Source organism: Culex pipiens, chromosome 3 (assembly GCF_016801865.2).
Source record: "Culex pipiens pallens isolate TS chromosome 3, TS_CPP_V2, whole genome shotgun sequence".
Lineage (NCBI taxonomy): Eukaryota > Metazoa > Arthropoda > Insecta > Diptera > Culicidae > Culex > Culex pipiens.
This window is the reverse complement of record NC_068939.1, coordinates 93,033,471-93,177,649: the sequence shown is the minus strand read 5'-3', so window position 1 is coordinate 93,177,649 and position 144,179 is coordinate 93,033,471. Positions and strand designations below refer to the sequence as shown.

Sequence of the window (144,179 nt, the reverse complement as noted above, 5' to 3'; positions counted from 1 at the left end):
CGTGTATCATTTTTTTTCAGTGTAGTCCATATCCATACCTACAACTTTGCCGAAAACACCAAATCGATCAAAAAATTCCTTCAAAAGATACAGATTTTTGAATTTACATTCATCATTTTTGTATGGACAGCTGCCAAATTTGTATGGAAAATTATATGAACGAACTAATGATGCAAAATGGCTTCTTTGGGCATACCGAAGGCACCAAAAAAGTTTCACCTGGATTAAAAAATACAAAAATTAAAATTAAAGAAAAAAGACCGATTCCGTAGAGAACTGCTCTAATTAGTTTTTCGATTTTTATTTAGTGATTTTTACTTTTTCCTTCATTTTCATTTCAGTTGCATCAAAAACCGTTTAAAAATTAATCTGGGACATAACTAGTAATTTCATATTCAGGCCGCTGCAAATATTTTTTCAAGGTTTGTACTAAGTTTTTCTAAAATATCGAAAGTTCTACTTTCTCATGCTTAATTTTGACGATTCAAAATAGCACCCATAAATGCAGTTCAGTTTTTGATTATAGAAAATAACAAGACTTTGAGAGTTTCTGAATGATTCTTCTCAGTAACATTTTTGTAAATGTAGTTGTCCAACCATTGAAATTATTAAATAATTCGTGCTTTCCATTTCATTAAGAAACAAAACTTTTGTAAACAAGAGTGTATCCCTCTCACACTTTATGCAAACTTTCATTTGAGTGAAAGGGATACACTACTGTTAACAAAAGTTTTGTGCCCTTTTGAAATGTTAGGCTCCAATTGTGGAAAATTACTTCTTAACTTGCTTTGATCCATTTTCTACCAAGATCAGTGTGACTCTACACCATTTCGTTCGTTTTTGTTTTAGATTTTTAATCTCGCACAAAAAAAAATCCGCAAACAATCAAAGTTACTCAGGCTGTCAATATCGACCGGGATTACTATAATTAAAATTGCTATTTTGGCCAATGCGAATATTTTTCAATTTTTTTTTTACCTCAGCTTTGCCCAAGGTCAAGGGAAGGGGAGGGGAATTATAAAAAAAAAAACATAAAAATTTTAATTGCAAGCCTCAATTTCAACATTTTAGTGAAAAAGTTGTTGGAAAATGCATCGTACAAGTCGCCACCATTGTGCGTAAACGTAAACAACTCTTTCATATGCGCGCTTTTAAAATCGCTTTTTTTCAAGTGTAAAACTAACCGTTTTTCTTCGCGGGTACTATTTTGGTGCAAACTAGTGAAGGATTTAACAGTACACTGTGATAGATAGGTGTAATTTACGCGATAAAGTGATTTCGTGTCGTTTAATTACACATCACAACTTGCGAGTGTCTCCCAACGATACACTCTTTCTCGCTCCCTCACGCACCCGGACCCGCTATAGTATTTTTCGCTTCCAAACAACAACAATCCAACGCATCGAAATGACAAAATCGAGCAATTGCGACGCAGATGTTTGCCTTGGCAAAGCGGCCAATCGCTCGCCTCGCGTTCGATGCGAATTCTGTTCAGCCAGCTTGCATATAAAATGTGCTAATCTGGACAATACCGTCGTTAAACCACTACGGGATTCCACCGGCGTTTGCTGGTTGTGTTCGAAATGCCGTGACCCTGTAAAACGGAAAGCAACATCTAACAGCAACACCATGGATCTTATCCTACAACGGACAACATCGACGATGAAATTAGTTGGCGCCCTCCTGGATACAGTTCAGATCTTGAGCCAACTAACCAGGACCTTGTGCTCTCGACCCAACTGCAGTACCATCCGCCCACCTGTTCCTGACCTTGACACCGTAGCCAGAGGCAACGATCCTCTGAACTTTACCGAAATTTTCGAATCCGCCATGAATGGCGAGAAACGACCACGTTCGAGCAGTTTATCCAGACAATCATTATCGCAGCCGGAGAAAATCACGAGAGTTGAAAGTTTTAAAAATTCTCCCATTTTCCGTTACTCGACTGTAAACAATTTTGGAACATGTCATTTTATGGGAAATTTAATGTTCTTTTCGAATCTACATTGACCCAGAAGGGTCATTTTTCATTTAGAACAAAATTTTTCATTTTAAAATTTCGTGTTTTTTCTAACTTTGCAGGGTTATTTTTTAGAGTGTAACAATGTTGTACAAAGTTGTAGAGCATTCAATTATTAAAATGTTGATATACAACCATAAGGGGTTTGCTTATAAACATCACGAGTTATCATGATTTTATTTGTTTTACTTTGCAAAAAAAAATTCAACCAGTCAATTGCAACACAGGTATAAGTTTCATCCGGACTAGGGGAATTATTTTCAATCATGTTGACATTTTTTAAGTTGACAATACTGTATAAAGACTCTTAAAAACGAACCATTATTGCCATTATTTCGAAATGACTTCACTGCTTGAAGAAAAGAGTTTTCTGGACCCTGAATTATGAAGTAAAGTTTTAGCCAAATCAACAAATCCGTAATATCTTTTCAATTGAGTGCAAAAAGCAATTGCGAATTTTTTCTAAACTTTATAAAAAATCGCATTTTATTCCTGCTTAAAAGACATAAAATGAAAGAAAAGAGTGAAATGCCCTAGAAAAATACCAAATTACAATCATTATTCTCATCATATTCTACATAAAACTAGAATTTTTTCGCCTCGCTTGAAAGTGAGGAAAACATCTTGTTCATATCCGGCGCCGACCAACAACCGACGCTTTATTTTCTCTCTCCGCGCGCGTTATCATCAGAACAAGCGCGACGATCTCTGGTCGCCGACTGCGATGTTGTGACGATGCTTTCGCGCGCACTCACGTGCTTAATTCATTAGGGTGATGTTTTTTTTTAATAATATTGTGAAATTATGATCATTCATAAGTTTCGATGAATTTGAAACCAAAATTATATTTAAAAGAAAATGTTAATTTGTTAAAATTTATTATGAACTTGCAAAAATTCAAAGTTCTAAAAATTATTATAATTAAAAAAAAAAATGAGCAAAAAACCATCAATGTGAGGTCACCCTGACGAATCTTCTTCTCCGCGAGACGATCGCGGATGACGACGAAGATGTCTTCGGCTAAGCTGCGCGCGATGAAGCTCCACTGGCTCACGGTATAAAAACAGTCTGACAACTTGAAGCACCTTTTAGTTCTGATTTGAATTTTCACCGGACAACGGGCGACGACAACAAGCTCCGGTGTCCGTCGTAAAGCGTGTGCGTGCGTGTGTGTGCTCATCACTGCCAAATTTTGTGGGAAAATTTCGTTTTGTGTGTTCGTCGTGGCATGCTTTGTGAAGTATATTTGGGGACCTCTTTGGAGTGAAGACATTGGAGGGTGTGGTGGACGATTGCCTTCCACGTGGTTTGGCCAGGTGGGTCGCTGAAGAGACCGTTTCAAAACCGGAACTAGTCGTGATTAGTGGGCCAAGGAGTGCAACAGCAAGTGCGATTCTGACTGAATATTACGCAAGGATATCGTTATCTCGGAAGTTGGTGGCAGGAAGATATTAAAATGGTGAGTGAGTGCCGGCTCATCGAAACGTCTCAACAGTAGTTACACTGGGACTAAATGGCAAAGTGTAAACTCGTGGGGACCTTGCAAGGACCTCTCTGAACCGGCTGACTCGCATGATTGATTGCAAGTATGGTAACTTTTCCCCTCCTTCATGCGGGTGAACCGGTAATAAAGAACCTGCTGCTGAGAAGCCTGAGATGATGCTTGGCGAGTTATTTGTATCGGCGAAACGAAAACCTTAAACCTGGGTACTTTGTTGCTGTGGAAACTACACCCAAAAGTGAATATGGCTACCATTGAACACCATCAAACGCTATTAGACCTTTCGTGTTAAGACGTTACTGTAAATCACTAGCGACGCGATTTTTTGCAATTAAATCAGCGAAACAACGTGAATATTTCAAGCAAGAATTAGCACATTGACGCATCGTCAATTGTGTGCTATCTTGTGACAACGACCATTTAGTACTTTTCGAGAAAATCGATTTTTAAAGTTTGTCGGTAAATAATTTCAAAACTATGAATGATAGAGCCATACTTTTTGAAGCAATCGGTTCGTATACTATCGCTTAACAAACGCTCCAAGTTTCAACTAATTTGGTTACACCAGTTAAAAGATACAGTAAATAATGTAAACAAAAATCTGAAAAGCACGTGTCACAAGTGTGTTTCGAAAGTAAATTTGTACTACGTGTCACAAGTGTGCACAGAATTCCCATACAAACTAAAATAGGCTTAAATCAATAGTTTAACCGACTTAATCAATATATTTTCAAGAACAAAAGGTTGCATTGCCTTTAGAATGTATGTGTGTACAGAAATTTGTGAAAAACAAGAAAAATTTTCCACATTTTCCAACAACATGTATGACGTGTCACAAGTGTGCACAATCATTTTGATGATAAATTGGTCTATGTCACAAGTGTGTATTGCGATATCCGGGAAACGGAAGCGAGTTTCCAAAATCGGGTTAAAGCATCTTGTAGTGTTTGTTAAGTATAGCAAAACGTCATCATTAACTCATTTTCGACCAAAATGGTCTATGTCACAAGATAGCACACAGCTGACGGCATGATGAATCCGTTAGATTTTAATATTAAAGCATTTGATGACAAAATCATTTAGAGACCTATGATATCATGTATTATGTTCATGAAAAACTGCCGTTTCATCCATTCTCTGTACTCAAGTCTAGAAAATTGTTGTACGTATATGTTCTTAATTTATTGTTTTTCAAGTTTAGATAGAAATAAAATACAATACTTACAATCTTGGATAAAACCTATGCCATAATATTTTTTTTCTAAAAACAATTAAGTTAATCATTTTATAGACCTAAATTATTGTTTGATTAAGTGTATTTTTTGATTTAATGTTAAACTAAAAAAATATGATGTTTTTTTCTCAAATTTCTAAAAAATAATCTTCATTAATATGCCATCAAAAGTCTTTATCATACGCCTAAAAAATAGCAATGCATTCACAAATGATTCGTTATGGTTTATAAACAAGTATTTTTTTATAGTAGTTTATGCAACAAGTTGCAAAAAGAGGATTTTTTCAGCACGAGTCGTACATGTATCCAACGAGGTTCACCGAGTTGGATAAATACGACGAGTGCTGAAAAAATCAAGTTTTGCAACGAGTTCCATACAACATTTTTTGCAATTTCGAAAAACACCCATTGAGTGAAATTTTCAGTCGAATTTTCATGTATTTTGTCAATAAATCGTTTAAATCAAAAAAATGTTGAAAAGTGTTACTTTTCAAAACAAGTGCTGAAAAGTTCAACTTTTCAGCACCCATTTCAGTGCTTAAAAGTAGAACTTTTCAGCATTTATTTTGAAAAGTGTTGCTATTCGATTCTGCTATTCGACGAAACAGCTTACTTTTCTCTACCAAAAATAACAGAATCGAATAGAAGCAATTTTCAAAACAAATAATGAAAAGTTGTACTTTTTAGCACTTATTTTGAAAAGTAATACTTTTTAACATTTTCGACCGTTTAGGTCAATTGACTAAATTTATGGACATTTAACTTAAAATTCCATTCAAAGAGTGTTTTTTAGGATTTTCAAACTAGTTGTATGGAACTCGCTGCAAAACTTGATTTTTTCAGCACTTGTCGTACACTGATATTTCGTTCAACCGTTAACAAAAAAGATTTGCTTTTTTGATCAAACGCATTTTGTAAAATTTCTGTCCTCTCTCTTTAATCTTTTTGAAAAAATAGGGTTAGTAAATATATTTTGTTGAAATTTGATTATTTCATCTAAAAATGATTTGTGATCAATAAATCAATAAGTAACATTTTTATTCATCACTTTTTCTCATTTCCAATCATATTTTGACACATTTTAACATTCTCAATAAACAATAAACTTTCACAAATTCAAGGTGGTATTCCAACCTGTTATGCAATTGCATTATCAACATTGATTATTTTTTATTGAGACGATGTAGGATTTTAAAATTTGTCTTTAATGTAAAATTCACGTTTTTGACCAGTTTTGAATAAGCTATTACTTAGATCTTAGTTTTTTATGGGAAATTTTTAGCCATTTTTCTCAATTCTCAATTCAGTTTTGCAATGAGCAGAAAAATGAAAATTACAGAAATCAAATAACAAAAAAAAAAAAGGTTTCCGATACAAAATTAAAATGCTTTACGGAAAGCCGGGTCGGCACCGATTGCTCCAAAATTTTGAGGTTTATTCTGGTAGATGGTCTGATTGAACTGCATAATTTTGGAAGATTTTCAATACAAATAAATATGATATGATAAGTACTTGTACACAGAAAAAAAAATGATGGTAATATTCATCAGGAAATGGTGACAGATATTGTGGCAAAAAAAATGATAAATTTTACCTTAGAAAATGATGAATTTTCATCAGAAAATGATGAAATTTACCTCAAATAATGATGAATATTACCTAAAAAAATGATGAAATTTACCGCAAAAATGTTGAATTTTACGAAAGAATGTGTATTATTGCATTAAAAAATGTGTAATTTGTGGCTGAGAAAGTGGAAGGATAGGTATCGAACTGTCATCCATTTCAGAGAACGTAAATAAAACATTTGATTCAAATGAATATTTTTGTTCATGACTTTCAGGGTACTTTGTGGGCGGCAATCAGTTAGCGGCCAACTGCTTGATCGCTCTAAGGACCCGGGTTGGTTTTTTAGCAAATATTACTTTAAGGTTAGACGGAACGCCAGTTCTTGGACAACTTTTGTTCAACTTAAATAAATGTCTGAACTCGACACGTTGCTCGCTATCGACCTATTTAGCGTCTGCGACAGACAGAACATGTTTAAGTTACGGTGTTTTCTTTAAAGGTGCTTCCAAAAATGTTAGTCGTGGTATCAATATGGCGCTGCTTTCCCGTTTTACCTTGAGTAATATCGTTGGAATTTAATAATTATTCAATTAATTATTTGTTTTTAAACATTGCACAAGTTTGAAAATAATTTCAGCAGAGCTGCTAAGTCAGAGCCTTCATAGGCGGAATCAAACCTTTCTTACGATTTGCAGTCGACAAATTTTGAGAAGCATAAATCGGAAAATTATTTCAGCCAGAGTAAATTAATTTTGCATAAATTGTACGACTTAGGATTGAGCAATTTCTTTTATAATATACAAAAAGTAAAAGCACTGATATAACTAGATATTAAATTATGTGTTTGCTTAAAGCCAACTTCGCTTTAAAATTGTATGCATTCCAACTGAGTTGTTTTAACAGTTTGATAGAAAATTCAGACAAATTTTGAACCGAATGCATAATACGTGCATTTTAGATTCGTCTGGACCGAAATATTAGCGTTTGAAATCTGAAGCACTGTTTTCTGCGAAATGGTACCCCAGCACCTTCGAGTAAGACGTTATTCATCGTCAGTACAATATTGAGTCCAAAAAGGAGGATAATTCAATGAAATAATGAAAACAAGATACCATGCAATTTACACAGCAAAAAAAGTATTAATCTGACTGCGTGTAAAAAAGCCTGGTTGTAAAATATATTTTGCATTATTTTTTGAAATTTTATGTAATATTACACCCTGACATATGTAGCCCATCAGTATGGGAAATCTACTTGACCGATATGTCAAGCTCATAGATTCGTTTATCCTTTTAATTCTTCATCTGTCTGATTGCGATTGGGCTAAGGCGCCAGTCCATACTGTTAATGTTGGGTTTGAATCCCATCGGTGGCACCTTTTTTGTGTTTCCAAAAATTGTACATGCAAAGTGTAATGTTAAATTACTTTTTTCATAATGGTGATGTGCATGCGATTTAACCATCGGATTTTTTGCTGTGTACTTACCCAAAAAAATAGCTGCAAGCAGTAGCTACCTTCCCAGACGAAGTTTCACCAGTTGAAATCCTTGAGATATTATCCCACATGAAATATTCACCTGCAAAAAAACGATTTTTTTACAAAGTGTCATATTCTTAAGAAAACAAAACTTATCTAAAAGTGGAAATAGACGTCGACTAATGGTGATTAGATCCGAAAAACAAATTTTGCACAGCTATGGCGGCTGCTTTTTCCACGTTGGCTTTGGCATTTTCCAAGAGTCGTTTGTTCTGAGAAGCTGTAAAGATGAGTTGATAATTATGTTTAATGATATTTAAAATTATCATTAGGACTTTAACTGTTGCGGTGTCAATCCAGAAACCGAAAAGTGATGCGTGTTACGCGAGAGTGACCATCAAAGAATGCTTCTCACCAAGCCAATTTGATAACACTCAGAGATATAATTAAAAACAATATTTTAGGAATTTATTAGTCCTGTTTTTACTTACAAAATGAACATGAGGTAATTTACTTCAAATTTAACGTTTGTTGAAAAATTCTATTTTTCATTATATTTTGGATGAATAAGTACGATAAACAAGTCATCCCGACTAACCAACTATCCTGAAATAAATGGATCGTACATCAGATTCTTCGTGAACTGTTCAAACCCCAAAACTCGACAGGCAACTTCCTCCAAACTTAACCAAAAAGCACAACTTTTTAAGGATTCTTGGATGCGCAAGTGGCCAAAACACCCGGACTCTTCTTTCAAACCAGTCCGGAAGAAGCAATAACACAAACTCACTAAAACAAACGACGACGGCGGCACGGAATCGGCGACGATTCCTGGACGTAAACACCTGGACACACTGGCAACTTCTCCCAAACCGATCCGGAAGAAGCACCAACACAAACTCACCAAAACAAACGACGACGGCGGCACGGAATCTGCGACGATTCCTGGACGTAAACACCCGGACACACTGGCACCTTCCTCCAAACCGATCCGGAAGAAGCACCAACACAAACTCACCAAAACAAACGACGACGGCGGCACGGAATCTGCGACGATTGTTTGACGCACGAGCGACCAAAACTCCCGGACACGCGACGATTGAATCACGATCCGACAGGCTTCTGCCAACCACTTTTCAAAACGTTGCGTTTGACAGTTGTCAAAGTCCCTGGGTCAAAAGATGATTGAATATTGTACCTAAATTTGATGAATATTACTCAAGTATATGAGTAGCAAAAGTAATGATGAATATTCATCAAAAATTAGGTTATATTAAACATATTTTGTGTAAAAACTGTTTGACAAAAAAAATCGTTATTCAACAATTATAGAGGTAAAATTCATCATTCTTTTTTTCAACATTCTGTTTTCAACCTTCCATTTTTACATTATTTTTTGCTGTGTAGGTTATTTAAAATGATTTCATTTTTCTATTTTTCAAACATAGTAACGCAGTGAATGAAAACAAACGAAATCTTTCTATATGAATAACTTTATGCCATTTGAAGTATAAAAAATAAAACTGCACTTTTTGCTCAAGGCCGCCTAAATCCTTAAATGTTTAAAGAGCTCTCAAATTCCCGATAGACTCGATAATCGTTTGAAAAATTTCCGCATTTGCCCACCCAAAACGCACTAAAGAGAAGAAGAAAAGCCGATGTTGACAATTTGAGTTTGCACTCAATATTGGCACTTCAATTTTCGAATAGAGTAGCCAAAAGCAGCGTGACCTCATGCGACGGTGCATATATTCGCACTTCAACCCATCCCCAGAGGTGACCAACAACCAACTTGCTGATGCTGATTGTGGTTATTTTGCGAAAAAGAAACCTGTCCGCTGATTGTGTGACCTCCCTTCGACAATTGCTTTTGGAGCGAAACGAGAGTCCGTACACGTATAGGAACGTTTATTGCCTCCCCGGTGGACAATCAGAAGATGAAAGATGATCTTCGCAGGTTTCGTCCGCCAAGCCCTTTCCCTCAGATAATGCCATTGGCCACACCTTACAGACAAAAGACATCCTTCCACGAACTGGTTTCGTGGAATGAAGTCATGTTTTGACTTGAAATTGTCTGTTTTTCGGTCCTTTTAAAATTGTTTAAATGGCTAGCGATCAACAAACTGCTCGTTACCCTATAGTAATCATCCTCATTTACCTTCATAAATTACACCACGCTGCTTAACGGACCTACCAGCGGCCGTCAGAAAGCCTCTGGGGTAGGACTTCCCTTTTTCTCCGTTTTGTTTCTTTAAACCCGTTGCTAACCTTCAGGGGCCTATATCTGGAGAAGATCTCAGCGTGTTGGAAACTCCGAAAACCAGCTGCGGTCCGCGCAGCCGAGAAAGATGTCCATAATTTTCACGCTACTGGACGTCGTCGCAGACGACTTGGGACATTTCGGAGAGTCTTTCATTAAAAACTCGGTGCGGCATAATCACTGCCAGCGCATCTCGTGGATGCTGCGTGGACAGTTTACCGTCCGAAAATTGGGCGATAACCTACTCAGACAGATTCTTCAGTAAATCTGTTATTTTAATTTATTTTTTGTTATTTCGTGTGCTTTTTATAATGCTCAGACTTTTATGAGTATCATTCTTACAAGACATCATTATGAATGTTAGAATTAAATACTTTCTTAAAAAAATTTAATTGTCCAATTCATCTATCAATTCATCCCTCATATTCAGAACAGTTTACGGATCGTCTAATGATAAAAAAAATCATAGAAAATCGATAATTTACATTTTGATTCATTTTTGCTTCCATTTAAAAGCATTTCTTTTGATTGTTTGATGTACCAATCGACTACAATGTTTTCAATTTTTATATCAAGTTTTTGAAGAAATCATTGACCCTAGAAATCAAATTCGGAACACTTTTTGTTACAGATGTAAACAAGTTTTGGTTCACTCCAGGAGGGCATATTTTTTCACAAAATAATGACTTCAAGCGCTGATACTAATTAAACTCAAGCTTTTTTATGCTCTAATGAACTGCATGATATTTGATTTTTATTGTGAAATTATCAGCTTCAGGTATTTTGGGAGGCACAATTTATTCATTTTTTTTTTAAATTTAGAGACAAGATTTGTTTTTCATTATACTTTCGGAAGTCGCGTGTTTTGGCGTTTCATACAAGTGCCCTTACAAAGTGTGTACAAAGTACACGTACACTGCCACTGCCGGTGGATTATGATATTATTTTCCAATTCCTAGATGTGATATGAATATCATCAACAAAATAGGTCCTTGCTAATTTTATTGCAAGTTTTTGTCTCTGCTTTCCCCATCCTTTTGATCTTTCCACAAATTTTGTATTTTTATCCAACAGATCGGTACTCACTAAGGTAAGGCTATAATCTTGCTCTTAAAATGAACTTTTTACATAAAGCTCATAGATCCAGCTTCACGTATACCTATCGACTCAGAATCGAAAACTGAACAAATGTATGTCTATCTGTGTGTATGTGTGTTACCAACAATGACACTCAGTTTTATCAGCACTTGCTGAACCGATTTAGGCTAAACCGGTTTTATTTGACTTGGTTTAGTGTCCCATAAATTGAGTTTCAACAAAATTTAAGTTTTGATAAGTAGTACAAAAGTTATGCACACAAATCTGTTTTTGAAAATATCCGGATGTTAGATAAATGACAATAAATCGTACCAAATATTATCATGTTATATATCATTGGATAGGTAATTGAAAGATCTTTCAAATGAATCCTAAAGATCGAAGATCTGGCAACCTTGTCTCAGGTTATAATCACTTAAGTGATATTTATGTACTTTTCTCCCTCATCTGTACGAAATCTGTACGAAAACTATGTCAGAATCCTTTATCCGACCTATCGATGAATAGGTAATCGAAAGACCTTCCAAACGAGTCCAAACAAAAGATTGATCGAAAATATGGCAACTCTGTCAATACTTTTTGAGACTAGATCTTAATTGAATTTAGTTGGTTCCATAACTAAAACCGACATAGAAACAAAAAACTAATAATCCATATGAAAATTATTTCCGGATCTTTCGTATGGCCCCTGGCCCATGTTTGATAAGCAGTGAGGAAGGCACCAACCACATAGGTGGATTAAGTTAGTGTTTTTTTTATTTATTTTCGTCACTGTCCATACAAAAGTGATCTGAAAATAGTCTTATTTTGAGAAAGAATTTTCTGATCTATTTGGTTTCTTTCGCAGAGGACTTTTCAGAAATATACGAGTACAATTTTATTTTCGAACAATGTGCGAACAAAATCCTTTTTATACCTGAAACTGTATTTTGACGAGTTTCACCACTTTCTATTTATTTTTCCTGTTCATGGTTGGTACAAATTTCATTTCAAGTTTTTGTCCCTTGGCTCTAGTCGAGGTCGAGGAGAAAAAAAAACAATAAAATGTCATGTCTAAGTTGCATTTTTTTAACAAAATTATCTCAAAATTCTAAATTTATTTAAAAAAAAACCTTAAGTTGCAAATTGCAAATACAAAACTAAGCGTTATTCAATGTACTGCTCATTTCCAAACACATATTTTTAGATGATAAATTGATCCTGCAATCGAAAAGTATTTAAGTGAAATTTAAGTAAAGTGCCCCGATTTCAAGACAAATCCCTTTTTAATTTTTTTAACCTTTTTCATATTTAAGTTAAAAAAAAGTTCTTGACAGTGCAGTGTATCTTTGACCTTTGATTGCAGAACTGTGTCTTTGCTAAGAATGAAAATAAGGAAAAATACTTATTTTTAATAAGCCTTCATTCTTCGACATTTTTTTTTTCAAATATATGGCATTGACATTATTGATACCGTTTATTGGAAAATGAGGATTGATAAAAAAAGGTAGAGAATTTGAAAAAAAAATCAGAGATGGTCGAGAATTCACTCTAAACTTTTTTTTTTCAAAATAGAATTCTAAATAATGGTTTAAGATTCAGTGCAATTTCTCAAAATTTTACAAGAACTTTTCGATTAAAAATTGCGAAAATCTAGAGAATAGCTCTACACTTGGACAGTTTTTTGAACAGTGCTCGTTGTTATTAATTTTTTGAATGTTAAATGTATCTAAATCTAATCTAAAACTACCTGATAATATACTAAATCAAAGCTAAAAATATTTAACTAAACTCAATCATCACAGTTTATCTAAAACATGTTAGAACTGATGTTTAAGACCCTTTTTTCTGAATAAAAATCACTAACTAATGCTGTAAAAAATAAAATATGCTTCATTTTTTTAAAACTTTTGTAATCTAAACTCAAATACATGTCTTCTGCTTAAGCCAATATTTAGCATTTATTTATGTGTTATAAAAAAATATTCACATTCCAAAATCTCAGAGAACTGCTCAGCTGCACTGCTACCTTGCCGTATCTCAATCAGGACCAAACTGAATAATTTTAACGTGAAAGATGCTTAATCCAAAACGAAACGACCGCGTCAAAGTGTTGTCACAGAGGGAAGGCGGAGTTGACACGGCGTGTATAAGACTACGTGATGTGACTTGGCGATCTCAACTTTCCTGAGGTCATAAATCAATTTTTAGCGATAAAAACCCATCTTCTGGCGACTTCTGGCAGCGTCTTCTTCTCTAGGTTAACGTTCCGAATAAGTTCAGCCATCAGCGGCAGCCTGTTCAATGTCACTCAAACTCGCTGACAGCGCTCGTTAAGATCGTCAGCAAAAGTAATATTTGGCAACGAAGCGTGTGACCTTGGGCAGATTTGCGACTTTTTTCCCCCTGATCACAGCAAGGTGACACGTTGCAAACACAAAAAGGTGCTAATTACAGTGCTCCATGTCACAGATTGGGAAGCAATTTTGCCCTTTTGTAGAAAAAATTGCGATTTATTAGCACGTGGTCTGTTCGCGAAGCATCTTCCTTCCACCATGCTGAGATGGTTTGTGCTCATTTATGGGACTTTGGTGACTTCCTTATCCGTTCGGATCATTAGTCAAGTTTTGATTATATTGGATTGTTCTCGGATCAGATTAAATTGATTGGGTATTCGTTAGAACAATGGGATTGATTTTAACGGCTATTTGTCGAAATTCTAAGCCTTTTTGCATACTTGATTTATTTTCGTTGTATTTGATAGTCATTTTATTCTACTCGCGTTTGTCAAGGTTTTAAAGATTATAAATTAATAATTAATTAAGTAAAATCATATTTAAGTTAGATTCAAGTTAAAGTTTAAATATGAAAATGAATAGTCTATTAGGAAAAAAAAAACTTCGTCTATAAAATTATTCCTTTCGACAAAATTTACGGAAATAGAAGTAGGATTGGGCCGGAAGCTGTGTGTGTTAACAGAGCTTGTCCCTTAAGTTATTATTTAATCAAAGCAAAGTTGACAAATATTAAAACCCTTCCAACCCCAAATTTCTAGATAGGATATTCTGCGATTGTAAACATTCTGCTACAGGTTCATATTCGAACGTAGATAAACACACCCAAGTAATAAATTATCTCCAACATCTGCATAGAAAAACGATACAAGACAGAGGTATACGAGGTGCCGAAGCGCAGAAACCATCTCAACCTGCCCGTTTGTCCGTCCATGAACGACGGCAAGGTGGGCTTCGAAGGTTCGTCAAGGTCGCGACCATAGATCATGCCTTGTGGTTTGTTGTTTTGGTTCGCCCTCAGCTTGAACTCAGCTTACTGGAAATCAATATTTGAATATAAATCAGGGGGTTTAAATCGAAATTTTACGATTTAAAGATGTGAATACCTCATTTATTTACTAACGTCCTATAAAATGTATAACTGATGTCACTCACACTAAATTGCAATTTAAATTTAAAGAACAAGTGTTCTTCATTATCGCGAACCATCCTACTCATCTTACTTTTATATAAACCATAAATCGAACCATCGTCTCATCAGACCATCCCGCTGCAATAAAACAAAACAGTGCAAAAGAGGAGTTGGAACCACTCCTGCATCCTTGTACGAAACCAGAAATTCCAACATCGGATGATGATCCGAAGCGGACCAAAAGTATTCGATTCGAAAGATGTTCACCGCTGATTGATTTAATATTCGCACGAGCGACCTTGCCATGTTGCCGCACCTCGACTGTGGAGGCAATTTGTCACTTTATAACCACCCTGGTACGGTTTCGTGCCAAAATTCAGCAGATATGACCCGCAATAAAATTCAGAGTCCAAAATTAATCTTTTGTTGATTTCTGAATACTGCTTCTTCGAGCTTAAAAGAATCGTCCGCCGACGGTAGAATAGCAGGTGGCAAAGGTCATCCGGCTCGGCGATGTAGCCAATTAATTACTACATAATGATTAATATAAGACACAAGGTATATTATTTATGGAAGCCGGAAAACTGATGGCTGAACTTGCAACAAAATTACTGGATATTGTTTCAAATATATGGTTAAGCTAAATATTTAAGAAGACATCTTTCAATCGTCTTCCTACTTGACCCAACCACAATTAACGTGGCCAAACTCCTCAAAAGCGGTTCGAAGACCCTCAAGATGTCACACTCATTAATCATCTCAACGTCATCTTGTGAGCAATCAAGTGCACTTACGTATGCTGAGTATGTTTGTGATACGCCCTCCCAAAAACGGAGTAAAGCTTCAAACCAGTTATGCCGAAAAATGAGACACAAAAAAATGAAGATTAATAATTGAGCCTACCTTACTCAACATTTTAATGGATAATCCGATGTTTGCGAGACTGAAGGTCGAAAAAGAAGACTCCTTCGTGGAGGAGGTGTCGTCACCTTTGAACTCATGCGTATCGGAACTTCCTGTTTGGGCACATTCCTAACAATACTATTGAGATAACGATGTTTAACGTTAATCAACGGGTTGGGGAAAACTGGTGTGACCACTTGTGAGTAAGCAAATTTGTATACACTACACACAACTTAATTATCATAAGAAGGCGATTTGTAATCTTACTGAGACTATATTCTAATGCTGAGCTTTAAATGTTTTGATTATCCCTACAATCTGCGATTTCGGGTATTTCATGACATCTCAAGAAATGTGTTCCAATTCTCCTCAGTTGAGGGAACGAGAAATTTTTACTCATTTTTTTATTCTTTATTCAATTTAGAATACATGAAATAAATTTAAGATTATCATCAATGGATCAGTTCACAGATACGTCGGCAATCCAAAATTCGAGGTGAGGCAACAAATAAAAAAATATATTAGATAAAAACACAAGCAATTGAATGAAACATTTGTCTTCGAATCCACAAAAAATCGAAATATTTTAAAAAGTGCCCAAACATGCTAAACTCAACGCAGGAAAATGCATTTCGAATTAATTTCAGTTGATAAGACGTTTATTTACATTCTTATAAAATTGTCGTTTTTTGCCTCCCAATTTTTCGGGCCGATTTTGAAAAATATAAACTCGGAAAAATATTTGCAACGGCCTTATTTTGTTTAAACAAAATAGTGTGGGTGACTTCTGGGGTAATGAAAAGTCACGAAATCTAAACTAAAACTAAATTCATGTAAAATTTCATGTAGAATTTTCGAAATTTTGTATCGAAAATTATCACATAATATCAAAGAATTTATGAATATAAAATTCCTAAGCCGTTACACTTTTTGCCTATCTTTGATCCTCAAATTACAAATGTGTTAAATGTTTAAAAAGTATAATTGATTAAAATAAATGCATAAATGAAAAATAGTTTTCAATGAATTTTAAAAGTTTTTTTTAATGAAAACTTTGAATTGAGTAAACAGTTCTTTTTGCCCCCCTGATATTTTGGGAAAATCTAAGGGGTTGACATAACTTGATTTCAAGTTTGCAAAGCCCTGAGTTGGTATGATTTATTTTACACCGAAAATTTTATGAGCTGCTAATAGTTTTCACATAACCAAAAAGAACTAGACAGGCTTTAACAAGTCTTTCAAAGTTAACGTCTGTCATGCTCAGAAAACAATCCTATTGATATTTTTTTTATTATGCGATATTTGATCAACATTGAACTAAGACTAATTTTGATTCCCTGATTTTTAGTGATTTTTAATAGGATTTAGGAGGATGCAATTAGGCACTTTTGACCACACGTAAAATATGTTAACAAAGATCAACTTATTTATGGTAAAAACCTTATGGACACTGAAAATTAATTAGTATATCAATTTTATTAAAATTTCATAATTTCTCACTACTCAGTTGGCGATTTTTTGGGCCATTTACTCTAAATAAGAACAGTTCAGAAAGAGTACTCTCCGCCGAAAAAATAACCAATTAAATCGAATTGCAAAAAAACTAACTTAATCCACCTTTGTGGTTGATGCCTTCCTCACTCTTCACCAAAAATGGGTAATAAGGTGGGTTTGGACACAATTTTTTTTTTTTTGTTTGGATCCGGAATAACAAAGTACATATAATATAATATATATATCACTTTAGGGGTCAAAACTCGAGACCTAACCAACGATGAGTTGGATTATGGATCCGGACATCGTTTACAGACCGAGCCACGTAGCCCAGTGATAACGCTTCCGCCTCGTAAGCGGTAGATCGGGGTTCAAATCCCGGCTCGGACCAACACAACTGGTGATCTTTTCCCTTCTGGAATCGATTGCGTAGTAAAGGGAAGGTCGTCACAAACTGGACCTTATCACGACACCTTAGGGAGGCGACCTATGGAATGTTAACATTAACATTAACGACACACCCATTTGGAGCCCCATGGGGAAAATTTCTTTTTTTTGCGTTTGCGTCGCCAAAAAATCAGGAACAAAAATTTTGGCAAAATAAATACATTCACGCTGTTGTGCACATTCCAATCTACGTTGTGGTGAAATTTGGAGTGATTTGGTGACTTTTTGTGAAAACTGGACCAATTTCCGTGAAAATATCCGAAAAACTGAAAATCTATGTTTTTTGCTTTCGCTCGTCATATCTTCGTTATTTTTCGATAAAAGCCTAGTAAGATTACATTTAGCTTGTAGCTGACATTCTGAGGAAAACGATGATGTAATAACATTGATACTTTTCTTGTAAATTTTGAAAGTTGGACCTCAGACAAGCTGAAAGTTTTGAAAATTTGGTTGGTTTCCACGTGCCGCGACGCAGCACCAAGCATCTCTGCTGGCCATCGCATGCACGAAAGGAAGGAGAAAGTGCAAGAATTGGTAAAACTCCGTTCAATCAGAATTGCCTTGATAACGTGTGAGAATTAGGTGAATTTGCAGGCGGCAAACAAGCGGACGGTGTTTTCACTAAATAGTCTGTTATCCGGATTGATTTTGGTGATCAATGTGGTTCGGGTATTTCGATATGAGGACAATTTTTGAATCGGTCGTGATGCCATAAAGCAGATGAGCCAGCAATGTTTTTTTTCGCAGATGAGCAAGCAATATTGATAAAGAGTTTTATAAAGATGAAAAATGACATTAGGTTTTATAGACCTAGTGACTATTTCGACCACGGGTATGTTTTATCGATATGGGTTCATCTAATTGAGAGAAATAAATAATGGTTTATCGACATAGGACTATTTTAATGCCAATATAGACTAATGTATAATTGTAAGTATTTTTTGACATGAAACAACGCCTAACTTTATCATTTTCTTATAAAACATGCCTTATATTACTTATGCAATTACTTATGGCCAAGGCCTCCGGGGACCCTGGGACCGGTTCCAAGTGGCCATCGGATGACCCAATGTTTGTACATGGGTGCAATCGTCAAATATGTCAAGCGGCATGTCAAAAAGCTTGGAAATGGTTTTATAAATTCAATGAAAATGTCAGAAACTCAGCAGCTGGTCATCTGGCCACTTTGGCCAGTTTCGGTGAATCCGGAATTCCGGTCCAAGTCGAAGATTTTTTCCAAATGTTCATTTATGTCATGTGGTATGTCAAAAAGCTTGGAAATGGTTTTATAAATTCAATGAAAATGTCAGAAACTCAGTATCTGGTCATCTGGCCACTTTGGCCAGTTCCGGTGAATTCGGAATTCCGGTCCCAGCCGAGGATTTTTTTCCAAATGTTCATATATGTCAAGCGGCATGTTAAAACGCTTGGAAATGGTTTTATAAATTCAATAAAAATGTCAGAAACTCGGTAGCTGGTCATCTGGCCATTTTGGCCAGTTCCGGTGAATCCGGAATTTCGGTCCCAGCCGAGGATTTTTTCCAAATGTTCATTTATGTCAAGCGGCATGTCAAAACGCTTGGAAATGGTTTAATAAATTCAATGATTATGTCAGAAACTCAGCAGCTGGTCATCTGGCCACTTTGGCCAATTCCGGTGAATCCGGAATTCCGGTCCAAGTCGAAGATTTTTTTCCAAATGTTCAAATATGTCATGCGGTATGTCAAAACGCTTGGAAATGGTTTTATAAATTCAATGAAAATGTCAGAAACTCAGTATCTGGTCATCTGGCCACTTTGGCCAGTTCCGGTGAATTCGGAATTCCGGTCCCAGCCGAGGATTTTTTTCCAAATGTTCAAATATGGCATGCGGTATGTCAAAAAGCTTGGAAATGGTTTTATAAATTCAATGAAAATGTCAGAAACTCAGTATCTGGTCATCTGGCCATTTTGGCCAGTTCCGGTGAATTCGGAATTCCGGTCCCAGCCGAGGATTTTTTCCAAATGTTCATTTATGTCAAGCGGCATGTCAAAACGCTTGGAAATGGTTTTATAAATTCAATGAAAATGTCAGAAACTCAGCAGCTGGTCATCTCGCCACTTTGGCCAATTCCGGTGAATCCGGAATTCCGGTCCAAGTCGAAGATTTTTTCCAAATGTTCAAATATGGCATGCGGTATGTCAAAAAGCTTGGAAATGGTTTTATAAATTCAATGAAAATGTCAAAAACTCAGCAGCTGGTCATCTGGCCCTTTTGGCCAGTTCCGGTGAATCCGGAATTTCGGTCCCAGCCGAGGATTTTTTCCAAATGTTCAAATATGTCATGCGGTATGTCAAAACGCTTGGAAATGGTTTAATAAATTCAATGAAAATGTCAGAAACTCAGCAGCTGGTCATCTGGCCACTTTGGCCAATTCCGGTGAATCCGGAATTCCGGTCCAAGTCGAAGATTTTTTCCAAATGTTCAAATATGGCATGCGGTATGTCAAAAAGCTTGGAAATGGTTTTATAAATTCAATGAAAATGTCAGAAACTCAGTATCTGGTCATCTGGCCACTTTGGCCAGTTCCGGTGAATTCGGAATTCCGGTCCCAGCCGAGGATTTTTTCCAAATGTTCATTTATGTCAAGCGGCATGTCAAAACGCTTGGAAATGGTTTTATAAATTCAATGAAAATGTCAGAAACTCAGCAGCTGGTCATCTGGCCACTTTGGCCAGTTCCGGTGAATCCGGAATTCCGGTCCAAGTCGAAGATTTTTTCCAAATGTTCATTTATGTCATGCGGTATGTCAAAAAGCTTGGAAATGGTTTTATAAATTCAATGAAAATGACAGAAACTCAGTATCTGGTCATCTGGCCACTTTGGCCAGTTCCGGTGAATTCGGAATTCCGGTCCCAGCCGAGGATTTTTTTCCAAATGTTCATATATGTCAAGCGGCATGTCAAAACGCTTGGAAATGGTTTTATAAATTCAATAAAAATGTCAGAAACTCAGTAGCTGGTCATCTGGCCATTTTGGCCAGTTCCGGTGAATCCGGAATTTCGGTCCCAGCCGAGGATTTTTTCCAAATGTTCATTTATGTCAAGCGGCATGTCAAAACGCTTGGAAATGGTTTAATAAATTCAATGATAATGTCAGAAACTCAGCAGCTGGTCATCTGGCCACTTTGGCCAATTCCGGTGAATCCGGAATTCCGGTCCAAGTCGAAGATTTTTTCCAAATGTTCAAATATGTCATGCGGTATGTCAAAAAGCTTGGAAATGGTTTTATAAATTCAATGAAAATGTCAGAAACTCAGTATCTGGTCATCTGGCCACTTTGGCCAGTTCCGGTGAATTCGGAATTCCGGTCCCCGCCGAGGATTTTTTCCAAATGTTCAAATATGGCATGCGGTATGTCAAAAAGCTTGGAAATGGTTTTATAAATTCAATGAAAATGTCAGAAAGTCAGTATCTGGTCATCTGGCCATTTTGGCCAGTTCCGGTGAATTCGGAATTCCGGTCCCAGCCGAGGATTTTTTCCAAATGTTCATTTATGTCAAGCGGCATGTCAAAACGCTTGGAAATGGTTTTATAAATTCAATGAAAATGTCAGAAACTCAGCAGCTGGTCATCTCGCCACTTTGGCCAATTCCGGTGAATCCGGAATTCCGGTCCAAGTCGAAGATTTTTTCCAAATGTTCAAATATGGCATGCGGTATGTCAAAAAGCTTGGAAATGGTTTTATAAATTCAATGAAAATGTCAGAAACTCAGCAGCTGGTCATCTGGCCCTTTTGGCCAGTTCCGGTGAATCCGGAATTTCGGTCCCAGCCGAGGATTTTTTCCAAATGTTCAAATATGTCATGCGGTATGTCAAAACGCTTGGAAATGGTTTAATAAATTCAATGAAAATGTCAGAAACTCAGCAGCTGGTCATCTCGCCACTTTGGCCAATTCCGGTGAATCCGGAATTCCGGTCCAAGTCGAAGATTTTTTCCAAATGTTCAAATATGGCATGTGGTTTGTCAAAAAGCTTGGAAATGGTTTAATAAATTCAATGAAAATGTCAGAAACTCAGTATCTGGTCATCTGGCCACTTTGGCCAATTCCGGTGAATTCGGAATTCCGGTCCCAGCCGAGGATTTTTTCCAAATGTTCAAATATGTCATGCGGTATGTCAAAAAGCTTGGAAATGGTTTTATAAATTCAATGAAAATGTCAGAAACTTAGTAGCTGGTCATCTGGCCACTTTGGCCAATTCCGGTAAATCTGGAATTCCGGTCCAAGTCGAAGATTTTTTCCAAATGTTCAAATATGTCATGCGGTGTGTCAAAAAGCTTGGAAATGGTTTTATAAATTCAATGAAAATGTCAAAAACTCAGTAGCTGGTCATCTGGCCACTTTGGCCAGTTCCGGTGAATCCGGAATTCCGGATTAACATTTCAAACATTTCAAATTATTTTTCATCAATCACAATTCGTAAAATATGTTTCATATAAAACAAGAAATTCAAAACATATTTTTAATTTTACACATAATTTTTTCTAACTTTTTTAGATCAAGACTAGTCATGTCATATAAAAAAAAATAAAAGAAATATATTTATAAAAGACTTATTAAATTTGAATAACACTGGAATTAAAAATTGTAGTTCATTTTAAATTCAAAGCATGACAAAGAACAAACAAAATCCATTTATAATTTCTTTTAAGCTATTTCAAAACTGTCGTCCTTGTTTAGACTGAATTGTAGATTATCACCAATTAATATTATTGAGCTAATTCTATGAATTTTAGCTTGAAAACATAACAAATATAATGAAAACATAGATTTTATGACTGTTTAAAAAAATTCCCGGGATTTCTAAAATATTTTTCCCGTTTCCCGGGAAATTCAAAACCCGGGAAAATTTTACGCCCTAGGCATGTCAAAACGCTTGGAAATAGTTTTATAAATTCAATGAAAATGTCAGAAACTCAGTAGCTGGTCATTTGGCCACTTTGGCCTGTTTCGGTGAATCCGGAATTCCGGTCCCAGTCGAGGATTTTTTCCAAATGTTCAAATATGTAGCATAACTGTCATAATGTGAAAAGTTTTTTAGATACGTATTGCGAAAGAATTAAAAGATTATGCTTTGTTAAATTATCATGTTAAATTGTCTCTGCTTTCATTTGGACTTATTGGTTTTTAATAAAATAGTGCACTGCCTTCGGATATGGCTTTTTTTAAACATTTGTTTTCGGCTGAATGTCGCACGACTCGTATTACATGAAATAAATTAATTCAAAAGTCTTTAAAATTTCCTTTCTGAAACTGCTCAAAACATAATGGTTCTGATAATGATAATGAATGAATGAATAATTAAAAAATACAATTTTCAATAAAATCTGTTTGTTGTCGCTAAAGGTGCACTCTACATGAAGTCAGCAAGAACTAAAAATCGGATGCATTTACATATAATTTTCCAGCTTTGCTAAAAATCGAATGCATTTACATATAATTTTCCAGCTTTGCTTCTTTTTATTTTGATAAGCTTGCTAAAAATACTCAAAAATATGAAGTCTAGGTCTGGATTTTGAACAAAAAAAAACAATAAGATTTAAAATTACAAGTAACAATCTCAAATTACAAGTAACATAAATAAACGCATTGACTGACTGTTGCTCTAAAACTCATATCTAAAATATTTTTAATGAAATGAAAAAATAAAAATAACCTTTGAGAAAACAATTCTTCATTCCTCTAAAAAAAAAAAAAAAAAAAACTCAAGAAATTTTGATGAAGCTTATCAGGTATATTTCGCAAATTTCGTTATACATGAAAATTTTGCTGAGCTACATACTTTTCCAAATGTTCAAATATGTCAATCGGCATGTCAAAACACTTGGAAATGGTTTTATAAATTCAAGAAAAATGTAAGTAGCTCAGTACTTAGTCATGAATTCATTGTTTTTCTTTATAATTTTTCAGAAGTAGCATAACTGCCATGATGTGAAAAGTTTATTAGATACGTATTGCGTAAAGAATTAAAAGATTATGCTTTAATTTATCTAAAAAACTTTTCACATTATGACAGTTATGCTAGTACTAAAAAATTGTAAAGAAAAACAATGAATTCATGGAAAATATTTTTTTCCTCAAGTTGCATGCAAAAAAATAAATTTGCAAACACCCCAAAGTGTCCAATTCGAATATAAATGCAATATTAAACGTAAACAATGTTTTCTCAATAGTATACTCAACCAGTATTACATTTTTTCCCAAAAAAATATTTTTCAACCAATTTTTTTTGCCCTCTGAGCAAATCTCTACGAATTTGGCCGATATTTTTTTATTTGGCTCAAACTTTGTGGGGGCATTCCCTATGACCAAAGAAGCTATTTTGTGTCATTGGTTTACCCATACAAGTCTCCATACAATTTTAGCAGTTGTCCATACAAAATGATAAAGACTATTCAGAAAAATTAGTACACAGAAAAAAACTTTTTGCCGATTTTTTTTTCATTAACTTTTCTTTTACAAAAACTCAATTTCCCAAAATCAGCATTTTTGATTTTCGAGATTTTTGACATGGCAAATTTTGAGCCAATAGGTAAAAAAATTATGTATGCAATTTCGATTTTTTCTAAATATCACTAGTTTTTCAAAAAATCATTATTGGACGGCAAAATGTTTGGCAAACTTCTCTATGGCTCAAAAGTTGCGGTTTTTTGGCCTCTAAAGTATATCCAAAATTCTCGAAAATAAAATAATACGGATTTTGGGAGATTGAAATTTGGGAGAAAAAGATAATTAAAAAATCGGCAAAAAGTTTTTTTCCGCGTACCAGTTTTCCAGAATAGTCCTCATCAATATCAACAACTTTGCCAAATTGCTCAGAAAATTCCTTCAAAGCTTCAGGTTTTCAAATATTTACGTATAATTTTTGTATGGAAAGCTGCCAAAATTGTATGGAGACTTGTACGGGTGAACCAATGACAAAAAAGATTTACTTACTTTACTTTTACTCAGCAACTAAAGGTCCTATCAACAAAGTTCAATAAAGCAAAATATAGAGAATTTTCTCAGCTTTAAAAAAAATTGTTATGTGTGCACTTATTTAAAAAAAATGAATAATTGTGACTATTTTCAAAAAAGTCACCTAAAACTGGCTATAACTTGATTGCAAATTCGATTTTACAACGAAAAATGAAGTTGAAATTTTTTTGCGACCAATATTTCGATTTTTTGAAAAAAAAAATCACTAATGATTCAAAAATTCATAACTCGGTCGAAGTTTTTTTTTGCCTATTCTGGAAATTTCTGAAAAGTTGGCATTTGCTGTCCCCTAAAACATAACATGAAATAAAATGAATGAAAAAAGGGTTTTTTTAGCAAATCAAGTTTTAGTGACAAAAAGTTAAATAAAATATCACCAACTTTTTTACCCAACTCGATCAAAAAGTCCTTCAATCTTTTGAAGGACTTTTTGATTGAGATTTTTGAATTTTCATATTTCATTTTTGTAGGGACAGCTGCCAAATTTGTATGGAAAATTATTTGGACAAACTCACTCAAGATTGTTTTTTTAGGCATACCAAAGACACCAAAAAAGGATTAAAAATAAAAAAAAAAATCGAATGACCGAAATCTCAGCGAAGTGCTCAGAAGTTAAAATTACGAAATTGCATTTTGCATCAGCTCTGTATAGTTACACAAAAAGTTTTTATAAAATTGTTCAATGTTTTGATATTATGACATAACAAATTTTAATTGAATTTTTCCTCCGCTTTTAAAAAATCTTCAAAACAGTAAAAAAAGAAGAAAAAAGATCAAAAACTAGATATTGTTAAGGAAAAAAAAATTAATAATGGAGTTTGTTTGTGTGTTTGAATCTAGTATCGAGATTATGTTGAATTTTCTAAAATAAGCAGAATAAATTATAAACTGTGCATTTCTTACTGTAAAAAAATTTGAATACCAATCAGAAAATGACGTTTATATAAAAAAACGCTTTTATCACTTTTTAAATATTTTGAATATTTTTAACATTATCATAACTGTAACTGTACGTTTCATTTTCATGCTTTTTGACTTTATTTTTTCCAACCATTTAAAAAATTCAATAAACTTTTTTCATTTAAAATAAATTTAGAAATGATCAAAGTATGTTTGGTAGGTTCCAAAAGCCGAAGGAACCAGTCAGAGGGTGGCCACATACGAGCAATTTCTAGTATGGCAATATGGGTGTCAAAGTTTAAGATTTTCAAAATCATGCTCAAAAATTTAATTTTTCTAGTTCAAAAATTGCAATTTTCACAGGGACCAATTCCAAAACACCAAATTTTACGGAATTTAACATGAAATAAACTAGAAAATCTATTGTAAGTATAACAGGGAGATTTTTTTAACTTAATTTTATATTATTCATCAATCAATTATATATTTTTTCACGGTTAACTTTGGAAACTCTAAAGTGATCTAAACCGGTCCAAAAATGTTACTGAGCTTTATTTGTATCAATAAACTGTGATACATATTTTGTTTGGTTTTAAAAATATTTTTGTATTTTTTTACAAAATTTAACATACTTTGGAATTTCGAGGTACCTGAAGCCAGTTCCAAAGCGGCAAGATTGATCCAAAAATGGTTCTGAGGATCAAGAATGAACTTGATTTGGAAAATTATGTACTTTCACTCCTATATTGCCTGGTCAAAAATAACTGTAATAAAAATAATTGTAATATTTTCGAAATTGACCGTATTCCGGGATCCATTGCGGTATCTGGAACTTGTTCCAATGTGGCCAATTGGCAAAAAAAAAAAATGTTTCGGGGATCATGAATGAGCTCGATTTGGAAAATCATGTACTACGATACCCGTATTGTTTGATCAAACATAATTCTTTGGTTTTACGAAATTGCTCCGGAATTTACCGAAGTACCTGGAACCGGTTCCAACGTGGCCAATTGGGCCTAAAAAATAGTTTTGTGGATCATGAGTGAGCTTTATTTGGAAAATCATGCACTTTGATACGCATATAGCATGATCAAAAATAATTCTTGATTTTTTTACGAAATTGACCGTGCTCCAACATCCACCGCGGTACCTGGAACCGGTCCCAAATTGGCCATTTCGGTCAAAAAATGGTTCTGTAGATCATGAGAGAGCTTGATTTGGAAAACCATGTACGTTGACACCTATTTTGCCTGGTAAAAAATAACTCTGTAATATTTTCGAAATTGACCGTAATCCGGAATCCACCGCCGTACCTGGAACCGGTCCCAATGTGGTCACATTGGCCCAAAACGGTTCTGAGGGTTCATAAATGACATCATTATACTTAGAAATTAAATAAAAACAGCCGAATACGGAGCTTTGAATCTAACTCAAAAATGGTTTTACTAGTGTGCAGTGGCAGATCTAAAATTATTTTTTTTCTTTGTTGATGTTTTCGCTCCACTTCTCCCACTTGTTTCGCGCAAGGAGGACTTAGCCGTTTTTTCGGCGCGGGTTCCCAACTGAATGTGCTCTTAACATGTTAACATTAAGTTGAGAATGAAACTGCCACTGAATCCGCTTTGTAAATGCCGGCCCCGATACTCTTCAAGGGTGTTCCCCTCAGGAACTGGGAAAGATTTACTTACATCGTTTACATACATTTAAAAAGGTCTTTCGTCCTAACCAACGATATATAACATGATGATATTTGGTGCGAGCTCGTGTCATTTATTCAACTTCCAAAAATATGCGAAAACACATTTTTATACATAACTTTTGAACTAATTATCGAAACATCAAACAATTCAATAGCACCGTAAGGGATCCTAAACCAAGTCGATTGCGACTGGTTTGGTCAAAATCGGTTCAGCCAGTGCCGAGAAAACTGAGTGAGATTATTGGTCACATACCCACACACATACCCACACGCATACACACACAGTCGATATGTATACATGAAGGTAGGTTTTCGAGCTTTAAATAAAAATTTCATTTTTAGAGCAGGATTATAGCCTTACCTCAGTGAGGAAGGCAAAAATTTGAAAAAATCTAACTTAATCCACCTATGTGGTTGGCGCCTTCCTCACTTTTTACCAACATTTGGTGATATGATTGGACACAAATTCCATCTATTTCTCAATAAAAAAACACAAATGTCGCTTAAACGGTCATAACTTGAGAGTGAGCGTTGCCAGATCTTCAAACCTAACAAACGCTCGGTCGGATGATGGATCCGGACATAGTTTACATACATTTAAGTGAGATCCGGCTTCAAAAAAGTACATAAATATCACTTAAGTGGTCATAACTTGAGACAGGGTTGCCAGATCTTCAATGTTTTGGACTCATTGGAAAGGTCTTTTGATTACCTAACTAACGATGGGTCGGATGATGGATCCGGACATAGTTTACATACATTTAAGTGAGATCCGGCTTCAAAAAAGTACATAAATATCACTTAAGTGGTCATATCTCGAGACAGGGTTGCCAGATCTTCAATGTTTTGGACTCATTGGAAAGGTCTTTTGATTACCTAACCAACGATGAGTCGGATGATGGATCCGGACATAGTTTACATACATTTAAGTGAGATCCGGCTTCAAAAAAGTACATAAATATCACTTAAGTGGTCATAACTTGGGACAGGGTTGCCAGATCTTCAATGTTTTGGACTCATTGGAAAAGTCTTTTGATTACCTAACTAACGATGGGTCGGATGATAGATCCGGACATAGTTTACATACATTTAAGTGAGATCCGGCTTCAAAAAAGTACATAAATATCACTTAAGTGGTCATAACTTGAGACAGGGTTGCCAGATCTTCAATGTTTTGGACTCATTGGAAAGGTCTTTTGATTACCTAACTAACGATGGGTCGGATGATGGATCCGGACATAGTTTACATACATTTAAGTGAGATCCGGCTTCAAAAAAGTACATAAATATCACTTAAGTGGTCATATCTCGAGACAGGGTTGCCAGATCTTCAATGTTTTGGACTCATTGGAAAGGTCTTTTGATTACCTAACCAACGATGAGTCGGATGATGGATCCGGACATAGTTTACATACATTTAAGTGAGATCCGGCTTCAAAAAAGTACATAAATATCACTTAAGTGGTCATAACTTGGGACAGGGTTGCCAGATCTTCAATGTTTTGGACTCATTGGAAAAGTCTTTTGATTACCTAACTAACGATGGGTCGGATGATAGATCCGGACATAGTTTACATACATTTAAGTGAGATCCGGCTTCGAAAAAGTACATAAATATCACTTAAGTGGTCATAACTTGAGACAGGGTTGCCAGATCTTCAATTTTTCGGACTCATTGGAAAGGTCTTTTGATTACCTAACTAACGATGGGTCGGATGATGGATCCGGACATAGTTTACATACATTTAAGTGAGATCCGGCTTCAAAAAAGTACATAAATATCACTTAAGTGGTCATATCTCGAGACAGGGTTGCCAGATCTTCAATGTTTTGGACTCATTGGAAAGGTCTTTTGATTACCTAACCAACGATGAGTTGGATGATGGATCCGGACATAGTTTACATACATTTAAGTAAGATCCGGCTTCAAAAAAGTACATAAATATCACTTAAGTGGTCATAACTTGGGACAGGGTTGCCAGATCTTCAATGTTTTGGACTCATTGGAAAAGTCTTTTGATTACCTAACTAACGATGGGTCGGATGATAGATCCGGACATAGTTTACATACATTTAAGTGAGATCCGGCTTCGAAAAAGTACATAAATATCACTTAAGTGGTCATATCTCGAGACTGGGTTGCCAGATCTTCAATGTTTTGGACTCATTGGAAAGGTCTTTTGATTACCTAACCAACGATGAGTTGGATGATGGATCCGGACATAGTTTACATACATTTAAGTGAGATCCGGCTTCAAAAAAGTACATAAATATCACTTAAGTGGTCACAACTCGAGACAGGGTTGCCAGATCTTCAATGTTTTAGATTCGTTGGAAAGGTCTTTCGATTACCTAACCAACGATGGGTCGGATGATAGATCCGGACATTGTTTTCATATAGATAAGTGAGATCCGGCATCAAAATTCCAGCACCTGATTCGCAACTCTGACACTTTTTTATACGTAACTTTTGAACTACTTATCGTATCTTCAAACAATTCAATAGTGCAGTATGAGGCACCAAAATAAATCGAATGCAACATGTTTGACTCAAATCGGATCAGCCAGTGCCGAGAAAACTTGGCAAGAATTTTGAGCACCAAAGTGAATACGCACACACATACACACACACACACAGACATTTGTTCAGTTTTCGATTCTGAGTCGATAGGTATACATGAATATAGGTCTACGAGCTGTTTTTCAAAAGTTCATTTTTCGAGCAGGATTATAGCCTTACCTCAGTGAGGAAGGCAAAAGAAGTATCTTCTGAGCAATTGCACAAGATGATGAAAATTTGTTTTGAAATTATCGTAATCGCTAATGTGATAGTTTTTCTGGAAAAAATGAGGTCGAAACAATAATGTCTCTACATTTTTCGATATAAATCGAAGTTGCAATCAAGATTTTTCTGTTAACTTCTGCAAAAAGGGCACCGTTGTCGAGTTTTATTTACTTTTAGGTATTTTTTTTCGATGAAAATGTAATTTTACAACTTTTTTCAGAACCGTCATCAGGGAAGACATTGGGCTGGGGGATGAGAATGGGTTATACAAATTTCAGCATTTTTGTATGACCCAATCTTACCCCCAAATCCAATGTCACCCCTGGTAACGGTAGAGACAATATAACATCAACCCTAAAACATCTGTTTGGTAAAAGTCTGATAAATTTGCTTCAAAATGCATGTTAATTGGACTGTTGAAAGCTTATGGTACGTTCGTTTGAAGTGCCGCACTCGTCGGTGCCAGTTTTGGTTTAATCTAACGTCATTTGTCAGTGCGCGTGGAACTCGCATGAAACTGAAAAAATATCGAGTGCGGCACTAGAGTTTCAGTTCAAGATGGCGGCGAAACTCGTGCGGAACTAGCGCGAGTTTCTTCAAAGAAACACTTTGACAGCTCTGAGTGCGGCACTCAGTGTGGGACTAGCCATCAAACGAACGTATCATTAGATACAGCTTCTGAAAGATAACAAATCGTCAGTTGTGTGCTATCTTGTGACAACGACCATTTAGTACTTTTCGAGAAAATTGATTTTTAAAGTTTGATGGTAAATAATTTCAATACTATGAATGATGAAGTCAAACATTTTGAAGCAATAGGTTCGTATACTATCGCTAAACAACGCTAAACAAACGCTCCAAGTTTCAACTATTTTGGTTACACCAGTTAAAAGATACAGTAAATTATGTAAACAAAAATCTGAAAAGCACGTGTGTTTTGAAAGTAAAATTGTACTACGTGTCACAAGTGTGCACAGAATTCCCATACAAACTAAAATAAGCTCAAATCAATGGTTTAATCGACTTAATCAGTATATTTTCAAAAACAAAAGATGGAATTGCTCTTAAAAAATATGTATCAACACAAATAACAAAAATTTTCCACATTTTCCAACAACATGTATGACGTGTCACAAGTGTGCACGATCATTTTGATGATAAAATGGTCTATGTCACAAGTGTGTTTTGCGATATCCGGGAAACGGAAGTGAATTTCCAAAATCGGATTAAAGCATCTTGTAGTGTTTGTTAAGTATAACAAAACGTCATCATTAACTAATTTTCGACCAAAATGGTCGTTGTCACAAGATAGCACACAACAGACGAAATGGGAAAATGGGGTTTCTCAGATTCAATCAAATAAAGTCAAATACTGAAATTCTGGCATCACACGTCAAGCCAGGTTGAATAAATTCATTCACTGCAAACCTTCCTTTATTACGGGTGTTTTCATGAATTTTCAAGACCTGAAACGATTGAAGAAAAAACAAGAAAATCTCAAAATAATTTACATGTTAACTCAAACCGCAACAACGCGTTGGGGCAGCCAGTTTTCAACCAAATGAGCTAATATTTGGCATAACAGTCCCTACAGGCGTCCCCTGGTACAGGAATCTGAATCTGAAAACATTTTTTTTATGCCGATACACCCTAGTATCAAATATTTAAATGTACTGTTAATTTAACAATTTATAGACGAGTTAAACATTGTTCCTAAAAAACTCTATATCACCTGACCATAATTTTTAGCTTCAACAAAACGAAACTGAAATATTTCTAAAAAAACTTCCTGCCGCCGTCTGTCTGTTATCCTCGCCGGCAATAATTTATTGTCATCAACGTTGTTGCGAATTCAAAAGCAAGAAAACCGACCCGCCAGAGATGAGTGTGACTTACCCCTCAGATTGAATCAACACCGCCTAGCTGTAATTTGCATATTTTATAATTCAGTGTTAGGCACAAAAAAAGCTGCTTGGTTTTTTTTTTTTTCGTCCGATGCAAGTTGCCGGCTAGCCGACCCCAAACGGAGAGGAAACTCCCCGAAGAAACCAGTTAGGATGGCCTCTCACCGGGGGGGGGGACGACCGACAACGTGCGTAGTCGCATCTTCGTCATCGATATCGTTATTGACAGTGAACTTGCGGTGAGGTTGTTTCCCCCCTCTTCAAAGCACAACCTCTGTAGCTCAAAGTAGCGGACTTTGGAGACTCTCTGGTGAGCTTCAGAGGTTCGTCATGCGTGATGCGACAACGAGATCTGTACGCGAGGGTTCGTCGCTAATGGATTTAGCATTTAAATCATCTGTTTGCTGACATTGGTATGTCCGCGGTACGGGTGATGTGATAATTATACACTGATTCTGTTCTTTATCAGGTACACATTACGCAAAGCACACAAAACTCTCTGTTTTTGGGGGTTGTCACACTGAATTGATGATTAGTCAATATTTTCCAGTTTTTTTTTAAGATGGATTAAACCACGCGGAATAGTTTTGATAAGATCTCTATAGGCACAGTAGGGTTGACCTTTGCGCAATCAGATATTCAAATGATTCTACAAAACTTTGTCAAAACTCCTCAACTGAATCCACCAGTTCTGATGGACTTTTGACAAAGGAAAATTTCACAAACAACCGAAATCCAGCTGGGCCAAAAGCCGACTGTGAGAATCGGCAGATGTTGTTTTTGGTGGCGGCAGATAGGCACTTTTTTCAGGGGAGCCCATACTCATTCCGAATGCAAATTAGACCGGTCGAGGCAAGAAGGAATGGTTTTTAGCTAAAATAAATCTTCCCTGCCGCCGCCACCGTCTGGGGTCGCAAGATTTTGGGCAGGTTTGCAATAATTTTGCTTGTGCTGGGAAGGATTAGAATTTATTCTTCACATTATTCTTCAAAGATTTGTTCGCCTGTTTAGAAACTTTTAACGAAACCACTTGCTGAAAAATATGTTTTTTAACTTAGGCCGTTGAATTTTGTTTGTAAAATTATGTCTTTTCCCTCTGGCCAAAATCGAGGGGGAGGAGGGACAAACAATGCATTATTTATCAGTACAGTTGTTTTACAATCATTAGTTTTCAAAAAATGTAACTTTAGACAAAAAATATTTTTGACGAAAAAAAAGTTTTTGTGGTACTGTATATCGACAATCCACAAAACATCAAACTATTTTTTTTTTACTTTTTCAATCATTCTTAAAGTGATTATCAACGCTTGGTATCCCGACTTTTAACGATTTTACGAATTTCATCAGGGGGTATATCAATAATTCAATAAATCAACTTTGAAATTTTCGGTTTTCAATGAAAGTAATCGCTTTGGGACATAATTTTAGCGCAAAATTAATGAACTTGTCAAATTGGTCAAAATTTCCCCATAGTTTTAGAAGAAATTGGTAAATTACTGTAATACCTGAATTTGGTATCCGATCAACAACAAATTTAGCAGTATTTCCATATCAAAACAATACCTCAAATAGTATGATACCAAATTCTGCTTTTGAATACTTAAAACAAATCTTAAGGGGTTCAGGAATACCATAAATTCATAGAACTTTTCAGCACTGTTTTAGTGCTGCAAGTTTAAACTCCTCAACATTGTTTTTAAATGTTTCATAGAGTAGAAAAGCAGCTATTTCCATCGGACAACTATTGTATCGAGATCAAAAGGGTAATGAAATGTTCTGAGAGAAATTTCAAACACCCAATGTCATCCAAATTTAAGGTTGAAAAACTTATTTTCTTGGGTGCTGGCACGTTTCTTATACCGAACAAGCACAAACATAACAAAAACCACCAGTATATAATAATTAACAATTTTACAATGCTTGTGATTGATATAAATTTCTTTTTTTAATCAACATTATTTTAAATTAATTCCGAACTTGTTCTTCATGGACTTTTTGCTCGATTGTAACCCCGATTTGTATGGAGTTTGCAACTAGAGTTTTTTTTTTTTAACAAATTTTGAAAAGTTTTAAAACTTCGTTAGGTTGGTACAAATTGTTTATTGAAACAGAATTAAAAACATATTTTCAGATATAGAGGCATTTTCAGTGGAACAGGTTTTATATAATTATTTTTTATTGAAAAAATGGTTTTGATGACAACGAAAATTGTTAATTTTACAAAAAAAAAATCTTTTCTAAAGCATTTTAAACCTCAGACCTTTTTTGAAGAGTTAATAAACTTAGCTAAACAAACATTAAACTGTACAATTTTCGAATGCAACATTATAAAGAACCTTACTTACGGTCAATTTGACGTTATCAATTCAATTTGCTAAAGTTTAGACTGATATTTGTTAGAAACACAGTGATTAATCAAAGTCACCCTGCTTTTTAAAATAAAAATTTTCAACGAAGTTATTGCTTAAATTGTTATCAATTTTTTTTTAATTTTGAAAATATAAATCTTCAGATTTTTTTTTAAATTAATAAATTGAATCCTAACAATGTTACCCCGTTTTACGGTATTTTAGCACGCAGAGAGGCAAAAGAGCGCCGGAAGCAGCGTCCAGTGTATAGCTCTGTCGGGTTCACTCATACCTCTTTAAGTTCTTGGCGAAAAATCGACGTCACTCGGCGATTGTTGGGCCAAAAATATTTCAGTAAACACAGACACCTGTGTCGGCCATACTCTTGGACGCCAATCCTTTTTTTTTCCTTTAGAAAAACTCTTTCAATGATTATTCCCTGAGCTTTGTCATAATGAGTGTCATAGGTTTGATGCTTGTTTGGCAAAGAGTATGATTTGCTTCGATGTGGAATTAAAATCGAAGTGTTCAGTATATTGCTGAAGCTTCCATTTTTACACATGGACACCACTTCATGCTGCGAGAACCCACTTTGGCGCAGTCTCAGGGCTTAATCGATGGCCGGTAAGCTGTCATCGAGACAAGGAGGTTCTCCGATAGTGGAAATATCACATTTGTACAATGAACCGCTACATATGTTATTTTTCCCTATCTTAATGTGGGTGTCAGATTAGGATGCGGGTTTAAAAAAATTTTGTTTTTGTAGAATTTAGGATTTTAACTATAAATATCAACTTTTAATACTTTGCCATTAGTTATTTAGGGACAAAATTAGTATCAGTGAATTTAGTAATTCTATCAGAATCGGTGATTTTCATTCAAGTAGCATAAAAACCATTGTGATTTGTCAAAATTTCCGTAGAGTCTCGATCAATCAATAGTGAAATGATATCGGACTAAGTTCGTTGATCTGTTGAACTAACGTTTGTCGGATTATGATTGTATCGACCATTGTTGCGAATCGAGGATCTACTGGAATTCTGACGATCAAATGGTCGCCTCTATTTCAATTCACGACTTGTAAAATATGAACTGTTGTTCATTTTTTTGTTTTTTTTTTTTAAGAAGCCAGACAGGTTTTAAAAGAAACGTTTTAGATTTTTTTTGGCTATTAATTAAAATGTCGGGGATTTGAGATAAGAGTAGCTTTCGGATAGGTTACTTTAAATCTTGTATTCAATTCAAGCTAGGTAGTTATCCGCAAATGAATATTTGGACTTATATGAATAATTGAACATTTTGGACTTATGAATAACACACAACTGTGCATTTATTCTAGAGTCAGATTCATACAGCGTCAGTGTTTATTTGGTCGAAGTGTACTAATTCATTGGCAGATCTGATTCTAGTTGTAATGTACGACAAGACTACTGACGGACGTGACAGGACGCTTTCAATGATTATTTTCAGAATTGCAAAATATGTTGTATGGAACTAGTAAGATTTTTTCAGCACTCGTCGTATTTATCCAACTCGGCTGAGCCTCGTTGAATGTTAAAACTGAAAAATTCTTCTTTTTGAAACTTGTTGCATAAACAATAGGCCGTCCCAAAAAAATGAAAAGTTGTCAAATCTTTGGTGCTCACCCCTAGAATGATAGATTAGGATGTCAGGAACAATGTTTTCATACAACAAAAAAATCCCAAAAATGGTTTACAACTCGCGCGCGGAGCTTGAATGAAAAAAGTGCCTTTTTCGAGTATTTTTCAGAAATGCGCGTAACAATCATACTAAAGTTATTCAAATTTGGTCGCGTTGGGCTTCAAGTTATAGTTAAATGTCCCCTGAACAAATTCCTGTACAGACATGGTCCATAAAAGCTTGTGTTTGAGCATAGCAGGGCGTTTTAGGTTACGTCATATTGTGAGAAAATATCATGTTTTTTCATGAAATGTTATTAACAAATATCGTTCTTGAGCGAGCAAAATAAAAATATCCAAAATATATGCCTTCTCGTTTGTAATCATAGTAGTCCATGTGTTGAAAACGCTTATATATCAAGAATTTTGAAAATTCATCACTTTTTGTTCACTAAAATGTAAATATCTTGGCTTTGCGTGGACTTAAATTGAATGTCAAAAAAGCAAAATGATCTCCGTAAAATTTCCTATAAGCTGAATGCATTAGTTATGGCTGCAAAATTTTTTGGCTCGTTTTGGGGAGTGATTTTTGAAATTTTTTAGCTAAAAATACAAATTTTTCTCCCTAAAACGCCCTGCTACGCTCAAACACAAGCTTTTATGGGCCATGTTTGTACAAGAATTTTTTCAGGGGACATTTAACTATAACTTGAAGCCCAAGGCGACCAAATTTGAATAACTTTAGTATGATTGTTACGCGCATTTCTGAAAAATACTCGAAAAAGGCACTTTTTTCATTCAAGCTCCGCGCGCGAGTTGTAAACCATTTTTGGGAATTTTTGTTGTATGAAAACATTGTTCCTGACATCCTAATCTATCATTCTAGGGGTGAGTACCAAAGATTTGACAACTTTTCATTTTTTTGGGACGGCCTAATAAATAACTTTAAAACAATTGGCAATCCTGTCCAAAGTTTAGAATATTTTTCAATGCCAGATGTCCTCAATTTGAACGAAAGCGACTTTCCAAGCAACCCTGAAAGGTGGTCGTTGGATAGTTTTCTGAAAGATCTTCCAATAAGTAATAACGATCAATGATTAATATAGAATTTGTGACAGTGCTGCGCTTCTTCAGGAGGTGAATCAACGAACAAAGTTGTAGCAAACTTCAAGCGTCAGATCTGAGATAACCCCTAGAATCAAGAGTCTTGATACATCATTTCCAGGATATTTCGATGAGAGGCTACTATGCAAATTCAAACTAATTAAGAAACTCCCACACTAAACCGTTGCAAGCAAGTTGACGCCAAGGTGGCGGTCAATCGCAGGAAGTTTCCGACAAAAAAGAGTTCTAAACGCAAATTTCGCGCTTGAGTCTAGGAATGATGTAATGGTCAGCGGAGATGAGCATCCATTTTACGCGGGGTAGTTGCGTTCTGCATGAGAATACTTTGCGATTTTGCGCGTTGATAGCCGAGTCGTATAATGTGCGTTTTAAGTATGTAAATTTCGTTTATTGCAAGCAACCCGGAGGAGATGATGAAGAAGGAGTCTTCACATTCTATTACCGATAGTCAGCAGGGGGTAGGCAATTGATCATCGCTTCGCTGAACACGCTGTCGGGAAGCATGCCCATTAGAGGCTGGTCAGCAGAATAATTAAGGGTAAAGATTGCTTGTTTTATTAACTACCCCCATGAATAAACGCCTTGATTACGCAGGGAATGGTGCTCGTTTCTAGACTCTTACAAACTTAGGGCGCGAGGGTGACTTATCCGGCTACGATTGGTTGGAGTGGGATTTCATCAGTTTCGCACCTGCCACGTCGTCGTCGTCCGATCAAAGTGCTAATCTTGCCTGCACACGGGCGGGGGGGATCTTGGATGGCAAATAGGTGGTCAGCTGGAGAGGGAGGATGTGCCACGTGACCTTGGCTGCGTTTCTTTTATTACCATAAATATTAGTTGTGTAGCAGTAGCAGCAGCAGATCACTTAGTAGCGCGACTAATAGTTAGGGGTAAAACAGACTCATTCATGGGAGGATAAACTGCCACGCGATGACGATGGAAGCCACCGTTCAAGGTTCGAAGATCGTTGCGCAAGTAATTACCATGTTCGATGGCTATGATAAAGCATGATAGATGCCTTTACAACCATAAATTTGTGTTAATTTACTATTTAAAGCAATATTACACTATTACGCGAGCCATCAAATCCTCTAAAATTTTGCCAAAGTTCTGAAAAAAGATTTAAGAAGACGAAGATCTTAATGAACTGGGTATTAGAGTGTAACAAAAATGACTTTTTGGCGGGCATTCAAGGGTTTGTTCCGGTGGGCACACTAAGCCCAAATCCAAAATATGAGCTTGATTGGACGTAACAGGAGCTGGCGCTCTGCCCTTCAATTTTAAATGGGATTTAACCCGTAAAAACAGATTTTTTCAAAAATGTCACTTTTTGAGGCATTTTGGCCACTGAAGCGTTTATTTTCAACATCATTGGCGTGTAGGCCAGATCCTTGCGCATCTTTTGGTATATATAACATTGAAATTTGGAGCACCCTGGAGCTTAGTACAGACCTTCAAAGTTTGGCATTTTTTCGAAAAATCGGTCCCTGCAAAATCAAATGGCGTCTAGGGCGTCGCGAGGCGCGACGCATATCTTTTTTGCCGGGACCGATTTTTCGAAAAAATGCCAAACTTTGAAGGTCTGTACCGAGCTCCAGGGTGCTCCAAATTTCAATGTTATATATACCAAAAGATGCGCAAGGATCTGGCCTACACGCCAATGATGTTGAAAATAAACGCTTCAGTGGCCAAAATGCCTCAAAAAGTGTCATTTTTGAAAAAATCTGTTTTTACGGGTTAAATCCCATTTAAAATTGAAGGGCGGAGCGCCAGCTCCTGTTACGTCCAATCAAGCTTATATTTTGGATTTGGGCTTAGTATGCCCACCGGAACAAACCCTTGAATGCCCGCCAAAAAGTCATTTTTGTTACATCCTACTGGGTATTCACAACAGTCCTAAAATGAGGTTGCATGTTTCATTGAGTTATATGCTCTTCTTCAAAATATCATTCTAGGATTTTTATTGATGTGTGACACTTATCTTGTCATAAAACGTACCACACTAAAACCGTGAAATACTTTCACATAAGCAAATAAATCCCCACTCTCCTGTCTTCCTCACCAGTCCAATTCGCGCAAAGATCAAAGTTCCACGACCGTAGCGAAAACAGGTCACACGACCTGCACCATAAATGCCCATTAGTATTCCACCCAGCGCGGTACAGTTCTAGCCCGGTTGAGAATGCTAATTTCAGCAAAGACGACTAAAACCAAGCGTGGCTGCGTCCAGTTTTCCACCCAGAAACGTATCAACCGTTACGAAACGAACTGATTTAAATGTGTTATTCACCCATCTCTGGTGGTTAAATTCATTCAACTTCTCAGTGATGGCGTCACAATCAAATTATGACGTGACAAAGTTGGACCCCGCTTCACACCTTAACATTGACTAAGATTTTGGACAGTAGTATAAGTCATGGCGATGTTTATTAGTGTAAATGACGAACGCAGCGCTGTAAAAACTTACAGAAGGTCGCGGATTTCTACAGCTTCTAGCCAGCTACACAAATATTTATCATCTTATTATCATATAATGAAGACGCGTCTCGAGTTGAGCCGGGGGAAGATATGCGCGAAAACCACAACCGGATCAGATTTTGCCCCAGCAGAGCTGGTTTTCGAATGAAACCTTAAACTTTGCCTCGAAAAACCAGTTTGAGACGAAACTTTCGCGACAGATGTCTGAGATATTCTATGTGTATTCAGAATAAATTTGGTGGGAATTATGGTCTAACACGAATCATGTGTGCTGCATTTACAATTCAAATCATGTGACAACATCCACATCGTTGAGAGGATCTAATGGCGTTGATGCAATTCTTCAAATTCTTCAGATGCAAAATGACTAATTCCTGGTTTTCTTCTTTTCTCTTCAGAATCTTCTGCTACTGATAGCCACGACGCTGCTGGCAGTCTGTCGAGCTGACATTCCGTTGCTGGAACTCGGACTAGACCCGGATGCGCAGCAGTTCCAAAACGTAGTCGAAGCGAGTGAATCGGAGAATGTGTTTGCTGGATATTCCAAGGAAAAACCGATCGTGCCCTTCCCGGAAGCTTCGAACCAATGTGAAGGTGGCCCGGATGTCTGCGGATACACCTACGATAAACCAGCCTGCCCTTGGGAAGTAAAAACTGAATACATTACGAGCACTGCAACGCGGGTGCAGACCGAAACCGAAACCAAGATCCAGACGCAAACCGTAACGCAGACCATACCGACGACTGTCACCGAGACGTCAACCAGCGTTACGCGATTCTGTGGGACAACCAACACGTACCTGCCTCCGGTGGAGGAAGTCACCACCACGGTTCGCCCGAATGCTGTGACCAAAACCACAACGCTTCCACCAACTACAACCACGATCACCTCTCGAGGACCTCCGAGTACCACTGTCCGCACGATCACTCCTACCACGACCGTTGTAATCAGTCAAACTCCTTTCGTTACGAATACTCGCACGATCACCCCGACTGTTACAAGCATCTTCACCGCTAGCAGTACCTCGATCACCCGAACCATCACCCCAACCTCGACATATCTGAGCTACCTCGCGTCCGTTTCCATTACCAGGACCATAACTCCCACCTACACCGATCTTGTCTACCTTGACTCCGTTACTGTAACGCGAACAGTAACACCCACTTCAACCAACATCCAGTACCTACCATCGGTGACCGTCAACCGAACCGTAACACCAACCTCAACCAGCTTGTTCTATCTGCCGTCAGTCACAGTCAACCGAACCGTAACCCCGACCAGCACCAACATCTTCTACGAGCAGGCAGCTACCGTAAACCGAACTGTAACGCCCACCTCCACTAACGTTTTCTACGATGCTTCAGTAACCGTAAACCGCACCGTTACGCCAACGTCCACTCGACTCACCTACCTGGACTCGGTAACGATAGACAGGACGGTGACCCCCACCTCAACCCGACTGATCACCCTGGACTCGACCAACACCCAAACCCGAACGATCACCCCAACCTTCGTGGTGCAAGAAACGGCTGACACGCGAACCGTTACTAGGTAAGTTATTCACGAATTCAACGTTTCGTAACGCTGGCTAACACTCTCCCCATTTCAGGACCATCACCCCTTCGTTTGTCGTTCAAACGTCGGTCCCCACGAGCACCATCACGCGCACCCTGACGCCATCAAGTGTCCTGACCACAACGGCCGCCACCACCAACACCATAACCCGCACCGTAACGCCACAAGCCACCAGCACCACCACCATCAAAGCTCCCGTGCAAACCGTAACGGTCCGCGATAAGACCACCGTAACGGTCGTGCCCACCGTGACGTCCACTCCGACGTTGACTCAAACTGTGTGCAAACCGGCCAACACGTACCTGCCGGATGCGGACGCACCCGTAACGCGCACCCGCACCGAAACCGTTACCCAAATCCTCACCGAAACGGTCATCCAGTGTACGCCGACCAACGCGTACCTTCCGGTGCAACAAACTGCCGCCAGCTACAAACGATCGCCACAACTTCAACGAGATATTCTACCCCCAGAAGACGACAACCGAATCAATCTTCTGCTGTAATAACGAGTCCCTATAGTCCCCACGTATGAACAGGAAATACTCATCTGAAGAGACGAGTAACGATGCTCTTCACCGATCCGGGCGAAGTTTGCCGCCATTTTAACCCTTTTGATCAAGTCGTCAAAATTACCAAAAAAAACCTATATCAACCTCCCGAGCCAACTTCACCCACCTCCTCCGTTCTTTCTTCGGTTGTTCACTAGAATAATAATACTCAAAACGTCGTCGTCGTCCCACATGGTTGATACAAAGTTCAATGCTGTGTTAGCAATAGTATTTTAAAACGAAAGATAAAAACTCGAAACATGTGCGTCTTAGTGTAAATATTTAAGGGTTGCTGAAGTTTTCTGGCGAGCGTGCTGCGCGTGTGCGCTGTGAGACAGTGAATGTTGCGAGCTGTTTTAAAAAGTTGAGTTGTGAATTTCTATCCGCGAAAGGAAACCACTGCCACGTGTACCCAGTAGTAACAGTATTTGTAAAATTGCATTGAATAAATTGTAGTTTTGTTGTACATTATAAAAGTTGTTTACATATTTGATTCGACCTGTTCCTTGCATGGTATGGTTTGTATCGGTCTTAAATACCCAAACTAAAGCAGAACCCATCCGAGAACAAAATTCTCTAGGAGTCAAAAGGCACAATGAAAGTACATACGAGAAAGCATCCTGGACGAGTGCCAAACTGTCACTTTTTACAAGGGACTTAAACTTCCTATCAAACCAAGCGTTTGGTAGTAAATGTTGATAGTAGCGTGACCAGACTCTGACAGAAGGGGGGGGGGGCACAGCAATGGTTTTAGTGAATAGTACCGCGGGCAAATTTAGAACAAATTTTTGTCGAAAGGGGGGTGCAGCCCCCCCCCCCCAGGCCTTCCCCTGGTACCGTAAACCGGGTGACTTTGATAGGATTTCTATTTGATTTTGGAATATTTTCCAACAGGTAAGGTTATTCTCAAGATTTTTATTTTTAAAACATGTACTGGGGTAGGCCACACAAAGTCCATGCACTATTTTGGAAAAAAAGTTTTTTCAATAGTGTTTAGAAAAATAGTTACGTTAAAAATTCTTAGTTAAAATTCCGGGGTGACTTTGATAGTCATAGTTTTTCTTGTTAAAATCATATTTAAGATGTTCAAACTTTATTTGTACGTTAAATGTACCATCACTAAAGTAGCTGATATAGTTTTTAAGAAAAAAAAAATCAATGTTTATATTCAGTTAACTAAGTTTATAAGCTTTTTTTAAAAAAAAAAAACAAAATTCAAAATTTAAATTTAAACAGTCGGAATTTTACCTGAAATTTGTTAAAACTAGTTTTGTTTATAAAATTATATATTTATATTGCATTTTATACTGAATGAAATGCACAAATCACAAGTTTTCACATTTTACATGAAATTTGTTCAACTGAAATTGCCTATAAATTTGATTTTTTTAAATTGTGTTTCAAATACACACATTATTTTTTATTTACAAACTTATTTAACCTTCTCCTAGTGGCAAATTGTCCAAAAAATCCGAAAATGCATTCCGTTTTCCGATTCAATATCATGTCCATTGAGAAAATCATAACACTTTGACAAGTTTAAAATAATGACTTTCATCAACATTTTTTAAGTTATAGTTAACTAACTATTTAAACTTCTCAAAATTTTATGAAAACTTCTTCTTGAGGTACTTTGAACACTTCTCTACCGCGGTCAGTATGATTCTAAACAATTCCGTACGTATTTTAATTGTACTCTTCATTTTGCGGAAAAATCGCAAACCTATCAAAGTCACCCTGGCTATCAAAGTCACCCCGTTTTACGGTACCGCCAGTGAAGTTTGAGCTCTGTGTAAAGAGGGTATCAAACAAAAAAGTGACTCCAACACAAGTTGATCTTTTTAACAAAATACAGCATTCCAAAACTTTTTTTTAGCAAGGGCAAAAAAACGCTGTTTCCAAATTGACTATTCCATAATTGTGGGATGTTTTTGTTCCTTCCACAATCACGAAATACCTCATTTTAACTGAAAATTCAAATAATCTAGCTTTATACAAAACCATAGTTAACCTAAGAGTTTATTGGTTTCAGCGTTTGTATTTTGTTGAAAATATGCAAAATATTGTGCTCTGACATGGTTAAAACAGCTGTCCCAATTCGCCCCATGAGTCCCGATTCACCCCAGTTAACAGTATTGGCCGATCAGTAAACTGTTCAGAATGTGTGGGATTATTTTTGTAAGGCCGAGTGGCTACCTAAGACTATCAATCAAAGGGGCGAGTTCGAATCCCACCTGATGCCATTAATTTGCTGTCTATATTCATTAGGGTGGCTCTAAGGGGCTACCTAAAAGCAATTATGATTTTAATCACGTGCGTTCGCACTTGTCTGCCTGGCAGTGCACCTGGTATGCTGCCCCTTACAGCTGGCCGCGCAAAAATTGGTTATTTTTGGGACTATCGTAGCACAGCATAGGTCACTCTAAAGGCCAAACAAAAATAAAATACGATTCTAACTATTTTGTCCAAAATAAGTAAGAATAGGCCAAATACTATCAAAAACAAACATAAACTATACAAGATAAATGCAAATTAAAATACTAACAAGAGAAGTAAAGTTTTTCGTAGAACAAAAGTAACTCAAAATGAAACCCTCAAATAAACACGGGAAAAATAGAAAAATATCGAAAAAATAATTTGGGCAGTAGAGGGCTAGAATGGTATTTTTATCGTTTTTGAACCAAAGAGCATATATCTGACAATATTTTTGATCAGATTCTTCGGAAAATTTTACACAACATATTAAAAAAATTGGAGATGCCGATCTCTAGGTTCCCTAGACATATTTTTTTAAATAGCGGGCTATGTTTTAAATCTTTAAAATGCATTAAGAGGCAGTTTTTGTAAATATTGCTCAGTTTGTTCTAGCGGTCGTATCAAAGTGCTCCGAATTGGATGAAACTTTCAGCGTTTGTTTGTTCAAACATGAGATGAACTCATGCCAAAAATGAGCCCTCGACGACAAAGGGAAGTGGGGTAAACCGGTTTTAGGTCCAAAAAACATAAAAAATCTTAAAATTGCTCGCATTTCCGTAAAACTTCATCAATTTTAACTCTCTTAGGTGCATTCGAAAGGTCTTCTGAAGCACTTCAAAATGAGCCATAGACATCAAGGTTTGATTTGACTTTTTCTCATAGCTTTTGCAAATTACTGTTGAAAATGGATTTTTTTAAAACCTTTATATCTTTTTACAACAGCCTCCAATACCCATGCTCCCATAGGTCAAAAGTTAGGGAATTTCATGGACTATATTGGCCAATCGCAGTTTTTCTCATAGTTTTTCGATTTTTTCTATAACAACCATTTTACAACGTTAGTTTTTGCCCTGTAGGCTTCCATAGCGGCACTTTTTGGACCTAAAACTTCAAAGTCCGTATTACCCCACTTCCCTTTGTCGTGAAGGGCTCATATTTGGCATGAGTTCATCTCATGTATAGACAAACAAACGCTGAAAGTTTCATCCAAATCGGAGCACCTCGATACGACCTGTTACACATTGGTGAAAAACTCGCTCTTTAAAAGGAAACTTTTGTTTTTAAGAAAATAATTATAGAGTTTTATGATTTTTCTTGTTTACTATTTTTTGGAAATGTCAATCAATCAAGAGGTGTCTCTCGTTATGAGACATGGTTACCAGATTTTCAATATTTAAGACCCGTCTTTCGAAAACATATCGAACGATAGATCTCGATGATGGATCCGGAAAAAGTTTTTATACAGATAAGTTAGAGCTATTCCAGAATAACATTTATGCTCAAATGTTATGCATTGTGATAAAGGTGTTATTTGAAAGCCTACGAGTTTTATTAGGTCTGGTAAAGTTTAAAAATAGTGTTGGAAGGCTTTGAATGAGGTAAGCTCTTACAACCGAGCTTCAGAGTCAAAGGTGCAGTCGATTATTGCTAGTTAAATTTAAATGCGAGAAAAAAACTAACAGCAAAAATTACTGAAACAAAATTACTTTTTATTATGCCTTGAGCATTGTTTTTCAAAAAAGTACATAAAAAAGTACACCACACTAAGCCATCATTCGCGATCACAGTCCACAAATGAGATTCACTACCCTTAAAAACGCCTAAAATCACACTACAAACTAGTCAACACCGTCCACGCTTAACTTGCTCGCAAGTTGACGACTTCAAAACCGCGGAGGCAACGCGCCCAAACTGAGCACATACCGCGCTCTACGCGTATCGTTCGGGTTGAAGCTGCTGCCGGCAACGCTACGCCTGAACGCACTACCAGTATCACCGGTGCCGAGGTTGAGCACATTTCCAGAACCGCTGTTGCCACTATAATCGCCTCCCGTCGGCGGAGGAGGTAAATAAGTGTTTTCCACGGACTGCTTGTAGTCATCCACGTTGGCAATCTGGCCACTGTTGTCCGGTGGGAGGTACGTGTTGGCAACACTGTCGTCCTGGGTAGCGATGCAACTGGCTTGTACGGTTGCCGTAACGGTGTTGACTAGCGTCACGGGACTCGGCGTGATGTAAACGGTTCGGTAGTCCGTTTGGTACTGCGTCACCGGAGATACCACCGTGGAGTAGGACGTGATCAGGCGTTCCCGGACAACGGTTGAGGTGATGTAGACTGGCACTGTCACGCTGTTGGTAAGGATCTGCGTTTGGTAGACGGTGGCATCGGTGCTGAAGACTTTCGTGATGGTCGCGGTTTCCGTTTCCGTAACGGGCAACGGCAACGGACAGCTCGGCTTCGGGTAGTTGTATCCCTGAAAGTCATCCTGGCCGTAACAGCCCAGGATCAGCGCCACAAAGTACACCACACTTTTCTGTAAGAACAAGTCCTTTTAGTAATCCATGGTTTAGAACGTTCATTTTTTTAAATTCACCATTTTCACACAATGCACACTTTACACGAACTTGACCACTAGTGGCGGTTGGTACCACGCTGCAATGTGTCCAACTGAGGCAAAACTTACACTTTTTATACAGAGGGGGTCCCACACGGGGTGGGAACGATAAGCCTTTGCCATGAAGTAATATTTCCCGAGAGTGATAATTGACCTACAATTAGATTGGATATCGTAAGCACCAGCTTTCGAAGGCATCCTGGTCAGGTTTGTGACGAAAATATTTTGAACCTCTGCACGCGCCCATGGTAAAGTGCAACAGAAACACCGTCCGACAAAATCTTTATTTGTTTCCAACAAAGTTATTCTTGCAAACATTGATTCACCTTTTTGTACCCTCATTTTGTCGGACGGTGCAATCAGTGGTATAGTTTGAACCACGCCGAAGATGTAACTCAATTAACACTCGCGCCGACAGCTACGAATAATTCAAAGGTATTGTGATGCACAAGGTCATGACGACAAGTGGTAGTTTCAAGAGGGTCGCGATGCAGATCACACGCTCATAGCTCTATTTTTAAAACATTTGTTCCTAGTGCAGCAAGGATAAACAGAATATGTCCTGTGGATCAGATCCGGGTTTGTCCTATTTGATAGGGTACTCAAAATAAAAATATTGGTAAAAAAAACAAAAAAAGGGCTCCCAGAATCAGTTTCCTCCAAAATTTCTCGTCAGGAATTATTCCCCGGATTCTATAGATATAGGCAATAACTAACATGGTAATATTCAGAGAATTCTCCAAATTTAAGAAAAAATACAGACAAATTTCCACTTTTTCAATCTGAGGAGTTTGCGTGTAAAGAGTACGTTGAAACTTTTAATACCAAATACATTTTCTCAATATTCTATGACCGCCATTTTGGCTGCCATCTTGGATTTAAAATTTTTCAATCCATATAGAGTAGTATGCGACAATCAAAAATCGATTATTCGGATTAACCAAATCTGTACTAGGGGAAATATACCCTTTCTAATCAAACACCTATCTTCGTCATATGGAGAGTTTGATGCTCGATTAAAGCTCCAAAAATACTATTTAGGCTATAAACTTACCAGCAACAGCACCGCCTCGAGTAAGCACACAAATTTATGCCATTTACTGGCCAAAAAGATCAATTTTAATGCACTTTTGATCATAATTTCTATTTTGCGAGACCATTTCTCATCATTTTGGTGGCACACACATCCACACGCAAGATCAGAGGTTAACTGCTTAACGAAAGTCGCCATCAATATTTTTTCACTTGCGCTAACGTTTTCAAAGCGCTTAAGATACATAATTGCTTCCAACTACCGGCAACATGTTCTTTTGCCCATTAGTTAGTCACTCACTTGAAAAATAATCCCGAAACATGTAAATAATTAGCAAGCGCCATCAAAAAAACAAACACGCTAAGTCTTTTGACGTTTCAATTTTGACTACCCATTCCAATCGAAGGCTGAAGAAAACCGAGCGAGAGAAGGCAAATAAAGAACAAAGGGTGGCCACCAACACCACCAACATGCTGGTGCAGCGCCTGTTGGAGTGAGCAAGTGCTGCCAGGAAACTTTCGCTATAAATGCTACTTTTCGTGAGTGTTCGCTTAAAATTTAATCAATTTTGGCAGCACTAAGCAGTCCCAAAAGAGCGCTGGAAGAAAAAAAAGAACTAAGCTGAAAATAGAAAAAATGGGCGTGGCCCAATGCACTCGACTGATTAGAATGCATTTTTGAAATATATTTTTTTAAATGCTTGTAAAAGGAATACCATAACTTTTAATAAAAGTGAAAATAAACAGAAATGTTAACAAAAAGTTGCTCTACTCGTTGGTGTACGTGGTTTTAGTGAATTTCAAGGAACAATCCAGATTATCCAGCATCATTCAAACACGCACGCTTATTAGGCTTAAAATGGGCATATTTCCCCTATATCTATCTGTTTTAATGATACAGCGAAATCTTTTTTCATGTCTTCTATTGGCGTCCATGCGTAATGCCATTTCGCCAGTTTTTTAACCTAGCAATCTGAGGTTATTCGAATGCTTGCCTGTCACAAGTTTTCAACGACGTTGCGAAAAGTTCTACTTTTCAGCACTGTTTATTTTTTTGCGCTTGATAAAAAGTTGAGCTTTCGCAACTCAAATGAGTGCAACAATGAACTTTTCAGCGCTCTTATTATTTGATTCAGATTTTCAAGTTTGTGTCAATATTGACTCGGCCCTTAGCTAATTACTCTAAGCCCACTCTGGTTTGACACGTTTTATACAAAGTCAATCTAAAAGTGACCAACTGTCACCACCAGTGGTGTCACGGTTCGCTCACTCGAAGCGTGGTTCAAACGATACGTCATGACGCTCAAGTGTGGTTCGCTCATGATTGCGAACCAAGCACGAGCGAACCACGATCCGAACGCCTGCCGAGGTTCGCATGACCCTTGCTCTCTCATCGCGAATGAGAGTGAGAGGGACCATCAATGAGCGGTTCGCAAGAAGAGCTAAAAAACAGCACTCAGAGAAAAACATTTCATGATTTTGACAACAGAAGGCTACGGCAGACCATGGCTTTCTACCTAAGGTACTCGCGATTGAGTGTGTAGTAGTGCGGTTGTCAAAATCGTTATCTCTGACTCTCTCACTCCACTGACACTGATATTGTTTATGTTTTGGTTTTCCTGGCACGGTCAATTGTTCGTTTGTTATTGTTTTGGTTTAGTGGCACGGAGTCATGCACTCACACTAATGCAAAGCAAGATCGCGAGTACCTATGATATACAGCCTTGACGGCAGACGGCTTAAGTGACTATGGAGGGCTACAGAGCATGGCTGCAACAACTCATTGGGATGTCCTGGGTCTTCCAATGACTCCCTGGATGTATTATCGGTTGGTCCACCGCTGTAACAAGCAGAAGGTCTGCGGTTTATGTCTGCAGACCATACCCGCATAGCTCCAGTGAGTATGGTAGACTTTTTTATATTATGTTGTTATGTCCTGGGTCAACAGAGGACTCCCTGGTTCCTTGGGGACCATCCACAAACGTGGACTCTTTTTTGGAAGTCTCAACCCCCCCCCCCCCCCTCCCTATCGTGGACAATTTCCATTCAAATTAAATCTTTTTTCTATATAACGTGGTTAATCGCCATAGCCCCCCTCCTCACCCTAAGGTGTCCACGTAGTTTATGGATGGTCCCTTGATAACTTTATCGTTAACAAATTTGAACAATTTTGTGGGAGTGAAGAATAAAAACAAATAAGTTTTTCTATCAGTGCATATATTCTCCGTTGGCGAACCGTTCGCTGAACGCTCTCTTTACTCCGTTCAGAGCGGAGCGGCAAGCGAGCAGAGAAATGATGATCGAAATTTTGGTTCGCGAACCGTTCTGAGCGTTCGATAAGCGCTCACCCGATAGGTTCGTCGATTGAGTGGTTATGATACGCTCATAAGCGAACCGTGACACCACTGGTCACCACACGTATGTTTTGAAAGAGTGTGTTTCTTTACTAAACCGTATAAAAGGGGTGTTAAACTAAAAATGACCCAGAATGCTTAAAAATTAGGTTGAAAGATTAACGTATCAATCAATGACCCATGTTCAATCTACAAAATAAAGATTATGTTTACTTTACTTAGCAATAAAACAATAAATGAAAACACAATTCCACAAATGTCAATCACTCTATTGGCCGCAAATTTAGTACTAAAATGCAAATTCCAACATTTGAATGAGTCGCGTGTGAAGCATGAATTCAGGAAGGCACGGAGCAACGCATAAATTTTCCTCCAAATATAAATTTCACATAACAAATTTAACGACCCCACAGCCAACGATCCCAGCCGATCGAGCCATATCAGAATACTATAATCCAGTAAATCACCCCAAAGTTCGTTGGCAACGGATCTTCGATTCTGGCGGTTGAGAGTTTTTTTGCAAAGTTCATCTCACTCTTGAGTCGTCACCCATTTGACTTGGTCACGTTCCTTCATTCACTTTGACATTTGATTCAATTTTTGGGGCTGCAGCCCGCGGTCGGTGGTCGTCCAAGATGCAGCTCAAGGATGTGTACGTTCCACCGTACATTCTGGAGTGCCTGATGAAGCAGAACTATAAACCGAAATCAGCTGAATTTGCAATGCCTGCAGGTATCATGTTTGCGGAATTCGATTTGAGTGTCATAACAAATGGCTAAATTAGCATTTCAGCTTAAATTCTTTTATTTGAATGTTTGTTGATTTGTTTAGTGGTTGATTCATTTAGTGACATTTGGACTAATACAAGATGATCAGTGTCGTACACTCTGGATTTTTATAAATCAGAAATAATTTCATAAAAGCAGAAGAAGAAGAATTACTATTTAAGTGTATTAAGGCTGGTACAAATATTTTTGAAATTTTAAATCATTTTTTTGTATTCAAAAGTTGAGGCTACGGCTTGTTATTTCATTTTTTTTTTATTTAGAGCTAGAAAACATGTATTTGGTGTCAAATGCCGAGCAAAAACAGACTCAATAAAACTAAATTTTCGTTTTTGAATCGTATGTCTTTCAAACTTGAATGATTGGAATTCATATAGGTTTTACCCCGAAAAAACAAACAAAAATTCCGAACATTGAGCAAGTATGCAAATTTGACAAGCAGTCGTCCTGGGCCCACACGATCAAAATACGTATTTCTCATTCATTATGACTAGACGAATTAGCTAAGCCCCCAAATTAAACATCCATTTTATGCATAAATTTCCTTCCGATTTTTTTGTTTTTATCTGGTCTGCCAAAGACAAGTGTTTCTATTTGAAAAGGCGAGCTTTTGTTCGCCAGCAACACCATCCATCCGATCCGACTAATGGCGGCGCTCTGGCAGATCTTGGCCGATTTGCATGACTCCAGACGAGCGCTAGACTTTTTGGTGAAGGTTGGTTGTAACCTCGCGGCGACAAGCATGAAGAAAAAAATCATAAACCGTTCCAGGGCCGATTTTAACGAGTGATTAATAATGTCAACACTAAACTGGAAGCTTTTGTGACGCTTTTCGGTAGCTTCCTCGTCGCACCTCTTCAGAACGCCCTCACGACTAGTTCGTTGGCGTTATAGTTGATGACAGGGTGACAATGGCTCAAAAAACAAAACATCGGAGAGCGTCTGCTGAAGCTTTTACAAGCTGGTTCGTCTTTGGTCAGTTAGTATTTCTTTAGAAAAATGATTTTTTTGAATTTATTTATTCGATTCAAAAATGTATCATAGAAAAAGTTGCCTATAACAAAACTTTTTTATCATTAGCATTGATCCAAAATAATGTTTCCAATTTAGCCGATTCGTCTCTTTAATGAAAACTAACTTGATCCCCCTATGGTGTTGGTGCTGTCCTCACTCTTTACCAACAATTGGTGATTTGATGGGATTGGACTCAAATTTCATCTAGTTTTTCTTGAGATCCGCAGTGAAAAGGTACACAAATATCTCTTAAGAGGTCAAAACTTTAGACAGGGTTGCCAGATCTTCAATGTTTTGGACTCGTTGGAATGATTTTGGCAAAAACGGGTGAAAAAACGGATCTTTTGATGCCGTCAGTTTCTGCCTATCGAAAGTATCATTTTTAATGTAAATAATTACGAGGAATCGACGGCAAAGGCCCGTTTTGCCCCATCTACTCCATTTTATGTATTTTCTTTAATATCTTGAATTGCCGTGGTTTCCCAAAGTTATAAAAAAGTTATTTTATACAAAAAACTAACTTAATCCACCTATGCGGTTGGTGCCTTCTTCACTCTTTTCCAAAAATGGGTGATATGTAATATGATGGGTTTGGACACAAATTTCGTCTAATTTCGTTAAGTTCCGGAATACAAAAAACACACATATCACACAAGGGCTCATAATTATCACTTAAGTGGTCAGAACTTGAGATAGGGTTGCCAGATCTTCAATGTCTTTCGATTACCTTACCAACGATGGGTCGGTTGATGGATCCGGACATTTTTTACATACATTTAAGTGAGATCCGGCTAAAAAGAGTACATAAATGTGTGTGTGTGTGTGTGTGTGTGTGTGTGTGTGTGTGTGTGTGTGCAACCAATCAAACGGGACCACGCGGTCGCTTCTTACAAATTGAGTTGTTTCCATGTATTTTAGATTTACATTCTATACATGCAAATAACTCGCATAGGCATTTGGATGGTGTTAGCTCTGCCGAGCTTCGGTGACCCATTTCTACGCAGGCTAGCCGTGCGCGAGGTACCTCAGCTTGAATCGACAAGCCCCGCCCTAAAGAACGTTTGCATCAATCGGATTCAAACGTTATTTAGCACTTCTGAACCCTTGTCAAATGGACAAAGACCCAGCGCGTATATAGTTTTAGTGGTAACAGTGTTCTTAATTCCAGTCGCTCACCAAGCCGTGATGGCTTAGTGTTTTGTATTTTTGCTTAACAATCCAAAGGACGGGGGATCGAACCCCGACTCGAGCAACTTTGATTTTTCGTTCATATTCAAAGCTTCAATTTATATTTCCTAAAACTTTCTCGTTGGGAGCAGATGGGAATCGAACCCAGGACCATTCGCTTACAATGCGAACAACGTAACCATTCAGCTACGGCCGCTCCTTTATAGTAATAATTTGGCGTGGTTGTCTTGAATGATGTGTGTGTATGTCAGAATATATGAAAGAATTGTTGTCTCATAAAAAGAACGAGCTCACCAGTTAGCTTCTCTACAAACGTCTTCAGGGGGCTTGTAACAACAGCGGACACCAGATTTGCTATGGAAAGCACGAGGCGAAATATGCCGGTTACCGCTTGAGCTGCTTCCGCTTGCCTCCGTCGTCCTCCTTTTCCACCTTTAAGGGAACTTGCCACGTAAAACGATGCCGGCGCAGTAATCCGGCTCCGATTCTCTTTCGCTCGCGAGACTTTTACCTTGACGGGGACCGTTCACGCTGTGACCGAGGACCGCCTCGCTCTCTGCGCTCGCCACCTTCCCAATTCGGGCCAGGTCCCGCATGCTTCCGGATGTTGCCTATTTCCCTGTCGAACCCATCACCACCCTGCTCTTCCGGGAAGTTTCGACGGCCACCCTGGAACAAGTACACGTCCTTGATTGAACCGTCCTCCTCCAGCACCGCTATCCATCCAGGCCGGATGTTAGAAAACCGCTTCAATTCCCGACGACTTTAACATAAAATTCACTTTTTCTTCAAGACGAAAATTCCAAAGTAGGAAAAAATGACGCGGAGCGGAAAAAAAGTTCAACCTCCGCTAAAAAAAAAAACTACATAAATATCACTAAAGTGGTCAGAACTCGAGACAGGGTTGCCAGATTATCAATGTTTTAGACTCGTTGGAAAAGTCTTTCGATTACCTAACCAACGATGGATCGGATGATGGATCCGGACATTGTTTACATACATTTAAGTGAGATCCGGCTACAAAAAAAGTACATAAATATCACTAAAGTGGTCAGAACTCGAGACAGGGTTGCCAGATCTTCAATGTTTTAGACTAAAGTGCCTAATAGAAAGTGGGGACACGAGAAACTGAGAACCCAGCGATTTTCTGTCAAAAAATTGAGCACCTCCAAGATCTTACAGATAAGGTGCTTACAATCTCTACTTCTTCCATAGCTTTTGTCAAAAAATGAACACCTTCCATTTAAACGCTTGGTAAATTTTGAGTGACCAACTGTGAGTGGCATTGCATTTTGAGTGCCTTGTCCTCACTTTCTATAAGGCACTTTATTTTAGACTCGTTGGAAAGGTTTTTCGATTACCTAACCAACGATGGATCGGATGATGGATCCGGACATTGTTTACATACATTTAAGTGAGATCCGGCTACAAAAAAGTACATTAATATCACTAAAGTGGTCAGAACTCGAGACAGGGTTGCCAGATCTTCAATGTTTTAGACTCGTTGGAAAGGTTTTTTGATTACCTAACCAACGATGGATCGGATGATGGATCCGGACATTGTTTACATACACTTAAGTGAGATCCGGCTTTAAAAAAATACATAAATATCACTTAAGTGGTCATATCTCGAGACAGGGTTGCCAGATCTTCAATGTTTAGGACTCATTGTAAAGGTCTTTTGATAACCTAACCAACGATGGGTTGGATGATGGATCCGGACATAGTTTACATACATTTAAGTGAGATCCGGCTTCAAAAAAGTTCATAAATATCACTTAAGTGGTCATAACTTGAGACAGGGTTGCCAGATCTTCAATGTTTTGGACTCATTGGAAAGGTCTTTTGATAACCTAACTAACGATGGGTCGGATGATGGATCCGGACATAGTTTACATACATTTAAGTGAGATCCGGCTTCAAAAAAGTACATACATATCACTTAAGTGGTCATAACTTGAGACAGGGTTGCCAGATCTTCAATGTTTTGGACTCATTGGAAAGGTCTTTTGATAACCTAACTAACGATGGGTCGGATGATGGATCCGGACATAGTTTACATACAGTTAAGTGAGATCCGGCTTTAAAAAAGTACAAAAATATCACTTAAGTGGTCATATCTCGAGACAGGGTTGCCAGATCTTCAATGTTTTAGACTCGTTGGAAAGGTCTTTTGATTATCTAAACAACGATGGGTCGGATGATGGATCCGGACATTGTTTACATACATTTAAGTGAGATCCGGCTACAAAAAAGTACATAAATATCACTAAAGTTGTCAGAACTCGAGACAGGGTTGCCAGATCTTCAATTCTTTAGACTCGGTGGAAGGGTTTTTTGATTACCTAACCAACGATGGATCGGATGATGGATCCGGACATTGTTTACATACATTTAAGTGAGATCCGGCTACAAAAAAAGTACATAAATATAACTAAAGTGGTCAGAACTCGAGACAGGGTTGCCAGATCTTCAATGTTTTAGACTCGTTGGAAAGGTTTTTTGATTACCTAACCAACGATGGGTCGGTTGATAGATCCGGACATTGTTTACATACATTTAAGTGAGATCCGGCTACAAAAAAAGTACATAAATATCACTTAAGTGGTCAGAACTCGAGACAGGGTTGCCAGATCTTCAATGTTTTAGACTCGTTGGAAAGGTCTTTTGATTACCCAACCAACGATGGGTCGGTTGATAGATCCGGACATTGTTTACATACATTTAAGTGAGATCCGGCTACAAAAAAAGTACATAAATATCACTTAAGTGGTCAGAACTCGAGACAGGGTTGCCAGATCTTCAATGTTTTAGACTCGTTGGAAGGGTTTTTCGATTATCTAACCAACGATGGGTCGGATTATGGATCCGGACATTGTTTACATACATTTAAGTGAGATCTGGCTACAAAAAAGTACATAAATATCACTTAAGTGGTTATAACTCGAGACAGGGTTGCCAGATTATCAATGTTTTGGACTCGATGGAAAGGTCTTTCAATTACCTAACTAACGAGGTATAACATGATGATGTTTGGTTCAGTTTACTGCCATTTATTCAACTTCCAAAAATATGCGAAAACACATTTTTATACATAACTTTTGAACTACTTATCGAAACTTCAAACAATTCAATAGCACCGTATGGGACCCTAAACCAAGTCGAATGCAACTGGTTTGGTCAAAATCGGTTCAGCCAGTGCTGAGAAAACTGCGTGACATTATTGGTCACATACACACACACATACACACACACATACACACACACATACACACACATACACACACACATACACACACACATACACACACACATACACACACACAGGAAGGTGTTTCGTACGCAGACCTCCTCCGGAAAGTACGAACCGATCCGGAACTCAAGGAGCTTGGCGAGAACGTGGTTAAAACCAGGCGCACCCAGACCGGCGCGATGCTTTTTGAGCTGAAGAATGACCCAGCGGTCAAGAGTTCAGCTTTTAAGTCCCTCGTCGAGAAAGCCGTAGGCTACGAGTCGAAGGTAAGGGCGCTATCGCCGGAGACAACGATTGAGTGCAGGAACCTGGACGAGATCACGACGGAGGAAGAGCTAGAAGATGCGCTGATCGTTCTTCTGGATGACCGTACGACACCGATGGCAATCCGGTTGAGGAAAGCCTACGGCGGCACGCAAATTGCGTCGATCCGACTATCGACGCCTTCGGCGTCTAAGCTGCTGGAAGCCGGCAAGGTCAAAGTAGGGTGGTCGGTGTGCCCACTGAGGCCTGTTCCTCGAGTGACCCAGCAGATGACGAGGTGTTTCCGCTGTATGGGTTTCGGCCACCAGGCGAGAAATTGCGACGGTCCCGATCGAACCAACAGTTGCAGAAGGTGTGGTAGAGAAGGCCACATGGCAAGAGACTGCAAAAATAAGCCGAAGTGCGTGCTCTGTAAAGAAGGCGATGGCAATAGCCATGCGACGGGTGGCTTTAATTGCCCGGTGTACAAGAAGCTGGCCTCGGGCAAAAAGTAATGGAGGTGTCCCAGGTGAACCTCAATCACTGCGACACTGCACAGCAACTGCTGTGGCAGTCGACCGCGGAGACGGGGTGTGACGTGGCAATTATTGCAGAACCGTACCGAGTTCCACACGACAACGGAAACTGGGCCGCGGATACAGCAAGAATGGCGGCGATACACGTGATGGGGCGGTACCCCATACAAGAAGTGGTCTCGAGGGCGTTTGAAGGATTCGTGATCGCCAAAGTAAACGGAACCTTCTTCTGTAGCTGCTATGCTCCCCCAAGATGGACCTTGGAGCAGTTTCAGCAGATGCTGGATAGTCTGACCGATGAACTGATCGGACGAAGCCCGATCGTTATCGGAGGTGACTTCAACGCGTGGGCGGTCGAGTGGGGTAGCAGATGCACCAATGCTAGGGGGCATAGCCTAATGGAAGCTCTGGCAAAGCTAGACGTTAGGCTGGCGAATCGCGGAACCAGCAGTACCTTCCGCAAAGACGGTCGTGAGTCCATTATCGACGTTACGTTCTGTAGCCCGCGACTGGCGGCCGACATGAACTGGAGGGTGAGTGAGGACTATACCCATAGCGATCACCAAGCGATCCGGTACAGCATCGGGAGACGAGCCCCTGTACCAGATAGGAGCAGCCGGTCCTACGGAAGGAAATGGAAGCTGCAGTACTTCGACGAGGGTCTCTTCGTGGAAGCGCTCCATTGGTGTGATGGTCCCCAAGACTTGAGTGCCGACGTGCTAACAGCACAACTGGTGACAGCATGCGACACAACCATGCCGCGGAGACTGGAGCCAAGGAACTGTCGTCGTCCAGCCTACTGGTGGAATGAAGAACTCGGTACCCTTCGGGCAAGTTGCCTCAGCGCCAGAAGACGAGTCCAGAGAGCAAGATCCGAAGCAACTAGAGAGGAGTGCAGAGAGGAGTACCGGTCTGCAAAGGCCGCGCTCAAGAAAGCGATCAAATGCAGCAAGACAAACTGCTTCAAGGAGTTATGCCAAGACGCTGATGCAAACCCTTGGGGGAGCGCATATCGTGTCGCGATGGCGAAGATCAGAGGCCCATCGATGGTGGCTGAAACGTGTCCCGACAAGCTGAAGGTCATTGTGGAAGGGCTCTTCCCAAGACATGACCCAACGACATGGCCTCCTACACCGTACAACGACGAAGGGGGTAGCAACGCCGAAGGTCATCTGATCACCAACGAAGAACTTGTGGCAGTAGCGAAGAGATTGAAGGTGAAGAAAGCTCCCGGCCCGGATGGAATCCCGAATTTCGCCCTGAAATCGGCGGTTCAAGCATTCCCGGATAGGTTTCGAACAGTCCTGCAGAAATGCCTGGACGAAGGACACTTCCCCGACCCGTGGAAGGTTCAAAAGCTCGTGTTGCTGCCAAAGCCAGGCAAACCACCGGGGGACCCATCATCGTATAGGCCTATATGTTTGCTGGACACCCTCGGAAAGCTTCTGGAACGGATCATCCTTAACCGGCTGACCAAGTACACGGAGAGCGAGCATGGCTTAGCAGCGAGGCAGTTCGGCTTCCGTAAAGGGAGATCCACGGTGGACGCCATCCGGAAAGTGGTCGAGAAAGCCGACGAAGCGCGGAGGAAAAAACGCAGGGGGAACCGTTGCTGCGCAATAGTCACGATTGACGTCAAGAACGCGTTCAACAGTGCGAGCTGGGCGGCCATAGCAGCAGCGCTGCACAAAATGAAGGTGCCTGACTATTTGTGCATGATCTTGAAGAGCTACTTCGAGAACCGCGTGCTGGTCTACGACACTGCCGATGGACAAAAAACCGTTGTTGTTACCGCGGGAGTTCCGCAGGGATCCATTCTGGGTTCAGCACTGTGGAACGGAATGTATGACGGAGTGTTGACACTGGGGCTACCCAACGGCGTAGAGATTGTTGGCTTTGCAGACGACATAGTGCTGACGGTAACCGGCGAAAATGTCGAGGAGGTCGAAGTGCTGGCTATGGAGGCAATCGCAATGATCGAGAACTGGATGCTCGAGGTGAAGCTGCGGATCGCTCACCACAAGACGGAGATGATACTGGTTAGTAACCACAAAAAGGTGCAGCAGGCCCAGATACACGTTGGAGAACACGTCGTGCACTCGAAGAGAGCGCTCAAGTACCTCGGGGTGATGGTGGATGACCGGCTGAACTTCAACAGCCACGTCGATTACGCCTGCGAGAAGGCGGCTAAGGCGATCATGGCACTGTCGAGGATGATGCCGAACAACGCTGGACCCAGGAGCAGTAGGCGCCGCCTCTTGGCAAGTGTCGCGACGTCCATACTTAGGTACGGCGGACCGGTATGGTGGACGGCGCTGGGTACGAAGCGAAATCGAGCGCTGCTCGACAGAACGCAGAGACTGATGGCCATGCGGGTTGCAAGCGCGTACAGGACCATTTCGTCGGAAGCAGTTGGCGTCATAGCCGGAATGATCCCCATCGGCATCACACTGGAGGAGGACACCGTGCGCTACACCCGGAGAGGCACGAGAGGTATCCGGGAAGCTGCGAAAGCCGAATCGCTGGTAAGGTGGCAACGTGAGTGGGACACCACGGAGAAAGGCAGATGGACGCATCGGCTTATCCCGTCCGTATCCACGTGGGTGAGCAGAAGGCATGGAGAGGTCACCTTCCACCTCACACAGTTCCTGTCGGGCCATGGCTGCTTCAGGAAGTACCTGCACAGGTTCGGACATGCAGAGTCTCCTCTCTGTCCGGACTGCGTCGATTGCGAGGAAACACCGGAGCACGTGGTGTTCAGCTGCCCTCGCTTCGAGGCAGCGCGAAGCGAAATGCTGGCCATTATCGGAGCAGACACCAGCCCGGATAATGTGGTGCGAAGAATGTGCAGCGACATCGCCAAGTGGAATGCGGTCGTCGGAGCGGTGACGCAGATCACTTCGGCTCTCCAGCGGAGATGGAGAGACGACCAGAGGAGGAACGACTAGAAGCCTAGTCGAAAACCCACGAGTGTGGCTGTGAAGGAGAGCACGTTATGATGGTCGGCTCTACCAAATCGGTACACGTCTCGATGGTCACAGGAGTTGAGAACCCACGAGTGTGGCTGTGAAGGAGAGCACGTTATGACGGTTGGCTCTACCAAATCGGTACACGTCTCGATGGTCCAAGGAGAGGGCTGCATATGACTAACCGATCAAAAGCAACGCGATTCTTGGGCGCGGTTAAACCCTCGCATGGACTCATATGTATGTAGAACAGGAAATGGTTCTAGCACCCGGCATGGATCCTGTAAGTAGACTAGTGCAGAAAATGCAACGCCTCCCCCCGAAGTTATACCGAAAGGTGGTCCCGGGGGGAAAAGGGCACGGCGTTCAAGGACTGGTTTAGTGGGTCGGGAAAACTCTTTTTGTTTTCCCAACCCCACACTACCTGAGAAATGAATTCTCAGGTGTCTGATAGCAGATTCCGACCTTGTAAAAAAAAAAAAAAAAAAAAATACACACACACATACACACAGACATTTGTTCAGTTTTCGATTCTGAGTCGATATGTATACATCAAGGTGGGTTTTCGAGCTTTAAATAAAAAGTTCAATTTTAGAGCAGGATTATAGCCTTACCTCAGTGAGGAAGGCAAAATCGCGTGGGATCGATTGGGAATTGGGAACAACTCTAACTAACTAACGCAAATGGCGACAAGGGCCTATTTTGCCCCATTTCATGTGTTTTTAGTCAATATATTAAACGTGACGTGTTTTCCTATAAATTTTACAAGAATGTTATTGTACAATGCACAGTACGTTTAAGATATTCACGAAAAAACATCTCAAGAGAGAGTAAATGGGACAAAATGGGACCTTGTCGCCATTTTCTGCAAATTAGAGTGTTCTCAATCGATTTCTCGTGATTTTCTGCATCAAATAACATTTATTTAAAGTTTAGGAAACCACGTCAATTCAATATACTAAAGAAAACGCATAAATAAGGGGTAAATGGGGTAAAATAGGCCCTTCTCGTCGTTTGCCGTTTATTAGAACGCCACCAATAGATTTTACGTGATTATCTGTATAAAATAACTTTTTATAACTTTGGGAAACCACGGCAATTCAAGATATTAAAGAAAATACATAAAATGGAGTAGATGGGGCAAAACGGGCCTTTGCCGTCGTTTGCCGTTTATGAGAACACCACCAATCGATTTCTCGTGATTTTCTACATAATATAATACGTTTAAACTGTAGGAAATTATGTCGTTTCAAGATATTGATAAAAACACATAAATAAGGGTTAAATGGGGCAAAATGGGCCCTTGCCGTCATTTGCCATCAATGAGAGTGTCACCAATCAATTTCTCGTGATTTTTTTACATAAAATATTATACTTGAAAAGTGAAAAACAACGGCAATTAAAGATATTGACAAAAACACATAAAATGGGGTAACTGGGGCAAAATGGGCCCTTGCTGTCATTTGCCGCCAGTGAAAATGTCACAAATCGATTCCTCGCGATTTTCTACGTAAAAAAACATACTTTAAAACTATAGGAAACTACAGAAATTCAAGATATTAAAGAAAAACACATACAAAAGGGGTAAATGGGGCAAATAGGCCCTTGCCGTCATTTGCCGCCATTGAGAGTGTCACCAATCGATTTCTCGTGATTTTTTACATAAAATAAGATACTTTAGAAGTGCGGCAAACTACGGCAGTTGAAGATATTCGAGAAAAACACCCTAAAAAAGCCAAAATGGGGTAAAATGGACCACTTCCCGTCATTTGCCGCTAATGAGAGTACCACCATTCGATTCCTCGTAATTTTTTACATTAAAAATGATACTTTCGATAGGCAGAAACTGACGGCATCAAAAGATCCGTTTTTTCACCCGTTTTTGCCCACTGTGCAACGGTGTTTAAAAACATTTAAGTGAGATCCGGCTTCAAAAAAGTACATAAATATCACTTAAATGGTCATCAATTGAGACAAGGATGCCAGATTCTCAATGTTTTAAACTCGTTTTTTTGTATTTTAGTCGTTTTCTGGTCACTTATCTAACATCCGGATAATAGAAAAACACATTTTTATAAATAACTTTTGAACCAGTTATCGAAACTTTATAAAAATCAATAGATACGTATGGGACCTTAGAACAACTAGTTTGACCAAAATCGGTTCAGCCAGTGCTGAGAAAAGTGAGAATCAGTGAGAATTTTGGTCACACACACACACACACACACACACACACACACACACACACACACACACATACACACTAACGGACATTTGTTCAGTTTTTGATTCGATAGGTATACATGAAGGTGGGTCTACGAACTTTCTGAGAAAAATCATTTTTTGAGCAGTATTAACCTTACCTCAGTGAGGAAGGCAAAATCGTAAAAAGTCACATTGCATGCAATATAAAAATAATCGGCGGGGACTTGTACTGCCCATGATCGCATAAATGTCCCATATGCATTTTCGTCACTTTTGAGTTATTGATGCAGTTTGGTTCAAAATCGTGTGCTCTTTCAAAAGAGCATATGGGTCATTCCACCTGAAGTGTGCAAGAAAAAATGCAAATTTGAAAATTACCATCTCCGATTCTGCTCAAATTTGGCAGAGCTGTTGAGACTATCAAAACATGCAAAAATCCCGAATTTCATCAAAATCGGACCACCCCCTCCATTTTTGTACCCTCCCAAAAAATCGACTTTTTTGGCGATTTTTGAGCGAAACCCCTATCTTCAAACGACGATAACTCAGGAACCACAAATCTTAGAGGGTCGATCTTAGACTCAATTTTGAAGGAAATTGGACGTAGAATCCATTTCCGTGATCAAAATTTAGATTAAAATATGTTTTCTACCTGTATTGCGCAATTGAAAACTTTAAATGGCCGTATCTCAAAACAGCCCTATTTATTTTTTAAATTTGACCTCACCATCGTATTCCCCGTCCGATTTTACATAAGAATCACTTATCGACAGAAAGGAATTTGTTTCGTTCCAGAGATATCGAATTTTAAAGTTTTTAGTTTTTGAGATTACCTACATTAGCTTCATTCGCCGCATATGCTAGAAGCACTCAGAAGCGCTGTTCAATAACTGCTACCTGGTTATTTATTGAATTAAGATTTCATCCCAAATAATCATTAGCAAATAAGGCAAAAATGTAATGTACACCACTGTAGGAAACTGCTGTATACGGTGAATTTGTGTGCTAGCCCACAGTACAAAGCAAGAACGACACGCAATACAGGGCAGAATGGAATTCCCGCAGAGCTAGCAGGAAATTGTAATTGATCTTGTAAGTAACACTTAAGAAAAAGTGTACGATACATTATCGTGTTAAAAATTATGAATTAATATGAACAAAACTCTCGTGAAGCATGATTAAGGAGGAGGATTTCTGGAAAGTATAAAACTGGAAAAAGGTAAGAAAATCACAACGATTAATCTGATTTATTATCTAGTTGTGTTATTATTCAGTTGTGTTCATTTTGACACCGTCCGAACAATAATCTTTTTTTTGTTTGTCAATCATTTCGAAATCTTGGAAGACGATACAGCTGCTATCCACATGTATCAGAAGTATATGGTATTGCTTTTGAAATTAAATGTACCAGAATTGAAAAAAAATCATCAATTATTCTGATGAAACACATAATAAAAATCGGTTTAATATGATCAATCTTTCAAACCCTAAGGCAGAATTTGGGGTTTTTGCTGAATGGCACTATTTCGCTACCGCACATGGCAAAAGCTCTAGAACCCATGAGAATTATTTCATCTACTACAGCCAGCTCTACATTTGTTCTCGTTTCAAATAAAAGAAGAAATAAAAGAAATAATTTGAGAAAGTGGGAAGAAATGAGGAATTAGAAAAAATATGAAAATAATAGAATAATGATAAATTTTCGAAAGTTGTATTGTAAAAACTCTGTAGCATTTGCAAATAAATATTAAAAGTTCAAATTTTACTTAATATGGTTCAATGACACTGAGATCAGGAAAAATAGTGCATTAAAATTACCCAATAAATCAAAAAATAGATTGTTCAAGGTATTGATTATCTCAAAATCGTATAAAATTAAAAAAATAATTCATCTTACAGAACACCAGGTAGTTATTATTGATCAGCACGACTGAGTGCTTCTAGCAGATGTGGCGAGTGTAGATATTATAGGTAATTTCAAATACTTAAAACTTTAAAATTCGATATCTCTGGAATGAAAAATATTCCTTTCTGTCGATAAGTGATTCTTATGTAAAATCGGACGGGGAATACGATGGTGAGGTCAAATTTAAAAAATAAATAGGGCTGTTTTGAGATACGGCCATTTAAAGTTTTCAATTGCGCAATACAGGTAGAAAACATATTTTAATCTAAATTTTGATCACGGAAATGGATTCTACGTCCAATTTCCTTCAAAATTGAGTCTAAGACCGACCCTCTAAGATTTGTGGTTCCTGAGTTATCGTCGTTTGAAGATAGGGGTTTCGCTCAAAAATCGCCAAAAAGTCGATTTTTTGGGAGGGTACAAAAATGGAGGGGGTGGTCCGATTTTGATGAAATTCGGGATTTTTGCATGTTTTGATAGTCTCAACAGCTCTGCCAAATTTGAGCAGAATCGGAGATGGTAATTTTCAAATGGTGTTCCGCTTCAGGTGGAATGACCCATATAACATCCAGTACTTTGTTCTAGAAATCAGGAGGAAATCCAGTTTTTTCGTGAAAACTTAACACGTAGCCTTATGTGTGGGACAAACTTGTTTAGCGTTTTTCTCAGCTTGCTGTTTTTGCATATGGGACATTTATGCGAACATGGGCAGTGTAGTGGAATGAAAAAACATATCGCTAAAGTGATTTAATTTTTTTAATCCAAGATGACGGCCAAAATGGCAGCTATGGAACATTAAAAATGCATTTTGTAATTTATCAGGCAATCAACTATTCAAATTTGACTAAAACGAGGTTGAAGAACTCGAATTTGATGTTGAAAGTAGTTAATGTTGTTGTTGATGTTATTATGTAAACTTCAACCCGATGTTAAAAGTAAGAAAATAATATAAAAAAAACGAAAAACATTTTTAACACAAACTTTATTTGTAGCCATCTGTAGGTTTTTATGTTTTTTAAAGATTTTTGTATATTTTTCATCAGTATTTATAACTTTTGTTGATGCAATTACCTGGGGGGTGAATCCAGAATACAGTCGGAATAGGGACAGCAGTTTTCACTTAACACTTAATACTTCAAAGTCTAATAATATCTGGTTTATTTGACATGAGAAACATAAAAAATAAGCTTAGTTCAAATCATTTACAATGTTGTACCAAAAGCAAAAGGAATAGTCGATTTACGAAAACGCCAGAGAACAACGCCCAAATTTAATCCGCGCTGACGTCGGTTTGTTGCTCCGTTTCCAAAATTCGAGCAACAGAAGAAAAAAAATAGCGTTTCGAATCCGGGTCTAACCAGACCAATTTAGGCGTCGAGATTGTTGATCCTGAGCGACGCTGAAAAAATAAGAATTTTTATTCAAAATAAAATGAGCATAATCATTCGACCAGAACTGGTTTTGCGCTCCGCTATCGCAATATACGAGGTTTATGCTAATTTGCACTCCATCCAGGAATGTCTGTTTAGAACCATAAAGTAAGCTGAGCTACCTCCGGTGACAAAATCTCTCGAGTGATTCGTGGTCTTGATCGCGCCATTTTTAGAAAGTTTGTTTTAGCCAACGGCTAACGTTGAATCAGAACGATCTGAACAAACAGCGAAATCAAACATCAGCTCGAGGATCCGCATTCTGGGAGCAAAAAATGCTGACAAATTCCGAAAAAAAATCCCCTCAGAGAACAATTTGCACAGCAAATTCTAAGCTCATTTAAAATTACTCACAGGTAGACACACATATGCTGGGGAGATGGTTCACCAACACAGTCACGAGATCCCCGAAAAAGGTGGGATTGCCGACTTTTGCGCGCAGAATCCAAATACCAATGGCCCCTTGACATTTGCGGGTCCGTTCCCCTGAGATTTGAACACATGTGGTGATACCATCTTCTCAGGTCGTATCGCGCAAACCGTCGTCAAGGCCAAGGAACAAGGAAACCATTTTTTCCGCACCGCGAGAGTGTGACCCAAGATTGGAAAGGATGTTTTTCGTCGAAACTAATCACAAGCTATTAAGAAAAGTCATCTGCAAATATCAATATCACAAGTCAATTTTATCGGGCTTGTCAATTTTCAAATTTATTCGTGCGATTTCAAAACGCAACCTTCGAACACTTTCTTGCCTCTTTATGGGATTTTGTTCCCGGTTGACGATGGATCCGGCTTCTAATTAAAGCACGCGAACCTGTTTTATCCCAAACTCCAGGTTCGTTTTATAGCTTTTCTTCGTTTTCCGAATCGGTCGTATCAACGTCCGGCCTTGACGATTTTTTCGCGTTCTGTGTTTCATCCTTGGTTTTGGAAAAAGTCAGATGGTGAATCCACCTAAGAAAAGTTTAATTTCCCAGTTTTTTTTTTTTTCAGGCGAACACACAATTTAAAGCATTTCCATTCTTGATCTGGATTAAAACCTAAACTACCAAGCTCGAAAAAAGGGGGAATTTACCCTTTTTTCTCGAGCTTGGGAGTTTAGGTGTGAATCTAACATTTAATCCTCTTTGCCTTTCTCACTAAGGTAAGCCTTTAATCCTGCTCTAAAATCGAACTTTTTCACAGTAAGCTCGTAAACCCACCTTGACGTATATCTATCGACTCAGAATCAAAACCTGAACAAATGTGTGTCTGCCTGTGCGATGTCTGTATGTGTGTTTGTGTGTTTGTGTGTTACCAATAATGCTAATCAGTTTTCTCAGCACCAGATGAACCGATTTTGTTCAAACAGGGCGCGCTCGAATCTAAAGTAATTCTCTAACTCACACGAAATCAGGAAAAGTTGCCCCGACCCCTCTTCGATTTGCGTGAAACTTTGTCCTAAGAGATAAATTTTGTCCCTGATCACGAATCCGAGGTCCGTTTTTTGATATCTCTTGACGGAGGGACGGTACGATCCCTTCCATTTTTGAACATGCGAAAAAGAAGTATTTTGCCTTCCACACCTTATTGAGGAAAGGCTATAAAATCACTCGAAAAATTAACTTTTTAATTACACCTCCTAGACCTACCTTCATTTATACATACACAGCAAAAAATTTCTGTGTAAAATCGCATGCAAAAGCATGCACATCACCTTTGTGAGAAAAAGCATGTAATATTGTATGAGAAAACGTGTACACAAAAAGCATGTACCGAAGAAAAAAATAAGGTCTGCTCACCCCAAAAATAACATAAATCCGGCGAGAGTCATATTCATATTCATATTCTACATCGGTGAAGATCAAACCATTTTCATAGCGGCGAAATAGCCAAGTGGGTTGGGGCGCGGACTTGGTAATCTGAATATGACTCTCGCCGGATTGATGTTATTTTTGGGGTGAGCAGACCTGATTTTTTTCTTCGGTACAAGCTTTTTGTGTACACGTTTTCTCATACAATATTACATGCTTTTTCTCACAAAGGTGATGTGCATGCTTTTGCATGCGATTTTACCATCGGATTTTTTTGCCGGATATCGACTCAGAATCACCAGCTGAGCAAATGTCTGTGTGTTTGGCTGTATGTAGACATGTGTACCGAATCAATGTCACTGAAATATCTCGTCACTGACTGAGCCGATTTTGACCGTATTCGCCTCATATTACAAGTTATTTAAAAAATGCTCTGAATTTACATAATCCCAATCTATTTCCCCACGGCGGTGTATGTACAATTTTGACAAATAGTCTGTAGGCAGCTTGTTTTTTTTTACTCATAACTTATTTTTATTAGGACCTCTTTGGTGCCGGATCACGTTAGTGGAGATTTATAAACCATGTGGACACTTTAGGGGGGCTGGAATCACTCTATAAATGAGAGGAAGGCACCAACCACCTAAAGGTGGATTAAGTAACGTTTTCAATAATTTGCAGCCTGAAACGGTGATGAGATAGAAATTTGGTGTCAAAGAGACTTTTATGTAAAATTAGACGCCCGATTTGATGGCGCACTCAGAATTTCAAAAAAAAACGTATTTTTCATCGAAAAAAAACACTAAAAAAGTTAAAAAAAAACTCTGCCATTTTCCGTTACTCAATTGTATAACATTTTGGAACATGTCATTTTAAGGGAAATTTAATGTACTTTTCGAATCTACATTGACCCAGAAGGGTCAATTTTGCCTTCCCCACCTCACTGAGGCAAGGCTATAAAATCACTCAAACATTGACCTTTTTAAATACATATCGGCTGATTTCTATCACTACAACATTGAACAAAAGAAATGAATCCAAACGCAACCTGCAAACATTAAAAACTTTCTCGATTGAATTCCGAATTTAAAAATTATCCTTTTTATAAATCATGCTAAAATTTTACAAAAAACAAGATAGTGGAGGGGGGGGGGTCCGACAAAACGTGACGTATTTTTCGAGCCAGCGTGACAAAGTGTGACATAGGGGGGAGGGGGGAGGTTATTTTTGTCGATTTTAGCGTGACATACTTTATGGATGATACCTTGTTTCGTCGTCCGTGTCTGTCGCGGGTGACCATGAACGGCCATGATCAACGACGACCAACTTATTCAAAAAAAAAATCGTAAAATCGCGATAACTCGTGATGGTTATAAGCAAACCCCTTATGTTTATATATCAAAATTTTTGTAATTGTCTACTCTACAACTTTGTAGAACATTGTTGCACTCTAAAAAATAACCCAGCAAAGTTAGAAAAAAACACGAAATATTAAAAATGAAAAATTTTGTTCTAAATGAAAAAATTTACCCTTCTGGGCCATTGTAGATTCGAAAAGTACATTAAATTTCTCTTAAAATGACATCTTCCAAAAAAATTTACAGTTGAGTAACGGAAAATGGCAGAGTTACAAAACTTTTTTAGTGTTTTTTTTTGTGAAAAATACGTTTATTTGGAATTCTGAGTACGAGTTCTGAGTACGGTTCCACACAAGCCGGAAATTTCGCCTAACTTTTTTTTTTGCGAAAATCGCTGTAACTCTTTATTAGTTTTGTCAAACTCTTATATTTTTACGTCTACGGGAAGAGAATTGTCTGACGAACAAATCAACACCAAAACGGAGAAAATCTGTCCAGTACTTTCTTCACGACGCTGGAATCAATAAGGTTCAATCGGTGAAAAAAATAAAATAGTATGGGATTCAAAATCTTCAACTCTTTGAAGCTCCATTGCGCTGAAACGGCATTATAGATCTAGCTCATATTTATATCTCCGGGAAGAAGACATTTCAAGGAATAAAATGGTTCCTCCAGACTGCCGGAATCCCATTCCTAAGTGGCCACCACCTTGAAATAAAAAGATTCCGTGTTCCGGGCACAAGACGCCATGTCGGCATCCTTGCCAAGTTCGCATTTTGTATCATGCACTGTGGAAAAAAATAATGCAATATCGCATTGGCTTCCCACGTTGTGCTTTATTTCAACAAAAATCATACTGTTATGGTATTGCAGTCTTGGGGGCAATAAAATAAATCATTAGACGAAAATTGTTTGTTGCTATGTTCTAAATTTTGGCAATATTTCTTGAAAAGTTTTTATATTTTTACATTCCAATTTTGCTTTACCGCTTTTTAGTGTGCACTTTTAGGTTGCGCTGCGATTTGTTTTGTTGCAGGTGCTGTTTTGCAACATTTTGATGTTGCTCTTTGTCGTGCTTTGCAAAATCTTCAAAGTTGTTTTGCAAAATCGGATTGGTTACGTGAAAAGTGACGGAATCGGATGTTCGCCGACGGTTCCGGAGAAGTTTTTGAGACCTGGCCAGCAGCCAAGGAATAGTTGCGGTGTCCTCCACAGGCGGTAGTGGAATGACCGCTCAAACTGTAAGTTGCTTCCGGCACCAGCACGTTGGCCGCTGAGGCCGTCGGAGTTCCGGAGAAGAGTTGGCCGATGGCCGAAGATGTGTTATAGTGCTTGTGGTAAAGGGGAGTGAGTGACGGGAGTGAAAACGCACTGAAGTGTCCGTTTCCGTTTAGCTGGTGCCGGCTCGACGTCGGAGTTACGGAGAAGAGTTTTAGTGCCTTTATCACCGACTGGAGTGGAAAAATTCCGTGTCCGTTGATTCCGGCACAAGCTCGAAATTGACAGCAGCAGAAGGTCGTCGGAATTCCGGAGGGTAGTTGGCCAATGGCCGAAGATGTAGTGTTCATACCACACACGGGAAAATGAACGCACTGAAGTGTCCGTTGATCGGTTGAGCTGGTGGACGCTTGAATTGCAAAATTGTAAAATTGTAAAATTGTAAAATTGTAAAATTGTAAAATTGTAAAATTGTAAAATTTTAAAATTTTAAAATTGTCAAATTGTAAAATTGTAAAATTGTAAGAAAATAAGAAAATAAGAAAATAAGAAAATAAGAAAATAAGAAAATAAGAAAATAAGAAAATAAGAAAATAAGAAAATAAGAAAATAAGAAAATAAGAAAATAAGAAAATAAGAAAATAAGAAAATAAGAAAATAAGAAAATAAGAAAATAAGAAAATAAGAAAATAAGAAAATAAGAAAATAAGAAAATAAGAAAATAAGAAAATAAGAAAATAAGAAACTAAGAAAATAAGAAAATAAGAAAATAAGAAAATAAGAAAAAAAAGAAAAAAAGAAAATAAGAAAACAAGAAAATAAGAAAATAAGAAAATAAGAAAATAAGAAAATAAGAAAATAAGAAAATAAGAAAATAAGAAAATTAGAAAATTAGAAAATAAGAAAATAAGAAAATAAGAAAATAAGAAAATAAGAAAATAAGAAAATAAGAAAATAAGAAAATAAGAAAATAAGAAAATAAGAAAATAAGAAAAAAAGAAAATAAGAAAATAAGAAAATAAGAAAATAAGAAAATAAGAAAATAAGAAAATAAGAAAATAAGAAAATAAGAAAATAAGAAAATAAGAAAATAAGAAAATAAGAAAAAAAGAAAATAAGAAAATAAGAAAATAAGAAAATAAGAAAATAAGAAAATAAGAAAATAAGAAAATAAGAAAATAAGAAAATAAGAAAATAAGAAAATAAGAAAATAAGTAAATAAGAAAATAAGAAAATAAGAAAATAAGAAAATAAGAAAATAAGAAAATAAGAAAATAAGAAAATAAGAAAATAAGAAAATAAGAAAACAAGAAAACAAGAAAATAAGAAAATAAGAAAAAAAGAAAAAAAGAAAATAAGAAAATAAGAAAATAAGAAAATAAGAAAATAAGAAAATAAGAAAACAAGAAAACAAGAAAATAAGAAAATAAGAAAATAAGCAAAATAAGAAAATAAGAAAATAAGAAAATAAGCAAATAAGAAAATAAGAAAATAAGAAAATAAGAAAATAAGAAAATAAGAAAATAAGAAAATAAGAAAATAAGAAAATAAGAAAATAAGAAAATAAGAAAACAAGAAAATAAAAAAATAAGAAAAAAAGAAAATAAGAAAATAAGAAAATAAGAAAACAAGAAAATAAGAAAATAAGAAAAAAAGAAAAAAAGAAAACAAGAAAACAAGAAAATAAGAAAATAAGAAAATAAGAAAATAAGAAAATAAGAAAATAAGAAAATAAGAAAATAAGAAAACAAGAAAATAAGAAAATAAGAAAATAAGAAAATAAGAAAATAAGAAAATAAGAAAATAAGAAAATAAGAAAATAAGAAAATAAGAAAAAAAGAAAAAAAGAAAATAAGAAAATAAGAAAATAAGAAAATAAGAAAACAAGAAAATAAGAAAATAAGAAAATAAGAAAATAAGAAAATAAGAAAATAAGAAAATAAGAAAATAAGAAAATAAGAAAATAAGAAAATAAGAAAATAAGAAAATAAGAAAATAAGAAAATAAGAAAATAATAAAATAAGAAAATAAGAAAATAAGAAAATAAGAAAATAAGAAAATAAGAAAATAAGAAAATAAGAAAATAAGAAAATAAGAAAATAAGAAAATAAGAAAACAAGAAAAAAAGAAAATAAGAAAATAAGAAAACAAGAAAATAAGAATAAAAGAAAAAAAGAAAACAAGAAAACAAGAAAATAAGAAAATAAGAAAATAAGAAAATAAGAAAATAAGAAAATAAGAAAATAAGAAAATAAGAAAATAAGAAAATAAGAAAACAAGAAAATAAGAAAATAAGAAAATAAGAAAATAAGAAAATAAGAAAATAAGAAAATAAGAAAATAAGAAAATAAGAAAATAAGAAAATAAGAAAATAAGAAAATAAGAAAATAAGAAAATAAGAAAATAAGAAAATAAGAAAATAAGAAAATAAGAAAATAAGAAAATAAGAAAATAAGAAAATAGGAAAATAAGAAAATAAGAAAATAAGAAAATAAGAAAACAAGAAAATAAGAAAATAAGAAAATAAGAAAATAAGAAAATAATAAAATAAGAAAATAATAAAATAAGAAAATAAGAAAATAAGAAAATAAGAAAATAAGAAAATAAGAAAATAAGAAAATAAGAAAACAAGAAAATAAGAAAATAAGAAAAAAAGAAAATAAGAAAATAAGAAAATAAGAAAACAAGAAAATAAGAAAATAAGAAAAAAAGAAAAAAAGAAAACAAGAAAACAAGAAAACAAGAAAATAAGAAAATAAGAAAATAAGAAAATAAGAAAATAAGAAAATAAGAAAACAAGAAAATAAGAAAATAAGAAAATAAGAAAATAAGAAAATAAGAAAATAAGAAAATAAGAAAATAAGAAAATAAGAAAATAAGAAAATAAGAAAATAAGAAAATAAGAAAATTAGAAAAAAAGAAAATAAGAAAATAAGAAAATAAGAAAATAAGAAAATAAGAAAATAAGAAAATAAGAAAATAAGAAAATAAGAAAATAAGCAAAAAATAAGAAAATAAGAAAATATTACAAAATTACAAAATTACAAAATTACAAAATTACAAAATTACAAAATTACAAAACTACAAAACCACAAAATTACAAAATTACAAAATTACAAAATTACAAAATTACAAAATTACAAAATTACAAAATTACAAAATTACAAAATTACAAAATTACAAAATTACAAAATAAAAAAATTACAAAATTACAAAATTACAAAATTACAAAATTACAAAATTACAAAATTACAAAATTACAAAATTACAAAATTACAAAATCCCAACATATCTACAAAGAAGTCTACCATACCCACTGAAGCTATTCGCATATGATTTTGGGTCGAAATCTATCGACAGCTTTTTTGTTACGGCGGTAGACCCACAGGCCTCAACTCCAAAGAGTGATCCTGGGTCGAAATCTATCGGCCTCTTTCTTGTTACGGCGGTAGACCCACAGACCTCAACTTCAGGGAGCTCTGGATGACCTAGGATATCCCAACATATCAACAAAGTAGTCTTTCATACCCACTGAAGTTATTCGCATATGATCCAGATTCAAAATCTATCGACCTCTTTTTTGTTACGGCGGTAGACCCACAGGCCTCAACTTCAGGGAGTTCTTGATGATCTAGGATATCCCAACATATCAACAAAGTAGTCAACCATACCCACTGAAGCTATTCGCATTTGTTCCGGAATCGAAAACTATCAACCTCTTGCTTGTTACGGCGGAAGACCCACAGGCCTCAACTCTAGGGAGTTCTTGATGACCTAGGATATCCCAACATATCTACAAAGAAGTTTACCATACCCACTGAAGCTATTCGCGTATGATCCTGGGTCGAAATCTATCGACCTCTTTCTTGTTACGGCGGTAGACCCACAGACCTCAACTTCAGGGAGTTCTGGATTACCTAGGATACCCCAACATATATACAAAGAAGTCTACCATACCCACTGAAGCTATTCGCATATGATCCAGATTCAAAATCTATCGACCTCTTTTTTGTTACGGCGGTAGACCCACAGGCCTCAACTTCAGGGAGTTCTTGATGATCTAGGATATCCCAACATATCAACAAAGTAGTCAACCATACCCACTGAAGCTATTCGCATTTGTTCCGGAATCGAAAACTATCGACCTCTTGCTTGTTACGGCGGAAGACCCACAGGCCTCAACTCTAGGGAGTTCTTGATGACCTAGGATATCCCAACATATCTACAAAGAAGTTTACCATACCCACTGAAGCTATTCGCGTATGATCCTGGGTCGAAATCTATCGACCTCTTTCTTGTTACGGCGGTAGACCCACAGACCTCAACTTCAGGGAGTTCTGGATTACCTAGGATACCCCAACATATATACAAAGAAGTCTACCATACCCACTGAAGCTATTCGCATATGATCCAGATTCAAAATCTATCGACCTCTTTTTTGTTACGGCGGTAGACCCACAGGCCTCAACTTCAGGGAGTTCTTGATGATCTAGGATATCCCAACATATCAACAAAGTAGTCAACCATACCCACTGAAGCTATTCGCATTTGTTCCGGAATCGAAAACTATCGACCTCTTGCTTGTTACGGCGGAAACCCACAGGCCTCAACTCTAGGGAGTTCTGGATGACCTAGGATATCTCAACAAATCTACAACAACCAGTTCGAGCACAGAAACGGAATTCGTATACGATTCTAGTTAGATTCTGTTTCAGAAATCGAAATGTATTGACTGGGTACCTTGCAACATCAATTTATGTTGCGCGACATTTTTTGGAAGTGTTGGCAAAAATTCAGAAAATTTACCAGATTTCGGCTTTAGTGGTACCTTAAATCGGGCGTCTAATGTTACATAAAAGTCCCTTTGACACCAAATTTCTATCTCATCACCGTTTCAGGCTGCAAATTATTGAAAAACACCTCTTTTTTTGCATGTTCAAAAATGAAAGGGGTCGTACCGCCCCTCCGTCACGAGTTATCAAAAATCGGACCTCGGATTCGTGATCAGGGACAAAAGTTACTGTCACTTTTTACACGGGACTCACACATCGACGTCGTCGTGCTATCATGTCGCACCCGCCATTTTGACGTTCCGAGAAAAACGCGTTTTAATGTTTGACCTTGAATAAACAAAAACGAAAGCACGCAATGTAAACAATAACAAACACGTTTTGTTTGGCTGACCATTCTGTGCATTGTCCCGAAGTTTGGTTGAAGTTGGTTGCTGGAGTCCCGAGTTATAATTAAAAATGTTTACGGTAGTCTCACTTGTACGTGCGTCAAACGCATTCTGACCTGAAATCCCTTTGCCCTTTGTCGCACATCAATCAACATCAATTTTCAGGGAGTGACAAGATAGCACGACAGGATTAAAACTTCTTTTATTTGTAGCTCTTTTGGTTTTCATTGAATATCTCAGGATTGAAATCGAATTTTGGGGATCTGTGAAGGTCAAAAGATGTGGCATTGTGAGCAGCACAAATTGGCGTTCTAAATGTGAGCTCTGTAAAGAGGGTGTCAAACTAAAAAGTGCCCCGTTCGTTTGACAACAGTTGGTGTCAAACCATCGGGGTATCGGTGTATTTGCCATGAAATGAGGTATTTAAGCTTAAAGTCGGAATCGCTAAATCTTCAGTGTTGGGATTGCTTTGTTAATGCCGGCCTCGATAATCTTCAAGGGTTTTTTTTTCCTGAGGAACAGGGAAAGATTTACTTAGTATAATAAATTTCAAGATATTCAAAAAATGTGAAATGCAAGTGGTTTCTATGAATTTTATGAGTTTTCAAAAGATGATTATGATTTAAAATTGATTCTAAAGTAGAATCATCAAACAATCGCAAAAATGACAACTTCGGAAAATGATTAAAAAATCTACAAATGAGCGACTCTTAAATTTGTCAAATGCTTTTTACTCATTTGGACGCGAATATTTAGTTGGGGCAGTTAGACAGTTTTTTTCTGGCCGGGGTCGAGGGGGGGAGGAGCATAAAAATAAAAAATACATTAAAATTCAAATAACAAGCCGTAGTCTAAACATTTGAATGCAAAAAGTGTTTTAAAATGCATTTTACTCTCTAGTTCAGCTGTTTTGCAACCAAAAACTTTCAAGAATTCAAAGGATATTTAAATCAACCCAAACATGCTGAAAATGATTCTAAAAGCTCCGAAATGCAGTTTAAATTGATATCAGCTGATCACAAATGATTTTTTTTACAATCTTGAAGTTTTTGAAAAAAATATTTTTTTTTGCTCCATGATTTATCGGGCCAACTTTAAAGGGAGGAGGGGTGACAAAAACATCTAATAAAATTTGTACCAGCCGAACTCACCTTTTAAATATTTATTTAAAAAAATATTTGCGGTATTATTTTCTCCAAAATCATCAAGAATTCGATTATGAGAATAATTTCTTCCAAACTACAAAAAATCATCACAATCTCATAAAATAGAGAACAACATCAACAATTTAAAAGATGAATAAACAAATATGTTGACCTATAGGTCTGTATTGTCTTGTTTTTTTTTTCCAATTCTATAGCATTATTTATAAGGTTTCATCATAATAATAAAAAGCATTTTAAATGAATAATTGTTGAAAAAAAAACTTCAAAAACTTAGTTTTTTTTTGCTGTCATTATTTCGCGCAAACAAGAAATCCGCTGCACAATTCTTGAAGGCCAAGTTCCATCCGTTCTGTCAACGCCTCTCCGCACGTCCGTTCGAAATGATCCAATTGAATTCGATTTGCATTAATAAGAGCGATCCGTAAGTCCCAACAAAACAGAACTATCGCTAATCTAAATCGAATAAAACCATCTCCCCGTCGAGCGAATCTGTCGGCTTAGATTCGCACCCAAGAAAACGGCTCGCGGAAACCAGTTCCAACTTTTGGCAGCATCTTCGGGGGTTCGTAGTTTAACGATTTTTCCACAAAATTTGCGCAGAATTGGTTCGGGTTTGTTTCAAAAAAGGATCGATGAACTTTCCAAAATAAAAACTAGTTTAAGGAATTTTGTTCAGAAACCAGATTTTACCTTTTCTTGGGTCTCTTAAGTCCGCCAGAAGATGCTCCCAGAATATCCCAAGTGGTAAAGGACAAAATTTGCATAATGTTCATCGCGAAACCATCCCACAGGTACCCACCACACTTGGCCACTTCTATTTGGTTTCTCGTAAATTAGTATTTCTTAGCCCCGAGAGCGAGATATACTGGCCGGATTGTGCTCTTTTTCGGCTGTCTGGAACAACACTTGGGCAGACTCGCGACTTGCAGGTGTCCTCGGGAGGTGTTCGACGACTGCTTCTGATTTACTTGGATTAGTGGGCGTCAACGACGGATGTTCTGGGGAGGAATCTTTCTCGCTCTCACTAATCCAGCGTCCGGCGCTGCGGAGTGCAGCAGCATAGGGGCCGTCCATAAACTAAGTAGTCAATGACTTTTCCTATAAAATCACATAACACATTTATTTTTTGGAATGCTTAGCAAACATTGAACATAATTGAACCCATTGAACGATCATAATGCAAGATTGAGCCATTATGAACATTTATTAGATATCATGCACAACTTGATGATATTCTTTGATAACTAATCAAATTTGATCATCAATGTTATTCTTACTTTCAATTAATCACGCTGATATGAGCGTTTTGTAAGAAAACATTTCTTTATCAGTATTTTTTTGAATGGATATCTTATTTTGATATTCCATTATAATCATTATAAACCATTTTATAATCAACCAAAAGCAATATGAAAATTTCTAAACCAGGATTTTTAACACAGGAGAAAACCCGAAGCTCATTTACCTTTTTAAGAAAGCAAATTTATAAGTCACATAAATTACTGAAAAATTGCATAATGCTATGGAAAAAGAGGAGTATTGCAAAAATGACCATCAATAAGCCACATAGTTTATGGATGACCCCGTCAAGAAAGTGTGCAGGCCTGGGGGCCGCTTACGGTTCTAGTTCCCAAATCTTGAATCGAGATATAATCACGCAGTATTATTGTTATCGATCCCATCAAAAAGTGGAGACGCCACGCGATGCTCTTGATAATATGCAAAACGCTACCGATTATGAAAACTGGCTTTGTTATCAAGCTCGTAAAGTGAAGAACTATCCGGCGATCGGCGATATGCAAATTCACCACGGAAAACGGGCTCAGACAAGCTTCCGAGACACTGCTAAGCAAATTGGAGCGTTTTATGGTTTTTGGAGAGAAAAACTTGATGATCTGATTCGGATGGCAGCTCGCAGCAGCAGCTTTTGTGTTAAGCATCCAGAACGATTAGATATAAATAAGACCGAGCTGCTAGTCGGGGCTTTAGTATAGAATTGAAAGTTTGTCGCCGGGGTATCGATGGCAGCAACGGACCCGAAGCTGAACCAAACGGCAGCGGATTCTACGACGAGCAGCAGCAGCTGAAGGAGCTTCAGCGGTTTTAAGGATTAAACAAGCTTGGCTGTGTAAAACGACACCGGAAGTGAAGGACATAAAGTTGTGAAGAAGAAAAAAAAACTTGTGATTTTAGTGATAAACTGTTTTAGAAACTTTGCTCAAGCATGGTGAGTGTGAAAATCACTAAAAAAAGTGAATGAAATTGTTTGAAGTGGTAATGAATCGACATAAAGAAGAATTCATTGCGTGCCTAAAAAAGGAAATGAACAACTTCTGGTGATCGCAATAGTGCTGGGGGGAAACTGTACCAAACGGTGGAACCTGTTTGTTTTAAACTTATGCTGATTTGCTTAAAAACATCAACAATAAACTACAAAAAGCAAAAAAAAAAATACTGGAAAAGTGGCTGCCCATAAAAATCGAACGGAAAACGGCTAGGTTTACTCGAGATTTCATCTAATCGAGCTGGAAGTCAAAAAATAGTATATTGAAATAAATTGATTAAACTTCAAAAAATCTAATTCAGCAGGAGAACTCGGTGTTCAGTGTCAGTATTTTCTAGTTGTGATACGTGTTTCAATCAGGTTGTGAAAGTGTAAATGGTCAAAAAATTAAAGAGATAAAACCAAAAAAATATAAACATTTTAATCTTTTTAAACTTCTAAAAAATGTTCATATTATTATGAATTTAACCAACATTTATTTTGAAGTAAAGTTCTTGTTAAAAGACTGCATTCATAAATTATACTTCCGGAGTTATTTAAAAAAAAGGGTTTTCTATTATAAAAATGGTAACAACCACACGGAACAAAATCCGGTTTGCGGAATCGCAAACTTTGCTTCCGATTCGCTCTAAAAATCGCAAATCTCGGTTTGCACCCGTCAGCAGGAAGCATTGCTTCCAATATCGCAAACGGTGATTTTCGATATCGCAAACGTAACGCAGTAACGCCTACCCGCCAAAAGCACGCAGCACGCAGCCACTTCAATGTTTACTTTTTTGAATTGACCGTTGCTATTCGAAATTTGGATGGAAATAAGAAGAAGAAGAAGTTTTACTTTTTATTCATTTATTCATATTTCGATAATAAATTAGGAAATTGCGTTGATTGTTAACTACGGCATACTACTTCGAATAAGTCGAATTGTCTTATCTGGCAGGAAAAATCTGCCTTGATGTCCGTGCTGCAGCTGGATACTGCTGGGCGCGGTCGATTCCGTTGGCATGGTGCTCCCCGTGACGTGAGTTCCGGCGGTTGCAGTTGGAGGAGGAGAAGCGTGCAACGTGCTCGGTCCGTCGATCTGATTGATGTCCAGTGCCGGATTTAGACTCAGTTCGATGGCACCGCGCAGTGAGTTGACACGAAAGGGCCTAAGCCACGATTGCGGTTCCAAATCCTTATTTTCACCTCGAAGATCGGCTCCTCGTTAGAAGATCGTCCGCCTGGAACGAGCCCCCCGATCCGGACGCCCGGCTGGCGGGACACAATCTCCGACAGCAGTCGGACCACTTCTGTCAAAGCGATTGCCGAACACACTCTGTAATCGCGATGCGTAGACTGGAAAATATAACACAAAAATAAAATAATTTTAAAATATTATAAAAGAAAATTAAAATAAATTAAAAGGTTCAATAATGGTGTAGGGATAAGCGTGGCTGCTTCTCACCCAGTCGGCCTGGGTTCGATCCCAGATGGTCCCGGTGGCATTTTTTCGAAACGAGATTTGTCTGATCACGCCTTCCGTCGGACGGAAAGTAAATGTTGGCCCCGGACTAACCTAAAAAAAGGTTAGGTCGTTAGCTCAGTCCAGGTGTAGGAGTCGTCTCCCTGGGTCCTGTCAGTTCGAATCCCGGGGTGGATCAAGCCTACGGGCACCTAGTTTCGAGTAGGAATCTCGTAATCGAGAACGCTCCAAGGTAATGCTGTAGAGCGAATAATTTGATTTGATTTTTGATTTGTAAATTCTGGAATTTTATAAATTCAAAAATAAAGAATTTACGAACTCTAAAACAAAAAAAATAGAAATTTTAAAAAAATATCGATACAATTTAAGACTTTAAGATTTTATGGCTTAACGATATTAAAACTACTTTACGATTTTGCGACTTTGAGACTATTAGACTTTAAGACATTAAGACTTTAAGTCTTTAAAAATTCAAGAATTTAAGTCTTTAAGACTTTAAGACTTTAAGACTTTAAGACTTTAAGACTTTAAGACTTTAAGACTTTAAGACTTTAAGACTTTAAGACTTTAAGACTTTAAGACTTTAAGACTTTAAGACTTTAAGACTTTAAGACTTTAAGACTTTAAGACTTTAAGACTTTTAGACTTTTAGACTTTTAGACTTTTAGACTTTTAAACTTTTAGACTTTTAGACTTTTAGACTTGTAGACTTTTAGACTTTTAGACACTTAGACTTAGACATTTAGACTAGAGGGGTAGGCGTGGCTGAATGGTTACGCTGTTCGCTTTGTAAGCGGAAGGTTCTGGGTTCGATTCCCATCTGCTCCTATCGAAAAATTATGGAAAGAAGGAATTCTGAACACTTGAATATGAACGAAAAATTCATTAGCTCGCGGCGGGGTTCGATCCCCCGTCCTTTGGGTCAGCAGACAAAAATGCTAACCACCAGACCATCGAAGCTTAGTTGTCTAGAAGGATTAAGAATGCTATAAGAACCCAAGAAACTTGATTGGAATCTGTGTGAACCTAAGAACAGGAAAATGCAATATTGAATGCAAGTTGAATTCAAGGACACTGGTTGCATAATTGTTAGGCGAATATTGAACTTTCAACACGACCAGAATTCACCACAAAAAGCTTGGTGAACCGAATTGGAAAGCTTCCAAAAATGAATCCAAGAACATACGAAGAATTAAGGACTATAAATAGATTTGACCGGCCGCATCACTTACCACGGTGAATCCTGGCTTCACATCCATCTTACTAACACCCTCAAACCTCACGTGATACTTTGTCGAAGACGCAGCTGATTTAGCGGTCTTCATCACTCAAGTATCGGACTAAAATTCCTATCCACTTCCCCCGTGTCTTACCACTGGTCGTGGCCGGCGCTGTGATTGGCTAGCATGATAGGGACATTTGAAAGTTGCGAAGTGGTGATGATTGGTTCCTACTCTTCATCTGTGGTCCACGGAGCAATTCTTGGAGGTCCTGGTCAATAACAGAGTAGCAACTACGGGTAGACACCAATGCTATGCTATGCTATGCTATGCTTAGACTTAGACATTTAGACTTTTAGACCTTTAGACTTTTAGAATTTTAGACTTTTAGACTTTTAGACTTTTAGACTTTTAGAATTTTAGACTTTTAGACTTTTAGACTTTTAGACTTTTAGACTTTTAGACGTTTAGACTTTTAGACTTTTAGACTTTTAGACTTTTAGACTTTTAGACTTTTAGACTTTTAGACATTTAGACTTTTAGACTTTTAGACATTTAGACTTTTAGACTTTTAGACTTTTAGACTTTTAAACTTTAAGACACTTAGACACTTAGACTTTTAGACTTTTAGACTTTTGAACTTTAAGACACTTAGACACTTAGACTTTTAGACTTTTAGACTTTTAGACTTTTGAACTTTAAGACACTTAGACACTTAGACTTTTAGACTTTTAGAATTTTAGACTTTTAGACTTTGAGACTTTTAGACTTTTAGACTTTTAGACATTTAGACTATTAGACTTTTAGACTTTTAGACTTTTAGACACTTAGACTTTTAGACTTTTAAACTTTTAGACACTTAGACTTAGACATTTAGACTTTTAGACTTTTAAACTTTTAGACACTTAGACTTAGACATTTAGACTTTTAGACCTTTAGACTTTTAGAATTTTAGACTTTTAGACTTTTAGGCTTTTAGACCTTTAGACTTTAAGAATTTTAGACTTTTAGACTTTTAGACTTTTAGACTTTTAGACTTTTAGACTTTTAGACTTTTAGACTTTTAGACTTTTAGACTTTTAGACTTTTAGACTTTTAGACACATAGACTTTTGAACTTTAAGACAATTAGACACTTAGACTTTTAGACTTTTAGAATTTTAAACTTTTAGACACTTAGACTTAGACATTTTGACTTTTAGACTTTTAGACTTTTAGACGTTTAGACTTTTAGACTTTTAGACTTTTAGACTTTTAGACTTTTAGACTTTTAGACTTTTAGACTTTTAGACTTTTAGACTTTTAGACTTTTAGACTTTTAGACTTTTAGACTTTTAGACTTTTAGACTTTTAGACTTTTAGACTTTTAGACATTTAGACTTTTAGACGTTTAGACTTTTAGACTTTTAGACTTTTAGACACTTAGACTTTTAGACTTTTAAACTTTAAGACACTTAGACACTTAGACTTTTAGACTTTTAGACTTTTGAACTTTAAGACACTTAGACACTTAGACTTTTAGACTTTTAGACTTTTAGACTTTTGAACTTTAAGACACTTAGACACTTAGACTTTTAGACTTTTAGAATTTTAGACTTTTAGACTTTGAGACTTTTAGACTTTTAGACTTTTAGACATTTAGACTATTAGACTTTTAGACTTTTAGACTTTTAGACACTTAGACTTTTAGACTTTTAAACTTTTAGACACTTAGACTTAGACATTTAGACTTTTAGACTTTTAAACTTTTAGACACTTAGACTTAGACATTTAGACTTTTAGACCTTTAGACTTTTAGAATTTTAGACTTTTAGACTTTTAGGCTTTTAGACCTTTAGACTTTAAGAATTTTAGACTTTTAGACTTTTAGACTTTTAGACTTTTAGACTTTTAGACTTTTAGACTTTTAGACTTTTAGACTTTTAGACTTTTAGACTTTTAGACTTTTAGACTTTTAGACTTTTAGACTTTTAGACACATAGACTTTTGAACTTTAAGACAATTAGACACTTAGACTTTTAGACTTTTAGAATTTTAGAATTTTAGAATTTCAGAATTTTAGAATTTTAGCATTTTAGAATTTTAGAATTTTAGAATTTTAGAATTTTAGAATTTTAGAATTTTCGAATTTTAGAATTTTAGAATTTTAGAATTTTAGAATTTTAGAATTTTAGAATTTTAGAATTTTAGAATTTTAGAATTTTAGAATTTTAGAATTTTAGAATTTTAGAATTTTAGAATTTTAGAATTTTAGAATTTTAGAATTTTAGAATTTTAGAATTTTAGAATTTTAGAATTTTAGAATTTTAGAATTTTAGAATTTTAGAATTTTAGAATTTTAGAATTTTAGAATTTTAGAATTTTAGAATTTTAGAATTTTAGAATTTTAGAATTTTAGAATTTTAGAATTTTAGAATTTTAGAATTTTAGAATTTTAGAATTTTAGAATTTTAGAATTTTAGAATTTTAGAATTTTAGAATTTTAGAATTTTAGAATTTTAGAATTTTAGAATTTTAGAATTTTAGAATTTTAGAATTTTAGAATTTTAGAATTTTAGAATTTTAGAATTTTAGAATTTTAGAATTTTAGAATTTTAGAATTTTAGAATTTTAGAATTTTAGAATTTTAGAATTTTAGAATTTTAGAATTTAAGAATTTAAGAATTTAAGAATTTTAGAATTTTAGAATTTAAGAATTTTAGAATTTTAGAATTTTAGAATTTTAGAATTTTAGAATTTTAGAATTTTAGAATTTTAGAATTTTAGAATTTTAGAATTTTAGAATTTTAGAATTTTAGAATTTTAGAATTTTAGAATTTTAGAATTTTAGAATTTTAGAATTTTAGAATTTTAGAATTTTAGAATTTTAGAATTTTAGAATTTTAGAATTTTAGAATTTTAGAATTTTAGAATTTTAGAATTTTAGAATTTTAGAATTTTAGAATTTTAGAATTTTAGAATTTTAGAATTTTAGAATTTTAGAATTTTAGAATTTTAGAATTTTAGAATTTTAGAATTTTTAGAATTTTAGAATTTTAGAATTTTAGAATTTTAGAATTTTAGAATTTTAGAATTTTAGAATTTTAGAATTTTAGAATTTTAGAATTTTAGAATTTTAGAATTTTAGAATTTTAAAATTTTAAAATTTTAGAATTTTAGAATTTTAGAATTTTAGAATTTTAGAATTTTAGAATTTTAGAATTTTAGAATTTTAGAATTTTAGAATTTTAGAATTTTAGAATTTTAGAATTTTAGAATTTTAGAATTTTAGAATTTTAGAATTTTAGAATTTTAGAATTTTAGAATTTTAGAATTTTAGAATTTTAGAATTTTAGAATTTTAGAATTTTAGAATTTTAGAATTTTAGAATTTTAGAATTTTAGAATTTTAGAATTTTAGAATTTTAGAATTTTAGAATTTTAGAATTTTAGAATTTTAGAATTTTAGAATTTTAGAATTTTAGAATTTTAGAATTTTAGAATTTTAGAATTTTAGAATTTTAGAATTTTAGAATTTTAGAATTTTAGAATTTTAGAATTTTAGAATTTTAGAATTTTAGAATTTTAGAATTTTAGAATTTTAGAATTTTAGAATTTTAGAATTTTAGAATTTTAGAATTTTAGAATTTTAGAATTTTAGAATTTTAGAATTTTAGAATTTTAGAATTTTAGAATTTTAGAATTTTAGAATTTTAGAATTTTAGAATTTTAGAATTTTAGAATTTTAGAATTTTAGAATTTTAGAATTTTAGAATTTTAGAATTTTAGAATTTTAGAATTTTAGAATTTTAGAATTTTAGAATTTTAGAATTTTAGAATTTTAGAATTTTAGAATTTTAGAATTTTAGAATTTTAGAATTTTAGAATTTTAGAATTTTAGAATTTTAGAATTTTAGAATTTTAGAATTTTAGAATTTTAGAATTTTAGAATTTTAGAATTTTAGAATTTTAGAATTTTAGAATTTTAGAATTTTAGAATTTTAGAATTTCAGAATTTTAGAATTTTAGAATTTTTGAATTTTAGAATTTTAGAATTTTAGAATTTTAGAATTTTAGAATTTTAGAATTTTAGAATTTTAGAATTTTAGAATTTTAGAATTTTAGAATTTTAGAATTTTAGAATTTTAGAATTTTAGAATTTTAGAATTTTGGAATTTTGGAATTTTGGAATTTTGGAATTTTGGAATTTTGGAATTTTGGAATTTTGGAATTTTGGAATTTTGGAATTTTAGAATTTTAGAATTTTAAACTTTAAGACACTTAGACACTTAGACTTTTAGACTTTTAGACTTTTGAACTTTAAGACACTTAGACACTTAGACTTTTAGACTTTTAGACTTTTAAACTTTTAGACACTTAGACTTAGACATTTAGACTTTTAGACTTTTAGACTTTTAGACGTTTAGACTTTTAGACTTTTAGACTTTTAGAATTTTAGACTTTTAGACTTTTAGACTTTTAGACTTTTAGACTTTTAGACTTTTAGACTTTTAGACTTTTAGACTTTTAGACTTTTAGACTCTTAGACATTTAGACACTTAGACTTTTAGACTTTTAGAATTTTAGACTTTTAGACTTTGAGACTTTTAGACTTTGAGACTTTTAGACTTTTAGACTTTTAGACTTCTAGACTTTTAGACTTTGAGACTTTTAGACTTTTAGACTTTTAGACATTTAGACTATTAGACGTTTAGACTTTTAGACCTTTAGACTTTTAGAATTTTAGACTTTTAGACTTTTAGACTTTTAGACCTTAAGACTTTTAGAATTTTAGACTTTTAGACTTTTAGACTTTTAGACTTTTAGACTTTTAGACACTTAGACTTTTAGACTTTTAAACTTTAAGACACTTAGACACTTTGACTTTTAGACTTTTAGACTGTTAAACTTTTAGACACTTAGACTTAGACATTTAGACTTTTAGACCTTTAGACTTTTAGAATTTTAGACTTTTAGACTTTTAGACTTTTAGACTTTTAGACTTTTAGACACTTAGACTTTTAGACTTTTAGACACATAGACTTTTGAACTTTTGAACATGCACTTCGTTCATGACAAAAATATAAGTTTGAAGTTGTGTTTAGGCCAAACAAAATGGCATTTAAGTAAGGCATTTGTCTTAGTCGGCCATTTATATTTCGGCCAAGTTAGACCGTTGCAAATATTTTTTGAAGTTTATGTTAAATACCGTCAAGCACCTAATGTTGGCATATCAGCACTATGGTGTTCAGTGACAGCAAGTTTAAAGCATGTTCAACTGAAATTAAATAAGTACACTTCAGACTTGATTATCGAAATCGATAATCGAACCACGAAAAAAAAAAATTTTCGCTGTCATATTTTTTATGGTTGTACCCAGCCAGGGAGCATGTTGACAGCTCCCATACAAAATGAGCGTGCCCGTTTTTGTAAGCCCAGTGGGCCTAAGATGGCGGCCTTCTATATTATCTAGCCAAATATTTGAAAATGGCGAACAGTTTAAATTAATGAAGTCTTTGCCTTGTTTTAAAACAGCAAAATAATCATTTTGGAATCATTCTTTTAACTTGTTCAGAAATAACGGAATCGACGTAACACCTTATAATGTGGCCCTCTTAAACCTTGCGGTTTCGTCAACGGATCCACAGGCGTGTATCGTTCTTTTTGCGACAAGACTCCGCCTCCCGGGTCTCCTAAGTGTGAAGGTATGGCACGGGGAGAGGGCACCGAATACCTATAATAACACTTAGAATTTTTGCGCCTGCCTCGGGATTCGAACCGGCGACCTCTGGATTGTGAGTCCAGTGCGCGGTCCGATTGATCCACACAGGCAGACGGAAGAAATAAGCCATATTCAAATATTAGTCTAGAACAGTTAAAGGGAGCGTGCCGCTGTATCTTTACAAGGATTGGACTTCAGACAATGGTCGAAATTGTCACAGTAATGTCTAAATTACGACATACAATAATAAAAAAAACTTACACCCTTCTCAAATTGCATTCTCAACATACGAAATTTATGGAAAAGAAAAATTATCCAAATAATTAAATACAAAATTAAAAATCGCAAGAAATGCTCATAAGTCGGTTATCTTTTTTTTTACCTTTCATTTCCGTTTTTTTTTTAAGATTTTCCGGTTTAGACTCTAATGGCCTATCTGCAATCACTTAATTTATAAAATTGTAAGTAGCATAGGAATTTGAATCAATAGAAAGAAATCTGATCTTCTTCTACAATGGGAAAGTATGTATGTATGTATGTATGATCCCCATACCCGCAGGCAACTTGGTCCCGAAACACATGTGAGCGCTACACACTACGAAAAAAACATGTAATTTTCGGTTATATTAGATGCACATAACTGGAGCATCAAATCAGACCTAATGTCGCGTTGAATAAGACGTAAAATTACACGACCATAAATCATCCAAGGTCGTGTAATATTACATTTAACGTGACTCCGGTGAATCGCTTTTCGAATAGGAATCTTATAATTCTTATTGGAATAAAAAAGCCTGTTAATACTGTCCAAAACTAAAATGTTTTTATTGTAACACATCATAATTTTACGACACAACTTAAATCACAGCTCAAAATGGTTTTTCTTCTTCAATTTTCCACCGGATTTTCGCCCTTGGCTTTTGTTCCACTTGAAATCTTTCGGCTTGTCATTTGCAATCAGTCGGACACCCCACGGAAGAAGGCATCAAGGTGGCACAACTGGAGAAAACTCACTTCTTGCGGACTACGATTTAATTCACTCCGGGAACTTCCTCTTTGGTGGAAAGAAATTGTTCAGCCAACAACAAGAAGCGGCTTGCCGGAACAGTTCATCATGGGTGCCTGCCGCAACCTGCCAAAAACGAGACGACAAAAAACATCAGCGATCTGTTGCACCACTTTAAACATTAATAAACTTACCTTTATCTTGAACGGTAGCAGGTTCTGGCCAGTAAAGGTTCGAAATTGAAGATTGTTTCGCCCGAAAACAACTGCTGCAACAAATTTCTTAGCGACGTCGAGCATGGCGAACGTTTTGACAGTTCACCACTCGGACGAAAATGTAACGGCTGAAGCGCGTGTAATCGAGTTTCATTTGATGTAAAATTACATCTTATTTGATGCTCCAGTTATGTGCATCAAATAAAGCGTAATGTTGGGTTATTTGACCTGTAATTTTAGGTTCCACATAATGTAGAGGAGTACCAATGGGAATTTTATCAATTTACGTCATAATATACACAATTTCACATCGAAAATACGTTTACACGATTCAATAATAGGTCAATTCAACGATTACGTCAAATGTAATATTCCAAATTTTTTAGTGTGTAGGTGAACAATTCGATCATCTTTTACTCCGTAATCTGTACACCCACGTGCATAAGTTTTTTTGCACGAATTTTAGTGCTACAAATACCGGCGCAAAGAATAAAAAGAAACCCCTTTGCCCTCCCCAAGCACCGGAAATTTGTAGCGGGTGTAGGGACACTTTGTATAGACGCCCTTGCTCCCATCACGTCACTGAGGGTATGGAGCGACGAGAAATTAATAAGCATGTCCCCCTAGTCGAACCTTCATTAGAGAAGCAGGCAATCCACAACTCACAGCGAACGACCAAAGGAACACTCTACCGCGTATATAGTAATATTGGCGTGGTTTGTCTTTACTGAAGTGTATGGATGTTAGAGTGAATGAAAGTGTCAATTGAAAATAAAAATGGAAAGCTCTCACCAAATACGAAGAATCTTGGATACAGCTCAATTTCGATCGCCTCGCAACATGACACTTGAAACTTCACAAATCTTGAATTCCTGCCTTGATCAGCAGAACCTCCGGCAGCAGTCCTGGTACCGCACGAATGACTGCAAGCGACCCACAACATTAAAGTGGCTGGATGATGAACGCCACCCACATCTGCTTCGACAATTCTTGATAGACTTGTAACCACAGGAACGCTTAAGCTGGTGGCCACTTCGTGAGGTTAACAAGCTCCTTTCTTTCTTGTTGCTGCTGACATCTCCTTCCGGTGGAGCAACTCTTCCGAGTCGTGGAAGACGTATTTCAAAAATTTCACAAAAAATTCTGCTTGTCACTTCCACCAATGTCTTGAAGCGGAAATAGGAACGAGATCTCCGGATTTTGCGAAACTTTTCACTTTTGAAGACAATTAAAAAGGTTAAAAAATGACAGCAATCAAAAACGCGTCCGACCACGGGCACAGATTGCTTCGATCTCCATCTTCTTCTACAATGGGAAAGTATGTAAATAAGTGACTTGACGTATGGTTTGGAAAATTTCTAAATCTACCGTAAGTTGACGTTTTCATATCAAATGTAAACAAACAACTGCATAGCAACGTATAACCGCTCAGCAAGTTTACTCAGATGGTTGTAGATAACCGCACTAAGCGACGTGCTTTTATAACGCGAATTATCTAGTCTACTTAAGGTGAAGCCGTTGATCATTTTCGAAGAAAATTGATCATCACTCTAAAATTATCTGTATTGAATTCAAATTAACGAATTTCTGCACCAAAATGAATCAGCATGTGCCGGTTGTTGCATTTTAAAGCCACTAAATGTTTGGTCTGAATCAAATGTGTTTCAAAATTTATATAATTTTGTGGTACAATCATTGACGTCCTAGTTGAAAAACATTGATTAATGACGATTTCCATAACTTTGCAAGGAATGGGATAATAGTTACCAAAAGGAATCAGCATGTGTAGGGCACTATTCTAAATAACTTGTAGAAGGAATTTTGTCATAATATTGATAACGACAAAACAAATTTATCATTGAACGTACAATCATGGCAATAATGGAAGTCTTCGCGTTAACTTAGATATTCTAAGTTAGGTGATTGTAGATAGCACATAACTGATATTCCTTCTCTCCAAAAGTCCTTACTCCCCCAACAGTGACTCTGACTCCAACAGAAAATGAAAAAATAGATCTCAAAAATATCAAAAAATCTCTACAGTTTTGTTTTATAAAAATGTCCCATTTATGTTTTTTTATAAAACGAGAATTTCAAATTTAGTATAATTTCCAAACTATTGTTTAAAGCACAATTACTGATCCATAATTCGAATTGTGTCTGATCCCAACTTGTTTCTATAAAAAACGGTATAGACTTGATAGTTTACTAATCCTTAGCTTTCTATTAAACACCAGATTAACCCTATCCCATTCCTATAACAAATTATAATTTAAATTATCTTCTCAATTTTCAGAAAGCCATTATAGTCATAGTCGCTGCACTGGCAGTCAGTGCGCGGTCGGAGTTCGATGGATACCACTACACCACTCCTGCCTGCCCGTTGACCGGACCAACAACCATCACCCAAACGGTGACTGATTACAAAACGCAGATTCAATCGAAAACGGTGCAACTTCCTGCTGTTACCAAAACTCTGGTCCAAGAAAGAACCGATATTATCTACTCGACCATCGTTCAGCAGGTTCCTGTGACCCAGACTGTTACGCGCTCCAGTACCGTTACTCGGACTCAACCAGCCCCACCAGCGCAAACCATCACGAATGTCGTCACTCAACCTCCAGTTGTTTCGACTGTTTACACCACTGTTGTGAAACCAACGCCCGTTTACAGTACTCTAACGAAAACAAGTACCATTACTCAGCCACCAGTGACGCTGCCACCACAGGTCATTGTTGAGACTGTCCAGCTTCCGGCTGTAACTCGTACGCAGACTTCGACCGTCATTAGAACCACTCCAGTTATCACCAGATTGACAGAAACCGTCGATGTCCCTGGACCTACCGTGACTCTTCCTCCAGTTACTAAGGAGATTACCAAGACTGCTGCCCCAGTGACTCGTACCAATACTGCTTATGTTACCAAAACGGAACAAGTCATCAACTACGAGACCATAACTCTTCCTCCAAATACGGTTACACTCCCAGCTAAGACTTCATACAAGACGACCACGCTGCCAGCTACCACCATAACTAGCACATCCTTGATCGCTACTCCTTCCCCGGTATACAGAACTGTAACGGTGTCCACCACCATCACTCCTGCACCACTCCCAGCATCAACTAAGATCATCACAACCTCGATCACAGCTCCTGCAGTGACAAAGACGGTTTCCAGCATCAAAACATTGACCCAAACCCAAACTAAATCCCTAACCCAGACAGTGACCAGCACTCAGATCTCCAGAATCCCAGAGTACGTGACCAAGACTTTCACCGCACCTGCTGTAACCAGCACTGTCTGCAAACCCAACAACGAATATTTGCCACAGCCAGCAAACCCACCACCAACGGAGTACCTGCCCCAGGCTGAGGACTACCAGCTGCGGTACAACGATGTCTACCCGTTCGGTGGATAGAATCATCCTGCCAACCGAGATGAACACCTTCCCGGCTCTCTAAAGCAAACAAGATACTCATAGGATGTGGGAGCAGCAAGAAGAAGCAATGTTATGGATGATATTGTCGGAGAATGTTGTCACGTGTCGTCGGAAAGATTTTCGAAACAAACAGTTTGACTGATGGAAACGAATAAAAACAAGATTGAATTTTTGTGGCAATTGGGTGTGTTTTAGTTATGTGATTTTTTTTTTATAATGGGCAGTTCCTTAGCCCCACGCAGATACATCTCATATTTGTAATTGTGTTTAAATCAATTATGTAGTTATATTCTATGGAATTATTATTTCTCCAAAAAAAATATATTTCAAACATGATTCGCAAATAAGACAGCAAACATATTTAGCCTTTCAATTTGCTAACAAATAGCTTTTGAATTCTGTAAAGTACATTGACTTCAAAAATCGCGTCTCCTGGAGAACCGAACATTATCATTTAAATTTAGGGATTCACATCTTAGCCAATGTTTCAAAAAAAAAACATTTGCAAATCATTAGCATACGCAAACACACCTACTGGTCAATAACGATAAGTTTACCTATAGTCATGGTTACCTAGAATAATCAAGTTTTGTTGTCCTCAGCTAAAAAAAGAAAGGTAAACATTTTTTCATGCAAATATTGCGAATGTAAGTTATTTCATTATTCAGTAATTTCAACCTTCTTTCAAACTTCCGAAACATTATAATTACAAATATCACTCTGCCTATCTCATAACCCGTCTAATTTTTTCGTACGATCATACTTCATGACATTTCGAATTAGATGCACTCTTATTATGGATCTAATCTTCTTTCAATTCTCCAGCTCACCCTCAAGAGTTGTCGTTACCGCGTTCTTCGTTCTTTAATAAAATATGCCTTTTAATTGACCATTGTAGTGATGGTAGAAATCTAAAATTGAGTTGCATTATGCCTCAATTCAAAAAGCAAAGCAATATACTTTAACGACCCCCGGGTCTTTTGTGGTCTCTGTTGCAAGTTTCTGCTCATTTCTAGGCGTCCGAAGGTTATGTGTGGTGAGTCACCCAAAACCTCTTTTCGCAAAATGGACCGACGTTTTACTTCCCCATCCGATAGAAAGCCAGGAGGATAAGGCGGGAATCGAACCCGCGCCCATAGCAACTTAAGGATCGGCAGCCGAGCCGCTAACCACCGCGCCACGAGGCCCTCAATTCATAATCGACGAATATGAGCCACGTTATGTTCGATGGCCTTTAATCTCACAACTGTGTGCTATTTCGGATCTGAAATGACAAATGGCAGAGCTCTTATGAAAAGATAGTCTTAAACATTTTACACTCAACAAGCGACTGATTAGGCTGGATCTGAAAGTCACGGTCCTATGAGGCCGTTATTTTATTGGTTAAAATCTGTCATGTGGTGTGCTAAAAAGGCAAACTCTTGATACTATGTAGCTTCTAAATCAAATAATTGATGGTGAAAACTCTTACATTACTTCGATTGTAAATAAATCAAACGCAATTGCAGGGTAGCGTAAAACAACAGCATCAACAATGAACCCTTTCAGCCGTATAAACCTAACAGCTCATCGAGCGGGTTGAACCCGCGGTCGGTGGCTAGATAAGTCAGCACCTGTCAAACAACTCCCATGCGACAAACGATGCCACGCCGCAAACACTTGAGTCGGTCTATATGCAGAGCAAACAGCCATTTATGTTGCCCAACGCGAAATGTCTCCTCTTGGTTGATGCGGCTAATGAACATGCCCACAACAATTCCCGCGTGGAGTTTGATCATCTTCGATTGGAGCGGAGGAACCTCTCACTTGAAGGATGCGCAAAGGTACTGAAATCTGTAGAGCTTCTTTGTATGAAAGTTCTCTATAGATTGAAGTCTTCCTTTACTCCCAAACAAAAGACTTGTGACATTGTGACATCCTTTGCTAGGATATGGTACAAATCTGTAAAGGACAAACTCTCACCCAAAGTGCTTCAGTTTAAATCTCGATGTACACATTTTGTAGGGTACAATTCTCATAAAAATGTATGACGTGTGGTAAAAGTGCTTGAATTTTTAAGGAGATTTTTGTACATTTTTTATTTGAAACCGAGTTTTGAGGTTAAGTCACTAAATCACACTCACTCACACTCATCAAAATAAAACTAAGGATAGTGGCTATATTCTTGCCTTCTGACATGCGATGTCAAAGAATTTAAAATTTCCCCTCTCTCGAATTGCAGAGGTTCCTCACATTGAACAGGTTTCTAGAAATTGCTCATGCCAGTTCCGCAGTTCTTCAGTCGGCCAATATTTGTTCATGATTTTTCGCTGGCTGACACCACTTGCCGAATTACCACCAACCGTGTAGTAAACCACATGTAGTTCGCACCGGTGGCCTTGACGCCCGGTTGACTCCGCCGGGAATCCCCCACCACAAATAATCCCCAAATCGCCAAAATCTTCTGCAGCAGCAGCAGCAGCTCATCTTCGAGCAATTATGATGGTACGGCAAACAAATTAATCAAACAGCGCCAAAGCAAACGAATTCGGATCAAGCCACTTCTCGGCGTAAAGGTCTTGGCTGCTTGTTGGTACAAGAATACCGAACTCGTACTGTGACTGATTGGAACATATACGGGTATCGACTGCGACGCTTCGGTACGCACGGCAGAACAAGTGATATTTTACGGCTGGGTGGATTCCAATGGTTCAGTGTGTGGCTAGATCGAATTTTCCAAAGGTCAAGCGATGATCTGGACATACTTATGAAATTAGGATTACGAACGTGATAATGAATCAATTGTTTTGAGTAGGGGAATGGAAGGTATTCCCATCTGTTATCGAATTTTGTCTTATTAGTACTTTGACATTTAAAAATAATTAAATTGTTTGTACAGTGAGAAATAGCTAATCTTCGTAATCGTGCGAAGTTATCGTACGAGCTTTTAAGCTACATTAAATTTTATGCATTTATTTAAAACATTGATGGCGTCCACAACTAAACTTATAAATCTTGCGTATTTTTGCCATATTTCATACATTAAAATGAACATTATTAACCTGTCAAATATGAAATTGAAATGATTTCATATTTTCTCTATTTTGAAACTCCTGTAGAGCGAATCGGACTCATGTAAGTATGCCATGCAATAATATCATAAAAAAAAAGTTTGCGCTTAAAGTAATTTCAAGCTTGGGGGCTGGGATCCCTTGAAGCATTTTTTTTTTCTTTTTCAAAAAGTTGATTATAATGTCGATGGCGTTAGTTTTGGATTGGTTCTGAGAACAATTTTTTTGAAAACGGTCGTCACCACTAGAGCTAAAAGTAGCACCTTAGACCATTCACCTCACAAAAAACCTTCAACTTGGAAAGTCTTCATTAGCCCTTATCCTTTAAGAGTTACTAAATTTCAATTAAATTATTATTATTATTACATTAGAATTGGTTCAAAATCCATGAAATTTATTAAAATTTTCCATGTTTTGAGCATGAGCATGAGCATGAGAGACCACCCATGGTTGTCCTTCTCCGTTGCTGAACAGGACCGTAATATCCTATCAATACAACCAACCATACGCTTAAACGATCCAATGGTGTTTCCCTTATCAACAGCATGTATGAATGCGCTGAATATATAAAACATCAAGATCATTAAAACAAAATCTGGAGCAAATTGATAACAGTCGTTGGCCACCAACGGCGCCCGCCATGTCACTTTGTAGATCTCGGGGGGATTGGGACGGGAATGTTAGTTAGCATAGGTTGCTACCAAGGGTGGGTTCTATACGATATCCACACCCCCGCGTGTGCCAGAAAAAAACTACTTCTACTTGGGATTTAGTTAGTGGGTAAGGGTAATGGCTATTCATCATAGAGGAACCGACTCGGTCCTAACCAGGTCCCAGTACCGAAAAGGACCTAATAAAAATAATTTTATAAAAAAAAACATCATAGAGGATGCGACCCAGTAATCAATGAATGTTGTTAAATGCTGTGATGTATTATGCATTCTCAAGGCAAACATTCGGATGATACGGATGAGACTATTCCCGGTTATTTGGATATTGAAATTTTCCATGTTTTGAAAATAAAAAGTTGCAACTTGTAACTGGATTTTTACAAACCTACGCTTGCAATACAATAAAAAAAATGTTCAAAAACACCTAAACTCCCAAGCTCAAGAAAAAGGGAGAATTCATAATTGTTTGAATGCAACTTCCGACTACCTGAGCTATCAGAATTTCCTTTAATCAAGAAAATAATATGCTCCCTTTTCGAAAAATTCTAATTCTGCTTCCAAAATGGATCAGATAACTTTCTAAACGTTAAGCTATTCCATCAGGGCCTGAATAAAATTTGTTTTTTATTGTTTCAATGTGATCAAAAGATGCCAATACGTAATACGGGTTTCATTGATACATAATCTGATTAGAGAGTTAAGCATACTAAACCAGTTTACAACAGCCATTCAAAGAAAACACAACACGTGCCACAAACGCTGCTGGCGCTACCAAAAACCAGTGGAAATACGACGAAATAGCAGCATCTAAAAACTAATATCCGAAAATCGTTAGTTGACTCAACGAAACCAATGAAGACACGTCGATTGGCAAGGACAAAATTAGCATTTAGTTCAATTAGTACGTGCATGATAACTAAGCGCGAAAAACGCTGTTTGTTGGAACCTCGTCAAAGTTTAGGATCCGCATGACGACGTTTCGATTGAAGATGCACTCGCCAAGAATGTGCCAAAAAATCGACGGCCAAAACTTGTCCACGCAAGTGGGCAGTTTCAATTCTCGATCATCTGATCTGTTTTCAAGGGCCATGAATCAAGCGGTTCGTGAAATTCCAAAATTTCGCCTAGTCAGAGCGTTTAGCCCCGACTCACGGCGTGGAATATATTAAAGTTGGCCAACAGCAACGGCCTGAACCTTATCACTCCACACTAATATGGGATCAACCGTGGTTCACGAAAATTCGCGCGCGACGTATCGGTCAGAAGCTTTTTGGCCAGAGGAGGGGAACTCTTATGTTTGTGTACGTCCACAAATACCTGCTTGTTTGGCAGCTCTGAGCTTTTGTCAATAGTGCTAAAGAAGACATTGCGGAAGGTGGGCGATTCTCACCAACATTCTCACATGGGAGGAAAATCACACAAGAGCCGACAGTTGCCAGGCGACGGCGTCGTCGTCGGCATGAAAACGCGCGTGGATGCTGATTGGATACTTTTCTTTTGCATGAGGAGTTTTGATTTAGTATTTTTTTTAAGATCAATATTCTGTTATTTTCGCAGACTTTGGATTAAAAATAACACCCCAAGCACTTTTAATGTCAAAAATTGAAATTGCAGTACAACCGAGAACACCTGAAAATGCATAACATAATTTAAATTAGTCAGCCCTACTGCGTTGTGTTCACCGCAGTGAGGATTCTAAATACGGATCACGTTTTTCAGTTTCTACACTACACCCAAAACTGGGCAGCGCTTGTTCGAGAGAATAATGGCATCGAGTCGAGAGAATAGTGGTACCATTCACGGGCACAGAGAACACAGCTCGAGATTGGCGAGAGAATTATTCTATCGAGGTTCATTTGCAAAAAAAAGTTCATCCGTCAAAACAAAAAACCAAAAGTGTCGACTACGGGAATCGAAGTTTCTATTTTTAGGGGTCAACTTTGGCTGTGTTTTTACTAGCATTTCCTATATTTTAAGTAAAAAGAAGTATGCAGTAATTTTTCTAGTGTCCCAGACTATGCCTTTACGCATTTTTTTACAATTTAAATGATACTGATGCCATTTTATAGCAGAAAATATGAAAAACATGCCAAAAATCGAAAAAGTGACTTAAAAACATGAAAAAAATAGATAGGCAAAATGTAATGATAGGAGGTGGTAGAATAGGCCAAATACTACCAAAAACAAACAAAAACTAAACAAGATAAATGCAAATAAAAATACTAAAAATTAAACAAGAAAAACATAAAACAAGAGAAGTAAAGTTTTTCGTAGAACAAAAGTTGCTCAAAATGACCTCCTGAACACGGGAAAAATAAAATTTTTCGAAAAACAAATTTGGGCAGTAGAGGGTTAACGAATGAACTCATTTGTTATGGTGTTGTGCGCTGATAGCACTATTCTCTCGATTTTGGCGCTGAGCCCTCAATAAATTTTGAGGGAACGATTCTCTCGACTCGGAATTTTGGGTTTAGAGACGGATGCGAGGACATACCCTGCCAAACGTTCGGATTTATGATTGCATTGGCGTTGTGTAGGGTATATCAAGCTATAAATTTTTAGTCATTAAACCAATCTAAGAGTTTCTTAACAGATTTGAAAAATCACTCAAATTTTTTCAAAAATCTTTGTTTCTGAACAGTTTTAGATGGATAAAAAAACCTTTTTTCAAATGTTTAAAATAGTTTCCATTGTTGTAAATTGGTGAAAAAAATATGTTTATTCAGCTGAGAACAACAATTTTCTTTTTATGACATTGTTGATTCTACCATAGGATGCTGGGAGATGGCTTTTCAAAGAATGGAAATTAGGATAGATAAATACATAGGGACGTGGCGTTACATCGTGCTGCCACCTGGTTTTTTTAAGTGCAAGAGTGGAAAAGTGCTGGGTCATCGTCTAAAAATAGACGGCGTCCTATCTCGCCCAGCAAAATGAAGTCGATAAAGTAGTCGGTTTCGATGAGAAAAAGTGGAAAACGTGGTCTAAAAATAGCGACGCCATCCCCCTATTATGTGACATCCATAAACCACAAGATCACTTTTTTGGAACTATCGAGTGCTAATTGGGTAGCACTTACGTTTTTTGACAAAACAGACAACGTGAAAAAAAGAAAACTGAAGACAATTTTTTAAGCTATTTGAAAATACTTTTTCAGAGATGCATGAGAATGAATACTATTTCAACATTGCCGTGCTATCTTGTCGCACGTCGCTTTTTGACGTTCCGAGAAAAGCGCGTTTTAATGTTTGACCTTGAAAAACCCAAAACTAGAGCACTCAATGTAAACAATAACTCAAACGTTAGCTTTGGTTGACCATTCTGTGCACTGTCCCGAAGTTTGGTTGAGTTGGTCTCTTTTGGTTGAGTTTGTTATAATTACAAATGTTTACGATACGTGTGTCAAATACGTTCTGTCCTGAATTCCCTTTGGCCAATTGTCGCGCTGTAAGTCAAAATGCACGACAAGATTGAAACTTCTTTCATATGAAGAGTGACAACAATGCTTCTAGTTTAAAGATCTGTTACCGATCTGTGGTCCAAAATTCAAGACTTGTTAACACTGGAACGCCCAACGTATGTCCAACTTACACGAACGCCCAAGCCTTCCAAAAAAAGTGGAACGGTAAATTAACTCGCTGGTTCTCGGGCATTAATCAACCAATCTGGATGATTCTTGTTTCCAGTGATTTGTGAATATGTCTAGATGATCCTAAAAATTTGCAGAACTTGATTTGAACAAATCTGTAATTTCTGCAACCAAAAACATCGTTCCACCTTTTTTAAAACGACTGCCTCCGCGGAATTTCTGGCGAATTTTATATTACACGCGCAAAAAAAAGTTGGAACGATGTTTTTGATCGCAAAAATTACAGATTTGATCAAATTAAGTTCTGCAAAGTTCTAGAATCATCTAGACATCCTAACTAATCACTGGAAAGAAGAATCATCTTGATTGTTTGAGCTATGCCCGAGAACCATTAACTTGAAGTTACCGTTCCAACTTTTTTGGAGCCTTGGGCGTTGGAATGTTAAAGTAATAAAATTCATTATTTGATTTAAAACGCATAATACAGTGCATTCTTCATAGTTTACAATCGATGTTACAATTTTTTACAGCAAATTTAAATTTGATTCTACATTATGTTTGCCCCCGTGTTTTTTTTTTTTTTAATTTTGAAACATTGGAACTAAAATAAAATTTGCAATGGCCAAAAGAATAAAAGAGGGCTTTTGTTAATTTGATTTGGTTAACCGCGGTGGATTTTCTTGAAATAATTCGAACTGTCAAAAATCCACCAAAACATCTACCACATAGATCACACAAAAAACTGTGGTAGAAAAGTATCCACCGGATCCAAAGATCCAAAGGATCTTGGTGGATTTTTGACAGTTCGAATTATTTTAAGAAAATCCACCGCGGTTAACCAAATCAAATTAACAAAAGCCCTAAGAAAACGATTTATGGCATCACCTCACTTAAAATATGTAAAAATCCTTATATGGGACATTTATACGAATATTTACAGTTCAACAATCTAAATTAAATACAAAGTATTTTGGAGTGATGATCAATTTTTTTTCAAGGTAATAGAAAGCTTAACCTCAACTGAATAATGATTTTCTAGTGATTTAAAAGACCCTGTACAGTGAATAAATCTCCAACTGGCTTAAGCCGACGCTCACAGATGATGACGATGATGGAGATGTCCAGCCCCAACAGAGCATCATCTCGTATGTCTTGGGCTAAAACTGCTGTCTTCTCTGTAGTTGGCGCAGCTCCATGATGCTTCTTGACCAATTAGATATAAATAAGACCACCGGTCATAACGAGCAACTTAGTTCGCCGGTGACAGTTGGGTAGAATTCTACAGTTCGGTGTCGAGTTCCGATAGTGGGCGGCCAGAGCGGGGGTGTTTCGCAGTCCAGTGATATTCGCGGATCTTCGCAAGAAAAGGAAAAAAACACTTGCAGCAGGTGGAACAAGAAAGCAAAAGTGTGATAAAACGTGGTTACTCAATTGCGTAATTACGATCGTCCTTGGACTGAAAGTGAATCCGCAATCGAACGAGAAGTGAAACCCAAGAACTAGAACATCCAGCAGCGGTGTGCAATGATGGTGAGTGGAAGTGTGAACTGGGTATCGTGTTCTGCTAGTGAGGAAAGGATATATCGGAAGGCACATGGTGGCACATGGAAAATGAGGAACTTTGTGGGATCTAGTGTTACAGAGAAGATCACGTGTTGGATTTCGTAACGATCGATCGTTCTTGGAATTATGTTAGGTATTTGAAGATAACTCAAAGAAGCTGTAATGCGGACTTTATGCAACCAATGGGTTCTACAGTCTAAAAATCAATTGAGTTTGTTCTTGTGATTAACAATTTGATTTGTGAAGTTCATTTGTGATATTCAAACTCCTTTAATTCATTAACAAATGTTACAACATATTTATTAAAAATAGTAAAGAAAAAATTGTATAAATCTCAAACTCCAATTTACTCTTGAAAAAAAAATCGTTTGTAGCAAAATAAATTAAGAATAAAGAATAAAGAAGTTGATTCAAATATGAAAACATATTAAAATTAACAGCTTAGTACAAATAACGTATTTGAACATTTGTAATAAATTATACTCTTACACCCAGAACTGGGCATCGGCATACGAGAGGATAAAGAGCACGATTCGGTAGTAAAATGGTACTGTGTGCGGACGGAGAGGATAAATCCCGAAATTACCGAGAGTACTTTACTCATGGTTCATTTTCCAAAAAAGTTCATCTATCAAAAAAAAAGTACCGGTACCGAGACTCGAACCCAAGACCTTCGGCATATTGAACCGTGCCTTTGCCGTATGGGCCACCATGGTTCGGTGACTAAATGGCGGTCGTTTGTCCATATAAGCCACTCATAGGATGAACTGTTCCAATGAACGAATGAACACGCGAGAGGACTATACTCTCGCAATATAGCACTTTCCTCACGTTTCTTTTCGTGAGGACTATCCCCTCGTTCTTTAACTTTGGGTGTAGCAATCACGGAATTGCAGACATCATCATCATGACATCAAAAATTCAATATTTTGCCTTCCTCACCTGGAGTCAGGCCAAAATCCTGCTCGGAAAATATATTTTTTTTTAAACGTCGTAGACCCACCTTCATGTATACATAACGACTCAGAATCGAAATCTGAACACCAAAATTGTTACTCTGTTTTCTCGCATTCGATTCGGATTAGGGTCCCATACATCGCTATTGAATTATTTGAAGTTTTAATAAGTAGTTCAAAAGTTATGTATAAAATGTGTTTTCACAAATATCCGGATATCACTTAAATGTATCATCATCCGACACATCGTTGATTAGGCAATTGGAAGACCTTTTCAACGAGTCCAAAACATTGAAGTTCTGGCAACCCTGCCTCAAGTTATGGCAACTTAAGTGATATTTGTGTACTTTTTTATTCTGGATCTAAAAAAATAGATGAAATTTGTGTTCAAATGTGTGTGTCCCATCATGGCACCCACTGTTTGTAAAGAGTGAGGAAGGCACCAACCACATAGGTGGATTAAGTTAGTTTTTATTAATACAAGTGAATGCACTGCTTTACCAAAAAATACATTTACGTGTATTTTTCTTATAACATTAAACTGTCCATGTTCGCATAAATGTCCCATATGCATTTTCGTCACTTTGAGTAAACTATGCAGGTTTTATTCTACAAAACCGGAGGAATTCCTGTTTTTTTTTTCAGCTTGCTATTTTTGCATATGGGACATTTATGCGAACAGCGACAGTAAAAGACGTTGTAAATTTCTTTAAAGATAGATTTAGATTTCTTAATTAGAATAACAATAAAAAAAAATGCATTAAAATATTTTCAACGGAAAGGTCAGCAAATTTCACTTTAAATTATCTCTTAAATAAATGTTTATTATTGCATAAAGATTGCCAAAATGTAGGATATCTTTATTTTCCTAATCTCAAAACAATCATTTGCTTTGCTGAAGAAAAACTGAAGATTCCTCAGCATTATTCTCTGTTAATAAACTATAATACTGTTTCCGTAGTTTATCTTAGTCGAATAAAAATATGACGTTTATCGGAAAATCTTAAATTGAGGTAAATATTTTTTTTAATCAAATACAAATGATGTGGTTAAAAAATATTTCAGTTAAGTTTAAATTTAAACAATTTCAAGCAATAAAAAAATGATTTTCACATACGATTCCTAAATAATGCAGTAATCTCTTCTGCATGAAGTCACTAAAAGCAAATCTAACCTTAACCCTTCACGATGTAATCAACCTTGCCCCTGGATTTGTACCTCGAGTCCCACTGAAGAATGAAGTGAACAAAACTCATTCAGCTAGATATGGTAACGAACAGCAATAATTTGTCACTCTTCACACCCACATCACGCCCCGGGTGATGAGTTCCGTCGAAGAAGCTGTGAAAATCCCCCCTTAATGGCCATTTCAACTCAATATCGCTGCTCGCTGGTCGAATCATGATGTGTGTTTCTAAGTAGATGATCACGTTCAAACAATGTAGGCAGAGGTGCAGTTCTAAGCAGAAATCTGAGAAATTAGCGACATTCATCTTGCGTACCCCGGATGTCTCATCGAGAATCAGGTTTAATCTGATGATCTGATTGGGATGAGCAGGATCTGGTAATCTTGCGGTGCGTGGGGGTACCGCAAAGCTGTGGTTTGCAATCAATCACATTGGTGATGTTAACGTTGATGAGTTGATTTTACAATACACAAGGAAATACTGATGAAGTATTACTTCTGGGATGTTCATTACATCAATGAACATGATATTCAAACAACTTAAAGTCAAAATAATAATGACATCAATAAACCCTGGCATTTCGAAATGCCAAAATTTCAAAATCTTTAAATGCGTGTTGATTTAGAATAAATAGTTTGAATTAAAAGTCAGTTAACAACAGTGATGATTCTTTCTCCTGAATATTATTTTAATAAATATCTGAATAACGCTGCTGCAAATTTTTCAGAGTCTATCGTTATGTTATCATTTTGAGCATTATTGAACCAATTTTTCCGACTTTTTTAGTTCTTTCAACCATCCATCAAAATAATAAAACTTTTTACCATAAAAATAATTCAAAAGTTTTGAAGTGAACTTTATAGATAATATCTTTTCTAAATAATTTACATTTTAAAATCAAAACCTGAAAATAAAACATGTTAAAGCATCTTGAATTGGAAAAACGATATTTCATTCAAAGAAAGGGGAAAAAACATTAAATGACTTTGTATCAGATTTCTTAAACTCCACAAAAAAATACTTTTCAATTCACAATAACAACGTCATCACGATCCGCAAAAAAGCCACTCAAAACTAGTTCCACAAAAACAGCAACCATTAAAATTTCGCGATCCAACATCTTGTTCGGATCGATTACAAAATCCGCTCGATTCTCGTCCGGCTGATATTTGCCCAAATTCAAATGAAATGGTATACTTGAGAACCATGACCTTCGAATACATTTGCCTACGTCCAGTAGCGCGCTCCGAGTTTGCATATTTGTCGACTACATTTTTCGCTAATGTTGATTTTTTCAATTTACACTTGCAGAAATTCACGATACTACTGGTGACGGCACTAGCTGCGGTTGCTCGGGCCGAGCAGTTTTCGGGATATTTTTACCCGAAACCGAGCTGTGCCTTCAACCCTGCTCAAACGGTTTACGTAACACAAACCGTTACCGACTACAACACCTACACGGAGACTGTCCAGGGACAGTACCAGCGCGATGAGCAGACCATCACCGAGTACTCCTCGATCTACATCACGTCGGCGTACACGCAAACCGTTCCGGTGTACCAAACTTTGACCCAAACCAACACGTTCACTGTGACGGCTCCGGCTCAACCACCACGTGTCGAGTACCGTACGATCACCCAGCCACCAATCGTTTCCACGTACACCACCACGCTCATCCAAGCTACTCCGGTCATCCAAACCGTCCGCGATGTCAGCACCGTTACGCTTCCGCCGCAAGTCCTGCCAGCGCAAACCATCTACAACACAGTGACACTTCCGGCGGTCACCCGTACTTCAACCTATCTTCAAACTACCACCGTCCCGGTCGTACAAACCGTCCGAGATGTCGTTACCATCACGGCACCGCCAGTAACTCTTCCGCCACAGGTCGTCTACTCGACAGTCCAGCTCCCAGCGCAGTACATCACAACGACCTCCTACATCACCACCACCACACCAGTTGTCCAGACCATTCGTGACACGATCACCATCCCACCGGTAACGCTGCCCGCTCAAACCCAATACCAGACCATCACCCAGCCGCCGGTGACCGTAGTTTCGACCGTCATCAATGCCACTCCAACGCCGGTTTACCGAACCATCACCAACACCCAAACGGTCACCCTGCCAGCTCCTCCAGCCCAGTACCAGACCATCTATTCGACCGTAACCCTTCCACCCCAAATTCAAACGGTCAACAACGTTGCCACCACGACCCTGCGTGATGTTCAGTACATTACCAGGACGATCACCAACACGCTGCCCGGAATCCAGCTGGACGCCCAGACCATCTATTCCACCGTAACGCTGCCGGCGGTCACGAAAACGTTCTGTGGTCCGGAGAACACCTACCTGCCCGCTGCCGAGGGACGAGGATTCAACGGATTTGGCGGATTCAGTGGCTTCGGGGGACAGCAGAGGTTCAACAGATTGTTCTAAATAAATTCAATTTGTTTCGTGAAGCCCTCAGGCCTTGCCAGGTTATACCAGGAATCTGCACTAACGCTTGTTTGTAGATAATCACGTTTCGAAAAAAACAAACTGCCAGTACCACTCATGTTTTGTAAATATTAAATGTAGGAAGCTTTACATACGCGTAGTAAAGCTTGCCTTTTTGTAAGAATCATGAACGAATAATATACTAGATCGAACAAAACCTCCTGTGTCATACTTATTGAGAACTATGCCAAGACAATCAATGTCACAGAAACCTTTTGATAGACCATCCTCAAAATATAAAGTTTAGCAGATGCTATATATTTTGCTAATTCTACCAACACAAGAGAAAATCAGCATAATCGTATTGAAACTAAACAACATTCAAAACACCAAACCATCAAAGCGCTTTCCACATCAATTAATAAAACTTAACTCATTCGCAAAACAAGTTTCCAGCGGGCATTGTTCACTTATCCAAAAACTGTCGCAAAAGACTTTAACGCGTCCAGCAAAAGGTGACGAACCTTTGTTTGGGCTTACGAAAACTTCGTGATGACGAGACAAAAAGAACCTCGCGCCTGTTAAGATGATTATTATTTTTTAAACACATTCCCACGCTTTTTGGGCTGCCCTACGAGCGACAAGTTCACAGAGCAATAATTGGAGCATTTTAAACCGCGTGGACCCAGCATAAAGTGCAGCAAAATGGCACTTGGTTTAACACAATTATACACGCTAATAACACCATGAATCGAAACGATTCTTGGACGGCAGAACAATCAGCACTCGGATGCAGGGTTGTTTCCAGTTTAACGCTTAATTAGATGCAGATCGCAGCGGTGGACCAAAAAGTGTAAACCAATTCATCACCAAATTCATGAAAATTCTTGAGCTTTTAGGCAAATTGGATGGTGAGCATCTTTGCGTATAATCTTAATGGATAGTTAATAACTTAGTCACGACATCTAAGGCTTCTACATAATTTGCATTCGTAAGTTCGTATATTTAAAACACTTTATCAAAGCAATTCTATGCTAAACTACTTAGGCTTATAAAGTTCATTTAATCCACGCAATGTAAAATCACAAAGTGAAAATCGTGAAAATTCTTACCAAATTGGCGTAATCTTGTCGCACGTCGCTTTTTGCGTTCGAGGAAAAACGCGTTTTATTGTTTTTAAACCTTGAATATACAAAAATTAGAGCACGCAATGTAAACAATAACAAACACGGTTTGTTTGGTTGACCATTCTGTGCAATGTCCCGAAGTTTGGTTGAATTTGGTTGCCTGAGTTAAGGTCGTAGAAGGTGTCCTTCAGTTTTGGGGCAATGACTGTCAATGATGGTCAATGAGTATTGTGGATTTAGCTGGTAGCTGGATTTTCTGGCATCTTCTCACGGTCATTGGAAACGGTCGTGGATAGACCTAGGGGTTCTCAATTGGATTGAAAAAGTTCAATTTATAGAAAAGTTATGGATTAAAATTTTGGTTTTTGATCACTTCTCCGACATCAGGAATAATTGTTTGAACATGCTAATCTAATCTAATCTAATCGAACACAAGCGCAGCCAGTCCAAAGAAAGCATCCGGGAAGAACTTATGGTTAGATTACGCCTCAAGTTCCTTCTTGTCATTATTAATGATTGCAGTACTTTCGAGAAACCCCGAAGTGTAGTACACTCACTAAAGCTGCCCGGCCTACTGCGTTGCATTAACCGCAAGAGACAGACTCTATGAACGGAACCCACATTTCATGGAATCATCAGGGGAAGAAGAAGAAGTGGGGACATACCGTACCAACCACTTCGAGTTATTTATAGAATATGGTGTGTGGTGTGTGTAGGGTAATCGTTGGGAAAGGGATTGTTGTATTATATAGTTAATGACCTTGTGACATTTTTCACCACTACGGATTAATTCACTCAAGGGGTGACAACCCCTCGGTGGTCGAATGGCTAGAGCATCTGACTACCAATCCAAAGGTGTGAGTTCGAATCCCACCTGGTTCCATGCGTTTTTTGTTCATATTCGAAGTTCAATTATAGTCGAATAATTTCAAGGAGACCGGTCGGGAATCGAACCCGGAACCTTCCGCTTATGAGGCGGGAGCCGTAGCCATTAAGCCACGGGCCGGTCTGGAATAATTTTTTGAACATGCTCGCCAATTTTTTATTCAGTCGGAAAAATATTATTTTTCTTCTTTCTTTCACTACTTTCATTTTAAATCACATGAAAAACCCTAATTCTGGCTCGATGCCACCATCATGCGACCGCGTGCTCCGTTTGTTTGTCAACAAAGCTGCAGCTGGATGGTGAGACGATGTGAGGGGGGAGAGATTTGGATATTTTTATGCCCGCATCTGGTCCGCCGCCCATTTCGTCGGTCGTTCAGCGGACGGTCGTTTCCAACGACCGAGTCCAGCTAGGAACTGATCGTACAATAAATTGATATGAAAAAATAATCACGATATGTAAAATGCTTTTACAAACAAAACAAAGAAAACCATTTTTTGATTGATACATTCTGAATCAAGATTTGAATTTTTTTCTAAAACAAACATGGCCGCCAAATGGCCGATCTGGAATGATGCCTTCCATCATTGCCGTATAAGGCATTGAGGCATTGAAAGTTGCACAAAATGGCGTCCCTCACTTAATTTGGCCCAAAGTCGACGTGTGACAAGATAACATGGACCACGACGAAATCATAAGTTTAGGGAATTTAGATCATTGATTCAGAGAACCACGAGAACCATGATATACGATCATCTCACGTAACGAATAAAAGAGACGAACGAAACGGAACAGATCTAAAATCGCCTACCATTATGCAACCGAAAAACGCGTGGTAACGCTATTAGGGAGTGTTCTTTAATTACGTAACTCAAAAATTTTGATTCTCAAGAAATTGCTCACTTTTGTTGATGAAAACAAGAAATAAAAAAACAAAGAAGATATTTTTGTTATGAGTGGATAATAGGGTGACAATAAAAAGAACGACATCAGAGATACCCTCTGAATCGATTCCTAATGTAAAAATAAGTATCTGTGCCAATTTTGAGCCAAGTCGGTTAAGGCTAAGGGGTCGCTTTTCATCGTTGAAGTTTATATGGGGAAAATCACGAAAATGTATGGGGAGAAACATCGTTTCAGTAATTTTCTGCTAGGTGGCGCAGGTCTCACCCAAAATTGTCCAAGTGTGAGATTCTTGTAGGAAATTTAATTCCCTACAACTTTGTCGAAGGGTGCAAAACGATCCGAGTTGATCCTGATTTTTGATGATTTTTCTAGAAAAAAATATTTTCTTATATACTTCCTATATACCCCTTGTATACTTTCAAGTATATAAGCCGATTTCTTTTCATCGCATTGCTAATAACTCATCAGGATCAACTCGCACCCTTCTACAAAGTTGTAGGTAATTAAATTTCCTACAAGAATCTCACACTTGGACAATTTTGGGCGAGACCTGCGCCACCTGCTGCAAAAATCCGGAAGCGATGTTTTTCCCCATACATTTTTGCGATTTTCCCCATATAAACTTCAACGATGAAAAGCGACCCCTTAGCCTTAACCGATTTGGCTCAAAATTGGCACAGTTACTTGTTTTTGCCTAAAGAATCGATCCAGGGGGTATCTCTTGCGATTTTCCGAAATTTTCAATTTTTCTTGTCACCCTAGTGGATAATCATTTTGCTTTAATGTTGGAATAAAGATTAAAAAGATTTTTTTTTTATTTCTGGGCGTTTTGCGTGAATTGCGTGAACTCCCACATACATCCCGAGACTTCCAGAAGTGTTTACCGCCATTACAAGCTGGATTTAGACCCCGGATTATATTCCTTTTGCTTCAAAGAGTATGGTAGACTGCTTTGATGATATGTTGGGTTGTCCTAGGTCAATATCTATTTCCGTAGAGTTAAGATCTAGACCGCCATAACAAACAAGAGATCGTGGATTTTGACCCCGGATCATATCCGTATTGCCTTAGAGACCTCCTATCATTACATTTTGCCTATCTAATTATTACATGTTTTTACAGTCTTTTTTTCAATGTTTTGCTTGTTTTTCACATTTTCTGCTATAGAATGGCACCATTATCATTAAAATTGTAAAAAGAAGCATAGAGGCATAGTCTGGGCACTACAAAAATTACTGCATACCTTTTTTTCCTCAAATATAGGAAATGTTAGTAAAAAACACATCCAAAGTTGACCCCAGTAGAGCTAATAGCCGTTTTTATAGGGTTCTATATAAAAATGTGATTACATGTAAAAATGTCTATCAATCGCTTAATCTAACAAGCCATAAACAAATCTCCCTCACGTGTTCGCAGCATCCACTGACTCAACTCAACGGCGCGAGAGTGAGATACCTTTCCAAACCCCGCTCAACGCTCAACGTGCGATCGCAGAGATCGATTCACTCCGGGCCACTATCAACACCACCGGACCCAACTCGAACTCCACCGTTGAACCATCTCAAACATCCACAATTCGGCACGTCTTGTCGCGCCGCGCAGACCAAAACAAAACACCACTCAAGTTTACATTAACGTTGCGAGCAAAGTTTACCTGTTGGATTCTCTCGCGCAAGCCGCTCACACTCACCTTAAGTCAGCCTGGCCGTCCACGACCGGAGTCAATCCGTGAGAAACCTTTACCGCGATAAGACGTGTCTGTGCCGGTTAGTTCGGGGTTCGTGGTCTTTGGTCGCGTTCAACAGCTTCAAGGGACTGCAGAAGAAAACGCTGCCCAGAAGAGAAAGAAAAGAAAGATTTTTTTTTCTCGTGTTACGACTTGGTCGCCGTATTCGTCGTCTTGTACGTGGGTTCCTCGCGGAACCAATCGACAGAGATGTGGTGAAGAGGGCAAGTCTCGAAGCTTTCTTTGGGGTCTTTAGGCAGCTGTGAAGGAATGTGTTTGAGGTATTTCGTGCTGGCCTGAATTGGTTGCGGATTTTGGGCACTTTCTACAGGACGGCTGAGCGTCCTTGATCCTGATTCCGTGATGTGTGATGTGTGCAACTTGTCATTCAGCTGGAAAGTGTCAAGTGATGATCTCAGTTGAGACGTGGTGATTCAAGGGTCTCGAATCCGTGTTCAAAAGCAGCAAAAAAGAAGATTGTGCAACGTAAACTGGTGTCCGAGAATTTGCGTTCGTGTTGGTGTCCAAGAGAGTCACTTCGTCGTACAGCTCTGGTCAATGGCAGGGGGTTGTAAGAAAACGCTCAACCAGCAGCACTAGGCATACACAAAAAAATGGCTTAGGAGAGGTCACCCTGGGTTAGCCAGCTCGATTTCCTCTCACCGTGCATGAAAGTGTCCCCTGGTGTTTGTGTGTATGTGACGGTGTATTGATCACCATTTGTTTGAGAAACGACGTTTGAAGGAAACCGCACAACCAGCAAGTAGTGAATAAACCATCGTCGGAAGCCACAGCATCCGCTAAGCCACTTTGCAAGTAATGGCGGCAGTACGGCTGAAAGAAACAACGACTGCGAGGAGGATGTCGATCGGACAACTGGTTTCGGTGACCGTACTCTGCACGTTGATTCTTGTGGCGTGCGTTGAATGTCAGATCATCAACCGAACGCCGCACTTTATCCCCAGCTCCGGCGACATGTCTCGGTTCAGCCTACCGGAGAACACTCCAGTCGGTAGCGTCGTGTACCAGCTGAGAGGTGAGTTCACTTTTGGTTTCACCCTAACCCCTTACACCTGCAACTTACGCACACACACCCTGCTATTCAGTAGGTTCGTTCGTTTCGGTTCGATTCCTTTCGCGCAAGAAGGCTAGCAAGTTATTCATCCGCTTCTTTCCTTCTAGCTCCGGTTTTTCAACTTTTGCTTCCCACATATAAGGAGGGAACTTCTTCTTCCTCTGTTTCTCCTCGAGAGCAAGAGCCACTTTTGCGCCACCACTGAGTAGAGCTCTTTCGGCTATGGTCCGCTGAGTACCGACCTTCGGAAGAGAATAATGTAATAATGGAACGATTGGAAACAAAGACTCAAAGGGGGTAATAATTGCATCAAGTGAGGATCTTGTTCCGCCAGACACCTCGTAGCGCTGCGAGGATTGTTTTCGGTGTAGAGTGTAGTATCATCATCGTGCATTCAATTTGTGAACACTGAACTCGATCCGAGGTCAGTGGAAAATTGCGTCCACTGTATAGATTGTGGAAGATCGTTCCAAATTTATGCTACACCTTTACCAAAAATCATGATTTTTTGAGTTCCAAATCCCACTTTTCATACGATTTTTTCAGTTCAACCCATATAACCATTTTTATGGTTGTAGTACCTGAACTCAAAAAATCGTATGAAAAGTGGGATTTGGAACTCAAAAAATCATGATTTTTGGTAAGGGTGTATCAGAATGTCGAATTATTTCGACCTGTTGTTGAAAATTGTATTTTTTCTTATTAAGGGTTAACTTATGAATAGATTTTGCAAATATTACCAATTAAAAATTACACTACATATCGTCGTTGTCAAGGTAACTTGTCACACGTGCATTTTGGGCCAAATTGATTTGAGAACGCCATTTTGAGCAGCTCACAATGCCTCACCTTTTGACCTTCACAGATCCCAAAATTCGATTGCAATTCTGAGATATTAAAAAAAAAAATTGATCCACCTATGTGGTTGACGCCTTCCTCATTTTTAATATAAGTGGTTTGCTAGCTATTTTTTTTAGATCCAGAAAAATAAGTACACAGATATAATTTAAGTGGTGATAACTCGGAACAGGGTTGCCAGATCATCCATGTTGTGGACTCGTTGGAAAGGGTTTTCGATTACCTAACCAACGATGGGTCGGATGATGGATCCGGTCATCGTTTACATACATTTAAGTGAGATCCGGCTTCAAAAAAGTACATAAATATCATTTAAGTGGTCATAACTCGGAACAGGGTTGCCAGATCATCCATGTTGTGGACTCGTTGGAAAGGGTTTTCGATTACCTTACCAACGATGGGTCGGATGATGGATCCGGTCATCGTTTACATACATTTAAGTGAGATCCGGCTTCAAAAAAGTACATAAATATCACTTAAGTGGTCATAACTCGAGACAGGGCTGCCAGATCTTCAATGTTTTGGACTCGTTAGAAAGGTCTCTCGATTACCTAACCAACGATGGGTCGGATGATGGATCCGGACAACGTTTACATACATTTAATTGAGATCCGGTTTCAAAAATGTATATAAATATCACTTAATTGATCATAACTCGAGACAGGGTTGCCAGATCTTCAATGTTGTGGACTCGTTGGAAAGGGTTTTTGATTACCTAACCAACGATGTGTCGGATGATGGATCCGGACATCGTTTACATACATTTAAGTGAGATCCGGCTTCAAAAAAGTACATAAATATCACTTAAGTGGTCATAACTCGAGACAGGGTTGCCAGATCTTAAATTTTGTGGACTCGTTGGAAAGGTCTCTCGATTACCTAACCAACGATGGGTCGGATGATGGATCCGGACATCGTTAACATGCATATAAATGAGATCCGGATATATGTGAAAACACATTTTTATACATAACTTTTGAACTAGTAATCGAAACTTCAAACAATTCAATAGCGATGTATGGGACCATGAACCAAGTCGAATGCAACCGATTTGATCAAAATCGGTTCAGCCAGTGCTGAGAAAACTCAGTGAGAATTTTGGTCACATACATACATACACACACACATACACACACACAGACATTTGTTCAGTTTTAGATTCTGAGTAGATAAGTATACATGAAGGTGGGTCTTCGAGCTTTTAATAAAAAGTTCATTTTTAGAGCAGGATTATAGCCTTACCTCAGTGAGGAAGGCAAAACACCGAAAAAACTCCGAGCATTTTTGTCACTTTTCTGATGAAACAAGTTTCAATCTTGTCGTCTTGACCCACCCTGAAAATTGGTGTGACAACTGGTCAAAGGGATTTCAGGTCAGAACACGTTTGACACACGTACAAGCCCGACTACCGTAAACATTTGTAATTATAACTCGGAACTCCGGCAAACAAATGCATCCAAACTTCGGGACAATGCACAGAATGGTAAACCAAACAAAACATGTTTGTTGTTGCTGACATTGTGTGCTCTTTTTTTGTTTATTTAAGGTCAAACAGCGACGTGCGACAAGATAGCACGACAGCGTCGAAATGTTTCGTTTTCAATTTATTGTCATTGTAAATTACAAGACAAAAATGCATAAATTTATTCGTTGCTTTTCAGTAAGTTTTAAAAATCAATAAAAATGTAATTCGAATCGAACCAACACGTTAACGAATCTACTTGAAACTACCCTCATAACCGTAATCAAGATAATCCATTATGTTTGCCTAATAACTCACGTATTGACTTAGATCATACTGAGGAAAGAACTGCTGGCTTTGAACTTTTGCATAAGCTTCTATACTGAGACAAGAACTTTCTCACTAAGTAGTAAATTTTTAGTAATTTTCTGTTTTTAAATAGAAAATTTCTTCCACCTTACTCAAAATTTATTTGACTGACGTTCGCTCGAGATTCACATATATTGTAAATAGTCTTTTGAATGACAACATACTTACAAGCCTGCGCAAAAAGTAATTGAGCACTAAAATGTTTTCTGCATTCAATATTTTGATACATTCAAACCCAATCTTATGGATTTACTCCAAACAGTTTAATTGCCCCAGATATAGCTAACTGATGCTTCATTCAAACCCATTTCCCAATTGCTACAATTGGCATCGCAACGATGGTGGTTTAAGCTAATTTGATATTAGAACGAATCAAGAAACGAAATAACACACCAGAGATGCTAGTCGAAACCTTAACGAAGTGATAGAAACTGCAGCGAAAATAAAACCGCAAAACCCTCTCCTTGAGAGCTTTGCAAGCCCAAGTGTGGTAGTAGGTAATAATATGACGCAATGGAAAGATTTCATGCTAAACGAAGCGCGTTCACCTGTTTGAAGCTGAAGCGCTTGGGAAATAAACACCACACCACGGTCCGTGCACACAAATTTCCGCACCCTGAAAGGCCACCAAGATGTGAATTTGAGATATTTCGGTGCAATGCACAACACACGCATATGGTTCAGGTTCAGACGTGGGGTACTTAGCGCGTTCAATTCCACTCTGGTCGATCCTAACGAAGTTTGAATGAGGTTTTAAGCTAAGTGTCGTTATGGATCGTACCTCTTTGAAAAGTGTTTGAAAAAGAGTCATTTGAAGCGATGAGGAGTTTCACACGACCTAAGTTGCCTTCTTCACTGAGCCTGCTCGAAAAATTAACTATTTATAAGAACTTCGTAGACCTACCTTCATGTGTACATATTGACTAACTGAACAAATATAACCAGTGGCATTCGACTCGATTTAGGGTCCCATTCATCAAGTTTCAAATTGTGTGTAGTTTTGATAAGTAGTTCAAAAGTTATGCATAAAAATATGTTTTTTCATATATCTGGCAACCATACTGAGTAGCAAAAAAATTCAGGAATTCTACAAGAGCTCTTCAAGATAGCTACAGCATAGCAGTTTGAACCGTGGCAGAAAAACATTCTTTTCAAACCTTCTTAACATTCCAACGCCCAAGGCTCCAAAAAAGTTGGAACGGTAACTTCAACTCGCTGATTCTCGGGCATAATTCAACCAATCAAGATGATTCTTCTTTCCAGTGATTTGTTAGGATGTCTTGATAATTCTAGAACTTTGCAGAACTTAATTTGATCAAATCTGTAATTTTTGCGATCAAAAACACCGTTCCAACTTTTTTTTTCGCGTGTAAAAAAGAAATCGCCAAAAATTCCGCGGAGGTAGTCGTTTAAAAAAAGGTAGAACGATGTTTTTGGTCGCAAAAATTACAGATTTGTTTAAATCAAGTTCTGCAAAATTTTAGGATCATCTAGACATTCTAACAAATCACTGGAAACAAGAATCGTCCCGATTGGTTGAGTAATGCCCGAGAACCAGCGAGTTGAAGCTACCGTTCCACCTTTTTTGGGAGGCTTGGGCGTCCGTGTAAGTTGGACATGCGTTGGGCGTTCCAGTGTTAAAAAGTTTGGAAGCGTTTTTGGAGAGAGTTTTATCCTGTCGCGGTCCAAACTGCTTGAAACTTTTTGCTACTTGGGATTTATGTATATTTATGTCGGATCTCACTAATCTGTATGAAAACTGTATCCCGCTCCATCATCCGACCTATCGTTGGTTATCAAGAGACCTTCAAACAAATTTAAATGTTTGAAGATCTGGCAACCCTGTCTCAAGTTATGTATGTACTTAAGAAAATTGTCAGAAGTCAGGCCCAATTTTTTTGCCAGAACGTCTTCTTTTAACTCACTTCTCCATGGATCATAAAACCTTTTTCAACAGATTTAACTCATGACTCACACTTTAAACATATTTCGAGAGAGATTTCCGTCGGTTGTGTGAATATCATCACAACAGAGTTACCAAGCAAGGTGTGAGCTTTGGAGTCAAAGAGGTTCCGAAAGGTCGAGAGACGAGTAAAGAAACACAAGGCTCTCTGCAAAGGGACCAAGTGGAAACGGTAAGCCCCAGCTGAAGTAGCGGCGGTGATGTTGTTGGATGTTTCCATGTTTTGTTTTGGTTCCGCTCGCTTCCTTGTTTACAATTCAAGTATTTATATTGGATGTTGAGCTCTCTCCATTGGAATTTGAGTTCGATTTCAGCCCTGAACGGGCTAACAGTTTGATTCGTTTTGTTTTTTGTTGTTGTCTGAATAACTTCATTTGTACTTAAAACATGGGCGTTCAAACTCATGCCAATCTAGCTCATAATGCTTGGTTTAAAAAAAATAGCTTTAATTTAAATAACCATCTATGTTTTGATTTAATACTAATAAGTACTGTGTGTAATGAATGTCAAATTAATAAAAAATAAACAAATTTGTGGAATTCCGCCGGTATATAATTGCAAACCTGCATTAAACTTAAGCTCTCAAGTCACATGGTCATTCCAATGGTTTCAGATCATTAAAAATATGAATGACAAAAAAAATGATCTTATTCTCAGCACGACATTCAATTTAAATCACTGATTTTAATTTAAATTCCACATAACAGATAATTATCTCCCAACAACATGTTCCATTGTTTCCATTCCGAACAAAGCAATAATTCGGAAAAAAAGTTTTCTAAAATTCCCAAAATAAAACAGCTTCTCACATTGGCAAACAAACAAAGCCGGACGCGTCATCTCCGCCACCAACAACAACAGCCGGTGAGATTTCCCCGCGGTCAAATTTCTCATACCAGAAAGACAAGTTTCATGACCAAAGCCAAGCCAGAGCACCAAAGACTCAAAAGATTCACTTTCACGGATCAAATTTTTGAGGAACCATGCGGCAGCCGGCCAGGGTCCATTCACTCGCTCGCTCACCCATACCACCAACTTGGTGCTACCAGCAAACATATTACTTTATGGAGATGAGAAAAGACACGACGAAATTGTGACTTGGGCTGAACGCTGCTGGCCTATGTTGGTCGTTCATATTTGTGAATTTCTGGGCATTTGAAATTAAAAAACTTCATGGTTAAACGTATTTTGAACCAAACAAATTTTATAATATTTCATATCTCTAATTTGTTGGTAAATTCCGACCCAATTTTTCGTATTCAAATTATAATTTGAAAAGAGTGGGGAGACTTGATCCCCGGGGACACTTGATCCCAAGCCTGTATCTCGGCAGCATGTGGGTAAAACAATTAGCTTGGTTCTAGAAAGTTGTGCGAAACTGACTTAAACTCAATGCAGAAAACAGAGAAAAAAATTTAAAAAATGTTTAGAATGAGTTACATACATTTTTCTAAAAAGTGCTGCAAAAAAAACCTCCAAGAGATCTTTTGTCTTTATTTTGATATGTATACTGCCCACCATTGAAAAAACGGCTAATATCCACTTTTGGCAAAAACGAGATATTAGCACCAGGTGGTAGAGGATGTTCCAACGCATCTCCTGGAACTTGAATTTCACTAATATAGTGTTTAGACTTGGCTGCCGATGCGAAAAACCAAACGGCTAATATGCCACTCTTATGGGAAAATGCCTTGACGGAGATTTTGTGACAAACACTAAAACGCGTTTTTCTCGGAATACTTGATTTGGCATAATAGCCGAATTTTCAATTATGGGCAGTATAGTATACACTAAAAATTTATTCAAATAAAATATTTTCATATATGAATTGTTTGGTTAACTTATCAACTAGGAAGCCCTTACGCATTTAACGTTAAATTTATTGCCATACTATTTGTAACTAATGTCTTGCGCGGCCTTAGAGTTACATGCTACCAGGCAAGGGCATCGAAGCATAAAACTCAGTGAGGGTTGTGGGAGGTCCAAATGACTCCCAATTTCTCTCAAGGGTCGGCATGCGCTCATGCTCACGAGGCAGGAAAACACAATGTGTCGCTTCAAGATAAACTCCTCGGTTTATTCTCTGACGTCACTTTATTACACCGGCTTCCTCTTCTACCTGACCTCCTATCCTTTCCCACTATCCCACTTCCTTACAGGCTACCTCCTACCTCGACCTGATTCTTCCTGGATACCGTGGGTGGATCTTCTGCTGATGTGGGGCCCCTCAGCTACGCCTGCCGCTGCTCTGCTTCCGGATCTCCGGAACCGACCTCCGGCCGTCTCGTTCTGCTGCTTGCTGGCCTGGGGGTGGACGTTGAACTCGCCGGCGTCCCGGCGTCGTTGTGGTTGCTGCTGCAGACTTCGCTGTCCCCTTCGTGTGCCTGTCCCCCGCGCCCTCGAGTATGGTGACGGACTCGAGCTTCCACGTCACCGAAGTTCCGTGGGAATTGCCCGGTTTCCGGCGCTGGGTTTGAGTCGTGGGACAGGTCTTTCGGAACCAGGTGGTTCTCTGGGTGGCTTGTGGTTCGGAGGGTTCCAAAATGGAGGACGCAGACGATCTAGCGATGTCGGCTAGTCGCTGGTCGTCGATAACGCAATTGGCGACGGTAAACGGTGACGCTCGGGGTCACGGATGTTGGATGGAACCACGACCGAATGTTGGGATAGGATGTTGCGTAGCGAAGCTACACGAACTTAATTCCTAGACTAAGGGGTTCTGTGGATGAGATGAGGGGGGGGAGGATTGTAATGGCGGTCCTCTCTGGTCTAGTCACTCGCGGCACGGATCAAGGTTGTTGGAGGGTTCGCGGGGAATTACCTGGAGTTCCTGGAGTTCTCGCTTCTCCCAGTCTCCTCTGTCCTCCGTGAAGTCCTTTGACCGCTTCCTGGCACTGGCACTTCACAACACTCCGTCGAGCTGTAGTCGAAGCTACGACGGCTTTCGCGACTTATCGCACTTCAATACACCGGGCAAATGGCCGATGAAAATCCGGGCCTCATCCCGCGAACCTCTGATCCGGCGAATCCTGGAAAACCCGCCCATCATCATCATCAGTTTCGCCACCCCCAATGGCCGCCCATTCGTTGATCCTCGGCCCTCTGGTGGTGGCTAGCAGAACTGCTCCTCTTTATAGGCGCTTTAGTACGGAAATGGCTGCGTCCGTACACGGGAGACATAAACCGACTCGTCTCACTATCCACGAACACACGCACTCCCCTGCCTCTGTGTCACCGGAATTCTCCCACAACACACCCACTGGTTACATATTTTTACAATCAATTATTTAAAAAAGTGCGTTTAGGGAGACTTGATCCCTGCATTTTTACAGTCACTGGAATCAGCCTCAAGATGAATTAATTGGGCTGGGTTTTCGTACATAGTTTCCTTTAGTATAGTTGTACATAACTTACTGAAGTTTGAACAATTTTTCAAAAGTTTTGTAAACAAAAATTACCAGCTTTTATAAACATGCTCAATTTTGGTCTAAAAAAGAATATTTTAAGTTTTTTTTACATTTTAAATACTAAAACTTGTTATAGAGGTAGGCGTGGTTGAATGGTTACGCTGTTCGCTTTGTAAGCGGATGGTTCTGGGTTCGATTCCCATCTGCTCCTATCGAGAAATTATGGAAAGAAGGAATTCTGAACACTTGAATATGAACGAAAAATTATTTGTTTCGCGGCGGGGTTCGATCCCCCGTCCTTTGGGTCAGCAGACAAAGATGCTAACCACCAGACCATCGAGGCTTAGTTGACTAGAAGGATTAAGAATGCTATAAGAATCCAAGAAACTAGATTGGAATCTGTGAACCTAAGAACAGGAAATGCAATATTGAATGCTAGGTGAATTCAAGGACACTTACTGGTTGCATAATTGTTGGGCGAATATTGAACTTTCAACACGACCAGAATTCACCACAAAAAGCTTGGTGAACCGAATTAGAAAACTTCCAAAATGAATCCAAGAACATACAAAGAATTTAGAACTATAAATAGATTTGACCGGCCGCATCACTTACCACGGTGAATCCTGGCTTCACACCCATCTTACTAACACCTTCAAACCGCACGTGATACTTTGTCGAAGACGCAGCCGATTTAGCGGTCTTCATCACTCAAGTATCGGACTAAAAATCCTCTCCACTTCCCCGTGTCTTACCACTGGTCGTGGCCGGCGCTGTGATTGGCTAGCATGATAGGGACATTTGAATGTTGCGAAGTGGTGATGGTTGGTTCCTACTCTTCATCTGTGGTCCACGGAGCAATTCTTGGAGATCCTGGTCAATAACAGAGTAGCAACTACGGGTAAACACCAATGCTATGCTATGCTATTTTAAATACTAAACTTGTTATATTTTGAACACAAACGTATAGTGTTTATATGAAATTGCTGTAACTTATAGAAAATTAAAAGTTTGGATTAATAAGAAACATTTTGCTTAAGGTTTCTTTAAAATGTTGAAAGGGGGATCAAGTTACCCCTAACGTTTTGAAAATGGCGGTTGAAAATATTTTTTTTAAAACGCTTGGCATGATGCGAAGAGTTCATCTGATGAAATACCCTTATCAGCCAAACATAGTTGAATGTTTAAGCTTTCAATTCATGCAAAAAGTTCATAGTTTTATGAGAAATTGAAAGAGTTATTGCGATACAAAAAAAAAAGGATCAAGTCTCCCGACTCTCCCCTACAATTTGAAATATCAAAAATTAAATAATTAAAAAAAACATAATTTCAAAATTAAAGATTTTTCTTTTCAATATTTGATTTTGCATAATTTTTTATGGGGTAAACTTAAAAATGTCCGGGTGTTTAGGGGATCGGGGTTATATATTTTTTTCAATGATAGTTTTAGGAAATATTGAACAAATGATCCTTCAAAAATTAAACAAATGACCATTGAAAAAAATTTACTTTAAGATGCTAAATTTAATTCCCTGCAATTTGTTATAAGACTTTAATGATTGGACTGCTGATTGCTGAAATAATAGCTTCAAATTGGACAAAATAAGTTTTAATCACTGTCACCTAAAATCCCTAATTTGTTTATATACCTCGAAAACTATTGGTAATGACATTTTTTGCTCTTTCCAATTAAAATAATACAGAAATGTATAAATCAGCCCAAAATTAAAAATGCCCCTTACAATTTTTTTTCATTCCTTTTAAAATAAAAGGCTTGATCCGAAAAAATAATAATGCAAAAAGCAGAAAACTTCAAAAAAGTTTCACTTTTTATCTCTGTTTCCAATCGAACCAATAGATATCGTTAGTTGATAAATGAGGGCTGATTAGGTGACACTTAGAAAAACTTATTTTTGCAACTCCGTTGTGAAACTACTTACTTTTCCTGTCATTTTCACAAGATGGTTCCCTTTAATTCACAACAAATAATAAAATCGAAAAATATTTATTTCCGATACAAGTGCTGTTTTCACCACTAAAAATGAGTAGTATAAAGTTGAACAGTTAAAATTCTGATAACTCGTGAAGAATACATGCAAAGCCGTTTGTCCTACAACTTTGCATAACATTTGTACACTCTAAAAAAGGTAACAAAACATGTAATTTTATTATGAAAATATTTGTTATAAATGAAAAAAATACCTCTCTGGGTTATTGCAGATTCGAAAAGAACATTGAATTTCCCATATCCTCATTCTCTCGCTTTATGACAGTTTTAAAAGAAGACTCCGATTTAAAAAATCACTGGCCTTGGCCCTGACTCCCCATCTCGATTTTAGTTTACTTTAATCCTGTACTGCAAAAAAAAATCAAAAAAAATATTTTTCCCGTTTTCAGGAAACATTGGCAAAGTCACATAAAACAAGTTAAACTTCCAACCATGAAATTTTCTAAAATTTCACGATTTCTTCTTTCCAATGCACAGTGGTCCGAAACCGAAATCTAGCGTGACAAAATTGATAGCGGCCACACGTTAAGATTTAGAGCTTTGGTGTCTTCGGTACAAATGATCAGGGTCAATAGAGGCATCTTTGGGTATGGTGGACATTAGGGTGGTCCAAATTTTAGGGTGGTTCAGAATTTTTATTTTGGCGGGATGACGAGATAGCGCTTTGGTGTCTTGAGAAAAGTTGTAAGGAACACCATTCTGAGCAACTTTGCTGAAGGGCACAAAACTCTATCTTCAAACGGGAAGTTTCTAGAGCCATTTTTGTAATTTAGGTTGAGGTGTTCATGAAAAAAATAGTTTTTTTTTTAATTTATCAACTCAGGCTTATGTCGTAGCGAGTTGGTGTCTTCTAGACATTTGAAGAGCTGGTCAAAACACACATTTATCTTCCAAGAGACCAAAAATCGGACCTTTTAAACGCCATTTTGAAATGTCAATAACTCGAAAAGGTGGTGGAGTTTGACCTCGCTCTTAGTAGCATCTGAAAGTACACATTCTTGAGTACATTTGCTGAAAATATCTCGGAGGTCTTTTTTGTTAAACTCATTTAATCTTAATTTAAAAATGAGCATTTTTAAATCGTTTTTTGCCCATAACTTTTGATAGAATTGGCCAAAATTCGTTTTTCAAGAACAAAAATGTTCATTTTGACAAGCTCTACACTGCCCATGTTCGCATAAATGTCCCATATGCAAAAACAGCAAGCTGAGAAAAACGCATTTGAAGTTTGTCCCATGCATAAGGCTAAGTGTTAAGTTTTCACGATAAAACTGAATTTCCTCCTGATTTCTGGAACAAAATACTGGATGTTATAGGCTCTTTTGAAAGTGCACACAATTTTGAACCTAACTGCATCAATAACTCGAAATCGATGAAAATGCATATGGGACATTTATGCGATCAGGGGTAGTACAATTGTCTAGAAGGGCCCAAAAATGTACAAAATGATCTAGTGGTGGTAAAAGAAGAAACAAGTTTTAGCTGAAATATTTCAGGAATCAACAAAATAATTAAATTTATTCCTGAAATATTTCAGTAAAAACTTGTTTCTTCTTTTACAACCACTAGATCATTTTGTACATTTTTGGGCCCTTCTAGACAATTGTAGAGCTTGTCAAAATGAACATTTTTCTTCATGGAAATCTAATTTGGTCAATTCTATCAAAAGTTAACGATTTAAAAATGCTCATTCTCAAATTAAGATTAAATGAGTTTAACAAAAAAGACCTCCGAGATATTTTCAGCAAATGTACTCTATAATGTGTACTTTCAGATGCTACTAAGAGCGAGGTCAAACTCCACCACCTTTTCGAGTTATTGACATTTCAAAATGGCGTTTAAAAGGTCCGATTTTTGGTCTCTTGGAAGATAAATGTGTGTTTTGACCAGCTCTTCAAATGTCTAGAAGACACCAACTCGCTACGACATAAGCCTGAGTTGATAAATTAAAAAAAAACTATTTTTTTCATGAACACCTCAACCTAAATTACAAAAATGGCTCTAGAAACTTCCCGTTTGAAGATAGAGTTTTGTGCCCTTCAGCAAAGTTGCTCAGAATGGTGTTCCTTACAACTTTTCTCAAGACACCAAAGCGCTATCTCGTCATCCCGCCAAAATAAAAATTCTGAACCACCCTAAAATTTGGACCACCCTAATGTCCACCATACCCAAAGATGCCCCTATTGACCCTGATCATTTGTACCGAAGACACCAAAGCTCTAAATCTTAACGTGTGGCCGCTATCAATTTTGTCACGCTAGATTTCGGTTTCGGACCACTGTGCAATGCTTTTTAAAGATCAAAAATTGGTTGAGAAATTATTTTTTGGCAAATTTTCAGATCGATGCCCGTCTAAAGGTGGGGTTGGGTTGTAGAGGGTTAACTTATTTAAAAAAATGTTTCTTGGTTAAGGGTTTTATGATCTCATGCAATTTTTTGCCAACCTTGGCTGCCAAGCGGCATTCACCCCGGTCAGTTTTAACCATCCTCAAGATAACCACCAAGATGAAAGCACGACCGCTACTGGTGGTTATTGAACTTGCGAGCCAAAATTCGTCCATAACCTGCAGCTGCGCGGCCAACGGCTTCCGATCGGCATCAGCTGGCGGGAACTGGGTCAATTGACCAAAAACACAAACGCCACTGGCTGTCGGTCGGTGATATTTATTTAGCGGGCGCTTTCAACATTTGACTACGCCCAAAATATAGTGGCCATGTTGGCTGTGGTGGCCGTTTGCGGAGATCATTAGAAGAGTTCAGGTTCGTCGCTTTCACCTGCGAGATGCCGACGTTGTTTGGTTGATAGGGGACTTTGACTTTGGGGTGGTGGTGAATTGGTGGTGCCTTTATTTCGCAAGATGCACAACCCACGAACCGCCAAAGAGATGTAGGAAACGTCAGTTTGTGTGTAAGTGGCTGGGAAAATCGATGAACGTTTATGGAAATAGTCGTTAATTTTCTATGGACGCCATACAATAAAGCTGAAGATCGAGTGGGGAAATTGGAAGAAAAGTAGCTTTTCTTGTGCTTTGAGTTGGCCAAATCGTTTGTGATGCGATAGTTTTACACAATGTCTTGCATAAACGTAGTTTTAATGGTTTTACTCTAACTAGCCGCTTGGGTAGTTATGGCATGTATCGGTGAATCAAAAATTACGAGCTAATTTGGGTATCTCAGATCTGCGATCAGCAGACTATGGATATGTTTAGCCACTTAAGTGTTATGCTTGTGTGTTTCACGACCAATTTAAAAAAAAATCTTTATTATTTCAATAAAAAAGAACAAATCTTGTTGCCATTGACCTTTGAAACAATTCTTGACTAACTAAACTGGACAAAGTAAACAATTATCTAACAATCATTAATTAACAGCATGTACGTGAACCACACGAAACGTCATAAATCCAAACTTAATTTGTCCACATTAGAAAAAGAAGGCAAAAACGTGCCGTGGGAGCAAATTTGAGTCTTCTCGGGTTGTTGGCGCGCGTAAACCACTGCCGGTCGGTGAAGTCTCGTGAGCCACCCTCTACGGCGTGTGTGTTTTAAGAAGAAACGTTGATGCTCGACGCTTTGGTCACATAATTATGAACCGTAATGAATGGGTGTGTCTACTGAGAGGCAGCTGCAGAATGCAAGATAAAAAAAAGTGCACTTTCATTTTTACTCCGAAATGCAACTTGTCTGGAGTGTGTGTTGTGAGTATGCACCATAAAACATGTGCTCCAGTGAACTAGTTTCTCATGACATTCAGCCTGACTGACAGTGAGTAGGTATGGTCGAGCGAGGTGAGGCTTTTTGATGATTGAGAGCTGAGTCGGGTCCAGAGCTATCTCACAATGGGTTGGATCTATACAGCTTCAGTCAAGTTGAACAAAATGAAAAAGACCATTGGAAAGGAGCGCGGCCTTGACTCAGTTCAATGCTTTAGAACACTAAGTGGCGTTTAACGCAGTTATGCAACGGCTTTGGTGTGAACAATACGTCGTCATAACTGAGTTGATTTTTTTTTTAAATATGTTTGAATGATATTTATGATATTATATTTGAAAACATTGCTACACCCAAACGGCGGTCGCATGATTGTGATGCATGGCGGCATGAAAGTATATCAAAATCTGCATGAAAACTGTCCTCATGCATTTTTTGCGATATAGGGGTATGACATTTTTGCCCGTTACCGACAATTATCGACATTACCGACGGCTTTTTGGTTGTATTTCACAAAAAAAAAACCTTGACAGAACGAGGATTGAACCACCAACTTCTTGGTTGTTGATCCGACACGCTACCACCGCGGACGCTTGACGAAATGTGAGTGAAAGAGCACCAACATATTCTTCTCTTTGGGGTGTTGCTCGGGGTCGGGCCAGCCTTATATGTGTTGGTGAGAACTGCAGATCGCTGAAATGTTTACACGCGGGCAAAAATGATCTACGGGCTTGCTGCAAAAAATGTTATAAAATGTGACATTTTCTGCAGCAAATCCACTGTTGCAGATTTTGAGATATATTTTTCCTTTGGGTGTATAACGTCATGATTTGAAATCCGGACACTTAGTAGCATATCATTTTTGTTATAGCTGGCAAAAAATCATGTAATAAGTTGGAAATGTAGAAATATCATCAGGATGTAGTAGAAACAGTCACTTTCAAGAAAATGCATGCAAAATATGTCTTTTCTAACAATTTTTCATCAGAATTTTAAAATTAAAATGACTTGTTGTGCTTCGAATCCCGGACACTGATAAAAGCTGATTCGAAATCCGGACACTTTTGCTTCGAATTCCGGACACTCGATTTTACTTATGAATCGCACAAATTTGGCCTGAAATGTTAGTGAAAGGCATTCTTTAGGTCTCAAATAAGTTGTTAACATCAAAACAATTGATATTTTATATAAAAATTTGCTAGAATTTAAGAAAATCGAAACCATAAATTTCTGCTTTGCCTTCCCGGTGCATCGAACGCCTATGAAATATTTCAAGTGAAATGTTTCGCATTTTTGGTAAACTCATAATTTTATTGTATTTTATTGTTTTTGCATTAACTACAGCGTTCAAATAAACTTTAAATAAAAGTTGATGTTGGAATTCATCATATAACACAGTTTTGAAATTCATAATGTGAACTTATATCCTAATAATTGATAAAACAAGATGAAGTGTCCGGGTTTCGAAGCGTCCGGGAATTCGAATCATGACGTTACTAAGGTGCACCGATAACCTCAATAGGAACCTGGTGCAGCACCTAATGTTGGCTTGTCAACACTTTGACATCCGATTACAGCATATAAAAAACTGCTTTTAACTACCCGGAGAAAAATCAGTTCCCAAAATCGTGAACAATCGTTTATGATACTTGGAAGTAAATGTAAAGTAAAGTAAATCTTTCCCTGTTCCTGAGGGGAACACCCGTGAAGAGTATCGGGGCCAGCATTTACAAAACGGATTAAGTGACAGTTTATTAATCAACTTAATGTTAACATGTTAAGGTTAATGTTAACATTCCATAGGTTGTCTTCCTAAGGTGTCTTGATAAGGTCCAGTTTGTGACGATACACTACCTTCCCTTTACTAAGCAATCGAATCCATAAGGAAAAAGATCACCAGTTGTGTTGGTCCGAGTCGGGATTTGAACCCCGATCTACCGCTTACGATGCGGAAGCGTTACCACTGGTCTACGTGGCTCGGTCAGGATATCGATGATATTTGGAACCACGAACAAAGTGTTCAAACTCCATGGTATCACGATTTTGGAAACTGATTTTACTCCGTGTAGAAGCAATTAATATAACGCTCTATGTTTGTTTGTTTATATTTGTAATTATTATAACGCTTGTGAGTGAAGTGAGCAAGAAAGTTTCTATCAAAAGTAAAAAGTCAAAAGTTTTGTAAAATAATTTGTTTTCATATAGCGAGAATCGGCAAATTTGATGAAAATAGAATAAAATTCTTTTGTCTCACCTATAGATTTTTTTCAAGCATTTATGTTTTGTCTCTATATTTGCCTTGTGTTTTTCTCAGCTTGAAACATTAATGCGAAGATGGCCAGTAAGGCCGTTGCAAATATTTTTAGAAGTCTTTGTCTTTGACGTTGTGTTATGGTTAAAAACATTCATCAATCATTTGTTTTCAAAAATCTAAAATCATGTCCAAACCTGCTTAAAAATTATTTTCATCACAAGTAAATGTATTTGAACTTTTATTAGTTGATTGTTTAAAACCATTTATTTTTCCCCTAACTTTTTTGGTCAACTGTATAAAGAAGGAGAGCTGTTCCTTCAGATTTCGGTCATTCGATTTTTTTGTATTTTTTAATCCGACTGAAACTTTTTTGGTGCCTTCGGTATGCCCAGAGAAACCATTTTGCATCATTAGTTTGTCCATATAATTTTCCAAACAAATTAGGCAGCTGCCTATACAAAAATGATGTATGAAAATTCAAAAATCTGTATCTTTTGAAGGAATGTTTTGATCGATTTGGTGTCTACGGCAAATTTGTAGGTATGGATACGGACTACACTGGAAAAAATTATGCACGGTAAATAAATTTTTGGTGATTGTTTACTTAACTTTTTGTCATTAAAAATTGATTTGCAAAAAAAACACCATTTTTATTTTTTTTTTTATTTTCAGATATGTCAAATGACATATCAAATTCCAACTTTTCAGAAATTTCCAGGTTGTGCTAAAAATCTTTGACCGAGTTATGATTTGTTTTAATCAATACTGATTTTTTTCAAAAAATCGAAATATTGATCGCAAAAAATTTTCAACTTCATTTTTCGATGTAAAATCAAATTTGCAATCTAAAAGTACTTTAGTGAAATTTTGATAAAGTGCACCGTTTTCAAGTTAAAGCCATTTTAGGTAAGTTTTTTGAAAATAGTCGCAGTTTTTCATATTTTTTAATTAGTGCACAGGTTTGCCCATTTTTCAAAAAAATAGAGAAAATTCTCAATAATTTGCTTTTTTGAACTTTGTTGATACGACCCTTAGTTGCTGAGATATAGCCATGCAAAGGTTTGAAAACATGAAAATTGATGTTTTCCAAGTCTCACTCAATCAACACACCATTTTCAAACGTCGATATCTCAGCAACTAATGGTTCGATTTACAATGTTAAAATATGAAAAATTCGTGAAATTTTCGGTCTTTTCAAAAACAATATTTTAAAAATTTTAAATCAAGACTAACATTTTAAAAGGGCCAAAAATTCAATATTACGCCCTTTTAATTTGTTAGTCTTGGTTTAAAAATTGGTGAAAATATTTTTTTCGAAAAGATCGGAAAATTTCAAGAATTTTTCATATTTTAACATTGAAAATCGGACCATAAGTTGCTGAGATACCGACATTAGAAAATGGTGGGTTGTTTGGGTGGGACTTAGAAAACATCAATTTTCCTGTTTTTTAACGTTTGCGTGGCAGAGTATAATTTAAAAAAAAAAAACCTGTGCATGGCAATCTCTCAGCAACTAAGGGTCGTATCAACAAAGTTTAAAAAAGCAAAATATAGAGAATTTTCTTAGCTTTTCAAAAATATTTTTTTCAAAAATGAGCAAACATGTGCACTAATTTAAAAAAAATGAAAAACTGCTATTATTTTTAAAAAAGTCACCTAAAAATGGATTTAACTTGAAAACGATGCACTTTATCAAAATTAAACTAAAGTACTTTTTGATTGAAAATTTGATTTTACATAGAAAAATGAAGTTGAAAAATTTTTGCGACCGATATTTAGATTTTTTGAAAAAATCAGTATTGATTCAAAAAATCATAACTCGGTTAAAGATTTTTTGCACAACCTGGAAATTTCTGAAAAGTTGGCATTTGATGTAGTCTAAAACATATAAAAAAATAGCGTTTTTTTGCAATCAAGTTTTAGTGACAAAAAGTTAAATAAAAAATCACCAATTTTTTACCGTGTATCATTTTTTTCCAGTGTAGTCCGTATCCATATATTTGTATGGAAAATTATATGGACAAACTAATGATGCAAAATGACTTCTTTGGACATACCGAAGGCACCAAAAAAGATTCAGTCGTATTAAAAAATAAAAAAATTAAAATTGAAGAAAAAAGACCGATTTCGTAGAGAATTGCTCATTTGTAAACACGAAATAAAAAAAGAGAATGAGAGGGATTAAAATTATTATGCTTTAAATTTTTAACATTTACCTCATTATGAATAAACCATTTGTGGGTCTCGTGGCGCAGGGGTAGCGGCTTCGGCTGCCGATCCCGATGATGCTATGAGACGCGGGTTCGATTCCCGCCTTATCCACTGAGCTTCTATCGGATGATGAAGTAAAACGTCGGTCCCGGTTTCTCCTGTCTCGTCAGAGGCGCTGGAGCAGAAATCCCACGTTAGAGGAAGGCCATGCCCCGGGGGGCGTAGTGCCAATAGTTTCGTTTTTCGAATAAACCATTTTTATCATCTTGTACCGTTGCTCAAATAAATTACACTACATATTAAATATATTTCCTAATCAATACTAAATTGAAATTTTTGCAAAAAAAAAAATATCTAAAACAAATCTCAAAACTCCCTTTCAGAATACAAATTGAAGAAATTTTTAAAAGCATAACTATAAATTTAAAAAAAAAATTACAGTCGATGAAAAAAAAACAAAAACAAACAATAAAATTAATATAAACCTCACCTGAATACGAGCAAATTTTATCATTCTTTTCTAAGCTCAAGACGAAAAATTGAATTCAACAATATTAAACCAATATTTTTTTGTCTTATTTGGTGAAGCTATTTGTTTCGGAGCTGCTGTCTGTTGTTTCTGAAGTTTCTAAAAAGTCAGAGGAGGAAGGTTCGATCCCACCCTATTCCTGAAGCTTTTCGTTCAATGTTTTTCCCGTTTGATACTAGTATTGTTGTTTTCAAATTAGACCATCATAACCTATCTTAAATTTATTGTGTAATAGAACAAGTTTTCAAATAAAACATATTTAAACAGATTATTATTTTATGCCATTTTAGAGATAAATATTAATCAACTCAATCCCGAATTCAAAACAAATCTCTCAATCGCCTGACCCACTGAACAACACCGCCAACACGACCTTCTCTAGCATTCTTAACCTCCAAACACACTCATCTCCTTCCTGCTGAAGAATCTCACCCGAAAAAAGGCGGCTCATTTTCACATTCCAAGCCAAAACACTTTCGATAATTGGGCCTGTTGTGTCTGCGCCGATATTTCCTCATCGAGAGTTGCCTTCACACATCTCACTTTCATTCCACTCATGCTGCTCTGAGATGCTGCTTTCATGCTTGTCGACCTCGTGTTGTCGATGGTGTTTGGTGGTGCATCAACAATTGTGTGTTATGTTTGCTCAAATTCGATTCGCTCCGTAAGGAGCAATTATCGTTGTTTACCGGCCATAATCGGCCAAAATACCAGCGGTAATAATTGTGGTCAATTGGAGCAATAGACGCTAAATTTGTCGTAATTGGAGTATGGACGACATTTGTTTTATTATGATGCAATATAAATGTTTGTTTCTGAAATCATTTCTTATATAGGCCTCTAGTTTAGTTGTTTAAATGATGGAAATCCCAAATAACAAATCATTCTTCAGAACAATACTCATTATTCAGCTCTGACCCTGAAACTCGCTCCAAACAGTCTTCAAAAAACGTACCACCAAATCACAACTCCCCCGTAAAGTCATTTCTCTCCCCCGAAGAAACTTCAACTCCATTGTATGCGAAAGTTGTCCCATTTCTCACAGATCACTGTCAAGAAAAAGCAACGACGACGACGGCGATACAGACATCCAACACAGTCCCTTGGCAAGAGTTTCTTCTCGAAATTCATCACCCTGGCGGAGAGACTTGGTTGACCATAAAACGAGGAACCGTTTACGCGAGGGCACCTGTCTTTAGCCAGTGACACAGCGCGGTAGCGCTGGCCATAGCGATACCGTCAACTGAAGTGGGATTGGGAAACTTATTACCGGATTTTGATATGAATACCTTTCGAATAAACTTGAAGTTAGAACAAAACACAATGCGTATTTTATCTATTCAAGCTCGATTAAAGAATGATTAGAGATTTCATCAGATTAATAAATCATCCAAATGAATCCAAATTTGTAATTACCACCACAATACAGTACCCAAAGAAACCATCCCGGGAATGGGGATGGCACGCAAACGGTAGAGTAATGATGGCGAAATCAGCGCAAGAAAAAATACAGAAGACTTTTTAGCATTCTCGGTCGGTACTTGTTGTCCCGCTTTCCTACTTGACCTGCTACCTGATGGCGGTAAACATGGCACTGCGCTCCGCTAAGAGAGGCCGCGAATTTCAAAAGTGCTTTACGACCGACTGACTGCCTGTTCGGTAGCGGTACCGCGCTGTTCTGACTTTCAATTAATCCGTTACATTCAAGCTACTTCTTCTTGCCCGAGATAACCGGCTAAACTGTTTCACCTTCTTCCTTGCTTGCAGGCGTTGACCCCGAGGGAAGTAAGCTACGTTACAGCATATCCGGACCGGTATTCAGCGTGGATCGCGACACCGGTGTCGTCCGGTTGCGGCAGTCCCTTGATCGCGAGCTGCAGGACAGCGTGGAAGTGATCATCAGCATAACAGGTAATCGGCCGAGGCAACTGGTTTAGCCGATGCTCGCAATTAATTGTATGTAGACCTATGGGGTACTCGTACTGGCCAAAGCAAATGCCGCTTACATCACAGCGGGGCCAGATCACGTCAGAGAGACCCGCTGCTGTTGCTAAAACACGGCACTTTCACAATCGTTAACTTGCAATTTCTCTGTTTCTCTCCCTGTCTTTTTTTTGTCTATCTCTTTCTATCTCTCCTTGTACTAACTAGACGAAGGTGTACTGGGAACCGAACCGAACACCGTATCGCTGAGGCGTGAAATTCCGATTCGTGACTTCAACGACAACGCCCCGACGTTCATTGGTCGACCCTACAGTGCCAAGATGAGCGAGTCCACCAAGCCGGGTGCGATCGTAAAGATCACTCCGGACATCATCGTAACCGACCTGGACGAGGGTATGAACGCAGATGTGAAACTGTCCTGCTATCTTGACCCCACCAAGGAAAATGACGATATTTGCGAGGTGTTTGAGGTAAAGACTGAAAAAATTGCTCAAGGAAAGTATAGCGCCTCGATCGTGCTGAAGAAAACGCTGGATTTCGAGACTAGACCTTCGTACATCCTGAGCATCCAAGCCAAGGACGGAGCTATTACCAATCCCCTCAAATCGTACGCCTCCGTTGCCATAACGATCATGGACGTCCAAGATCAACCACCGGTTTTCATGAATGCTCCCTATTCTGCCTCAATCCCGGAAAACACCCCCGAAGGTACGGTCGTCCTCACGATCAACGCTACCGACGGTGACACCGGTAGTCCGCGACCGATCGTTCTCTCGTTGGAGAACGAATCCATGGGTCATTTCAAGCTTCGATTCATCGGCAATCCACGGGGAGGAGTGGCCGAACTCGTAACCACCGATCATCTGCTAGACCGAGAGAACCCCAAAATCATTCAAAACGGCGGAGCCTACACGTTCTCGGTTCGAGCCACAGAACTGATCAACAACGAGCTACCCGGAGACAGCACCAGCTCTCAAATAACAATCGTCCTGACGGATGTCGACGATCACATACCGGAGTTCAACAAACCCTCTTTTGTGGTTTCCATCCCGGAAAACCTCGAACATGACACTCCGCTGCCCGATCTTGCGATCATCGTCACCGACATGGACCTCGGTGCCAACAGTAGATACTCCCTGTCGCTTAGAAATATCCGGAACTCGGAAGGGGTCTTCGCCGTAGCACCCACCCATGGTGAAGGACGGACACCGATCGTGGTGAAGGTGCTGGACACTTCGAAGCTGGACTACGACGTGCCAGATGTAGACCAACGAGTGTTCGTGTTCGACATTGTTGCTTCCGTCGATGGGGTGGAAAAGTCTAAAACCGAAGTAACTGTTCAGCTTCAGGATGCGAATGACAATTCACCGATATTCCCCCAGAACAACTATAATCTGCAAGTTAAGGAGAACTCTCCCAAGGGTTTCAGAATAGCAGACATAACAGCAATCGATCAAGACACTGGAATGTTCGGCAAACTGTCATACGCCGTGAAAGGCTTCGGCGCGGAGTATTTCTACACCGATCCTCAGAAGGGTGGAGTCTTCGTCAACCTTAACCTGGACTACGAAGAACAGAAGAGTTACAGCTTGGCGCTGGTCGCTACCGACGGCGGAGGACGTGAAACAAACGCCAACTTGCTGATCGATATCATGGACGTCAACGACAACTACCCAACCTTCGAATCGCTAGAATACACGCGCACAATCCGGGAAGGTGCAACGGAATTCGAACCGCAGTTTATCGTGCACGCCATGGACTTGGATGGTCCCCAGCAAGGAGGTGGCAAGGTCACGTACTCAATCGAGTCCGAAAACAGCATCTCCGGTCACGTGTTCACCGTAGATCAAAACACGGGGGAGATCAGAATAACTCGTCCCGTCAACTCGATGGACACCGAACGCGGTCAGTACGAGTTGATCGTGTCTGCAATGGATCACGGCGTACCACCACTAAAGAATGACACTCGGGTGTTGGTCAGGGTGGGAATCTCCGGCAATCAGCGACCAATCTTCAAGGGACTGTTTGCGAATGGGAAGAACGACATTCCAGGACCACCCAGCTATCGAGTCAGTATACCGGAGAATGCTCCCGCTGGGTTCGGCGTGACGAACGTGAGTGCAACCGACCCGGATGGAATCGATGATCTGCTGATGTACAAGATTGTCGGCGCTAGCGATAACTTCGAGATCAATGACCAGTAAGTATCACGTCTGCACTTATCTAAATACATTTGTACAACTTCAATCTCTTCAACAGCACCGGTGAAATCAAGGTCGCCCGCGATGCCCGCCTCGATCGGGACACGAACCCGGAAAGCTACACGATCGTCGTGAACGCCATCGATGCGGGATTCCCCATTCCGGAAACGGCCACCACAACGGTTCACGTGAAGATCCAGGATGTCAACGATAAACCGCCCAAGTTTACCCAGCAATCGTACACGGCGTACGTTTCCGAACGCAGCAGCATCGATTCCGAGGTACTGCGAGTGACGGCCACCGATACCGACATGAGTGCGAGAATTTTGTACTCGATCGTCGATCCGATTACTGCGAAAACCAAGTCCGGTATTCCGCTGCTGACGACGACGCCGTATGACTTCAAGACTGCCTTCAGGATCAGTGAAGACGAGGGTGTTATCTACGTGAATAATACGTTGGACTACAACTATGCTGCCGTTATCACGTTGACGGTTCGTGCGGTTGATGTTAGTGCAGAGTACAATGTGGATATGCAGGAAGATCGTGCTGAGGTAACTCTGTACGTGCAGTCGTTCAAGGATACTAATCCGCTATTCAAGAATAAGGGATGGAATACCGTGCGGCCAAAGATTGAAGTCAAGGTGAAGGAAGAGATGCCCCTTGGCAGTGTGGTCATGAAGGTCGAAGCGGAAGATCCGGTGGCAGATGTGCCGATTACAGATTTTGAACTAGTCATGCCGGACGTTGATGGATACTTTAGTTTGAACGAAAAGACTGGCGATGTTATACTGAACAAACGGTTGGACTATGAAACTGCTAACAAAACGCACATTGACTTTGTGGTTCGTGCCATGACGAGTAGTCGTAAGAGAGAATCCTTAGCCTATATTAACGTAACGGTAGAGAATGTAAACGACAACGCGCCGGTGTTTGAGAAGGAGATCTACCGAGTTACGGTCATGGAATCTGATCGTTATCCTCATCAGGTGATTACAGTTCAAGCACACGATAGCGATGCCATATTGACGGAGAAGGATCACCTGCTCGGATACAACTCGCTATCGTACAGTTTAGCTGGATCTCACGCCAACTTGTTCACGATCAACAACAGGACGGGTGAGATCGCCATAGCCCCCGGTCAAACCTTGGATCGTGAGAAGCAGTCGGTGCTGAAGCTTTCGGTCATCGCTGAAGATTCTCCGGGAAAGACCGCCGACGCAAAGCGTGGCTACGCCGAGGTCATTGTCGACGTTCTGGATGTAAACGACAATGCACCGCAGTTTGGCCAAAAGACGTACACGGCCGTGATTCCGGAAAATGTCCTCGCGGACACTTTCGTGATCGCCATAACCGCCAACGACCCCGACGAAGGGCCCGGCGGAGAGGTTCGGTACGATTTCTTGAACGAAGGGGAAGCTAATGGTGGGTTGTTTTTGGTAATTTATTAGTTGAATGGATAACAATGGTTTCTCTAAACAGGTTTACTCCAGATGAACACCAAAACGGGAGAAATCAAGACCAAAGTGCTGCTCACCGGTAAAGGTCGTTCGGAGCCGTACGAAATGATCATCCGCGCCCAGGACAACGGAAGTCAGCTGCCGAAGCAGCGCTCACTGTACAGTGACGTCACGTTTACGCTATACATTGGCGATATCAGTGCCAACGATGGAATTCCCTTCTTCATTGCGCCCAAAGTGGGACAAATAGCCAACGTGACCGAGGTAAGGCCTTTTCGGGGGCGATTCCACACGACACAAGTAAATATTAACGATGATAAAGTGAACTCTCACATGTGATGCTTCAAATTGTCAAACATCAAACAATGCGGCGTTCGCCGGGGGTAAAAATGCCTTGATTGATGACCACGCGTCATACTTTTCAGCATGTGGGATTATGCTCAGAAGGGAAAGAGGGACCAACTGTTTTGACGTGAAATTGATGAGTTTCGTTTTTTCTTGCTCTTCACAGAATGCCACAATAGGCGCACCGGTATTTCAAGTTATTGCTAGTGATCCTGACAGTCCTGCCACCCCAAGTGGAACGCTGAGGTTCCGTATTCAGTCGGATATTGAGGATGCTAAATCGTTTAAGATTGACGCCAAAACTGGATTGATTTCAACTACAAAGTCGCTTGATCGGGAGTCCAAATCCATGTATAATATCATCATCGAGGTTAGCGATATGGGTGAACCACCGCAGGCTTCCACGATCGTACTCAGGATCAACGTTCTGGATATCGACGATCATCAACCTAGGTTCGTACGGGATGTCGACGCGCAACCTATTGAGATGATGGTCCTGGAAGAACAACCTGCCGGGTCAATAGTTGGAAACCTTTCTGCTCTCGACGAAGATGTCAACGAAAATGGAGCGATAGATTACGAGTTTATCGATGGTAATGAGCTGGGATTGTTCCGAATCTCGCGAACGGAGTCAAATGCGGCCATTATCACCACTACAAAATCACTCGATCGGGAACAAATGGAGTACGTGAGTCTGACCATCAAGTGCTTCAAGCATCAAACCAACCCCTCTCCCGTCGTAACGAGCTACAACAAGTACGACAAATCCGAGCAGAGAATACTAATTCACATCGTTGACATTGACGATCATTTGCCGCGGTTCGAGAAAGAAAACCAAACCATCGGAATTCGGCACAATGTGCCAATTGATACGCCAATTGTGTCGTGCAAAGCGCGGGACGAAGATTCCAACGCGGCTCCCATCGTTTACAGCTTGGAGAAAATTGCTTTCGTTCCTCAGTTTTACTACCGAGGCAACCAAACCGATAACTTCACCGATCTGTTCAATCTGAACAACCTCACCGGTGAGCTACGAACAACTCGCAGCATGTCGGACCATGTCGATGGATTCTTCCAGGTCACCGTTAGAGCTATTAATTCGCCCAACCCAGAACGTGCCACGTACAACTTCCTCAAGATATTCGTAATCCGCGATAAATCCCTCCTGAGATTCGTCTTCTCCAAACCACCCTCCGAGATCAACAGCATTCTACCTAGTTTCGCCTCCGAGCTTCAAGCAAAACTGCACGAATCGAACCTGGAACTGTCCGTGTTCGATGCTCAAGTCCTCGCAAAACCAGATCACAGCCTAGATTTCACCTCCACAAGCTCCTGCTTCCAACTGTCCCGCCACGGATCGGCGATTCCGCCCCAGGAGATGCTCAGGATCATGGATCGGCAGGAGATTAAGGACGCGCTGATAGAAACCTATCTGAAGTACTCCGTGCATAAGATTGATTCTTGCTCAATTTCGAGAAAGCCACCGACGGCAGCGCTGATCGCATCGTCCGGAACGTGGCTCGTGATCCTGGCGGGATTGATTGGATTCGCGGCGTTTGCCTCCACCATGACTGCGTGCTGTTTGGCTAGGAGGTATGTAAATGAACTCGATAGTTTATTACTATTTGTGTGACACAAGGTCTTAGGGTATAAAGTCAGAAGGCAAATGGCAAAAGGACTGATGTAAAGTTAAAATCATACATATAAATTCAAAAATAAATAACAGTTTTAAAATCTGACTCTCAAACAAATCTTTAAACATAATCTAGAGTTTATTTGAATCAAACACAAATTAGTAAAGTTTTTTGTTACTTTAATTTAAGGTAACATGTTATCTTTATTAAACATTTGTACAGCTTTGATTAGAGAATAGTTTCTGTATTCTATTTTATAATTAATATCAAATTCTTAGCCAACACGATTTTCAAATGAATCTAACCCCATATTTCATTTCAGGTACAAAAACCAAATCCGGACCTCGTCGCTATCGCATCGCATCTCCGGATCGGACATTTACGGTAGTGCCACCCCGGTTCTGTACACCGAACCCATCTACGGTGCCCTGTAGCAGCTACAGTAACATCTTCCAAGCGACACCTGTTTCAGCAGAAATCGCATATAGTCTGTGTGTTTGTGTACAAACCAAGTCAACTCGCGCAACAAGTCATAGGAGGAATGTCGCGCGAGAAAAAACAAAAAAAAACCTATGTGTAACATAATCTTACGTGCGCGCATTCTGCGCAATTGTCCCGTTGGGGCGCGGAGAGGCCATTATCATGGCCATGCCCCAAACTGCGACGCTGAACGTAAAACAATTCGCAAAACTTCTTGCCTTTAGGAGAAATGAAACAAAAGATTATTTGGCGCAAACGGCACGCCATAACCTCGACGCGCGCGACCGGCTGAGTAGAGTTTAAGTTTTGGCTAAAAACGCGAGCTAAACGGCCGTTTGTAGTTAGGAGAAAGCTATTTATTTTTTGCTGTAACATGTAGGAAATCTGAGTGAATGTTATGCAACAGGTGAATGCGAAACGTGAGCGCACGAACGCAACGCGCAGAACGTGTGCTAGAATGAGTCCGAGAATTTGTGTTGATGTAAATAGGAAAAACTAAACAAGTAACAATAAAGAAGTTGAATTTTTAAGCCCAAGTCTCACAAATCGATTTTATATATCACATCAAAGGTTCAAATATTTACTGTCATAAACCAGGATTACGTCCATTATCCTAGCAAAATTTTCTAGTTCACGAATATAAGCCATTAATTACATAGAAAATACTTTAAAATAACATTATTCAACAACACAAAAAGGATTAGTCCTCATCAGCTGAAGCGTAAACACCGAGGCACGCAGATCCGTTCCTTTTTTTAAACCGTTTAATCAGATACGCTCCATGGACGCCCAGTTGGCACACAGTGACATCAGAAGCATTCCACTTCTAAGGGTCCACGTCCAAGCAAACCAGTCAAACATGAAAGGGTAAAAAATAAAGTTCAAATTACAAGCCCAAATCCGCATTGAGGCGCGTTGTTTAAAATTGCCTCCCCCCGAGTCGAGACGAGACCATAATAAATACATTTCACCAGCTAATCTGGGTCGATCTTGGCCGGGGCGACGATGTCCTACACGACATAAAGCAAAAAGTTTTAAACTTTTCGTTTCCTAACCACCCTACCACCTTTTTTTCCCCGAACGAGAGCAAGAAGTATCAACATAAATGTTAGCAGTTATTTGAAGGACAAAAGGGGAAGAGTAAATTACCACCACCCCTTTCCTTCCCGCGGGTGAATCCTATTCTGGGCTTGGCCGCTAGCTTGCAATTTTCTCTCTAGAGCTTCCTGGCAGCACCGAGTGCACGTGCACTAGGTACAGGAATTGCGTGACTCTCTCAATCGTTGAAAAATCATTCAGTTTTTTGGCCACAGTTTTTTCTGGAGAATTTAAAAGTGAAATTATGCAATTAAATCGTAGGATTATTAAGACTAAAATTTCACAAATAACATTTATGAGTTCTTTATTCACAAACTAAAATTTTCTTGAAAATAAAAAAAATCATAGACTTAAAATTAAAGTTATGGCATTTTTTATAGAGAAAATTTTCAAATACTTTTTGGTTATAAAAGTCAACTTTTATTCTCATTTAGACAATAATGCTTCAAGTAGGTATGTAAGTTGAGAGATTTTCATCTCACAAGAGACACAAGAGCTATGAGTTCAAATGATAACAATTTTTTTCTTCGTAAATTGACCTTCAAAAACAGGTCTTATCTATTTTCAGAAAATGAACTAAAAAATATATTATTTCTAAACATTTAAAAAAAACCTAGTTGCTTTTCCTAAGATTGCTTATGGGACATTTATGCGGGCAGTAAAAAGCTTATTCTGAATGAATCAAATTTTGGCGGGATATAAAATTTACAATCATTTTCTTTAACCGGCTTATATTGATCGAAATATCTTTGGTTACTTCTAATTTGAATCATTTGAAAATTAATAACTCGAGTGACTCACAGGTTGTTTATATTTAGAATGAAAACCTGAGAAAAAATAACGGTCCATACAAAAAGTAGAAATTGTGTACGGAGAAAAAGCCACGGAGAACTTTGGAGAAAACCCATTCGGCTCTGTCTTTTTTTTTTTTTTTTGAAAAATTAAAAGTGCACGTGTTTCTGAGGACCCCAAAGTTCATGCTTCTCCTCGAGTATAGTTTGCCGAGTTGGAGGAATACGGCAAGTCTAAAATAATTAAAATAAAACTGATTTTGAAATTTTATTGAAACAAATAAAGTATAGTCCAAAGTCGATTTTACGAAGTCTTCGCAAAAATTTCACTTCAGATATTTAAATCTTCGAATACAGTAATTGTTCGGTAACTGGGTGTTGTTTAACTTAAAAAGCAGACAAACGTCAAAAAACAATAACAAAGCAAAATGACCGAAAAAAAATATGATTCAATAGTTGCTATAAATATTTCTCATATAATTCTTTACAAAAACTAAATCTTAAAAAGTACCAGCAAATTGAAAAAAAATCATCATTAAGGGTGCATAGCAACCAAGGAAGTTGTTGTCTTCTTATTCCAAAATTGTCAAACTTACGGACCCAATCCTGCAAGAATCTGAGATAGAAAATTTAGAACACAAAACTTTTCCGCCAGCGCCAATCACATCTCTCAAAAGTTAAACAAATGCAGCATAAAATTGCTAACCCCTTGTTCCTGATGGATAAAAAAAAAAACACCCAGCCATCCCACCCTTTCCAAACGCACGGTGGAAGGTAGAAAGGGAAATAAACCGCGCAAAAAAATGCGTTCAAACGCGTTACAAAAATAATGTCATAAAAAATCTAAAAAATCGACCCGCGCTCAAGTACAACAATGTCCTTTTTTTACTCTGGCTAAGCGTTTGCGTTTGCGTTTAATGGTAGAAAAATTATGTTAGTTTTTCTGCAACGTGGTGGCACAGCGAAAGGCGATAACCATTATTCACGACTAACGCGTATGCGTGTGTATGTTCACTTTGTATGTTTTAGCTGAAGTGAAAAAGGGGTTATGCTGGGACAGGGGAAAATCGTCATAAATTTTGTCATAAATCGGTGCAACGGAGATTCGACGGCTTGCTGACGCGGGTTAACGGATTTTCTACATGGGAGGAGAAGAGTGGATGGTTTTGTTTGCCCTGGGGCAGTTAGACCTTAACCCACTCGAGGTGGTCAGCTCGCACCATGTGGGTAATCAAAATTGCCGTTTGCTCTCTATCTCTCAACATAGTTGGGTGTTAATCCTTTAATTGGCAGTTGTAGATTATTTTAATGGTTGATTGAATGGTAGAGGAATTTTCGAATCAGTACTTGTAAAAAACTGCAGAAGTATTTTCCTGATACAAAAAGAAACCAAACGAACTAGGGGAAATTCTCGTATGTTTGGCAAGTTAAGCACTCGCTCCTAACTCCATCCGATTTCAGATGCTGTTCCTAGTATAAGTTAATAAGACAAGCATGTTAAAAAAAATTCTCGAACGACGAAACTTTTCTCTATCAAAAATAACACAATCGAATAGAAACACTTTTCAAAACAAATGCTGAAAAGTTCTACTTTTTAGCACTAAAATGGATGTTGAAAAGTTGATTTTTTCAGCACTTGTTTTGAAAATTAATACTGTTCAACAATGTTTTGATTTCAACGATGGATTGACTAAATAAATAGACATTTGACTAACAATATCATTCAAAGGGTGTTTTTCGGAATTGCAAAAAATGTTGTATGGTAAATCTTCTTTTTGCAAATTGTTGAATAATAGTAGTTTATGCAACAAGTCACAAAAAGGTGATTTTTTCAGCACGAGTCATACATTTATCCAACGAGGTACACCGAGTTGGATAAATACGAAGTGCTGAAAAAATCATGTTTTGTAACGAGTTCCATACAACATTTTTTGCAATTCCGAAAAACACCCATTGAGTGAAATGTTAAGTCAAATTTTCATGTATTTTGTCAATAAATCGTTTAAATCAAAAAAATGTTGAAACTTTTCGAAACAAGTGCTGGAAAGTTCAAACATTTCACTCATTTCAGTGCATTTATTTTGAAAAGTGTTGCTATTCGATTCTGTTATTTTTGGTACAGAAAAGTAGGCTATTTCGTCGTTCAAGAATGACAGGAAAAGTAAGTAGTTTCATAACGGAATTGCAAAAACTACTTTTAAAACACAGTTCGTCAACATCACAATTGTTAAACATGTTCAACATGTTTTCTTGCAATCATTTTTATTTTAGAGATAATTTTTAAATTAACTTTCAATAAACAGAAGTGTGAAAATGCGATGCAACTGTAATTATTTATTTAAAAATTTCAAACAAAATCTTGATTTACCATTGTGTTACGGGATCGTGCACAACCTTTCGGAAGTCACGTATTTTAGCATTTCAAGTACCCTTACAAAAAGTGTACAGAGTACACATGGTGGGATATACCACGTGACCTTTTAATTTGATATTTTAAAATGATTTTTTGGCAGAAATGTCTAACTTTGAACCAGAAACTGATGATTTTTTTTTGTAATATCTCTTTGAAGTAAAATTGAATAAAAAATGTAAATTTACATCTATAAGTTTTTACCTCGTAAAACAAACACACAATCACCTAAATATTTGATGAGAAATCTATACTAAGATTATATCAAAATTAATTATACCCAGGAATTTGCCTGGGGTTTATTTTCTTTTCATTCAATTTTAGGTGAATTTCACACAGGCCCAAGAAAACTTTATCCGATTGCGGTTAAAACACATCCAAAACTAAGTGAAAAAACGTCCAGAACTCAATCCTTAGTGAGTTCGGTTTTGACGGAGTCCGCATGAGTTTCAAATGCATAAAATCTTTAGGAAATCAGCAAAGCTAGAAATTATTTTTGTCAGAGACTAGTATAATCCTTTTTTTACAAAATGATTACAGCCATTAAAAAAAATAAACTCCTAAGGGTACTAAACACTGCTGTTTGTTTTCAAGATGTAGTCCCGATTCACCCCCAATTGACGGAAAAAAATCAATTAATTACACCGAAGTCACCATTCACCTAACAATGCCACCAACTAGTTTACAAAACTTAATCAACAACAGCCGTGTGCGACACAAGTGTAAAACAAATAGTAGCATATGTTCGCGCTGTTTTTATGATGACTCCACTTGAACAGCTCATGTTCTTCGTTCTCGCGGGCGGTAACATTGTTAGCTTTGCTGTTCGCGTGTTAATGCTACCAAAAACAAACAACTATATAACTCTACTCTACGGTGTTTGTGTCATAGACCGTTGATTGCTATCTGATAAAGGTGCTTACCTTTGTTAAACATGCAAACTCAGGTGAAAAAAGGGAACAGCAGTTGCATACGGACAGGCGCATTCAAAGACACAAATGACCCGCAAAATCAACGCGCAACCGGAGATAATTCAAATAAATGAACCATAGAAAAAAGGAAAAGATGCTACTCTTGATGAAATGTAATTTACATACAAGAGTCATTCAGAAAGAGACAACAACCCTAACCGGTTAAACGTTGGGCATGCACCACCCAGACCAGACAGCCCATAAATTATGTAATGTTTTGTCATTTCTGAAACAAACATGAAAAATTTAATTTATGCAAACGATTCCAATTGGGAACGCTCCTTCAGAACCGGTGCGGCGCCGGTTGCGTTAACGGAATTTTCACCGGGGAAATCGGCTCACGAAAAGGGTCTTGGTCCTAGTGGCGGGAATTTGAATAACAATCGCAGTGGTAATGAGCCTTTTGACTTTTGCAGGGGTTTATTGGCCGATGGACGGGAGGCGTCTAACGACAACAGATCATTTTGGGGGGAATTCCAAGTTGACGCAAGAGTGAAAATTTAATTAAATTTTTATGGTACTTTTCATTACAGCCTCGCATCACTGGCTGGCACTGGCTGTTATTCAATGTTGTGTGCAATGACGTTTCGAAGGGGTCGGTTTAACAAATGAGTAACTAGGGAATTATGCTGATTAACAGTGCACATGATACGAGATTATTATTGGAAAATTAAACAAGAGCGATATGGATAAATTTAAATACTATTTAAGGCAGATTTTAAATGAAACATTTGGGACGGGATTATTAACTCCATCTTGCAATATGATTTTGAAAGCAGAAATCTAGAGGTTTTAATAAGCTATATGGGATTCCCTATGTTTACAGGACCTTTTCAAATAAAACTCTAGAAATATGCATCACCTTTTTTTAAAATTAGCAAGTAAAAACTGTTGTTATATGGGTTATTCTGCAGTTGCCCCAGCCCTCTTCGATTTTCATGAAACATTGCTGTAAGGTAGCGTTCTTTTATTACGTAACGCAAAATTTGGGATTTTAGACCCCCCCCCCACTTTCCCCCCCCCTCCCCTTCGTAACAAATCGGAACAGATTAGCGATCCCCCTACCTTCCTTGTAACGCGTAGAGCATTAAATTTTCAATAAGAATCTCACTTTTGGGAATATTTGGATGGAAGTAGCGCACGGTGCAGACCAAACCGCAAGAAACTTGGGTTTTCCATACATTTTTTCAATTTTTCCCATACAAACTTCACCTCCGAGCAGGGTTGCCAGTTTGACAGATAAATCTGGGAATGCCAGATTTTTCAAGTGTTAGCCAGAATAAAGATTCATCCTTCTCTGTGCCAAATATTGACAGATTTTGCCAGATTTTTCACTTTATGCCCATTTTTGAACAACTTTTTGATTAAAATGGACAAATTTAATTGAAAATAAATAAAATTAGAATATGTCTTACTTGAAAGAAATGTTAATTAAACATTTTTGAGGCCATAAAATCAATTAAACCATGTGAATTAGACAATTTTTTTAATTTATTCATATCCTTCCTCCCCTTCACCATTCAGAATTGTTAGATTTTGGTCTGCCAGATTTTTCCAGATTTTTTATCAATACTTTGCCAGATTCTTCAAACTTTGACCTGGTAACCCTGCCTCCGAGTATGGGTAAAAATGATGACCGACTTTGCTC

At 37.9% G+C, this 144,179-nt stretch overlaps 4 protein-coding genes across 4 annotated transcripts; all 4 read left to right on the top strand.

The window, feature by feature from the left end:
- The first annotated feature begins 3,108 nt into the window (after positions 1 to 3,108).
- Positions 3,109 to 41,905, top strand: LOC120413410 (mucin-2-like). The gene is made up of 3 exons (XM_039574215.2): positions 3,109 to 3,479; positions 39,704 to 40,857; positions 40,916 to 41,905. The coding sequence occupies exons 1-3, from the start codon at positions 3,477 to 3,479 to the stop codon at positions 41,382 to 41,384; spliced, it is 1,626 nt and encodes a 541-aa protein (XP_039430149.1). The 5' UTR covers positions 3,109 to 3,476; the 3' UTR covers positions 41,385 to 41,905.
- Positions 41,906 to 77,905: 36,000 nt separating this feature from the next.
- On the top strand, positions 77,906 to 91,431 carry LOC120413422 (uncharacterized). Its single transcript, XM_039574234.2, has 2 exons — positions 77,906 to 78,153; positions 90,109 to 91,431. The coding sequence occupies exons 1-2, from the start codon at positions 78,151 to 78,153 to the stop codon at positions 91,228 to 91,230; spliced, it is 1,125 nt and encodes a 374-aa protein (XP_039430168.1). The 5' UTR covers positions 77,906 to 78,150; the 3' UTR covers positions 91,231 to 91,431.
- Positions 91,432 to 99,797: 8,366 nt separating this feature from the next.
- LOC120413427 (mucin-2-like) lies at positions 99,798 to 104,923 on the top strand. Its single transcript, XM_039574238.2, has 2 exons — positions 99,798 to 100,091; positions 103,579 to 104,923. Exons 1-2 carry the CDS (start codon positions 100,086 to 100,088, stop codon positions 104,704 to 104,706), a joined length of 1,134 nt encoding a protein of 377 aa, XP_039430172.1. The 5' UTR covers positions 99,798 to 100,085; the 3' UTR covers positions 104,707 to 104,923.
- Positions 104,924 to 109,346: 4,423 nt separating this feature from the next.
- LOC120413411 (cadherin-23) lies at positions 109,347 to 137,791 on the top strand. Its single transcript, XM_039574216.2, has 7 exons — positions 109,347 to 110,387; positions 130,965 to 131,108; positions 131,349 to 133,341; positions 133,401 to 134,767; positions 134,825 to 135,066; positions 135,314 to 136,740; positions 137,104 to 137,791. Exons 1-7 carry the CDS (start codon positions 110,171 to 110,173, stop codon positions 137,213 to 137,215), a joined length of 5,502 nt encoding a protein of 1,833 aa, XP_039430150.1. The 5' UTR covers positions 109,347 to 110,170; the 3' UTR covers positions 137,216 to 137,791.
- Positions 137,792 to 144,179: the final 6,388 nt, after the last annotated feature.

Excerpts from the sequence above, each read along its gene's own strand:
- LOC120413410 (XM_039574215.2), top strand. Across the intron at positions 40,858-40,915 it reads GACACGCGAACCGTTACTAG|GACCATCACCCCTTCGTTTG; the intron begins GTAAGTTATTCA and ends TCCCCATTTCAG.
- LOC120413411 (XM_039574216.2), top strand. The coding sequence starts at position 110,171 with ATGGCGGCAGTACGGCTGAAAGAAACAACGACTGCGAGGAGGATGTCG. Across the intron at positions 110,388-130,964 it reads CGTCGTGTACCAGCTGAGAG|GCGTTGACCCCGAGGGAAGT; the intron begins GTGAGTTCACTT and ends CCTTGCTTGCAG. Across the intron at positions 131,109-131,348 it reads AGTGATCATCAGCATAACAG|ACGAAGGTGTACTGGGAACC; the intron begins GTAATCGGCCGA and ends TGTACTAACTAG.